General features: G+C 36.0%; 3 protein-coding genes and 2 pseudogenes across 3 annotated transcripts; 2 read left to right on the top strand and 3 right to left on the bottom strand.

Moving 5' to 3' along the window:
- Positions 1 to 8,720: 8,720 nt before the first annotated feature.
- TMEM19 (transmembrane protein 19) lies at positions 8,721 to 31,073 on the bottom strand. The gene is made up of 6 exons (XM_033117332.1): positions 30,423 to 31,073; positions 28,500 to 28,613; positions 16,873 to 17,010; positions 16,127 to 16,381; positions 15,023 to 15,232; positions 8,721 to 13,684 (listed from the first exon to the last, which is right to left on the bottom strand). Exons 1-6 carry the CDS (start codon positions 30,613 to 30,615, stop codon positions 13,521 to 13,523), a joined length of 1,074 nt encoding a protein of 357 aa, XP_032973223.1. The 5' UTR covers positions 30,616 to 31,073; the 3' UTR covers positions 8,721 to 13,520.
- LOC117028257 (ADP-ribosylation factor-like protein 3) lies at positions 19,080 to 21,048 on the top strand (annotated as a pseudogene).
- A 4,735-nt stretch (positions 31,074 to 35,808) lies between the features above and the next one.
- THAP2 (THAP domain containing 2) lies at positions 35,809 to 47,646 on the bottom strand. Its single transcript, XM_033116346.1, has 3 exons — positions 47,086 to 47,646; positions 41,142 to 41,337; positions 35,809 to 38,895 (listed from the first exon to the last, which is right to left on the bottom strand). Exons 1-3 carry the CDS (start codon positions 47,154 to 47,156, stop codon positions 38,506 to 38,508), a joined length of 657 nt encoding a protein of 218 aa, XP_032972237.1. The 5' UTR covers positions 47,157 to 47,646; the 3' UTR covers positions 35,809 to 38,505.
- Positions 47,647 to 47,839: 193 nt separating this feature from the next.
- On the top strand, positions 47,840 to 97,521 carry ZFC3H1 (zinc finger C3H1-type containing). Its single transcript, XM_033116344.1, has 35 exons — positions 47,840 to 48,649; positions 53,278 to 53,694; positions 62,057 to 62,121; positions 64,576 to 64,774; positions 65,031 to 65,254; positions 66,583 to 66,706; positions 69,173 to 69,270; positions 70,289 to 70,498; positions 70,702 to 70,866; positions 71,852 to 71,989; positions 72,755 to 72,876; positions 73,267 to 73,416; positions 75,749 to 75,923; positions 76,322 to 76,453; positions 76,809 to 77,351; positions 77,438 to 77,547; positions 78,372 to 78,503; positions 78,610 to 78,731; positions 79,916 to 80,017; positions 80,217 to 80,336; positions 81,276 to 81,459; positions 82,734 to 82,920; positions 84,255 to 84,443; positions 85,070 to 85,307; positions 87,601 to 87,706; positions 87,797 to 87,995; positions 88,540 to 88,634; positions 91,961 to 92,071; positions 92,345 to 92,449; positions 92,582 to 92,747; positions 93,792 to 93,892; positions 95,411 to 95,512; positions 96,146 to 96,185; positions 96,457 to 96,519; positions 96,649 to 97,521. The coding sequence occupies exons 1-35, from the start codon at positions 48,058 to 48,060 to the stop codon at positions 96,784 to 96,786; spliced, it is 5,964 nt and encodes a 1,987-aa protein (XP_032972235.1). The 5' UTR covers positions 47,840 to 48,057; the 3' UTR covers positions 96,787 to 97,521.
- On the bottom strand, positions 66,720 to 67,472 carry LOC117028256 (60S ribosomal protein L28-like; annotated as a pseudogene).
- Positions 97,522 to 104,820: the final 7,299 nt, after the last annotated feature.

Genomic DNA, 104,820 nt, shown 5'->3' with positions numbered 1-104,820 from the left:
CAGTCAGGTCTTATTTTCGGGGAAATACGGTATATGGGATGAATACAGTCATCATTTAGAAAAACTATTTTTACTGTATGGTACTGTAAAGTATTAGAAGCTATTGAAAACTGAACTGAGTTTCAGTTTTCAAATGAAAGCAGAAGTGAATAAAGGCTTAGTTTAACCATTGTGAAAGGTTCCTAATCTTTAGCTCAGCTTAGAGTACTACTTGGAACTTGCCTAGTTCCTCAAAAAAGTGGGCCATAAGCCAATAATAAAGCTACCAGTCATTAAATTCCTATACCATGCAAAATGACTTGCACACATGGACCCCAAATCTCTTTGCAACTTTGAAAAATAGGTATTTAAGCAGGGCCCGGTGGGTCCGTCCCTGGCTTCACCTTTCCTTGACCTACCTATAGCTTAACTAGATCATCCCCTGTGGCTTGAACCTGGATTGTCCCATCCCACCCAGTTCCGTTTTAGAAAATTACCCTGAAATTTATGATTAATACCGTTAGGCTTATTGATCACAATCTCTATGGTCTATCATTCTTTCCAGGCTACTCCCACCATTGTTCCAGGGTTGCTGACATCACGGGAGAACCACATTGCCAGAGGGAGGCTCCAGGCAGGAACCAACACATAGCCTATGGAGGAACACCCAGATTTTCCCTTAAATACCCTAAGCCGGTCTGAGAATGTTACGGCAGTTTTTGGAGGTGTTAACCCGCTGCCTTCTCAGATCACTTGTGCTCTGATAATAAACGCTTATTGTGGGGACAGAGCCAGGAGTGCAGTTTCCAGGCTCTCGGCCTCACGTGGAAAGGTGCTGGCTCAGGTAGTAAATGGCCATCAACTGTGATTGGATGGCCATCAGCTGTGGCTAGTTGGCCATCAGCTGTAACCAGTGAGTCACTGGCCACTAATATAATTGCCGTGGCTACACTAGCAGAAAATGGGGGCTAGCAAGAAGACGGTGGCTGAGCTAGCAAGAGCGGATTGCAGTTAGCACGGCCGATTGCAGCTAGTGAGTCGGTTGGTTGGCAGGCAGAGAAGCGGACGGCAGGTTGCAGGTCGTGTGACTCCAGCCTCCAGTGAGACTATAGTGGTATAACTCCCCTATTTATGGCTCCGTGGGTGTTTCTTTTTGGCCTCACCATATCCTACATTCTTATGTGGGGAGCGGGACAGGAGACTCCGTGTGACACCCCGCACAACACAAGGCACAGTGAGCAGGGTCTCCCGCACGACACTTATTCTATAGCACAATCTCCTGTGTTGGTCTGTTGGCTGAGCGGCACAGGCAGCATGAGCCCCAGACTCAGTTGGCCTCCAGTTTCACTATCACAGATGAGAAAATAATGCTCATTATCACACATTTTGTAAATGGTTTTAATCATTAGAAAATAAAACCACATTGGTGACTTCTGGTTTCTCATCCAATATGTAAAGAGCTTGGAAGTTGTCACTTCCATCCTCACAACAAGAAAAAGGCTGAACAAACTGAAAGTCAACACCACTTCTTAGATCTGTCAGAGAACCGAGGTCACATGGCAAACTGCTGTCCTGAAAACTGGACAGACAGGAGGATGCGGAGAATCACAGCTCAGACAGGGAGCAAAAGCCGAGGAGCAAAAGCCAATAGCAGGAGCCAGTATCAGTATAAACATTTAAACTGTAATTAGCAAATTCCTGGAAGCTCAGTGCACAATAGCTTGAGAGTTAAAAATCCCTAGGGGGGGCCCAGGATTAGGGAAGCCCCCCGCCAACTTTTCTGAATTTTACGGTAAAGATCAGAGAAAAATCCCTCCAGCGGGGAAGGAGGAAAGTAACTACTGTAAAATATGCCCAGAGTTCTCAGTTCTCCTTAACAAGGTCCCTCAAGGAAAACTATTTTACTAGAGCCTGACTGACTGGGGTTTTACCAAAGCTTACCCCACGTGGTGGAAGGGAAATACCCACTTCAGCCTCCTCTAGCCTTTGAGGTAGAAGGAAATACCCTACTCAGACTCACTACAGACTGAGACCTAACTGTAGGATTATAGAACACTTCTCCCACACCTTGCTACATCAGTAGGGCTCCAGTATAAGAAGAGGGGATTATAGCTAAAAGAACTGCAAGCCTCAGACTATTCTTAAATTCCTATTCTAGGAAAAGTCAAAGACGACAGGGGAGAGAAAAACAAGGACACTAGAGGAAATTCTAGCCTCTGGCACTACAGCAAAGCAAACATTAAATACAGCCTAACTCCTCCCCAGGTAAACAAAAAACCTCACACTAAAAACCTATCTCAGTTCCTTTGACCTGATACATCATGTCAACAAAAAAACTACAAGGCATGCTAAAAGGCAAAACCACGGTATGAGAGACAAAGCAAGCATCAGAACCGGACTCAGATATGGCAGAGATTTTGGAACTATGAGGCCAGGAATTTAAAATAACTGATTAATATACTAAAGGCTCTATTGGAAAAAAGAGGACAATATGGAAAAAAAGACAAGTAATATAAGCAGAGAGATGAAAACCCCCAAGAAAGAATCAAAAGGAAATGCTAGAAATAAAAAGCATAGTAACAAATGAAGAATACCTTTGATGGGCTCATCAGTAGACTGGACATAGCTAAGGAAACAATCAGTGAGCTTGCAGATACAGGAAGCAAAAACTGATAGAACTAAAGGAGAAACAGATAAATCTACTGTTGTAGTGAAATAATTCCACGTCCTTCTATCAATTGACAGATCCAAGAGGCAAGAAATCAGTAAGGATAGAGTTAAACTGAAGAAACACCGTCAATCAACTAGATTTAATTGACATTGATAGAGTACTCCATCGAAGAACAGCAAAACACACATTCTTCTCAAACCCACATTCTGGCACATAAGACACACCTTAACAAATTTAAAAGAATTGAGACATCATACAATGTTTGCTCTTAGACTGCAATGGAATTAAATTAGAAATCAATAACATAAAGATAGTTGGAAAATCCCGACATTTTTGAAAATCAAACAACACACTCTAACACATGGGTCAAAGAATAAGTCTCAAAAGGAATTTAAAAAATTTAAACTAAATGAAAATTATAATACTGTGTTTCCCTGAAAATAAGACCAGGTCTTCTATTAATTTTTGCTCCAAAAGATGCATTAGGGCTTATGTTCAGGGGATGTCATCCTGAAAAATCATGCTAGGGCTTATTTTCCAGTTAGGTCTGTTTTTGGGGAAACACAGTACAACCTATACAATTTGTAAGTTGCAGTGAAGTAGTGTTTAGAGGGAAATTTATAGAATTGACTACATACATTAGTCAGAAAATGTATGATCAATTTCTGATCAGTAAAAAAGAAAGATCAATAATCTAAACTTCCAATTTAGAAAAACTAAATAAAGAATCACAAATTTAATCCAAAGGAAATTAAAGCAAACAAGAAATAATAAAAATCAGAACCAAAATTAATGAAATTGAAATCAGGAAAAACCATAGAGAGTTCTCAGTTCCCCTTAACAAGGTGCTAACAAAACCAAAAGTTGGTTCATTGAAAGATCAATAACATTGAAAAACCCCTAGCCAGGCTAACCAAGAAAAAAGAGGAAGGAAGGAAGGAAGGAAGGAAGGAAGGAAGGAAGGAAGGAAGGAAGGAAGGAAGGAAGGAAGGAAGGAAGGCACATATTACTAATATTAGAGAAAAAAAAGAGATATCACTACGAACTTCATGAACACTGAAAGGATAATAAAGAACTATTATAAACAAGTCCATTGCCACAAAATTGATAACGTAGATGAAATTGACCAATTCCTTGAAAGACACAAGCTACTAAAACTCATACAAGGAGAAATAATCTGAATACGCCTATCTATCTATTAAAGAAATTGAATCAATAATTAATAACCTTTCAAAACAGAAAGCACTAAACCCAGAGAGTTTCACTGGTGAATTTTACTAAGCATTTAAGGAACAAAAGATATCAGTTCTCTACAATCGGTTACAAAAAAACTAGAAGCAGAGGGAATACTTCCTAACAGTCTATGAGGCTAGGCTAACATTGCACTAACACTACACCAGGCAAAGCCATTACAAGAGAGGAAAACTACAGACTGGTATCTCTCATACACAGTTTCTGTGGATCAGGAATTCAGGAGCATCTTAATTGGGTTGTTGTGGCCTGGAGGTCCTCGTGACGTTGTTAGTCAAGATTTTGGGCAGGCCGAAGTCTTGACAAAGACTGGAGGATTTACTTCACATGGTGCTAGTGGTTGACAGGAGGCCTCAGTTTCTCTCCATGTGAGCCTTTCCACCAGTTGCTTAAGTGTTTCCATGATGTGGAGGCTGGCTTTCCTGGGAATGAATGATCCAAAAGAAAGCAAGGTAGAAGCTGTAATGTCTTTTATGACCTAGCCTCAGAAGTCACATACTGTTATTTCCTGACTATCCTACTGGTAACACAAGCCAGCTCTATTCAATATGGAAAGGGACTAAAGCAGGAGGCACCTTGGAGGTTGTTTACAACATTATACAATGGAATACTTTTGGCAATTAGAAATTACCTATACAGGTAACCAATACATGATGCTCAGATATTACAATGAAAAAAAAGCCAGACACAGAAGAGTACATACCGTATTCCATTTATATGATGTCCTAGAACAAGCGAAATGAGTCTGTGGTTATTACCTCTGTGAGAGGGAGGTATTGATAGGAAATGACAATACCAAGGGAATTTCTGGGATGATGGAAATGTCCTGTACCTCGACAGCGGTGTGCATCACATGGGTATATCATTTGTCACAGTTGTACAATTAAAAACATTTGTGTGTTTCAATGTAAAAACATTTGTGTTTCAATGCAAAAACATTTACCTCAAAAACCGAACCATTAAAAAAAAAAATCAAGTGAGAACTGTGAATGAGTGGAAGTAAAGATGAAACAAGAATGGCCGAACGCTGATAATTGTTGAAGCTGGCTGATGGATACATCAGGGCTCCTTACATTATTCTGTTTACTTTGTGTTTGAAAATTCCAAAATAATAAGTTAAAAGACTGAAACCAAACTGTGTTGTGTAATAAGCTTCTGTGAAAATTCATAAACAGAAACCTTATTTAAGTTGGAGTTGAGAGGGCCTGTAGGGGGAGTTCTCATGCCCTACCACTCATCGTTAATCACCCCAGCAAGGAACAGACTGTTTTCCATCTCCAACAGGAAGATGTATTTCTACTCTACTACTTTAGCAGGGAGAATCTTCTACTAGCCCAGCAACCACTCCGCTGTGGAAAGACAGTTACAACTCAGCCAATGAAAGACTGTTACAACTCAGCCAAGGAAAACCCACAACACTTTGAACTCCCACTTTCCTCTAATGGACTCTGTTTACAAAAGCCCATCTGAACTCCCTTTTCCTCTATAAAAGAATGGTTTTCTCTTTATTCTCTGGACTTGTGTGTGGTTCACCATTAGACTGCATGTTCCAAATTGCAATTCTTTGTTGTTCCTGAATAAACTCATTTTGCTGGAGAAATATCTCGCTATTTGTTTAAGGTCAACAACTCCAATTCCTTTGGGTAAAAGCTTATCCTTTCTTTCGTTTTACAGTGCTAATTGTAAGGGCATGGTATCTTGTGAAGGCTGCATTATGAATTGCACACTAACAAGGTCAGGTCATCTTAGCAAACCTGATTATAACTGGGGACACAAAAATTTGGTGGTGGGAGGTGGGTAGTGCGAAAATCTTCCAGGAGTATTTTAACTTCTTAGTAATTATGTAAAGATTTGTGAAACCTGGACAGCTCTTAGGGAAAAAGGGACAGCAAGCATTACACAAAGATGGCTCAAAGGCCACATTTCCTCTCCAATTAGCTGATTTCCCCCTTCTTCCACCAGAGGGAAGCCAAGAAGGGACCATGGTGATGTGGACATTTAGAGAGCACTTTATGTAGTATCTCCTGCTGCTTCCCTCAAAGGCTCTAAGGGTATTTTGGGCAGGGGTGGGGATGTGGGAATGAAGTGAAAGAGTAAAGGAATTTGGAAGGTAGACACACAGGTTATTATTACCATACTCCTATCACTTCAGGATCTATTTTTAAATGTGGAAGTACATATGTTTTCTCACAGATGCCAGCGAACTTTCTTCCAGAACAGAAGCAAGAAGCTGCTAGTAAGAACGTGTGGAATAATGTGGTGATCTTGGAAACCACAGGATATATTTTGGGACTCATAGTGCAGATGGCCTGGATACATGAAGTATGTTTAAGGGAATAACTGTTGATGAGGCTAAAGAGTATAGGGAGCCTTGTGCCTACTAGTAGGCACCCATTATCTCATCAAGAGAAAAACATCATTCCAAAAGATAAGAATGAGGTTTTGTTTAATAAAGCTTGGTGTAAAAAAAAAAAAAATCTTTCTTATAAAATGAAAAAATGTTCTTACAAAATAAATCCTCTTGCAGAATGAATTACATGAACACAGTTCATTCACATAATACTGAGTTATCTTTTTATAATAATATAAAAGAGCAGCACCTTGCAGTTGCTTAGCACTTGAGGTATGTCAGATAGTAATAATACTCACTGACTACCTAATACAGGCATACCTGGTTTTATTGTGCTTCACTTATTGCACAGGTGTTGTTGTTATTGTTTTTCCTTTTACAAACCGAAGGCAAGACCCTCCACCAGTGAAGACTTGCTTTATTGCAGGGGTCTGGAACTGAACCCACAACACCTCCGAGGTCTGTCTATATATATACTAGAGACTGCTAGGTGTGTTAGAAGACTTACTTCATTTGATTCTCACAGTAACTTCAGGAGCTAGATGCAATTAATAGCCCCATTTTATGGATAAGGAACCTGAGACACAGAGAGGTGAAGTAACCAAGGTTACACAGCTAGAGTGGGAGAGCTAGGATTTGAACCCAGGCAGTCTAGTCTGTGCTGCACTATGCTGCCTCTCAAAACTGACATAGTCTATTAGTTTTCTGTGGTTGCTGAAACAAATTATCACAAACTTAGTGGCTTAAACAACACAGATGTATTACTGTGCTTCCCCAAAAATAAGACCTACCAGGCCATCAACTCTAAAGTGTCTTTTGAAGCAAAAATTAATATAAGACCTGGTCTTATAAGACTGGGTATTATATATTATTATATTATAAAGACCTGGTGTTATATTATTAATATGTAAGACATGGTCTTATATTAAAGTAAGACCAGGTCTGATATTAACTTTTGCTCCAAAAGATGCACTAGAGTTGATGGTCTGGCTAGGTCTTACTTTTGGGCAAACACAGTACCTTACCGGTTCTATAGGTCATAAGTTCTTAAATCAATGAGTCAGCAGGGCTGTGCTTTCTGAATGCTCTAGGGAAAAATTGCCTTTTCCAGCTTCTAGATGCCACCTACATTCCTTGGCTCATGATCCCTTTGTCCATCTTCAAAACCAGCATCTGAGTCTTCTTCTGTCGTTCCATTTTTCCTTGAACACTGCCAGGAAAAGTTTTCCACTTTTAAGGACTGTGATGAGATTGGACTCACCTGGATAATCTCATCTCAAGGTTCTTAAGCTTAATCACATCTGAAAATTCCCTTAGCCATGTAAATAGTCACAGGTTCTGAGAATTAGGACACAGACATCTTCTGGGATTATTCAGTTTACCACACATGGTTTCTCCAAAGGTTTTCACATATATCGACTCATTTGATATCAATAGCATGTGTCACGCGAGAGACCCAGCTCGCTCCGCCATTTGTCGTGCGGGGCAGCCTGTGGGGCCTCTAGTCCCGCTCCCCACATAAGAACGCAGGATATGGCTAGGTCAAAAAGGAACACCCACGGAGCCATAGGTAGGGGAGTCAGACCACTATAGTCTCACTGGAGGCTGGAGTCACACGACCGACCTGCACCCCTGCTGTCCGCTTCTCTGCCTGCCAACCAGCCGACTCACTTTCGACTCACTGACCAACCAACCAACGCAGCCGCGGCAGTTGTATCACTGGCTAATTGGCTAACTGGTAACAGCTGATGGTCAATTGGCCACAGCTGACGACGGCCTTGTACTACCCGAGCCAGCACCTTTCCACGTAAGGCCAAGAGCCTGGAAACTGCTCTCTGGGACTCTGTCCCCACAGTATGGTAGAACAGAAAATACATATATTAATTCCATTTTCCAGAGAGACAAAAGGAAAAATTGTTTTCCCCCAAGGCCATATGCTAGTTATTAGGGCCCTTTACAAATGGATCTCAACCTACCTCTTCAGCTTCCTCCATCTAACCTCTAGTCAGAGTAAACTTCCCCCCCCTCAAAAATGTCATACCGTTTCACAGCTGTCTTCAGATGTGTTGTCATACCCTCTGGGAAAGTCCCTACCATCGTGACTTGGCAAGTTTACTCATCTTTTAATGTCCAACCACGTTCTATGCCAGGTCTTCCCAGATCACACAAGGAGCTAGTGGCTGAGGTCTCACCGCACTGTCATATCCCTCCTATACACTGGCCACATATCATAATGTGTGAACACAGGGTGTTCAGTTGGAAATGAGTCTGACTAGTCTGACTAATATGATAGACATCAGGAGACCGAAGTCAGAATAACACACACACACCTTTCCATAGAGAATCTGACAACCTGTTGCATAACTCCTGGACTCCTCAGCCAGACCAGAGTTATAAAATAGAGCCAGAGAGGAAAAAACTTCTGAGATGAGAGTAAGGGCTGCTATAATAAAAATACCATAGACCTGGTGACTTATAAAGAACAGAAGTTTATTTCTTACAGTTGTGAAGGCTGGAAGTCCAAGATCAGAGTGCCAACAAAGTTGGGTTCGGCGAGGGTCTTCTTCTGGGTTGTGGATGGCCAGTCTGTCATTTCTTTATATGGTGGAGATGACAAGAGCTCTCTGGGGTCTCTCTTATAAGGGCACTAATCCTATTCATGAGGGCTCCACTCCCATGACCTAATTACCTCCCAAAGGCCCCATTTCTTAACACCATTACATTGGGGGTTAGGATTTCAACATACGAATTTTGAAGGGACACATTCAGTGCATTAACAATTCGCATCAGCAAAATCTTTAGTTTATCAACAGAATCTCAATTCAGCATTTGCAATGGCCAAACAGTTAAAAGGCAAAAGCAAAAAAATTTAAATTTGACTTAGTCTTCTTCCCACACTCAGGGAAGGAATTCCAGGCAGAAAGGATAGTGTATGCAAAGGTAAGAAGATATTAAAGTGTTAGAAAAGATTATACTCACTCATATGAGATGATGTATGTATTTTTTAGCTTCAAGTCTGGGCAACGGATGAGAAGATTTCTTAAGGTTCTTTGTTCTAGAATTCTATGCTGATGTGTTGAGAATTCTGTCATGCAATAAGGTGCTTGTCATGTATAATTCCAAGTATGTATAGCTAAGCAAGATCAGAAGAATTGGAAAATTTGCAAAAAATACAATCTCAGACAAAAATATACCACACAGGGATGAAAATATGTGATACTTATATGAATTTTTGCAACAATCCAAAAGTGAGGGTATCAAAAGATTCCTGTGAGTATCAACTGTTACTTTTCATTACGTTATACTAAAATCCCATTTTACTCTTTTACTTCATTGCTAATAAGGTCATTTATGAAGAGAAGAAATATCATTTAAAGTAATGATGGGGAAGAGTAGATGGGGAAGAGGGTAATTTCCAGAGATTATTTTGTTTACTTTGAGCATTTTTTGATCCGTAGAAGAAACGCATGTCATTGCAGACTTTATAGAAAAGTGCTTAGTTATTTCTGCATATGTATTTTTATAATGGCTTTATTGAGATATAATTCTTATACTGTAACAAAACTATTTCAACAAAAATTAAAATCATGTACCTTTTTATTCCCCCTTCCTCTGCTTCCCCCACCCCCCCAAATCATGTACTCTTACAAGGTTACACATTAAATATTTTGGAACCTATACATCCTTGGAACCTTTTTTCCTTAATAGATTTTTCTTGGATTATAACAAAATTTCATTGATAAAAAAGAATGTGGATCAAAATACACCCAAAACAATTATTACGTAGAAAACACTCATATTTCTAGCAGTAGTTATCTTGGGGAAGGTGAGAGGGCGAGGTTTATTGAAGGGGTAGTGAAGGCAAAAGGATATTTTCACTTTATCTGTAATAACTCTATTTTTTTAAAAAAAGAATAGATTCAGTGTATTACTTAAGTAAACATTAATAAAAAAGAAAAAAATCCAAACATAGAAAAAGAGTTGACACATGTATAAAATAAATTTGGAATAGGGATGGTTATGATAAATGAAAGAGAATTAACATGTCTAGTCTTGGCAGGGAGGGTAATTTCAGGAGCCTTGCTCTGCCAACATGGCCTCACCCTTTCCTTCTACCATCATTTCCTGACTCATGAGTTCCAAAACCATTAATATTGCAACACATGATCAAGAAATGTTGAAATCATCAGTCTTCAGAAATTTAGGTAGCTACACTTTTAATTTTATTTTTTTATTTCGCTCCAGAAATATGTTCTTGATTACCAACTCCCAGTGACTCTTAAAATAAAACACTACTTAAAGTCAAACAACTTGATTTAACAAACATATATTGAACACCTATATATTTTAAAAATGTTCATTTTTAGAGTTATAGCTAGCAACAGATACTCCTTTAGGAGATTAAACTAAGTAAGCTGCATAACTGTGTTTATACCTTTAAAATTGGTACAATTCACTTGGAGTTTGATGGCTAAGCAGTTTTTTCTCAGAGTGAGGGCATCAGGAACGTCAGATGACTGGGCTCTAGTAAACCCACTGGGCATTAACATTCAGATTGCAGGCATGAGGCAAAGTTTACAATATCTCACCTCACATAATTTTTCTCTATACGAGGCCTAACCCTAATTGGGATGCAATTGGCATTTCTGAAGCCAGCATCCTACATATACAGCAATCAGAAACAGGAAAGAGATATATGCACCTTGGTTGAGGCATAGATAACTCGAGTAATGAGAAAAGCTAAGAATGAAATGAGCTGTTGTAGTCATTGTTCTCCTGGTGTCTCCATCTGATGAGTCTTCCAGGGCCCCTCCTGAAGTCCTCAAGTCTCCTCCAGGAGCTGCCCTGAGCCACATATACCTTGCTCTTCTCTACTGAGCATGATAGGATAAGAAATAGTATGTCCACCTTTAGGATGCCTAGGTAGGCAGTACAGACTGTTTTATTATATTGTTACATGCAGCTCTTTCCATGAAAAGTGTTTTTTAATATAAACTGCTCACTCAGTAGAGAAAGAATACACTGAACCAGTTTAATATCCAATTCAAAAGGATGTTACAGTAAAATACATCTAAAATTAAAAAAAACAAAACCAAAAAGAACAATTCTTTATCGAAAATTCTAATATCCAAAAAAAGCTCTGAAAAGTTTCTTCTTAAGGTTGGTGACAAAACCTGACCTGACCTGAGCGCAGGCTCTTTATAGTCTGTAGTTATCAGACTTATGGGTGTCATTCATATACTCTCCACACGTATATTAGTGTATTTGATAATGGGTGCCAACCTAGACTCTTTTGGGAGTTTTAAGTAAAATGTTTTATATGTACCCTATTACTTTCCTAAAATCTGAAAACTTTTTATTCCAAACCACAACTAGCCCTAGGTTTTCAAATAAAGGATTGTGAAGCAGTATTTCCCCAAACTGTTCATGACAGGATGATTCTACCAAACCCAAAGATAGTTCCAATACATTTTTTTGTCCCACAGTATTTATGTCACGAGCATGAATCTTCAGGAAGAGAGCAAAGGCATGTTAGAACAGCTACGGAATAAACTGATGCAGGATTGATTTGGTAAGTCATGTAGCTATGAGACACTGTGTAATTACCAGAGGCTATTCACCCATAAAGACAGTATACAGCAATACTGCGAGTAGTTATCAGCATAAAAATGAAGCCCCACTCTTTTGAAGCTTCTTTTAGATATAGTGCTTTCCGATATTCTTATTTAGTAGTTATCAACCTGTTTAAACATTAGATTCTCCCAGAGAGCTTCCCCTTCAAACATTCTGATTTACTTGGTCTAAAGGGGCCTTGACAACAATGTTTTAAAAAACTTCCTACACGATTCTAAGGGGCAACCAGAGGTTTAAAATGTCCCAATATTCAGGTTGTACCCCAGATCAGGTAAATGAGAATCTTTGGGGGTGAAACCCAGACACAAGTATTTTTTTAAAAGATGCTCAAGTGATTCCAATGTATACCCAATGTCACAAAGCAATAGTTAAGCCCCACTGAGTTGTTTGGCTTAAGGAGTATGGGTGTCAATTGTTTTTTTTCCTTTTCTTCCTTCCTGAACTAAGTCAGTTTTAGATCACTGTAATAGAGTCACCAATAAAAAATTCTAAGCTTTATCCACTCTGATGGCGGCTTACTCATGCAATCTCTCCCCATTTGCTCTAAGAATGCAAAAGGGGCAGGGACAGAATGGCATGAAAATCACATGAGAAATATTTTAAAATACATTTAGCAAAATAATCCACACCATATCAAATTCCTTTGCACACAGTTAATTATAATGAAAAAAAAAGAATGAAAAGTAGAATTCACTTTAGTTGAGGCTATAATGCAATGGAGAGCCCAACTTAAAAAGTACATCACAGGAAGTCATAGCATTTTCCAGTGAATTCTAGGATAGCAAATAAAAAATTATTATAAATTTCCAGTGACTCTAACTGTTCAGGATGCCAATGTAAAGCAGATTCCTATACAGATTTTAAAGAAAGTTAGAAAAGACATTAAAAAATTCGAGGTAATTTATGTTCAGAGATCAACTGAAATATATAGTAAGGTGCACATTTTTTAGATACAAGATAGATCTCTGTTGCTTTTACTTAAATATTTTCATGCATTCTAAAGGTCATATGAAAAGGATATTTACTTTTTTTTTCATTACTAACCCTGAGAAAGGAAGAACAAATGTGGAATGGGCCTCACAGCTCACTGGGAACCAAACTCCACACTTGCCACAATTGTAATTGGAAAGTACTGGAAGAAGTCCAGGATACTACACTTCTTCAGGTTTCTACACACATCTATTTAAACCATTTACAACAGATATAACATTTGGGTAACTAGCACAGTGGCATTTTTCCGGCACAAGTGAGAACCATTTTAAAATTTTATCACTCTTAGTCTCCACGCTGGTTTAAATGAACAAAACAAAATTTATATTTACCATGTAGGAACTTTCAGTTCAATACACAGCTTTTATGTCAGTATATAGCAATATAGAGGGACATTATAGCTTCACTTCTCAGGATGATCCACTCAGCAGGGAAAAAAAATGGGTAAGTTCTATGTATTCTTGTCTTTCACTAGAACATGCTAGCTGTTACAAGGGAGGAGAGAGAGGTGGAACTCCATCATAGCGGAATATGCGAGGAGCTGGCATTTCCTTTGCCATCATAATTATTCTTCTTAGAATGAAACTTGGGATTGCAAATTTAGCTGAATTTACCACAGTTTCAACCTTTGTAATGAAATAAAGTTCACTCCCTGGGCCAAAAACCCCAAGCAGCTGTTGGGAGCAAGAGAGCAATGAGGACAGAAGAAAACAGATTCACCGCATTGTTATCAAGAATGGGTTTCCCTGCTATGTACTTCACCTCATTCGCTGGGCTGTTGACCACCATGCCAGTGCTTTCATCCAAACCTAGAGCGGAAAAGAAGCCCGGTGAGGAGGAAAATCCAAATGACTTGATTAAAAAAAAAATAATCTTTGAAAGATTCTCAGCCACCTGTAAAATGACTTAAGTGAATAATCTATATGGTGAGAGATATGGAACGCTTGGTTACAAAAGGCCTCTTTGAATACATGAGTTTCAGTACTCCTCAATACTGTTCTCTCAACACTGCTGGAGTCCCTTCAGAAATAGAAGGGAGAATATGAAAAGCAGAGATGGTGTAAAACTGGCAGACGGGGCCTGCCTTCCCAGTGGTTCCCCTCCAAGACCAACCTGCGAGGCTCCTGAGAGGACAGATCATGTCTGAGTCTCTGCAATGGATACCCAGGACCCAGCGTGGCGCTGGCACAAAGGAGGCACACCAAGATTTACTGAATGGATTAAAATGTCCCACAGCCCACAATTTTTTTTCCAACCCACTCAATATGATCAGACACTTGCCTAGTTAGAGCCCAGTTTATAATAAAACCTAAGCTCTTTAAAAAACGTGTGTGTGTGTGTATGTGTGTGTGTGTAGTTACTGACCCTTCAGTGTGAATTAAAATCACACTGATTCCTCCCTAGCATCTAGATAAGACTAACGAAAGTGAGGGAACAAGCATACTGACTGGTGGGGAGGGGAGGGGAAAGAAGGGCAAGCAGATTATCTTGGGGCATGAAGAGAACTGGGAGGACTGTACTCAGGGAAACTTTCTCCAAACTCCCAGCCTCTTCATTGGATGAATCAAAGGAGAAAATATGTTTGATTAGAATGTATAGCAAACACACTTAACAAAATATGTCAGCACACTGATATGACAGGAGAGCGTCAGAAGCAAAGCACAGACAACTTTTTGGAAGACTTACTCTCCCATGTATCTTAAGTGGAGCTAAAAACTCAGTAGGGAGGACAGCAAGCACAATGTCACAGTAGAAAAGCAGGTCATATGTGTACAGATTAGTATAATAATTATCTCTCAAATGGACTTGGAGAACAAATGGAAGGAAGGGGCATTAAAATGATTTGATCCCAAATGTTCTGCTTTCCCGGGATTAGCTGAAATCCCATTAGTAGAAGCATCTGTTTTCTGCACTGTCATATCCTCCCCACACAGCTTCTACTTATTGCTCTGTAGGACTAATTTTCTTTCAATTAACTTAACAAAAAGTAAGAAAATCAAAATTGTAAAAGAGACTTTGACCTATCATTCCTGGTTCCTCAATTTCCTGGGTCTTTGGAATTGTTTTCATTGTCATATCTTTTCTTTTTTTTCTTTTCCATTTCTTTAACACACCAATAAGTTGCAGTAATGAGATAATGTTCTTACCAGTAAATTGCATTGTAGCTCCTAAATATGAGTCCACAAGTGATCCTAGCAATCCAGCCAGACCCCCAAATGCAATAATTGGCCACTGGGGAGCGGAATTGTCCAAATCATTAACAAAAACCAACTGTGTGAGGAAGTAGGCAATACCCACAAAGGTACCACCAAGGAGACTGGAAGCAAGGCCCACCATCGTAACCCCTCCATTGGTCCCTGAAGAAGAAACATGAATAAAATCATCTGGTTAAAAAGCAGCAAAAACATGAAGACAAGAAAAGCAAAAACTTTTGGTATTTATCCAATCAAGACTAATTTAAAGAAAGGGTTCTCTCTGATTTAATCCAAAGATCTTGAAGACCACAGCCTGCTGACATTCTAAGCAGTGAATGGTTCAGTGGAGCTAGACTGCCTGGTTTCAATCTCAGTACTGTCACTTCCAAGCTATGTGACTACGTGTATAGTGAAGTTAGCTCATTTCTCTATGCCTTCGTTTCCTTTTTTGCAAGATGGAAACAACCAAAGGACCAATTCACACGCTTATTAAAATTACTAAATGGTAATCCATGTAGAGCAGTTAGAACAGTGCCTTGCACATAGTAAGTACTCAAATGTTAGCTATTCATGATGATGATGATGATGATGATGATGAAGAAAAGGAAGAAAAAAGGAGAAGGGAAGGTGGAGGGAAAGAGGAAAGGAAGAGATAGAAGAGGAAGAGAAAGAGGAGGTGGGAAGAAGAATGGGGAAGAGGAGGTGATGACAGACAAAAAAGTAGTAGTAGTAGTAGTTGATGATAATGGTAATGGGGAACTGAGATATATGTAAAGCACTAACTACTTAACAGGCCTCAAGAAATACTCTATCATTACCTCCCTGTCCTTTCCCATTGATTCGTCTCTGAGACATTCTCTATGTTTTTGCATTGTTCATCTAGAATGTGCTAACCTTTCCTGCAAGTATTATTTATTATCACCAATTTAATAGCCTGCAGCAATTTTCTAACTTAGGAGATTAAAGTTCTTAAAAAAGAAAAACAATAAATCAAGGTTTTTTGGTTCTTTTTTTTTTTTTTTTTTTTTTTTTAAAGAAACTTAAATAAAGACTCACCAACTGGAACTTTCTCCCAAGTTGTTATTAGTCTTGGCGGGCTTTTACTTAGAACGGTGCCAATTTCTGAAGCCCATGTGTCTCCAGCAGAGCAGGCCAGTGCAGCCAAGAGAGACAAACACATCCAGGAAGCAGTGTACTGCTTGGAAAAATCGATTGGAATTTCCCCGGGGCCATTTTCTATCATGTACAGTAGGGCCAGCTCTGTGGGTACCGCTCCATTACAGAACACCTGAACCCAATTCCTCTGCCCGCCTAGAAACAAACAAGTAGATAAAAAGGACAAGAAATGTTTTCTCCTCAAAAGGAAAATTATGCAGATAGATGAACTTATATTAATGGTTAAGAAAAGAAAAATGACTAAAAATTTTTAAAAAATGACTAAAAGTGGGATAGTACCTTTGTCCACATACTATATTTAGAATAATTAATGATAGACGTTAGTGCTTCTAAAATTTTGCTGTTACTCGCGATTGTGGTAAAGTAATGACAAACTGAATTAGGCTACTAGAGTAATTCTCATAAAATGTATCTGCTTCAACAATCTAAATATGTTTTGATTAAAAGCTTATGCTTTGTTAGGATGGAATAAAGTAATTCTTTTAAGGAGGGCGCAGCTCACAGTGGCGCATGTGGGGATCGAACTGGCAACCTTGGTGTTATTAGCACCACGCTCTAAGCAACTGAGCTAACCGGCTACCCCATAAAGTAATTCTTTTAGAAATGTCAAACATAATTCATTTTACCTTCTTTGTATTCTGAATCTAGACGCTTCTTTGTTTCTCCCTTCCATTTAGTGAGTTTTGAAGAAGAAAGGAAAAACATGAGCAGAGAGGTAAAAAAGCTGAAATTTGCAATGGTTAGGATAAATCCAACCACTAGCCCTGAAAGAAACACATGTACATACAGAATTAATCTTAGTTCATACATTAATGCTGTGAAAAAAAGAATGGATTTTTCTTGGTTATTTTCACATAACTTTAAAAGTACATTTCCAAAACATTTCCATTTGTACCAACTAAGATAGTACCAAACAGTAAATGGAATGTCAGTTTGATTAAATTGAGATATATTTCTTACCATATTTTGATCTGTTTTCCAAAAAACTATGCTATATAAACATAAGATATTATTTTGAACACACTTTTATAATCAAGTTACAGATCACTATGTGATTTTATTATTATTAAACAATATATATTAAAAAACAAAACAAAAATAAAATTTAAAAAATAAAAATATTAAATAAAAAAGAAAAAAACAAACAAACAACATGTATTATATATGTTATATACAATATTTGGATAGATGTCTAATCTGAAAAATTTCCAAATTCATTGTGATTCTCTCAGGGGAGATAAGATTATAAAGTTTTTCAGGTTTCTATTTTTTACATTTTCCTCCCAGAGCCTGGGATTTATTTACTAATTTATAAAGAAAATTACAAAAAGATAAGCTTTATATGCTTTTCCAAGAATTTTCACATCTCTGTTGTTGAGCCTCACAAACTATGTGAGAAGATACAGCATTTTTTAGCTAAGTTTTCCCACTTAAATCTATGAAAATAATTCTGAGTTGCTTGTGGAACTGAAAATGGAATATGTCCTGTGACTGTGATTTTAGATTTTGAGACTTTTCTTTTGTTTGGGCAAACAGGAAAGGGGATAGCCTTCAATTTTCTATGAGTGACCAATTTCAAGAAAGGATTATGAAACCTATTTTTCAATCAGGAAAATAAACAAAAGGGAAGCCTACATTTCATGACAAAAAGAGGAGGAAAACAAGGAAAGATGAGTTCTTGCTATCACAGAAATACAGAAACAGGCCATGACATCAACTGCTGAATCAGTTAAACATGCTTGAGACTTAAAGAACTTGCTGTGGGTTAAGTAAGAAATTATAAAGCTTCTCTCTAGATAATTCTATATGGGAAGTACAAGCATATGTTGCAATTGGCTTTCTAAATTACCCAGAAACTCCTTAAAGGCCTTTTGTTACAAAATTTGAAAGGTCTTGTGAGTAAAATTTGGTGGTCGAGATAGCGAGGTACCCTCATTTTTATTACCACAATTGTTTTATTTAATTCTACAAAAATGAATTAGAGGATTCTGGGAAGATGATGGAGTGGGAATCACCAGGACTCTGTCTTCTCACCCAGACAACAACTGAACTGGAAGAATTTGTCTGATAAAAACTATTTGAAAACTCTAGAGTCTACTGAAAGCTTGTAACTTCCAGGGGAAGGTTTGGAAGGGAAGCCACAGTTAATTTTTGTCAAGTTCAGCTCTTAGCTGGGTAGCAGCATCCAATCTACCACCCTCAGCCCTGTGGTAGGCATTGTAGGAGCTGTAGGAGCAGCTTGCACCCAGTTTGTGGGAGATAAGTGGGCAGGAAGAACCTTGTTTTCCAAATACCAGGATTTGTATTCTGATCACTGATTGCTGCTTCTGATCATAGAGGTTCAGACACAGAGGCTGGCAACTCTTGGACTCCACCCCATACTGTTGCAGGCTCCTCCCTGTCTAGCTGAGGAGACTTCCAGAGGATTTAAAGGGCTGGCCCCAATCCCCCTTCATTTTTCTGTTTTTCCTCCTTTTGGGAACCAGACATAAAGACTAGGGCATTCAAAAACAATTACATTTATGGAGCAAATTAGGAAGTCGCCGCCAGGCATACCCAAGGAAAGGTGTAGGCTCAGAAAAGACTGAGAAGACCTTAGGTTTACACCTCAGGTGGGTCCTTGGCACAGAGACAGCCTACAACAATGAAAACCAAAACCAAAAAAAGCAAACCCTGAGGTCAAAGCAGATTCTGATTTCCAGAGTTACCACATTATTCAATGCAAATGTCCAGTTTTCAAAAAAATATCACACAGCATACACAGGAACAGGAAAGTAAGGCCCATTCAAAAGAAAAAAATAAATGAACAGAGAGTGTCACTGAGAAAAGCCAGATGGTGGGCGTACTAAACAAAGACTTTAAAACAGCAGTCTTAAAGATGCTCAAAGGACTAAAGGAAGATGTGGAAAGTCAAAAAAATAATGTATGAACAATATGGAAATATGAATAAAGAGGCAGAAAACCTAAAAATAAACCAAAAGAAATATTGGAGTGGGGCGGACAGGTGGCTCAGTTGGTTAGAGCGCAAGCTCTGGGCAACTGGTTTGATTCCCACATGGGCCAACGAACTGCATCCTCCACAACTAGAATGAAGACAATGAACTCCTGGACAGCCGGATGGCTCAGGTGGTTAGAGTGCGTGCTCTCAACAACAAGGTTGCCGGTTTGACTCCCGCATGGCATGGTGGACTACACGCCGCGCAACTAGATTGAAAAAACGGCAACTGGACCTGGAGTTGAGCTGCGCCCTCCACAACTAAGATGGAAAGGACAACAACTTGACTTGGAGCTGATGGGTCCTGGGAGAAACACACTGTTCCCCAGTAAAGTCCTGTTTTAAAAAAAAATGGAGCTGAAAAATACAATAACAAAAATGAAAAATTCACCAGAAAGTCAAGAGCACATTTGATTTGGGAGAAGAAATAATCAGCAAATTTGAATACAGCACAATGAAAGTTATTGAGTCTGAAGAACAAAAAGAAATAAGACTGTAGAAGAATGAAGAGAGCTTGAGAGACCTGTGGGACACCATCAAGTAGACCAACATACACATGTAGGAATCCCAGAAGGAGAAGAGAGAAGAAGGGGGAGATAAATTATTTGAGGAACTATGCCTAAAAATTTCCCAAGTTTGATTAAAGACATGAATATAACATGCAAGAAGCTCAACAAACTCCAAGTAGAATGAATTCAGAGAGTCATATTGAGACACACTATAATCAAATTGTTCAAAGACAAAGAGAGCATTTCGAAAGCATAAGAGGTAAGCAACTTGTCACAAAGTATCCTCAATAAGATTATCAGATTTCTTATCAGACACTTTGGAGGCCAGAAGGCACTGGGCTGATATATTCCAAGTGCTAAAAGAAAAAAAAATTCAATCAAGAATCCTATATCCAGCCAGACTATTTTTCAAATGTGAGGGAGAAATTAAGAGAGTTTTAATATGTTATTGATGTTACACTGGCGAAAATTCAAATTAGAGTGTTATAACTTCAGGATGTTAAATGTAATTCTCGTGGTAATCACAAAGAAAATAGTTATAGAAGGAGGAGGAGGGACTCGGTGAGAGGATGGGCTTACTTTGTTTTGTGCAAATTGAAAAGTGCACCAGACTAGGAGGTGAAACTCCTCCTCCTGGGCTTGGATAATGCTGGCAAGACTACTCTTCTAAAGCAACTTGTATCTGAAGACATCAGCCACATCACACCTACACAGTATTTTATTATATCATATTATTATATATAACATAATACCCGGTCGTATATTATAGTAAAATAAGACCGGGTCTTATATTAATTTTTGCTCCAAAAGACACATTAGAGATGATTGTCCAGCTAGGTCTTATTTTCGGGGAAACATGGTAGCTGAATTACTGGAGGAAGAAAAGCTAAGTTGTATGCTGGTACTCATCTTTGTTAATAAGCAGGATTTGCTCACGGTAGCCCCTGACTCTGAAATTGCAGGGACTGAACTTGTACACCATACGCGACCAAGTACGGCAGATCCAGTCTTGCTCAGCTCTCCCAGGAGAGGGCATTTAGGATGGCATGAACTGGGTCTGGAAAAATGTCATTGCAAAGAAGAAATAAAATCTAGATGAATGGAGATGCAGGAGCTGCAGGAGCTAAATTCTGTCTTGAAAAACACTAATTTGCTGTTTTCTGACCAAACGTTTCTCCATCTGTGTACAGCTACAGCTGTTTGAAGAGAGGGAACAACAGTTTAAAAAGAATCCCCATTCCAGCAGTAGATTTATGATCTCTTAGGTTCAGTATCATTTTTCAAATAAAGGAATTATATTATTTCCTCTGGAAAAAAAAGAAGAAAATAGTTATAGAATATACACAAAAGGAAATGAGAACAGAATTAAAACATTTCACTATAAAAATTAATTAAACACAAAAGAAGACAGTAATGCAGGAAATGAGGGACAAATAAACTGTAAGGCATAGAGAAAACAAACAGCAAAATGACAGAAGTCTCTCCTTATTGGCAATGACTTTAAATGTAAATGGATTAAAAGCTCAAATCAAAAGACAGATTGGCAAAATGGATAAAACATACCATCCAACTATATGCTGCCTACAAGTGACTGACTTTAAATCCAATGACACAATCAGTTGAAAGTATAAGGACTGAAAAAAGATATTCCAAGCAATAATCAAAAGAGAGAATGAGTGGTTATACTATTATCAGATCAAGTAAGACAAGCTTTCTGCTGTGGCCATGTGACATGACCCCATGATATATATACAGGGGGTGCCAAAACAATGTATACAAGTGGACACTTTGGTCAACGTTGCTCAAGCAGTAGTTCGCCGTAATCAGAAGTGTCTGGATGCTGATGGTAACCACTTTGAGCACCTCTTATAATTGCAGAAGTCAAACGTGACTTGTATTCATCTTTTGTTATCAGTATATATTGAGTATTACCACTTTAATACAGTTTTCCTTTCTTAAAATGTGTATACTTTTTTTTGGCACCCTTTGTATATATTTTAAAAGCATTTCCTATCTTTCTGGCATAACAAGATAGTTTACATTCATCCCAAATCTACTTTGCCCCAGCCTTAGAAGCAGCCTTTTCTCTGAGGAGTTTTGGTTCATTTAAGTAGGGAATGAATATTACAGGTCAGGACCTGGGCTCATAATGCGCTCATTGCGAATGGGGTGTATTTGGTTTTTGTGGACAGGGCCAGTAAATACACACATACACACACACACACAAAAATACCTACATGCACATATATATGCATGCATTTACATGTGTAGCACATATACGTGTAAATACCTACACACATAAATGTTTTTAGAAATCACAAGATTATATCAATAACGCCAATTCCAATCCATCTCCACAGATTCTCTCTTGCTTTTTCCCATTTTGTATTTGTATGCCTCTTTCTCCTTAGCAAGAACCCTGGCTTCAAACAATGACAATTTCACTCATTTTCTCAGTCCTCTATTATGTCTGTTTCAGAATTGCTTCACTCCTACAACAACAAAAAGGAACCTACCAAAGATAGCTTTGGATTGGTTTGCAATTCTCCCCTTCTCGTCCCAAGACTGATGGAGTCTATGCGGGTTTTGTTATTTTCCCTTCTTCCTTACACAAAAGGTAGCATTCTTTCCGAGTTCTTTTGAACTTTCAAGCACACTTTTGATACTAATTTTAGTCTTTCTTTTAGGGAGAAATGAGTGAATCTACCATTGAGCACTTAGATCAGTGCATCTAAGAAATTTACATTTGCTTTGTAAATTGGTCTCTCATGAGTTTGTCTGCTTCAAGTCTAAACTTGAGTCTAAACTTCCAGTTTAGACCTAGTTTGTGGGTCTGACAAAAATTAAAGTTTTAGCCCTGTAGGGTTGGCTACCAGTTTCCCAGAATGTGATAACCACACAAAGCAATGCTATCTTGTGTAGCACTGTCCAGACTGCCTGCTTATATATATATATATATATATTTTTTTTTTTTTAAAGGGGAACAGGACTTTATTGGGGAACAGTGTGTACTTCCAGGACTTTTTTCCAAGTCAAGTTGTTGTCCTTTTCAATCTTAGTTGTGGAGGGTGCCGTTCAGCTTCAAGTTGTTGTCCTTTCAGTCTTAGTTGTGGAGGACGCAGCTCAGCTCCTGGTCCAGTTGCTGTTGCTAGTTGCAGGGGGTGCAGCCCACCATCCCTTGTGGGAGTCGAACCGGCAACCTTGTGGTTGAGAGGACACACTCCAACCAACTGAGCCATCTGGGATCTCAGCGGCAGCTCAGCTCAAGGTGTCATGTTCAATTTTAGTTGCAGGGGGCACAGCCCACCATCCCTTGCGGGAGTCGAGGAATCGAACTGGCAACTTTGTGGTGGAGAGGATGTGCTCCAACCAACTGAGCCATCCAGGAGCTCAGTGGCAGTTCAGCTCAAGGTGCTGTGTTCAATCTTAGTTGCAGGGGGCGTTGCCCACCATCCCCTATGGGACTCGAGGAACTGAACTGGCAACCTTGTGGTTGAGAGCCCACTGGCCCATGTGGGAATCAAACCGGCAGCCTTTGGAGTCAGGAGCATGGAGCTCCAACTGCCTGAGCCACCGGGTTGGCCCTGCCTGCTTATATTTTTAACTACAAACTCTTCCATCCCTGACTAACTCTATGGTTGACAATTTCTGTTCTCTGTAACTCATTAATAAAAAAGAAGATATTTATTAAATAACACATTAAACAAAATTATATTAAATAACGGAATAAGTGATACGAAAACACTGTTAAAAAAGTTAATATTTATTTAACAAATAAATATGAAATAATATTTTATTAAATAATAGGCCAGGGGACCAGGGTCCTATTTCTGTAGTAGTAATACTTCCTACTGGTTAGCTCAAGGTTCAAGTACCACAACTCTTGAGACACTGATTGATCCTTCCAGAGATACTCAATTATTGGCATTTTACTTAAGTTTGGTATACTTTAATTGAGAGTGCAAGAAATAGGGTAATGCTGTATAAAGTACATACTAATAAAGTGCTTCAATTCTGGAGCTGAATAGTCCGGAGTTCAAACCTTGGTGCCTCCACTTACCTCTGCGTGCTAGGAGAAGTTACCTAATCTTAAGCCTGGATTGCTCATTAGTATATAACAAATAATAATTTCTACCACACTAGCTTGCTGTGAAAAGTTAAGTGAGATAATTTTTATAACATGCTTCTTATATTATCCTCTCACACAAGGCCCTTAATAAATGTTAACTAATATCATGGGTAATAATAATAGTTGCAGTGGCAGAAATCTCAACAGTAACATTATTGTTTTTGTAATTATATATTATTATTATAACAACAATTGTGAATATTATTATTGTTAGCCAACCCTTACGTTTTTTCAGTTGGCTTTAAAAATATTACAAAAGTAGTATGTGGCTATTGGAGGGAAAGCTGAAACATATGGAAGTATACAAAGAAAAAGTCAAAATGTCCCTTCTCACCCCCACACCACTCCCATCTCTTTTTCATGGATAGTCACTATTAACAATTTGTTCCCAGGTCTTTAAACAAAACCAAAGAATATGGCCCTAAAACTACCTACCATGAAGTGTTACTTTTATCATCTAAATTTTTTTACTTCAACCACCTTAAAATACTACATGAAATGATCAATGTTTGTGCTGATGACAGGTTAAGAATGAGTAAATAAATTGAAGACTTTGAAAGAATGACTTCTTTCATGTGCTGTGTTACCTCGAAAATAAGACCTCGCCAGACAATCAGCTCTAATGCGTCTTTCGGAGCAAAAATTAATATAAGACTAGGTCTTATTTTACTATAAGACCCGGTCATAGTGTAGTGTAGTGCAGTGTAATGTAGTGTAATGTAATGTAATGTAATGTAATGTAATGTAATGTAATGTAATGTAATACATAATACTGGGTCTCATATTAATTTTTGCTCCAAAAGACACAGTAGAGCTGATTGTCCAGCTAGGTCTTATTTTCGGGAAAACATAGTAGTTTGAAAATATCTTGGAACATCTGGCAACTCCCAGATACGTCTGAACTTTTAGATTAGTAACTGCCATCTCTGGTTTGTGTCTATTCCACCTCCCCAACTGACCTCTCCAATCTCTAGTTGTTAGTGATAAGAAGTTTATGTGCGTTAACAAGAGGCTCCCAAAGCACTTGATGACTCAAGGATTTAGGCTTACTTCTCAGTTTGAAACAGGTAAATTCTGTACCTAACAGATGCCATCGGGATAAGTAAAGTAACACTGCCTACAAATGTCTCCGAGAATGGGAGTGGAGTGACACCCAAAATTCGAACCAAGGTGTCTTGGGTATAACCTCTCACAGGACTACAATTGCATTAATTTAATAAAATCCAATCGAATCAATTGTACCATACCCCATTTGCCTAGAAACAGACTGTGGCAATCAAAAGAAGGCTGGTTAGCCCTAAATATAGAACATTTGACAATAAAACAGTTCTGAGGTGTCCTAATTAAATTACAGCTGAAGATGAAAGTGAACCAGAGAGTGGGAGAAAGGGCAGTTAACCAGTTAATAGCTGTGGTCCAACTAACAAAAGACCACTCACATTCCTAATGCATGACGAAGCCTTGCATCAACTTCCAGGAGGCTATCTAAAAAGAAATAGCAAACCACCAGATGCCACTGCATCCTACTTATGTATGAAGTTTTGGGACTGTTGCCCACAACCAATCAAAAATAGTAAATATTTCTTCCTTACGGACTGTGCTCCAATCTTAGAACTGCCTCCCCCACTCCCGCTTCATACCACTACCGCCTTATCTATAGCCACTGTAAATTCAAAACAACTTACATCTTTAAAAGAGCCCCGCTGGCTCCAGGACAGCGGGCATTTTTGTCTTCTCTATCTAGCTCAGCTGCTGGTGGTTTAGACGGTACATTCCAGGACCTGGTCTTTCTCCTGGCTAGCGCATGGCTCAATGAACCCTTTCTTTCAGAAAAGCTTTCGGCCACGAAGGTTTTGGTTTAGCAACAGGAAGACCAAAAGAACCCGTGGTTGGCTGACTTGTCGAACACTATACAAGGAACAGGACCCTTTGATCTGTGGGATTTGCATTTCTGACCGTATCTCAGACTTTATACTGAGCAAAGCAATATTCGAATTATAATGTGACTTCTCAAGTAGCCTGACTACAAGAACAGGGCATGCCTGAACAGTGATGTTTGTATTCCAGTTGGCCTGGTAGTTCTATATCTTATCAGATGAATTAAAGTAGCATTCTGGCTCACATATCAGCCCCTTGTGACAGTGAACAGCATAAACCAGTTTTCTTGGCTTTGATCAACTCTGGGTACCTGATAGAACGAGGTTTCTATTTCAGAAAGACTGAACACAAGATCTGAACAATGGTGGCTAAAAAGAGGTTAAGGCCTCTCCTGTGAGACCACACAAAGCACTGGCCTTTTCTGACAACACCCCGTCTGTGTGCACTTCCATTACATTACAGCATCTCCTGCTGGGGATTAAATGCCTCAAACCCACCTTATTTATCATCTGTCTCCCCTGACTAGAAATATAAGCTCTCTGACAGTGGGGTTTTTATCCATTTTGTTCACTACTATATCCTAAGTGCCCAGAACAGTGCCTGGCATACAGGAGACCCTCACTAAATATTTGTTGAATGACTGAATGAAAAAATGGTAAACCACTAAGCCTAACAGTCTTGGTAAGTGAAATGAAATTTCAACTTGCCAAGTCAAAAGCGTGATGACAAAAGTGTCCACACTGACATATTCAAAGGAACACACTGAATAACTAGACTAGACGATACTTCTTTGGAGCAAATCACCTGCAGTGCTTTATAGTTTACAAGCATTTTCCCACACATCCCCTCATGTAATCTTCTCCTTATTCTAGAGATACTGTCTCAGGGAGACCAGAGCCCTCCATTTCAGTGCCCACCTTAAGTATTAAGTATTGCCTCAGTCCCACCCCTCCCTCTTGCATCAACACCAAGATATGTGTTCCTATGTCAGGGAGGACTCTAAATACCCAGATCCTGTGGAAGTTCTGAGACTCTTTTCAATCACAAGCATACCAGAGGCATGATATGGCAAACCTTAGTAAAAGTCTTATGACTGTGAATAGCAGTAGTGGGGAAAAAAACCAATAATAACTAACATTTATAAATAGTACCTGTGTGCCAGGTACTATGCTGAATATTTTACATGGATAACGTCTCATGATAAGTCAATACTATAGGTACTATTATCCCCTTTCGTTTCCCCCTGCCCACTCTGGTTCAAGCCATTGTTTCTCTGTCTAGTTGTATAGGACACAGCTCCCTGGCCCATGCTGGTAGCCAGCGGGCAGCAGCACACAGCAGCCCACTGCAGCTGATGCCAACTTCCAGCTGCTCACCGCAGCCCAGCTCCAGGGAGAGCTGTTGTTCCCAATCTTAGCTGTAGAGGGCAGAGCTCACTGGCCCATGTGGGAAGTGAACCCGCGACCTTGGCGTTAAGAGCACTGCACTCCAACCGCCAGAGCCACCGGGCTGGGCCTATCCCCTCCCATTTTATAGATGGGAAAATTAGAACACTGAAAGTTTAAGTGACTCCATAACAGTATACTTCACAACAGTAGTCCCAAGTACTGTGATATACTTTGAATCAACACAAGTTTTTTTCATTAAGGAAAAAAAAAGTTACAAACAAAAAAGGTATCAACATTCCATAGAATGAAATGATCAGGAAAAGAGCAGAGATTTTTAAATCAATCTACATATGTTTCCTAAGCACCTATTATGTATGTAATACTATTCAAAGAAGCATGGGAAACAGAAGCATGAGATATACTCTATCTTCAGGAATTTTATAATATGGTTGAAAATAGATAACAATGTTTGTATAATGCTTTATAGTTGAAAAAGATGCATTGCCCCACAGACTATCTTGTTTGAGCCTCACCAGTAAGCCCATAAGGACCTATTTCATAAGAGACAAAGAAAAAACAGGCTCTGAGGAGTTAGGTGACAAGGCAAAATTCACAGAGATAACAGGTGGCAGTGTCAGGATTCAAACACTTATCTTCTAATTCTAAATCAAAGTAGGTAAGTAGGAGAGGAGTAGAGGCCCAAGGGTTAGATGGCAGAAAAGAAAATGATAGCAGAAAAGAAACAAAGTAGAGATCAGAAAAATAAGAGGAGAAGCAAGACAATACACAACATGGAAGCCAAAGGAAGACAGAATTTCATGTGAACTTGACCCTTCTTGCGATAGGTCAAGAAAAATAAAAACCAAGGAAAGCCTACCTGAGAACGGGTATTTTTAGCAAAGCATAACTCTATTATTATATTCAAGCAGAGATTGCTCAAATTATTTGCTATAAATGAGTTGATACTTTCAAAGCGCTAACAGCAGTGCCTGGTACATGGTATGTACCACATAATCATTTGCAAAATAAATAAAACATAACCATTCTTAATACTTATTATGTGGTAAGACAAAATTCATTAAAAAGTGTCAGTATGGTAGTTAGCTATTTATTCCAATGGCTCCTTTATTTTACACCTAGGAGGGAAGCTCCAATATTTCTGCTAACACTAAAACAGTAAGTTAGCATCTGAAATTTTGACAGACTAGGAATGCTGAGCAATGCATAACTTTATCATTATCTAAAATATATGACACTGTGATTTATAGTCTCATATATTCAGAATTTAGAAAACACAAGTTTAAATTATACAAGCAAGCACTTCTATGGTTAAACATTCAAAAGAAAAACATACCTCCTAAAGCACCACTGTGATCTAGACTTTTCTTTTTAAAGCCATTAGAGACAATCAAAACGGGAACAACAACAGAAAACAGCCAACGCCAAGGAGAAATCGGCTGTAAGTTACCTGAAAAATAAAGAGCGCCAATTGTGTGAGACCTGCATTAAGTTAGTCTTGAGTGTAAACTTTGGTAACTGCATTCTGGATTAAAATACTGTCACAGAAAGAGAAACTGAGACGAAGTCACCAAAGCAAAATATTTATGTTTGCAGTTATTTACACTATCCTCTTGGGAATGACCAAATAACTCCTGTCCAAGTTTTGGGAACCATTTACAACTATTTATAATAATGGGTACTTCATACATACTTGGAGATTTGGAATAAATCTCTGCTTCCTCATTTTTTTTTTTTTTTTGAAAGGAGGCATGTATTAAGTCTCAAGAACTGCATAGAACAAACTTCTTTCCTAACAGGATCCAATTTTTCCTCTGTCTGCCTTTCAGAGATTTTTTAAAAAAATAAAAAACATTCTCACAGGCTTTACATGTCAGGATTCAATGATTAGCAGCTGATTTTTCCAAAGGTTGCATCCAGCGCACAGATGTTTTGTTTGCCTAGCATAACGTTTTCAAACAATTTGAGTCAATATTTAAAGAGTAGGAGATTTCAAATAAAAATCCAGATTCCTGGTTTCTGTTTTAAAAACCGGAATCTCAGGCCCACTGGCAGAAGTGACTACAAGTGCAGAGAGGCTGCCTCTTTCAGACAGGTCATGGTTCTCTGGGTTGAAATCCTCACCATTCCTGACAGACTCCTGAACACCAAGGCTGAGTGACTATGGTAAAGGAAAACCTGAACTGTTGCTTGTGCCCGTGTTTCTATCAAAAATGGGAACATGAAAAACAAAGAGGGCCAATGTTCAACGAAAAAATGGGAAAATCTTTTTTCTGGAGGTGAATACTATTTCCATGTATTTAATATGCAAAAACCTGGGACAGCTTCACTCATTTGCATCAGGTGCCTGGCCCACAAGGGGTCAGGTCACTTCAATTTACAAATCCTGTTTTATTCTATTTCGTTCAAGTCAGTTAATACTGGCATTAACAAGAATCTGGCACAGTTAATACTGGCATTAACATTAATCCTGGCACAGTTAATACTGGCATTAACAAGAATCTTCTCTTATAACTCTCCTCCCCAAACCCTGAGCCCCTGCTGTGATTCATTATGAATGAAGAGCCCTGAAAGCTTCTGTGCCCTGGAGACGCCCACTCGATTATTCACAGGTCTCTTTGAAAAAGGACTAAGGTCTGAAAAGGCAATCGCTTATGACATAACCATTTATAAGAGTTCACGTTCTCACTCTACTTCTTACTATTTCTTTTGAACTGAACACTACTCTGTTCTTAAGGGCGTATCAAGCAAGTTTGTGTAAAGTCACACTTATGCGCTAAAGCAGATTGAAAACTTTAAAGATCTGAGTTCAGAATACCTCATATTAATGTAAAGTGGCTTCAGACTTTAAAAGGAGTCAAAAAACAGCAGACAAATCCTCCAAATGTAAACACTGTATCTTTTAGTTTTACTGCTACTTTCACAGGACACATGAAACTGATAAACTATGTTACTAATATTCGTATTAAAAGCATCACTGCAATTGCTTTCCAAAACTGCTTCACTTATTTCTCACCATAATAGATGTAATAGTTACATAAAACATATATTGAAACAGATATAACTGGTATTACCACAAGCCACATTTACTAAAGGATTTAAAACGTTCAAGGCACTGCCTAGTAAATTAAATCCAAGATGTGGAAATAAACACAATGCATAACCATTCAGTGGCTATGAATTTTGGATTTCACAGTGGTACAAGTTTAAATCCCACCGATTAGATTATAGAAAAACGACTTAAAACATTCATACTTACCATAATAGGTGCTTGCAGTCATTGACATAATCCAGAAAGCTAAAGAAATGCAAATAATCATGCTCAATATAACTATATTAGTTATCATCTTTATATATCTTTTGCATATACTGTCGTCAAGATCTGTCATGGAAAATAAGGCTATGAGCAGCTGGGGGAGAAAATATATAGCATTTTTGAGAAAAATAGTCATTTAAGTTGCTAGCAAAACATTTGTGTGGAGGCAAACATAAACGCCAACATCTTCCACCGATCGAAAAAATAATATAAACCCAAATTATTTCTGGAAACTATTGCTGGTGGAGAGCTCAAACTCGTCTGGGCGAGGTTAATGCTTCACTGGAAAAGCAAAGCGCATCCACTCGGAGGGCCGGCTCGTAGATGGCGGTCACTTCACACCTCAACTCCGCGGCCAGGAAGGTGAAAAGGAAACGGCAGCAGCCAATCGGCGGTCCGGAGGATGGTGCGCTCCGCCCCCAGGGCCCGACCATGCGCCGACGGCGGCAGGTCGCCGGCTCAAAAGTGGCAGGATGTGAAGTCGGAACCTGGCCGAGTCCGGACGGCGAAGTCTCGACGGCTGCCCGCGCCGCCCTAGAATCCAGGTCCAACCCGCCGGAGTCGAGGTCCCTTGGACTACTACCCGCGCCTCGCCGCGCCTCCGCCTCCTGCGGTCCCCCCTCTCCTGCGCGCATGCGCCACGACCTCCCGAGGACGCCGCCTCGTTCACGTGAGCGTTTAAAGGGCGGCTCCAAGGGTAGGCGGGCCGGCGGGGCGGACCCACCCAGGGGCCGCCGAGGCCTGGGCCGTGAGGGTTTGTAGTTCTCCTCAGAATACTAAGGCCATCTGGAGCCTTAGGTCTAGAGTTTGAGGACACATCCACACGCCGAAAAGTGAAACCACCATCTGGGTGGTAATAGAAGAATGCAAGTGAATTTAGACCCAGTAAAGTCCGTTTAAAGCATAATATTCAAATACTTTTCCGTCTACGAGGAATTCATGCCATATGATATTATGAGAGTTTTTGGGTGGGAGGATATGTTGTGTTGTAAAAACGGAATTTGTATGACAAAATCATGGAAAACAACACCGTTTTGTACCTGTAATGTGCTGGACGCTGCTCGCTGCTAGAGATGTCAAGTTAGATGTAGTTCCTGCTATTGGGCCCTCCAAGTACTGTCCTGACACCGCTTTGTGGAAATGCCCCCCACCTCTCAAATTTGAAGTGTGTGCATTCAGGCAATTCGTTTAGAAAGCAGAACGTCTGGTCACCAGTAGCGTTCCGAGTCTCGTGGCTGGCTACACGTTTTGTTTGAAATTAACTTTTGTTTGCCTGGATTGACAGTAGCTAATTGATAACTACATTATATTTATGAACTTTTTCAGTCAATTGCTGACAATGTACGAAGAGGTAAGTCAGTTTCAGACATAATACCCAAATGTGTGTTAACCTCCTAAGAGTACTTTTAGAAAACTCATACTACTATTTTAAATTTTAAACTATGTGTCAGGACAGCTTAACACCCTTCCCATTGGTAAGGAATCTAATTAACAACTAAACTAAATCTGTGGTAGGACGGAATAGTAGTGGCCTTCTCTTACTAGACTACATCTGTGGTCTTTATGTAGAAATATATTATGTGCCCAGTATTTGTCTGAAGTCTGTTCAGCACAAGTAAATCATTGGATTACCTCAGAAAGCTGATTGTCCATTAACAATAACAAACAATTGCTATTATTAATAGTAAAAACTAATAATTTTGTGGTTTAGAATATTGACCTTGTTTTTTTGTCTCTGCTTAGACAAAATTATGAACCAGTCTTGCTTCCCTTCCCCCCCACTTCATCACAATCACAGGGTAAGATTGTCTGATGTTGGTGTTTTGAGATTTTTATGTCCAGCAGAAAATCATGGCCTACCTGTGTCAGGCCTCTCCTAACAACATTGAAGTCTAGATGTGTCAGACTAGTTCCTGGATGTCAAGGATGATTTTCTCTTTTCTCGTGATGGGTTAAAATGCATAGGAAATAACAGATAATGCCAGTGATTGAGCCTTCAAATGCATATTTCTCTTCCATTTTTCCCCAGTGTCCGTTTGTTGCTCTTGTTCTCCATCAACAAGTTATTCAAGCTTAAGGCTGAAACAATTTGTGGGAATTAATATAGTTAAGATATACTTACTCTTTAAAAAATACCCATGATTTTATAGTCTGATGATTCTTACAGACTGTTGACAATCATAAAAATTTCAACAGTCTTTTTCTATTTACTTTAAAAGCCCTTCTCTAGCAACAGAGAATTTCTGGTTAAGCATTTCCTAAACTATATTCGTCAAGATATTAGTGCGTATACTACCTTCTACACACCGCCCATACCTCAGATCAAATTTAAGGTTAAGAAGTTTGATATCCCCATAGGACTGTGAGAGTGTATTATTATTATTTTTTTTTAAATTTATTGGGGTGACAATTGTTAGTAAAATTACATAGATTTCAGGTGTACAATTCTGTATTACATCATCTATAAATCCCATTGTGGACAGTGTATTATTAAATGCTCTGAGATGTTAAGAAACTTGAAAACTTTTGTTTGAATTTTTCCAACAGTTAATTCTGTTTTACCACAGATTCCTTTCCCTTAGAAAATATGGCAGTTTGAGAATTTCTGTAATCATCAGAGCAGCAGACTGAAAGTTTCTTGTTGCACTAATAACCTTTAAATGTCACAATATAATACCTATTTATGTTCTTTGATATAAACAAGTTTGGATTTTTGTGGGATAGACACTAATTATAAAAATCATCCCAATGGCAAAAAGCATTTAGCACTATTAGGAAGTCAGTGGTTTCTATGTACAATCCTTTTGAATCTAAACCAAAGGAATGGTTTAGATTTTCTGATATCTGCTAATATTTGAGTGTCTAATATATACATGTCAGACTCTGGAGGCCCAAAAACAAAAAGAAAAAAATAAAACATCTGCATACACTGCCTTGAAGGAACATGAAAATAGATATATAGACAATTACATTATAATAATTACTTTATCCAAGTTAGTATAAAACAGGATTCAAGGAGTAAAAACACTTGTCACTTTGGTATGTTAAAGGAAGGTGTCACACAAGAGGGAGTGTCAGAGCTACCTAAGCCTTGAAAGATGACAAGGAGTTAGTTAAGTGACCACCTAAGGGAAAGGCAATTTGTAAAGGTTTGATGGTTAAGAAGAATGAAAAGAAGTTCAAGAGACTAGAGTTAGAGATAAGGTTTGAAATATTATTTATTAAACTGAAAGTTCATCTGAAAGATAGGCACATATCTGCTTTCTTGACATGAAACCCCAAGATTGAAAAAAAACCAAAACACTTTTGGAGTACAAACTTTAAAAGCTGAGGCAGCAAATTGAAGCCTGATTTGTTGTAGTAGATTCAACTCATTTTAAAAGGACATTAGGAAGAGGGCATACCCTTTTCCAGTAGCCTTGAGGACAGGGACCATGTCTGTCAGATTCATCCTACTTTGCTCAATGTCTATTAGTGAATATTAAGATAGTATGTTTTGAATTAAAGTATTAAACAATATTTTACTCAGAAAAAAGAAAACTCCCATTTCCTTTTTTGTTATTAAAATAATGCTTTCATAATGATATCTACAAATCTTTGTGTGAGCCTCAAATTGTTAGACTAGACATAATTTTTATAGCACTTCCTATACCTATTTTAAATTGCAATACCAGGATTTAAAACAGTGCAAATAATCTATAATGTATGTTTAGGTATAACTTGAGCAACAAAAATGACAATTCCTCCGCTAGACTTTACATATCTTTATAATTTGCTTCAATTTAGGGAGAACTTCTACAGAACTATTTTAGGGAATCAATTTAGGGTGAAGGACTTCCACAGAAATGTTCAAGTACATTTTTTGGGAATAATAGGCATGATAGTAATGTCCTTGGAAAAGTTTTTAATATCCATATACTCATTACATTTTGTGAATACAATATGCAATTGTTTAATACACATTATGAAATCATTTTAGAAAGTTTACAACTGTCTAAATGCCAAAAGAATCCCGTATTCTGGCGTAAAGTTGAACCTTTTCTATATTATACCAAAATTAAAATTTACCCATATTCTGACATTGAGAAATGAGATAAAATACCAACATTATAAAGACTACCTAGAAAAGATCAACAATGACTTCTTAAACTAGCTTCACTGTATTTATAAAATTTTCTATTTTAGTTTTTTGAGACACATGACTTGTCCTATTTTAATGACATGATTTATATGTTTAACAGAGGGTTATAATGTGGTGGGCAGGGATTTGGAGGTTGAAGACCAGTGTTCAAACTACAATTTCCTAGATACTACCTTGTTTCCCTGAAAATAACACCTAGCCAGACCATCAGCTCTAATTTGTCTTTTGGAGCAAAAATGAATATAAGACCGGGTCTTATATTATAAAGCCCCGGTCTTATATAAGACCCGGTATTATATTATTATATATTACATTATATAAAATATATTTTACTATAAGACCCAGTCTTACAGTAAAATATGACTGGGTCTTGTATTAATTTTTGCTCCAAAAGACGCATTAGAGCTGACTGTCCGGCTAGGTCTTATTTTCGGGGAAACCAGTAGGCACATAGTAAATGTCTGAATGGATAATTATATCAACATTTTTTTTATTAGTTTCAGGTGTTCAACATGTCTTCACTTGTAAACTGGAGATACCACCTACCACAAAGAGTATTTGTAAAGAACATGTAAGAGAAGTAATGGGTGCCATAGTGCTTTGCTAAATTGAAGACTGTGAACTAAAATATTTTTAAAGGTCTGTGTTGGTAGGGTTTGTTATTTCATGAAAATATCAAGTGTCAAACTCTAGTACTTGGCTTTGATGTAGTATTTAGTTGTTTTCCTGTTAACAAAGATATCATCAACAACAACTTTGTTCAGTGTACATTTTAAAGGGAAAAAAATATGATAAAACACTATGTATGGAGCCGGCCCAGTGGCTCAGGCAGTTGGAGCTCCATGCTCCTAACTCCGAAGGCTGCCGGTTCGATTCCCACATGGGCCAGTGGGCTCTCAACCACAAGGTTGCCAGTTCAATTCCTCGACTCCCGCAAGGGATGGTGGGATCTGCCCCCTGCAACTAAGATTGAACACGGCACCTTGAGCTGAGCTGCCACTGAGCTCCCAGGTGGCTCAGTTGGTTGGAGCACGTCCTCTCAATCACAAGGTTGCCGGTTCGACTCCCCCAAGGGATGGTGGGCTGTGCTCCCTGCAACTAGAAAATGGCAACTGGACCTGGAGCTGAGCTGCGCCCTCCACAACTATGATTGAAAGGACAACTTGACTTGGAAAAAAGGCCTGGAAGTACAGTGTTCCCCAATAAAGTCCTGCTCCCCTTCCCTAATAAAATCTTTTAAAAAAAAAAAACCAAACGACTATGTAATTCAGGTCAACACCAATGTCTTCTACTTCCTTTGCTTAAGTCATAAGAAGAAATGTTTCAAAAGAAAAATATTTTACTATAAAAAGGATTGAAGTTTATGTTTTCATTAAATTCTAATTCAACACCATTTACCAAGGAACCTCCACAAATATGCCTTTTAAAACATTTATCATGTTGTATGATAAAAACATTGTTTTTTTACTTCTCAGGAGACCTTGAGCAACCTACCAGCAGTAAATCGGATCATTTTCATCTTTCTATCAGGTTACTAGGCTTTTGCTGATTCTTTTTGTAGAGGTTACTGCCTAGTAGGCATAGCATGAATGGCAGACATAAAATGAGTGAACAAAGGGTATGTGTTGTGTCCAGCCGAGGGAAAAGTTATTATAATTTTGATTAGTTTTATGGTATATAGTCAAAGTGATAAGTTTATCAATAAACTGAAAACAGGATTTTAAGATTCCTTTTAGGTTTTTTCCTATGCATGAGATTAGTTTTAAGGTAGACAGGTGTATGTTAATGAAATAATATGATGCAGGGAGAGTTTGGAGGATGTTATCAGGACAGTAACATGAAAATGACATAGAGAAAACACCAAAAAAAATTACTTTAAAATTACTGAGTGGCAGTTTATTCAGTGGTCTGAAATAATAATGAAGACTAAGTAACGTTATGAAAACCTTGTTGTATTTCATGTTTTATTTTTTTGTTTTAGATACCAAGATATTATTGTAGACGGGAACCAGTCTACATTAATTAGTGTTTTGTTTTGTATTAGGAAGCAGTAGTGAACCATGAGTCTACTTATGGAAAACATACTTTATATTTAAATAATTATTTGCTTAACTTATTTTGAGGTATAAAGTAGGTACAGTCAGAGTTTGCTGATGATTATGTTAGTCAAAAGATATTTGAAACCATATTTGAAAAATAAACATGTAATGACAATTCCAAGGAGCTACATTCACTATTTAAGATAAAGATAAAATGACTAACAAGGTTTACAATATACACAAAAGGATTTTCATAAATATTTGTTGTAAGCGCCTGATAACTAAAATAGACTTTTCCTACCTTTGCCTTTGTGAATTCTAGTTATTTGGGAGGCATTCCTTATTAAAAGAAGGATGCGAATACTGTAAAAAGATTGTTCCTAGGATCCAAGCAATATCATAAAAAACCAGCAACCTAAAAAGTTGGCAAAAATATTTTTTTTCATCATCAAGTAACATTTACCTTATAAAAAGATTTACAGCAATTTATGATTAGGTGTATGCTACTTTCATATGATGGTGTCAGAAGCTTGAATCAGGATGGACTAACTAAATTCATTATTCTTTAATAAATTTTTGCATGATTTGATCAAAGCTATTTGAAGGAAAGGGTTTTTATTGAACATTTATCTGGTGAAGTAAGGCAAACTCTTTAATTGTTCAAGTGGCAATTACAAGAATAGTTCTGATATTTTATTTTGTAAAATAATTAGCACTTGCATAGCTTTATTAACAGATGTACTTTTATAGAGAATTACATTTCATTTCCCTTATGCAGTACGGTTGTTCCATTTGACTCTCAACTAAAAAAGGAGATAAAAAGCAAGATGTGTAAGATAAACTGATTCCATTTAAAGTTATAAGTTTTAAAGATATAATATGGTAAGTACTTTTCTATGATTAAATTCTATAACGGTTTTATGGAGGAAAAAAGCTTAAAAGTTTTGGTATCAACATACGTGAAGACAGAGGAAGTCCCTAACATGGAACTTGGTAGTATATTTGCTTATTAATGAACCAATGTTGAAATTAAAAATGTATTGTTTTTATTGTGAGTAAAATAGTATATACAGTTATTTTTTTATTTAATTAAGGTAAAGGCTACATCCCAATCTCTATTTCACAACATTTTTCTTAGAAGGTAAATATAATCAGTTACCAGTTTTTACTAGTCTGAGGTACTTGATGCCTTACCAAACTTGCATGACTCAAGGGTACTTCACATTCAAAAATATTTTACAATCTATTTTACAATCTATTTTAAAAGCTTATATTTTTATGAGGGAGGTCATGATTAGCTCACTTTTACTGTTAAAAAGATACAGAAAGTTTAAATTAAAAAGTTGCCCTGTACTTTAGGGTTTTTTCCTGTAGTTTCCAAATCACAGTGCCAATAATAATTAATACAAAACCCAGCAGTTTTAAAGTCATATTTAATGTTGTTAACTACTACTTAGCATCTTATTTAGAATTTAATATCCCAACTTTGGTACACAAATTTTTTTCTAATATAAATTAAACACATTACTTGTCATAGACTGTTCTTTTAAAAGTAGTTTAAAAAGACAAAAACACAACACATCTTGCAAACATACAACAAAATTTTTATGTAATTCTCATGTAAGGCACTTCCATTCTTTTTCAAACAAAAGTTTAATAGAAAGTTTTCCATTTTTTTGTAATCAAGTCTTCATAAATTATACAGTAATAATGTTACTTCAAGTAAAACTTTATTAAATACCCAAGTTTGGCATAATTTTCTTAAATGTCTTTACCTTTGAATAAATGAAGGAGGGCATCAAGTTATATGCAGGCTAATGTTAAATGAAGGTACTCTTTTTCTGTTTTAGAGAATTGGTAACATTTTATCTTGTTGATCTTGTTCAAGAATCTTGAAATCCTCCAAAGGAAGATTGCTTAAGGCAGTTGGTAAAATGTGTTCTGATGTGCCCTTAGGTAATATGTTATTTGCTTCTAGATTCTTCACCAAGCAAGTGGCTTTGATCCATCTTCGAGTTGCTCTGCGTTCTTTTTGTAGGCAAGTTTTCATTTTCCTTCTTAAGCTTGCTATTTCTTTTTCCAGTTTAATTATTCTCTTTTTTGCCTCCATAGGATTCCTAAAGGCATAACTGTGTTCAAGTAGTACTTGCTGACTACCAATGTTTGATTTTAAACTAGATGGTCCAGTTGGAGTACAACTGTTGTTTTTCTCCAAAAGATTCCTTGACTTGAGTTTCTGAGCCAAATAAAATTAGAGTGTTGAACATAAATTATGGAATATCACAAGTAAATAAATTTTGTCTAGTTTTGTGTAACAGCTGTTTTAAAAACTAATTTTAAAAGATAGGAAACATCAGCAGTTCATCTCATGTAATCATGGATTCAAGTTTCTCAACTGGTTGAATTAACTCCAACTACTTACTTCTTTTTGTCTTCTCTCTCCAGAGAAATACAAACATTGGTTTGGAAATAGACAATGGAATTCCATTCAAGTTCACTTCCAAGTTATAGAGTATGATTCTATGGAGACTTTAAAATTCCTCTGCTATTTTCTCACTAAGGCCAATATCACGTGTCGAGACATTTGGTTTATCTGTAATACTAATTTGATCTCTTTTTTAGATAAAAACTATTGTCTCAATTGATTAATATTTCAGACCTTGGGTCCTACTTAATAAAAACATATTTCTAAGTATAAAGCTTCTGAATAGATTTACTTATTAATTGTTCAGTTACAGCTTCCAATCAAGGATTTAAAATCTTGCTAGAAACTTTTTGCTCAAATCAGAAACCTAAGGACCCTTTTTTCCCTTTATTACTTTCATTCAATTAGTCATCAATTTCTATTAATTCTATATCCTAAATATCTCTATCAGGAATCATCTCCTGTCTAGCATTCTTAATGCTACTGTCCACATCAGGTTCATATCATATCTAGCTTGAATATGTTAAAAACCTCTTTATTGATTTCCATCTCATTTTGATCCTCACTAATTCATATTCTGCTATCAGAATAATTTTTCTAACAGATTTGATGTTTCTATACTGGCTGAATTCCTCTTCGCCTCCCCATTATCCAAAGGGAAAAAAAAATCTTTACGTGGCATACTCTACCATTTAGGATGTCACCCCATTCTGCCACCTGTGATCTTGATTTCTACTCCAGCAATACTAAATTACTTGTAGTTCTCAGATTATATCATAACCTCATAACTTTGTGTCTTTCATTCATGCAAGAAACATTTATTGAAACACAGAAATTTATTTATTCTGTGGGGACACAAAGGTGAACAAATAAGACAAACATGGTTCCTGTCCTCACAAAACCTACATTTGGTATTCCCTCTGCCTAGAGATATTGGCAGGGACTGTTTTTTGATCTTTATATCCTCAGCATTCAACTTAGATTCTGTCAAGTTTAGATAACGTAAAGTTTAGTAAGTACTTGTTGAATGAATAAATGATCAAAATGTCAAAAGTAAGGTATACTTAAAGTTCAATAAATATTTGAGTGTGTACTATGTACACCAGGCACTATTTGAGGTGCTAAGAATTCAGAAGTAAAAAAGACAAAAGGTCTTGTCCTTCTGGAGCTTTTCTAATCTGTGATAACTAGTTCACCATATACTCTTCTTCCCGTTCAGATATTAATGCATGTACATTTACAAATTTAACTGTCACAAATAACTCTAGAAAAGCAGTGTTTTTTTCCTCTCTCAGAGGAAAAAATTCCAGTCCCACTTTTCAAACTTCAACCCTCTATTTTTGTTTATTCTACCCCTTTCTAACTTTTGGCGACCCTTTCTCAGCTAGCTTTTTCCTCTCTGATTGGATCTTCCCTAACTGCATAAAACATTGTTTTAAGACATTCATCCTATATCTTAATTCTCTCCTTCCTTTTAAATATCACTGCTAAAATTTGATTATTTTTCACTCACAACTTAACCCACTGGCTTTTGTTCTTATCATGCTGTTGCATTTGTCCTGTACAAGGTTAAGAAACGTCTCTTAAATTCCAAACTCCAAGCTCAAGCCCAGCCTAAATGTGAGCTCTATGAAGTTTTCTGTTGTATCTCTCTCTGAACTTACATTCTTTGGAGCTCTGGCATTCTTTGGGTGCAATGCTCCTAAAGAACTCAGGACATGTTTTGGTATGACATCTTAAAATTAGAGCAGAGTGGTGCTAGAGGTTTCATTACTCATGATTCCTCAGTTTTACCAATGGTTCAGTTATTGATAATAACTGGCAGTAATGTAAAATTCCAGTATAGGAAAGCAATTTGGATCAGGGAAAGAATATTGGAGTTAGGAGACTTGAGCTCTAACTCTACCCGCACCTTTACTGGACAAGAGGAAATTTTGCAAATTTCCTGAGACATATCATCACACATGAATTACAAGATATTCTGAATTGTTCCATTTTATAAACAAAAAGGAATAGGTGCTAAAATGGGGTAAAAAAAAACCAAAAACATTACGTACCATAGACTTTATATGGGTACAAAAATCAAAAATGGTTGGAACAGCATCCATTTTAAGTCGTCGAGTTTGTCCTGTTAGGTCAAAACAGGAGGCTTCAAAGTGCTTTGAACAAAGAAAAGTGTGTTTTCCTGGCACAAAATTTTTGCGCCTAACCAGGCGAACCCATTCTTTTCTTCTTTTAGGATCCAAAGGAAACCTTAAAAAAAAAAAAGGCAACTCAAATTCCATTCAACCACCACATTTCTTGTTGCACCTGAATGGTTAAAAGAAATTTTAAGAGGTGATGATTTAAAAGTATCTTCCATTTACATAAAAAAATTTCAAAGTCCCAATATCCTGACACTGGAACAGAAACCAATTTATGCTAATTTTTATAAGTTGTAAAAAAATTTATAATAAAAAATTGACTTGAATGGTTTTATTTTTCAGGGTTTTAAAAAGATCTTTCTTCCTAACCTAGGTCTTAACATGGGCAGTAAAAATAAACAAGACTAAACTGATCTAGATCAAGTTTACATAGGACCATGTATAAGCAGGAGTAACTTCACAATGCTTTGTGAAGATGATATACATAGGCAAGACAAATCAGATATCTACAGATTAAATTTTATCAAGGAAAGCCTAGACAGATTCTGGTATTTCTTCCTCTGCGTTCCTTCATTTTGACACTTACCACACTGTTTTGTAATTTTTTCCATTTTAATAAATTTCAACTGAAATAAAAGTAAATTGTAAGTTTCTTGAGGACAGGGATCAACTTACATCTTTTCATCTATCTTTAACACTTAGCACAATGCCTTGCAAACAGTAAGGACTCAACAAAAATTTGCTTCATATGATACCATATATATATATATTATATATATATAGTATATATATCATATATATATACTATATATATATATAATATATATTCAGTACTTCCATGTAGTTAAACTGCATATATCTTTGTAGTACAATAGAAAGCATAATTACTACAAAAACTAAAATGCTTCTGACAACCCCAGCAGGAATGTTTTTTCCTTTCATATTTATTTCAAATATAAAATACACTAATATGTACCCAGTTAAGGAAGAGAAAAACATAATGGGCTGTCTGAAAATTCTAGTGGTAACTGTGTTGACTGACTTGGAAACAAGAATGAACATTCACATGTAACAAGCTTGAGTTTAACTCTTCTTTAATTTTGACTACCTTATTCTTTAAGTATTATGAACTAAGTAGTTTAAAAAGAACCATTAGTGTTAGAAGAACATATGGCTTAGAAGCCACAACTGAAGCTTCACTAGGTAACAGCTTTGGCTATATCAGATATACCAGGTTTGCTCAAATTACCAGCAATAGGGGCACAAAGAGATGAAAGCCCAGATTTACTGGTAAACACACTCACGATCTCCTGTTCCTATCCTCCAACCCCAAACATACTGATCTAAAGATAAACATTTGTATGTAACACTACAGTTCATGTTTCCATGTATGTTTTTTCTATTTCATTAGAAACCTCTGATGGAGAATTTACTCTGCCTAGCCCTCACGTTTTCATAATAAGTTATTCTCATTTCAGAGATCTCTGTTCTAATATTTAATGGTTTGGAAATATTTCCTGTGGCCTAAGGTAAAAATCAAGCTTTAGTTTATATGCATTAAACTTGGCTCTGATGAATGTCTTCTTGTTGGGGCTTCAATAAAGACTCAGAGTAAGTACTATCTTTGTATTATCATTTGTCTAAGACTCTTCAGTTATATGAAGACTGTCTTTCAGATAATATTTTTCAACTTTTTTTTTTTTAGCTCTTTTTAAAACTAGCTCCCCAATTACGGAATGTCTCGAACTGGGCCTTAACTTGACTAAATTTTATTTCTTTTGTTGAAGACTCAGCTTAGGAATCCCATTTTCCTAAAGAAGTTTTTCATGATCAGAAGACTAGGTTGGAGGTTCCTGTATTATATAGAACTAACATCACTATATTCTAATTGCTTACTTTTCTATATCTACCACCAGGCTCCTGGTTAGGAGCTGCTTTTCACTGCTTTATCCTGTTAAGTAAACACTCAATGAACTTTTCTGAGTGAATCAATGAATAAATGAACTAATGGGGTTAGTTTACCATTACTAAATAATCTTAGCTATCTGTGTTAGAAAAATAATGCACAATTTTACATTTTATTTTGGATACTGCTTTTTACAGCATCAACCTTAATCATGTTTTGCATGTGTTGTTGGGCTTTTTCTCAGCATATTCAAAGGGTGGTAGATGTAGCCCGTAAGTTGAATTTAATAATAAATGATCTTGTAACTATTAAAAAATTAACATGGTGGTAACAGATGGGTATATTTTTGCCTACACAATAACAGAAACAGACTTTCAAAAATATTAGATGTTTTGGAAAAAATCTCTCGGTATTGTAAACAGTGCTATTTTGCTTGGGTCTTTAATAAATGGCTGAATGTCTCTTACATTCCAAGTATTGTCCTAGGCACTGAAGATATAGTGGTAAACAAAACTGACCTACTTTTATGGTATCTACCTTCGATAAGGGTATACTGTAATGGGGAATGGACAAAGTCAAACAGCGTGATGCAGTAGGAAAGAATGGCTAAGATCATTGCCTCTGGAGTCAAACCAGGTCGCCAATTCTGCTCCTTTACATAATAGCTGGGTGACGTTAGGCAAGTTATTTAACCTTTTTGGGCCTTAGTTTTATCATCTATAACAGTACCTAGTGTGGTTCTAGGGATTAAATGAGAAAATGTGAGTAAATGCTTAGCCCACTGCATAGTACATGGTAAATAAATGCTATTTGTTATTATTATAAAATAACAAGTATCATGAGTGTTATAAAAGGGTAAGCACAAGGTAACATGGAAGCATAAAATAGGAAGAGCTAATCTATTCAGGAGGCCTTAGGGTAGTAGGAATTAGCTAGGGGAATTAGGGTGGGAGTAATGAAGATTGTTAAGTTTCTTGGGGACTGGGAAGAATGTTATGACATGAAATGTTATAACTCTAAGTTAAAGAGTAATTTTGAACTTTATCCATTAAAAGGCCTAATTTAGAGAGCTGATTGATAACAGAAAATATTTTAGCTGGTTATTAAAACAGCCATTAAAAATTAAGCAATGTAAAATTGCAATTAAATTAAAAACAAAGGTAATGAATACTAACCACCCATCACTTCCTAATTATTTTAGTATTATCTATACTCTTAAGGTTATTTATGTCTGTTACATCTGTATGGTATAAATGTGATATAGTGTGGTATTTTACATTTCTTCCCATTTCTTCCCGATTCTGTGATCAGTGATGTCATGTTGGTAGCTTGAAACCAGCCATGATACAAGTATTTATTAATACATCAGAGAAATTGGGAAAATACTACAAATCAGGGCTTTTCCCCCACCCTGGAGATCCTGTTATTGAACATTTAGCAACACATCACTGAATACAGAAGACAGGTTAGGAATGCATGAATGGAAGCATCAAACTGGTTAAGAGGCTGTAACAATAATCCAATCAAGAAGGAATATGGTCAAGGAAAGATGACTTCCCAGTTTCTGGGTGGATGGTATTTTCATTTACTGAGAAAGGGAATATGGGAAATGGAGTAGGTTTGAGGGAATCTGAGGCAATTTCATTAGTACAGTTTTGATGTGAATCTGAGGAACTGACGAGAGACCCGGGAAATAATGAGATACCTGACCTAAAGGCCTGGAACTCATTAGAGAGATTTGCACTGGAGATACTGACTTGGGAGGCATCAACAAGTAAATGTTAACCGAGACCACAGGAACAGTTGAAATCTTTTTAATAAGAGTGTGAAGACCTAGGGGGTGAGGAAAGGAGACTGAATATAGGCCAAAGAAATAAGATGAAAACCACACAATTAGTGTCAAATGAAAACTAGAGTATTTGAGGGAGGAAATGATCACATGCCATGAAAAAGTAATGTAGACGTGACAACTCAGATTAGCAAATGCAGTTTCAGAAGATTATTGAGGAGATTTACACCAGAGTAGGTGGAGTAAGAGATAAGAAAAATGGAGACAGTCAAGTTTAGGCAACATAAGTTGTACATGGGAATGAAGTATACCAATGTCCTCGGAGAGGAGTTAGTTAATATTATTTGTATATACGAAGTGGAAATGTATTTTTATTATAACTGATGTTATTTTAAGGCCTAAATTTCTCGGGTTACACATGAAAATGTTAATTTCATAGGAGGCAAATGGTCAAATATGGAAAGGAGGTATGCATGCTACTGTATACATTTCTTAAATTCAGTATCATTGGTGCCTTGACTCCTCCTTTTCTCTCATCTTCCAAATCAAATTACCAAATACAAGTAGTTTCTCTTCAAACATTTCTCAAATCTGTCCATTTTTTCCATCCCTACTGTTAGTACCACTCTAGTCTAAGCCACTGGATTGTTAGTAATATATTTTACCACAGGTTCCTGTTTTTTTCTCTATCAACTCTCAACTCTTCTACTCTAGTGCTCCTGATGCCAGCAATGAAGTATTGTTTAGTTCAGTTGACATTATAGCAAAATTGCTCTGTGAAAGAAACAGTATGTAAATTAACGTTCTTTAATAAGCTCCTTCCTCATCAAAATCATCTTTTGATGATGCTTGATCAGCACTTTAAATGTAATTCTCCACACTGCAGCCAGCGGGCCTTTTAATATGCACATCTAATCATGCCAGTCTTTTAAAACCCTCCCTGGCTTCTCAAATACTAATTGGATAAAATAGGAAATCCTTAAAGAAGCATACAGAACCGAACCTTCATCCTTTGGTCTCATTTGAAATTTCACATCCTTTGGGAAGTGTTCTTTGACTTTCTAAGGCTAAGTTGGGTCTGCCTGAATGTCTCTTCTGTGCAACTTAACTAATTATTTGTCTTTTTTTCTCATTACACTCTAAACTCCAGGACTCTAAGAATTTTCTGGATCCCTAGCACAATGGCAGGCAAATAAGAGCTCAGTACACATTTAATGCGTGTATGAATAAAGCACTACATTTGCATGAAATAGTTGAAAAACAAAAATCACAAAGTTTTTTTTTTTTTTAAAGTGGCAACTTTTAATAAGATGGATACATTTACTCATAATGAGGTAGGGAAAAGGTCAAGGATATAATTTTCTACATTCTAAGATCATATTAAATTGTGAAGTATATAAAATCAGAACTGTTTGCCCTTAACTTTTTTAATGCTGCTTTTCTTCAGCCACAAGGCAGGCACTCGCAGAAAAGGTAAATATTTACCGAGTACTTATATTTAATGTCGTGTTCAAAGTGCTTTCAAGAGTTCTGAATTGACAGAACTAAAGAATTTTGATTGTCCTTCCAGCAAAGGAAGGCAAAACCCTGGGTTCTTTTTATTACTCTGTTCCAGTAAGAATAGAAAACTTGTGTTTTGTAGTTTCATTAACATTGCTTAATTCAGTGGTTACCAGTGATGACAGCTCCTCCGCAGAGTTACTTACTGTACGTGACTATTAGAAATCCAAATGCTTCCCATGTCAATTCAGCTAGTGAGAATTTATTCCTTTTAACGGTAACACAGTAGGATTTTAAGGTGATTGCCGACTTGAACAGGAAGATCTTGCTTCCTCCTACGGCGTCATTAATGTCAAGACCGGTCTAATATATAGGAGTAAAAAAGTAGAAAGTAAAGGTATCCTCCTGTCACTTTTTCTATTAGGAATAATAACCGTACGGAACTTGGATTTCTTTTAAAGGGAGTAAATCTTGACCGAAAGGAGAGAAAAACTGGACAGATTTGAGAAACACACAAAGAGCAAATGTTTCCCTGCTACCACCTAGGTAGTGAAGTTGTTAGAATTAGTTAGAATCCTCCTCCTGTTCTTTCCACACAAGCAATACTCACTCAGTCTAGCAGCTCTCGTTTCCGTCTCACTCCCACTCCCTGCCCCGGTTACCTGTGGAAGCTGATGTTAATGTGCTTGTTGTAGGTAGTAGCACAGCCCGCGGCGGCGCAATTGGTCGGCATTTCCCTTTCCCCCTCATTCGGCGCTGTCTTTAGCCTGTTCTGAGGCGCTGGCTGCTACGCTTCTTTCGGGCCGAAACTGGGCAAGTGAGGCAGGGGAAGGGCCCACTGAGCCGAGTCGTGGGAGCGGGGTAGGAAGAAGACGTGTGTTTCTGTGTGTGGGGGTGGTTGGGTGGGGTGGGGGGGGGGGTGGTCAACCTTCCCTTTCTCTTTATTAATATGGCGGACTTGAGCCAGCAGAGCCGACAGTCCTGGAGCTCCAGTCGCCTTCCCTCGCCTTCACCAACATGGCGGAAACAACCCGACCCCTCCCTGGCCCCCAAAAGGGAGTGGGACTATTGCATCTCTTTGGCAGCTGTCCTCGGAGCAATTAAAAAGAAGAGGTATTCTCCTCCCCGTGGTCCCCCATTACTATGAAACTCCAGGCCGAGGTTAAGAACAGGCCCGCCCACCCCACCACGCACCCAGATATGTCAACCCAAAGTCTGAGGTGGGTGTGAGCTGCAGGCTGGAAAGACAAACCCTAGAGAGGAAAGAGAGACTACAAGTCCCACTGAGAATCGCGTTGTTCATTATCGCGGGAACTGGGCGTCTTGTTTCCTGCGTGTCGCAGGAAGTGACATCACGGGGAGAGCCACTTCCAGAGCCTCTTTCTCGCGAGGCGGAAGAGCGCGGATCGCGGAGGAGCAAGGGGGCGCTAGGGAAAGGAACTGGGTTGCGACGGTCCGGCGAGAAAGGGCTGGGGTGCGGGGAAGTTGGGGAGCAGAGCCAGCTATAGGTGTCCGAGTAGGGTAAGGCCGCACCGACCCGGTCCGTTAGGAAAGAAGGGAACCGAGGAGGGAGGCAGTTGTCGGGCGGATCCCAGACCAAGGGATAAGGTTGTGTGGAAGGCGCTGCTCCGGGGATGGCGACCGCAGATACTCCGGCCTCCAGTGGCCTCTCACCCAAGGAAGAAGGGGAGCTAGAAGATGGGGAGATCAGTGACGACGATAACAACAGCCAGATACGGAGCCGGAGCAGCAGCAGCAGCAGTGGCGGCGGGTTGTTACCGTATCCGCGGCGAAGGCCTCCTCACCCGGCCCGGGGCGGTGGATCCGGCGGAGGCGGTGGCTCCTCGTCGTCGTCGTCGTCTTCTCAGCAGCAGCTGAGGAATTTCTCACGCTCGCGGCACGCGTCGGAGCGGGGCCACCTCAGGGGACACAGCAGCTACCGACCCAAAGAGCCATTCCGGTCTCACCCGCCCTCCGTGCGGATGCCTTCGAGCTCACTGTCCGAAAGTAGCCCCCGGCCGTCCTTCTGGGAACGGAGCCACATCGCCTTGGACCGTTTCCGCTTTCGAGGCAGGCCTTACCGGGGTGGGAGTCGCTGGAGTCGGGGGCGTGGAGGGGGTGAGCGAGGAGGCAAGCCAGGGGGCAGACCACCTCTGGGAGGAGGAGCGGGATCCGGATTCAGCAGCAGTCAGAGCTGGCGAGAGCCCTCTCCACCTCGGAAGAGTTGTATCCTTAACGTGGCCGCCTGCCCTGGGTGTGTCCCTAAAGTTCCCTGTAGCGTCATTACTAGGTCTGAGATGAATAACTTTTCTGAACCTTCAGAACCGCTTATTTGTCACTGTGTCAATGCAAAGTAAGTTGTTCTTTGGTAGTCCGCATGTGTCATGCTATCGTGCTTAAGATTGCTTTATTGGGTATGTTGCTGTGTAACATTAACGTGGCATGGTTTGGGGCCAAGCTAGTGGAATCTGAGTCTAAAATCAGATTTGTAATAGTACATCAGAAGCCCAAATTTCATTCGCATTTGTTTTTGCTGGCACAGGAACTTTGTATGGGAGGTTGACTTGGATTATTAGAGGGAGAAAAAAAAATACAGTCAGACAGTTTGGGGAATACTGTTGCTTATATCATACTGCATTTTGACATTGAAAATTATGAAGTTTCATTCTGCATAACCCTACTGCTTTTATTTGTTATTTTGTTTTTACCTTTCTTGATTTATTCTTACATATTGATGCCATTTAAAGTGGAAAAAAAAACACCTTGTATCTTCAGAACCAACTCAATTATTAATTCAGAGCTTTTAAATTCATATATCTTTTTGGAAAACTTTACCTATCCTTCTCTATTTCTTATGTTCACTTTTTGGACACTTTATAATTTGTAGTGCTGACAAATGTGTGCCAGAGAAAGAAGGATAAACTTAACAGTATTTTAATTTTAATATTTTGGAAGCCATGGGGTGTATGGAGCCTGGAGATTATAGAGAGGTTGGGAAGAAAAATAGCAAAATATCTTGATTTTTTTCCCTCCCTCTAACTTAATTCTTAGTTATAAACATTCCTGCATTTACTCAGGATTATACTGAGGAATCAGTCATCTGAAGGTTTGCTGTTTTATAACGGGTATGTAGAACAGTGTCTTGACTTAGTCCACGATGACTGCATAAAAATAGTTTACTAAGTGCTTTTATTACTGGTTGTAATTTCCATGGTGTGATGACTTTTTAATATATTAATTATATGTGAAACTTACATATAATGACATTTGTTTGGAAGACACTCAGCATTAGTTTTATAGAATACTTAGAACCATATGGTCTTTTCCAGATGTCAAGATACAAGGGGCAAGAGATGTAGGTTTATGTAAGAAGTAGCAGCTTGTGGTGCTAGTGCCCCGAAAAAAAACTTACTTCTACAACCAAAAGTTGTGTTAGGAGCATTCCAGGATTGTTTCAGAGAAAATCATGTAGGTATTTAACTTTTCAAAAGACATGTTATTTCAATAAAATTAGAAAACCTGTCCCTGCCCAAGATATTTTTTTAACCAAGGATTTCCTAATAGTCAATTCTGAATCTAAAAAAAAGTAAGCACATATATGTATATTTTTTACAAATAGAAAGGGTGAAGCTTGTAATTTATGTTGGAGAGACAAACGGAAATAGTTACAATTTAATGTAAAAGTTCAAATTGAGGTACGTAAAAAATATTAGCTCAAAGTTTTTTCTTTATTCTGTACTAGAAAAAGGGGTGATGCCTACCTCCTGCTTTTGCCTTTTTTCTGTTCATTCATTTAGTACCAATGTGGTCTCTGCCACATGTCTTTATTAATTGAGTTGATATGTTTTTGTTAATAAACAGGCATGATGTTATGAAAATAAGTGCCGGAAGATATCCAGTCTGATTTTTGTAGTATCTTAATCAGAAATGAGCTCTCTTGCTGTTTTTCTTTTCACAGATGCTGCACTTAAGAAAAGGATACTTGTTTTGATCCTCTGCTCATTGTTTTTCTCATGAAGTATTATTAATCGATCCTAGAGGTGGTATTCTTTGTAAGAATTTGTGAAGGAAAACATAATTCCTGGACACTTATATAATGTGAGCAAACAAAATTTGTAATACAAAATTTTATTAATTCAAATTCCTTTAATACCAAGATTGTACTCAGTTTAATTCATATTTTCATTGTTGATTATAATAATAGTATTTTTATTTTACAACAAAATTGCAATAAGAAAAAATAAGGGCTATTCTGTGACTCATTTCCATAATCTAGAAGTGAAGTAGCATGAATATAAGTGTTTTTTTTAACTTCTTTTTCTGTAATTATTAAGATATGCTAGATAGATGCAGCTTTGAAGAGACAGAGTAAACCAGATTCTATTGCAGTACTTATTTTCATTCTCATTTTTAATTTTTCTTAGTGATAGATAACTTTGTCAGTTAATTTTAGTATATGTCACGTTTGGATGACTACTGTTTTAAACTTTCAGGTCTGATGAGAGCTAAAATATTAGGCCAGTGTCTCATCAGTAGAAAGATGTTCCATTTTCACCTGCAGTTATACAGGTTGACTAGCATTTCTTTTTTTGAACCAGGTTTCAGTTTGAAATTGCATCTAGACCAGCTTAAAATTAAACCTTTAAGTGTTGGTTTCATTCTGCCTGTCTTGTATAGACAGAAGTAGGAGATTTCATTTAGCCTTGAGGGAGATTAGTCAGTGACAGTCATAACAATTACTTTTCCTCATTTTTCTGTCCTGTTATTTTATTTCTTGTTAATATAAGGAATCTTCCATTTACAAATGTTTCCAAGGTCCTCTTATTTTTTAAAAATTACTGTGGTTGTGCCATTAGATAGCTCCATTGAAAAGTAAGATGTAGATGCAGATAATTAGAGTTTATGTACAAAGAACACAATGGTGCGGTGGGGGAGCAGGTAGTTCTCTGACTTCACATAAGTGACATTTGAATGGGGGTTAATTTGAAGAACAGAAAAACTAGACACAAAGCTATGAATAAATTGTGATAAACGGAAAAGATGAGACTGGAAAGCAAGTAAAGGCACTATATGCCATTATAAGGATTTGGACTCTATTGTTAGTGGGATTTTGAAAAGAGATCTGACCAGATTTGTGTTCTAGATTAGTCTAGCAGCAGTATGGGGGATGGCTTGTGGAAGATAGAACCCCCACATGTTTATTACCAGACCAACCTCTGTTTAAAAAAAATTTTTTTTTCTAACGGGGAATATTGAGGAACTGTGTTTCTTCAGGGCCCATCAGCTCCAAGTTGTTGTCCTTCAATCTAGTTGTGGAGGGCACAGCTCACTGGCCCACGTGGGAATTGAACCGGCAACCCTATTGTTAATAGCTCACACTCTAACCAACTGAGCTATCTGGCTGCCCCGCAACCAGATAGATGTTAATATCTGTTCTGTAGTACGTAAAACTGGGAGTGCATTAGAACACTCAAAAAGAGAAAGAGGCTAAGTAGAGTTCACTGGAGAGCACCATTGCAGGAGTTGGAGAGAAAGATGTCATGAAAACTTAAAGCAGAAAAAAAAAGGCAGGGAAACATGGGGAGAGTGTAGTTATGGAAGCCAAGAGAGAAATAGTTTACAGTGTCCAATGCTACAGCGAGGTCAGGTAAAAAATAAGGTTTGCAAACATGGTGAATAAATTCAGTCAGCAGAAGCCAGATTACATTTGGTTGAAGAGTGATGAGAAACTAGTATTCTTTCAAGAAACTTGGCTCTGAAAAGGAGAGATCAGAGAACTACTATTGGAACAGTATTGCTATTGCTACAGAACTATTAAGATTTTCAGTTGTAATGCTCATTCGCTTTCTAAAATATTTGGTGGTGATTCCCATTCTTGAATTGGTGATTAGAGATGTTAAAAATCTCTGCAGGTTGCTTGTCTGTAAGTTATTAAACAGAGAAGAAACATATTTGGGAACTGTAATGTTACATTCTAGCCAGTTCATATCTATAAATGACATTGAAACCACGTAAAGTAGTTTTGTTAATTTCTAGGCTGGAGAAGCAAGGTGTAAGGATTCTTATATGTACTAATTACTTTGAGCATTGTAGTTTGGAACTTTGTAGCCGTTTTCAAGAAAGAAGTTATGTTCTATATATCACTATGTTAGAGAAGAAAATAACAAAAATAATTGGTTTAGATATCCTTTAGAGGAAACTTAGAAGATACATTTTGAACACTATAAAGGTTTTATTTTTTTATTACATAACTGCCTTTATTGTCTTAGTTGTGATTATAATGGATGTTAGTATACTTGATGAGCTCCAAGAATGTTGTTAGGTTTTTAAGCAAATGTTTCTTTTCATAAATTAGTCTTGATTATTGTCAGTGTTCATTTTTTATTTCTATTTTTTTTTTAAATTTGAGAGAAGAAGAAACTGATTAGAAAGAAGAAACGTTTCCTCCTGATTATCTGAAGTGTAAAATTATCCACATCTGTGACAAACCATTCTCTTTCTCCCCTCTTCCTTCAGAAAGGAATCTTTAACATCCAACTCGTTGTGGGCTTTCCCGATACCTAGAAGGAAGGATGTTATAACCTAACTAGGTGGAATACCTGTGGATACTATGGGTAATAACTGACACTAGTGATTTTGTAAGTGGACTATTTATATGGATATTTGTTAAATTTGAAATATGGGCACATAATGAAAGTGGGCATTAACACATATATTAAATGGAATTTAGTAATTTAAAAATATCACTTCATCTTTCTTGAAAAACAAAAGGAAACAATTCATCTATAACTTAATGTTTTTGTTAAATTAACTGGAAAAATTTTGGAAACTGGTTTCCTTAATATGCTGTTCAGCCAAAAGTTTTGGAAGATCTCCGTCAAGGAAACAAAATTATTCATCAAAAAGTGAAAATTGTGGAGAAGAAACTTTTGAAGATTTACTTTTGAAGTATAAGCAAATACAGTTGGAACTAGAGTGCATCAATAAGGATGAAAAGCTAGCTTTGAGTAGCAAAGAAGAGAATGTGCAGGAAGATCCTAAAACATTGAACTTTGAGGACCAAACAAGCACTGATAATGTCAGTATTACAAAAGACTCAAGTAAAGAAGTCGCTCCTGAGGAGAAAACACAGGTCAAAACTTTTCAGGCATTTGAATTAAAACCACTCAGGCAAAAATTGACTTTACCAGGAGATAAGAACCGTTTGAAAAAAGTTAAAGATGGAACAAAACAGCTTTCCATGAAATCTGACACTACTGAATCTAGTCAAGGTAATGGAATTAAACGTTTCAATTAGTAATAAGATTTCTTCTTTCTCTAAACGGGTAACTACTTACTTTGGTAGCGTGCTTCATTGAAATGATTCTAATTATCTGAATTCTTTTTGTACTTTAGCGACAGTCATATTGAATAATGATGCTTTGTTTCATTCTAATCTTTCTTTTTCGGCTTTACATCATGCTGGTCAGAACTTGTAATACAATTTTTAACATAAGTAATAGTGGGCACCTTAGTTCCTAACTTAAAGGAAATGCTTTTGATGTTTACCACTAAACATGATGTTTATTAAGTTTTTGTAGGTGTTGGGTAAAGGAGGACTCCCCTTTCCCCATTGCTTGTTTGAGATGTCCAGCATGAAATGGATGTTGAAGTTTATCAGTTTTTTCTTCGTTATTAAGAGCATGTATCTAATTTTTTTCCTTCAATTTGTTAGTGTAATGGATGATATTAATTGATTTTGTTGTGTTAAGCCACCCTTGTACACTTGGGATAAATCCAACTAGTTCATATATCATTTGTACCATATATATTGTAGATTTGGTTTACTTTTTTCTTTTCCTCTTTATAAAGGTAGTAAAACTTACCCTTTTTAAATGTGTAATTCCTTGAGTTTTGACAAAAGCAGGCAGCTGGGTAACCATCGCCAGCCACCACAATTAAGATATGGAACAATTCCATTAACTCTCACCAATTCCCCCGTACCTTTTTGTAGGCGGTCCTTCACTTTCTCAACCCTTAGCCTATCTGATAACAACTGATCTCTTTACTGTCCCTATGGTTTTTTCCTTTTCCAGAATGTCATGTAAATGGAATCATATAGTACATTGCCTTTTGATTCTAGCTTCTTTCGCTCGGCATAGTGTATTTGGGTTTCATCCATGTGGTTGTATAAGTAGTTCTTTTTTATTGCTGAGTGTTCCATTGTATGGCTATGCTACAGTAGTTTATCCATTTCCCACTTGAGAGATATTTGAGTTCTTGCAGTTTGGGCCAATTTAAAACCTTCATAAATAAAGGTTTGCTAATGTTTTGTTTAGAATTTTTCATCTGGGTTCATAGCCTGTAATTTTTTCCCTTTTTCCTTGCCAAGTTTATTATAAGGTTGTGATGTTCAAAATGAGTTGGGGAGTTGGGGAGTGGTTTCCTCTTTATTCTCTGGAATAGTTCAAGATTGGAATCATTCCTTGGGATATTTGGTAGATCTTGCTGGTAAAAGAGTCTGGGCCTGGATGGAATTTTTTTCTGGTAAGGTTTTAAACTACGAATTGTTCATGCTTTCTATGTCTGGTTAAGGCAGTTTAGGTAAGCTATATTTTTCTAGTAATGTGTCCATTTTCAATAAGTTGTAAAGTTTATAAAAAATTATTCTTAAGACTCTCTTACCTTTTTTAAATTATCTGTGGCATTTATAAATTGAATCCCCCATTTTTAATTTCCCCAGAAATAAGTCCATAGCTTTTAAAACTCATTAATGTTTTCAGCCTGTCTCCTAGTAAGATCATTTTGCGCTATGAAATTTCTGCTTTAGCTGCATCTCAGTTTGTGATATGTAAATTTAAAAAATTCATTTCTTACTACTTTCTAATTTTTGTTTTTCTTTGACCTGCAGGCTATTTGGAAGTGTGTTTCTTAATTTACAAACATGTTGATTTTCTAGCTGTATTTTTTGTTACTGACTTCTAAGTCAGTTACGTTGTCAGAGAATGAGATCTATATGATACCAGTCTTTTGATACCAGTCTATATTTGTATAGATTTTCTCTATTGTTTAGTATGTGTTCGATTTTTTGAACTGTTCTGCATGTGTTTGGAAGAAACCTATGGATTGTTAGATCAAGCTTTTTATGTTAATATCTTCCTTCATTTTAGATCTGCTTGATCAATTATTGAGAGGTTTGTTAAAATATGCCACTCTAATGGTAGTTTTCAATATTTGCTTTAAATGCTTTGAGGCTGGAGAATTGACTCATTATTCTTATTATTGTGTAATGACCTTCTTTATTTCTAGTAATGTTTTTGTCAGAACTCTATTTTGTCTATATTAATGGCCACACCATCTTTCTCGTGATAGTATATATGTCTTGCATATCGTTTTCCATCTTTCTGGTCTTTCTTTATCCTCATGTTTCAAATGTCACTTGTACATAGTATAGAGCTGGATTTAATTTGTAATTTAGTTTGTCGATATTTGTCTTTTAACTAGAACAATAGTTCATTCACATTTTTGTCGTGATTACTGATGTTTGGATTTATTTTCTTTTGTTCCTTTTTTCCTTCTTATCTCTTGATTATCTTTTTGTATAATTTTTTTCTTTTACTAGTTGTGTACTAAGTTTCTGTTCTCATATTGGTCCCTCTAGGAATTATAACATGAATTCTTACCAATCTGTAAAGTTAATCAAGGTCTTTACCCTTCCCCTGATATTCAAGGACCAATATTTGCCTAGCTTTGCCCATGTAGGTATTTAACACTTTCTTCGCTCACTCTTCCTTCTATGTCTAGAGCTACTTATACTTAAAATACATTTTAAAAAATTTCCTTTAGTGTGTGTTTGCTGGATGGAAATATATTTCTGTTTGCCCTCTTTAAACGATCATTTTCCTAGGTTTAGAATTCTAGATAGGTTAATTATATTATCACATATTGAAGATATTTTCTGGCTTCCATTGCTAATTTTGAAAACTCAGCTATCAGTCTTAATAGTTTCTAATTTGAAGACAATCTGTCTTCTTTCTGAGGGTGTTTTAAAGATGTTGTTTTTGTCTTTGATATTCTGTAGTTTATGATGTGTTGATTGTATTAATAGATTTCTTTTTATTTATCCAATTTGCAATGTGTTGTGCTTGTTTTCATTGATTCTGAAAAACTGTCATCTCTTAAAAATATTGTCCCATTTTTTTCTTCCCTGAAACTGTATAGATGTACATTATGTTGAATCATCTCATTTTCTCTTCCGTTTCCCTTCCTTCCCCTTAAGTTTCCATCTCTAACTGCTACATTCTGGGAAATTTCATCTGATGTATAATCTTTCAGTTCACTGATTGTCTATAGCTGTGTCTAATCAGCATTAAGCCCACCTATTGAGTTTTAAATTTCTGTTAGTTTTTATTTTAGTATTTAATTTTTATTTTGGTTTTTCAAATCACTCAACTCATTCTTTTTAGTTTTCTTCTCTCTGCTTATTTTTTTCATATTTGTCTTTCTTTAAACATGTTAACCATAGGTTTGTTTTGTTTCTCCCCTTTGCCTGCTAATTTCTAATAATTTGAGTTCTTTGTGGGTCAGATGTCTGATTTTTGCTATCTCTGATGGTTGTTTAGGATACCTTCTTTTCTTGAACACTTAGTGATATTTTTGTTTGTTTCTTAAGTGAGGTGCTCATTTTTCTTTGAATTTTTTTGGAGGAAATTTTTTTTTTTTTTTTAAAGATTTGATTGGGGAAGGGGAACAGGACTTTATTGGGGAACAGTGTGTACTTCTAGGACTTTTTTTCCAAGTTAAGTTGTTGTCCTTTCAATCTTAGTTGTGGAGGGTGCTATTCAGCTTCAAGTTGTTGTCCTTTCAGTCTTAGTTGTGGAGGGCGCAGCTCAGCTCCAAGTCCAGTTGCCATTGCTAGTTGCAGGGGGTGCAGCCCACCATCCCTTGCAGGACTTGAGGAATTGAACTGGCAACCTTGTGGTTGAGAGCCAACTGGCCCAGGTGGGAATCGAACTGGCAATCTTCGGAGTTAGGAGCATGGAGCTCTTACCACCTGAGCCACCGTGCCGGCCTGGAGGAAATTTTTTGAATCCTGGGACAAAGATGGATTTCCCAGAGACGATTTGCTTTTGCTGTTACCAGGCACCTGAGTAGACTTGTGCTCTGGGACCGCTTTATATTTGAAGTTTTCAAGGCCATCCATGTGGTGTAAATTTGGTTGCAAACCTGAGTGGTGACTGATTTTAGTTACACATTCTCAGGGACATTTTTTTTTATCTCTTCAATTTAGTACCATGATCCCAGACAGGCAGTTTTGAAAAGTAAAATCCGGTGGGATAGAAAAGACACACAAGTATCATAGAGTATAATAAAGAGTTCTGTATCAAAGCCTGCAGTAACAGAGGAAAGACCAAATATCTCCACCTGTATTTAGGAAGTTTTCATAGTGATAGAAATGTTTGAAATGAGTCTTTTCCACTTAAGAAGTCAGAATAAACCAAATGAGCAGATGAAGGCACAGAGAACTTGAAGAGGATGTTGAGATTATGGGTGCAATGTGGGCTATATGGTATGGTTCTGAGAATATTTGGATATAAATTCACAAAAGGATAGGTTGAGATTGGATTACAAAGGGCCTTTTGTAATCCAACTCTTTAGCAATTCTTGCTAAAGAATTTAGATTTTCTTTAAACATCAGGGGGACCATCAAATATTTGTAGGCAGGAAAATGATGTGATCAGTTATCTGTTTTATTTTTTTATAAATTTTATTGGGGAATGTGAGAACAGTGTGTTTCTCCAGGGCCCATCAGCTCCAAGTCGTCCTTCAGTCTAGTTGTGGAGGGCGCAGCTCAGCTCCAAGTCCCTGCTCCAAGTCCAGTTGCCATTTTCAATCTTTAGTTGTAGGAGGCACAGCTCACCATCCCATGTGGGCATTGAACCGACAACCCTGTTGTTCAGAGTTCACGCTCTAGCCAACTGAGCCACCCTGCCGCCTCTCAGATATCTGTTTTAGAAAAGCGATTGACAGCAGTATGGAAGAGGGATTGACTGTCTCTAGCTCAGTTTAGAATATCATGTAATAAAAGCTAAAATTATCTGAATCAATAAATTACATTGATTAGTGTTTCTACATATTCATTTTCTCCCCCAGTCATCAGCAAGGCTCTCAGCTCTATTAAACCTTTACATTAATTGTCGGTCAGCTTTTTTTCCATTTCTCTTCACAACTCTTCTAAACCTTCACCATCATTTTTCAGGGTTTTACTCAACCTTTATTCTCAGCATATGAGCTTGATTCCTATTTCAAGTGATCTCATTCAATTTACAACTTCTCACTTCCTAGCTATAAACGTATGTCCATGTTGATTTCCACTTCAGTTTCTTCACTTTTTGGAAGTGGTGACTCGTTGTGTATGGCCACTTTGTTTTAATCTGTATTCCTCGCTCTTGATTTCTCCCACCCTCTCTGGGACCTTGTTGTGTCTGTTTATTTGATTCACCTTTAACCACTTTCTCTTAATGGGTTCTTATTATAAACATATTTCAATATTCATCCCAAAATTTAAGCACTCCCTCCTCCCCATTCAACATTCTCCTTTAACTACTGTCTTTTCAAGTAAACTTCTGGAAAGGCTAGTCTGTGTTAACTCTCTCCATTCCCTCTCTTTACCCAAAGCAGTATGCTTTTCACCCCTAGTAAAATATAAGGTTACTTTGACCTAATTGCAAAATTCATCTTTCATTTTTTTCATTTCATGTATTCATTCAAAAACTAATTGAGCACTTGATTCCAAGCTCTTGGAAATATATCAGTGAAAAAAATTGATAATTATTTATGCCTTCATGGGCTTGCATTTTAGAGGGGAAACAGTAAATAATAGTTACAGAAAGAGAGAAACTATAGCAGGGTAAGTAGAATGGGGATAGTCGGTATAGGTTGCAGTATTAATGGGTGATCAGGAGAGGCCTGGATTTGAAGGTGAGATTTAAACAAAGGCTTTGAAGATGGTGAGGAAACAGCCAAATGGGTATCCGGGGGAAGAGATTTCTAGGCAAAGAAGTAACTAGAAGCAGTGGTTTTCTAACTGGTCCTTGGAGACTAGCATTACCTGGGAATTTGGTAGAAATGCAGACTATTGGGCCCTACCCCAGATCTATCTGCTGGTTGGAAACTCTGGAAATGGGGCTCAGCAATCTGTATTTAACAAGCCCTCCTGTTGATTCTAATACCTGCTAAAGTTTGAGAATCACTGAACTAGACTAATGACCCTAAGGCAGAAGGGTGCCTGGCTTATTCGGGGAATAACAGGGAGGCCTATGGCATTAAAAAAGAGAGAGTGAGGGGAATGAGTAGTGAGGGATGATTAGTGGGAGAGAAGAGGTCAAAGACGATAGGTTGGGAGAGATCATGTAGAGCCTTATAAGGACTTTGGTTTTCATTCTCAGTGAAATGGAAGCTTTTACAGGGTCTTGAGCTAAAGGACTGACATAATTTGATTTATATTCTCAAGGGATCACTCTGGCACAATATTGAGAAGATTCTATAAGAAGTAGACAGATCTACTATATTCGTGATGTTTTTCTCACTAATCTTGAAATTTTGGCGTTTCTGTGATACTGTACACATCTGGAATTTCTTATAACTTTCTGATTTTCCTTTTTTAAAAAAAAATTTTTTCTTTATAACTTAACTGTTAATGTCCTCACTGTTCCATTCTTCTGGGGTGTTTTCAATTATTATGGCTTTAACTGACACCTATATCCTGATGACTGTCTCTAGCTCAGTTTAAAATACCATGCAATAATTTTTAAAGTACTGTTTAATTGCACAAGAACAATTTTCATTTTGGAAGTATTGAGTAAGAATTAAAATAATTATTTTATTTTAGAGAGACATGATAGGGGTAGAACAGTGCCTAACTACACATTTGGTCAATTAAACAATGACCTCCTTTTATAATCTTCGTAAAGTTATAGTCAGAAATTTATGGTTTGTGCTTGTGTTTAAGGTAGCATTGTGCCCTTAAGGTACCTGCTAGCTTAATGGGTATTTGCCTCGGTGCTGCCTTAAAGGGAGGTGCAGCCACACTTTATAGACAAGAGGGATCATCATCAACCAATAGGCTTCTCATGTCGGAGGAAAGTTTAGTGCTTTCTACATCTATTATTGGAAGTCTGTGTCCTTATTTTCTTCCTTGTTCATTTTTGTCTAATAGTCATCATGATGGTGTTCTTTGAAGTATGGTCAGTTTTGCTATAATGTGACTTGTGCATTCCTAAAAAATTACTACACTGCAAAATTGCACAATAAAAACTACAGGGGTTATGGGCAAATGGAGTCAGGGAAACAACATTCAAAAACTTTGTCAGTGACCAGAAACATAGATAGGAACCTAATAAAAATGGTAGCACAGCTTCACACGTGAAATGGTTAAAAAAACCAATGCTTGATATACTGTAATAAATGTCACTTTACCTTGAAAAAGATCTAAAGTGTGCTTGTGGAAGTGGAGGATTTTCAGCTTATGAATTATGAGGTGGAGCAAGGAATGTCTGAAATTGGACAGTAAGCTGTAACACCAGAGGTGGGTGGGTGTGGCTGATAACACAGTGAACTGAGGTAGTTGGAAGATGCTGAAAGTGTGGGGTTTGTGTATTCCTATGTGGCTTGGATCACCTGGGTGTTAGTTTTCTCCATTCTCTCGGAGACAAGTTGCACACAAGCATGAAACTTTGTGTCAGGCTCAGATTATTTTCTCAGATATCAACAAATTCGCATTTATCTAATTCAAAATTTGGTGTTTGCCTTCTATTTACTTTGTCTAGGGTACTTGGTTAGTCATTTTCTAGTTATCAAATAAGTCACCTGTTCTTTTACCAGTAGACCTTGAACAATCAAATTAGGATGTTTGGAACACTGACAGATATTGTTAATGGGGAAAAAGAAACTAGACTTGGAACTTAGACTTCAGATGTGTCATCTTGAGGAAACACTCTCTTAGTTTTTAAATTCATCTGTTTTAGCTACAAAAGTGTATCTAAATACTCTTGTAAATGTACTGTAACTTTATTATGTGATTTGTAGAGCTGTCATAGATTAAATAATATATAAATGAGATTTTATAAATAACTTCATCAGAAGTTGGCGCCCAAGGCTAGAATTCTGGGAAAATGTGTAGATGGATTTAATTTTGCTGATACTTCTGCTGATTTTTTTTCTAGATCAGTAGAGGGCCATTTCTTTAATGCAGAAATCCAATTAAAAATTATAAATGTTAAATTCATTTTATTTAGTTTGAATTAGTGATCATTATATTCTATCAATGTGTGTTATCTATTTGGTAATGAAGCTTTGCTTGTCCAGTCTATAAATTCTGTTCTTATTTGAAATAATTATTTTTAGTTCAGAAGTCATTTTATCAAAATGAGTTTTTAATTTAATATTTTGAGTCATTTTGCCTTGTAACTTTTAGAAATGGGGCTCATATGAGAAGTTTGGTTAAATTTTCATTTTCTCTAACAGCGTTCTTTTGCTTTAGAGACTAGAAAATGAGACCCTTTAAAATAATATTAAACATTATGTAGCATTTTGTTTTAAATTGGTTGTAGCTATCTTTAGAGTATTCAAAGTATGCTGTTTTCATTTTTAAAGGATTAGAAGATAAAGAACAAAATTTAACAAGAAGAATTAGTGCCTCAGATATTCTATCTGAAAAGGTAAGATATTTTGTAGTATCGAATATCACTGTAAGACTGATTCTTGTGTTCTTTTGAAAGGGAAATTCTGTCTTGCTTTTCCACTAATTTTCGTTCATACTGTTTTACCTATATTTGGACATAAGCCTTAAACATAAGAAAATCTGGAGAGATGTCTTGGAGTATTTTTCTGGGATCAGTTAAATTGTGTTTAATTGAAGTGTTACATGTATCCATAGATAATCTTTTTGTTTCTTTTTGAAACTTTTAATTTTCATTCAGATACACTCTTTTTAAATTTTGGCGTGATTATCCCTTGTGGGAAAGCTTTGGAGTTAGACCTTGATCAGGTCTAGCTCCTCCTCTTAGCTGACTGATCATGTGTAAGCTTGCCTCTGTTTTTCTTCTTTACAAAACAAGTTTAATATCATCTGTTCTCTGGGTTGTTGTGAGGTTCAGCAGGATAAAATACAGAAGCATCAAGTACTGTGTTTGACATTTAATAGGCACTTAATAACCCAAGCCTTTTCTTTGTTGAATTAGAGATCTGAAATAGCTGCAATTTATTCCATTAAGATTTCAGTTAGTTTCTATGAGTAAATTATAATGAGGCAGAATCTAGGGTCTTTAGGAAAGAGATGGTCCTGAATTTAAGGATGATAATATGACAGATGCACATGCACATACATGCATCTATATGTGTATATGTTTTTTAATGTCCTCAAAATAACTCCATAAACTAAGTTGACATGTTTTATTGATAAGGTAAGATTCATATGGGTAGGTTAAGTGATTTGCCTGAAGTTACATATGACTTAATTGTCAGAGCAAGTTGTTGAGTGAGGTTCAGTGCTCTTCTTACTGATCATGTAGCTGCTTTAAGAAGCATAAAGTTGCGTGACAGAATCAGTGTTTTCTTTCATTTCAAAAGGAATAATTGCAAAAAGTAATCAAAGACTTAAGTCTCAATTGAACAGTGATGATAGCTTTATTTTAAACTCTCTAGATCAGCACTGTCCAAAATCCAATAGAATTTTCTACAATAATGGAAATGTTCCATATCTGTACTTTCCAATATGGTAGCTATTAACCACATGTGAGTATTAAGCACTTGAAATGTGATTAGTGTGGCTGAGGAACTAAATTTTTTACTTCAGTTTAAGTAGCTACATGTGATTCATTACTACCACATTGGACAGTATGGCTCTAGAACTTCAGTACCAAGCACTAGAATTCAGTATGTTTAAGTGACTCAGAATAAAAAAAGAATCATGATAATTTTTAAACTTATTTGTTACATATATTTCCCTGTAGTGGAAAGGGTAACTATATCCTGATATGGGTAAATTGAAGTACTAAAATATGTGATGATAGTTTAGTGAGGGATTTATAACAGTTCATATTAAGGTGAAACCAGTAGGTTATAGGATCCACTGTTTTCTTTATGTTTAAGAATTAAATAATTTAATTGGATTTTAGAAAAATGTAATCACAATTAACCTGCAAGAAAAAGTTATTAGATAAATGGGCTTTAACCTTTTTTTGAGTCTTAGATTCTTTTGATTTCCTTCTTTCCTTCCATACATAACACATAAAGGAAAAAACATAATTTTGTGTTTAACTTCAAGGAGAAGTGACGCCAAAAGACTGGACCCCTGATTTCCTCCCCTGCAAATCCATGTTCTCCAATTCAGTACCTTTGCTTAGGTTGCCTGACATTTTCAATTATATTTTAGCTAAAATGTAGAGAATAGACTAATTTTAAAAATTATCTCAAAAAAGGTAGAGTGAAAAATTTAAGTTATTTCAATTGAAAAAAAAATTTCAAATGTTCACTCTTAATCTGTCTTCCTGTTTTAGTTTCCCTGAAGAAAAGTCTTGGGTGTTTAAAATATTTTAAATATTCAAATAAGTATCTATAGCTTTAGAACATGTAATATTCAAATGTAAGCAAATCTCTACATATTTTTTTCCTTCAACACTATAGAATTATAAAATACATATTTTTAAAAGTTTGCAAGTTTGAATCTTGACTGAAGTGTATCAGTTGCCTGGTACAGGCTAGTAAATCACGTGATAACCATTTTATTCTTCATTCCTTAGGTTGTTTTTTTTTTTTCCCTTGAATTCGCTGACATCAGATTTTTACTCTTGTTTGGGAAGCCCAGTTAAATGCTAATCTCTAACCCTTAACTTTCATTTTTTTGCATCATCTTTTTCTATCATTTGTGCCCTTCCCCTCCAACCCTACACATATGTGTATACACAGTCACCCTCCATAGATTGATCTTCTGTTTGTATTATAGGGACTGAGTTAGGGTCTAGGGCTATGGTAAGTAGTTTCCTTACTTATATTTTCCATTTAAATATTTACCTTAAAACTAACTTTAAATTCTGATCTTTATAAAAGTTTTGATTTGGTGAAATGTTTAAAGTCAAATAATTTAGAAACTGCAACTATTTCTTTTTTTAAAGAAACTTGGTGAAGATGAAGAGGAGCTATCTGAACTACAACTTCGTCTTTTGGCTCTTCAGTCAGCAAGTAAAAAATGGCAACAAAAAGAACAGCAGGTGATGAAAGAAAGCAAAGAAAAGTTGACTAAGACGAAAACTGTACAGCAGAAAGTTAAAACCAGTACAAAAACACATTCGGCCAAAAAAGTTAGCACTACAGGTGATCATTCAGTTAAATACTTTTAATTGATTTCATGTATCAGTATAGTGTCCAGATTTTAATTCAGAAAGTTTTGCTTTTGGGGAATTATAAGGCCCTGAATGGAGGGAGGGCAATCCTATGTAAACAGAACTGAGCAATGGCTATGTATATGACTTCATGATAATGAAAATAATTTTAAAGCTCTTGTTTTCTTTTATCCTCTAGAAAATTCTAACTCTTAATAGATAACTGATTCTATATTTTCCATTTAAAGCTAAACAGGCATTGAGGAAGCAGCAAACAAAGGCATGGAAGAAACTACAACAACAAAAAGAACAGGAACGACAGAAAGAAGAGGATCTGCGGAAACAAGCTGAAGAAGAAGAGAGAAGGAAAAGGGAAGAAGAAATCAGAAAAATTCGAGATCTTTCAAATCAGGAAGAGCAGTACAATCGATTCATGAAATTGGTTGGTGGAAAGAGGCGATCACGAAGTAAAGTAAGGAGTGCAAAAATGTAAAATCAAAACATTCCTCAAATTTAAGTGACTGAATTTCATAAATTCAGACAACTAAGAAGCATAAAGTTCTTGTGTTTCATAGAGCTTGTTACATAAGTAACTGTTTTGGGGAGAAGGAAGCGTAGTTTATAGTTGAGAATTAGTCTTTTATAGGTATTAGAAATGGAAGAAATGAAAGAAAGACTAAAATTATGCATAATAAAGCCTGCATTTTGCTTTTTCATCATTTTCTATTTAGAAGAAAGTACGATTACTAAGTTGTAGGGAGGACTTATTCTAAAAATGTCTGTTACCCAAAACTAAGTACAAGGGCAGAATTTCATTCTTTTTTTATTGTTTAGTAGTATAGTTAGAAGTGTGTCATGATTAATCGGTATAGATGATTTTAATGCAAGTTCATTGGCTACTTAGTTAACAAGCATTTGTGAGCTTTCACTATGTATATGTCATTGATTATGACTTAATGACTCATTATCTTTTATGGGTGGTGTCAGGAAGTATATTGGAGATTTAATATTGATCTAGTGCTATTATCAATGATAATTTTCAGAATTACGAACTTTGAGACTACACTTGTGAGTGTACTAATGAAGAATAGAGAGATATTAAGAGTAAGCTCTTTAATTCTAGGGAGTCGGGAGTTAGGTTTGCTTAAGCAGGGAATTTATAAGTATATCATACTTTGAACTTCTAAAAAGTACTTTGATAGAATCTTTTTTTAGGGAAAAGTATTGTATTTACACATTACTCTTATATTCATCTCTATTGGTTTGCTAGTTTTTAGTTTGTTATAAACTATCTCTGTGAGCGAAACGTTGTAAGAAGTAAAAAACAAACAAAAAACAAACACATTGACACATGAAGAGTTTCTAGTTTTCAGCTATTAATTTGTTCATAACTAAAATGTTAACTGGATGTTTTGGAAATAATCTGTAGTTTTGATGACATAACACTTGAATTTATTCATCTAGTTTTTTATACAGAGAGAGGCTATACGTATTCATGATCTTGGAGTTACTTCATAGAGGAAGAGCTGATTATTGAGTAGCTCAGCTAACTGTGGAAGATTTTATCTGGATAGATAGTCCTTGCTAGCTTCCAGTTCCTGACAGTTATAAAATGTCAACCACAGCATATCTGTCATGTGCATTGAATTTCCCAAATCAAATGTGATAGGCAGGTCTAACTGAATCACCGTGATTTTTGATACTGTTTCCTAGAAGATAACTATTAATTGCTTTATAATTTCTAGCCTAAGAATAGACTAAGACAAAATGCTGTGAAACTAAACCTCCTGTGTCAATTAGTCTTCAGATCCTGACCTGAGACGATCTTTAGATAAGCAACCTACTGATAGTGGAGGAGGCATTTATCAATATGATAACTATGAAGAAGTTGCTATGGATACAGATAGTGAAACCAATTCTCCAGGTATGAGCTAAAATATGTAAAACATTTGCATATTCATAATTATTGAAAAGAAAATGGTCATGAAGCTGCCTAAAACCTTGAAAGAAATATGTAATGAAAGGGAGATTTGCTAGTGGATTGTTCAACCATAGGAATTATTTGGTGTTGTAAATACTTTGAGAGCAAACCTCAAATGTGTAACATTAATCTTTATTTCCAAGTGTTTCTTATTTATTTATTTATTTATTTATTTATTTATTTATTTATTTATTTATTTATTTTTGACACTGTGCTTTATTGCTTTGGGAGGGAGGTGCTCAAGAGCTCTTGGTGAAGCGAGCCCGCTTCCTCTTCAGTGTCACCGGCTTCTGGCTGCGCAGGATGGTGCTGACTCTGTGGATGGCGGCCATGCGCAGGTCCGGGCCGTACTTGTTCTTGCAGATTGTGTGCCGGATACTGCTGAGGGTGGCCGGGCGTTCTTGATGGTGGTCCGCACATAGGAGGTGGCTGGCTTTCGCTGGCCGGATCTCCGCTTCATGATGACCACCACACCTTTGCCGTCGGCTGCTGGCTCCACGCTCACCATCTAGCGGTGAATCAGCCCGTTGTAACGGAAGGAGTTGCGGGCCTTCAGATTATTGGGCTCGATGCTGTATGTCTGCTTGTTCCTTTTGATCAGGAAGCTGGAGCAGTTGCGCATGACCATCCATTGCAGATGCGCGGATGTGGCGACAGCTCCTCCTGTTGCGGCAGTCAGAGACGGAAAGAGCCCAAGTGTTTCTTTTAGATAGCATTAAAAAAAGGCAGTGTTTGAACCTACTATTATTAATGATCTGATCCCAAAAGTGAAGATTGTAAAAGCAGATAAGAACACTGCCTTAAAAAAAACAACACAAAACGAATAAACCTTTGATCTGTTAAGTATCTTTATATCCAAGATTTTTTGGATTTTAGTCAAAAGGGTCTTTCTTGCTTTTAGGCTTCCATCCTTCCAGTGGTGATACTTTGTAGGAATTTGGAGATGGAAAGTGATACTAATAGCACCTCAGGAAAGGCCAGTGAGAATTGGTCAGGGCTGTGCCTTAATTAGATTGCATATTCTAGAATGTGCCTCTTCCTGGAGGGTTAGAGACTTGCTTGAGTTCATATTCAGGGGTTATTGTCTGTAAGATACCTGTTCTCTCATTAACTAAAACACGTAAGATTAAGTCAGACAACCAAATGCAGTTGACATTCCAGAACTGGACTTTTTAAAGACCATATGATCAGAATATTTCTCGCTAGGATCATATTGTGAGATTAAATCAAACTAGAATCCTACTTTACTGTGTCTAGACTAGAAACTAGGCAGAATCTGTATGATTTGGGTAATGTTTACCCAAAGTGCTCATACTCAGGTTATTGTTTTTAGACTGATGTTTGATAATCTTACATGAAATTATGTTTTGATTTCATAATTTAACTCTCTTTGGTCAATCTTTAATTTTCTTATTTCCAGGTTCTTGGAGATGATTCATAGTAGTTCCCAAGTTTGACAATATTATTAATTGTATTTCTATAAAATAACTTTATGATCTATGCTTTTAAAAGAATTTTGTAAAAAGTTTATTATACAGAGAATATATTCCCTGCTCAGCTTTGTCAAATTTTAACTTCCCATATTCACTGCAGATATTTATATTTTTAAGAAGTAAAATCTTCTAAAAGCCATTGTATATTCAAATGGTATCATTTGGGCCACAAGTCAACCCTACATAAGGCATATGGGTAATATCCATATTGACTTTTAAGACAACTGGGACAAAGAAACATTAGTTTTTCCTACGGTTATATTGTGATTAGTAGCAAGAGTAGTCTTTGAATCTGCCACATTTCGCTGAGTCTTAAGAAACCATTGAAGGTAAAATGCACAAGTATTTTTATATGCTACCAAAGAAGAAGAAATGCTAACAATCTAACTGAGATGCATCAATAACTAAGAATTACTAAAGTGTGAAAAAATGTACACTTCATTGATTATATACAGTAGGTAGTTCTTTTCATTTCTAGTCCTAGTTGCTTTCTGTACAACTTAAGTAGTCCATTTTTTCACTTTGCTCCGCATGAAGGAAAGAATGGAGTCACCATGTCACTGTTTTCCTTTGGTTTAGGCACTGTGGCAGGTTTTGAGGAATTATTTTTTTTTATTCCTTAACAAGTATGTTTGTAAGAAAAACTGCTCCGTTCTCTGTTATCATTAGGTGAAAAGTAGAAAAAGTGGAGAGTTTTGAGGGATTAATGTCAGCTTAACTGGATGGCTGACTTTATGATAACATGAGAACAATTTTAAGTAGGTGGAGGTGGTCTCTTGGAGGTTAAAGATTTTATTAGAGATTAAGAAAGTCTAATTTGCACTCAAGGTACATTTGTATTTCTTCAAACATATAAATTTAATTCATTCCTGTTGAAGTATTTCTGTTTTAAACTCTTATAAAAAATTTTTTTCAGCTCCTTCACCGGTGCAACCACCATTCTTTTCTGAATGTTCATTGGGGTATTTTTCTTCAGCACCATCTATTTCTTTGCCTCCACCACCTCAGGTTTCTGTAAGTGAGAATTGATATTATTTCCAAGAAAATTTTGTTGTTTTGTGTCATTTCTAATATGTTTTGAAAAACTGGCATGTAAATTAACGAATGGTTAGGTTTGAAGAGAGCTTTAAAAACTCAGAATTGTTTACCAAAATTAATACACACCTATGGAATAAGTAGTTGATTATTTTTTGGCAGGCTGTCCATTTGGTAGATATTTTTCAAAAGCAAAGAAAGTGGGAGAATCACAAAGTCAAAACTGTTTCTAGATTAAGAGAACCTGGAGACACAACAGGATCTTTCTCAATATGTGAGAGGGAATCTTTCCATTTCACAGTTCCTAGGTGTTCTCCTAGGAAGTTTAAGATGAGGGGGATATTAGAGCAGAGAGTGAGAGAGAACATTTTTTTCTTCTTCCTTGAACTTGCCAGTGGTAGTACCGAAAGGTTTTTGAAGCAAAAATATATATAAACTCAGGAATTTGGATAAAATTTGTTTTCTATATCCATAATCTCCAAGAGCCATTTCACAAGGATTTAAGAGGATAGTGGTAATTCTTCTTGACTCTTACATCTTAAGTTACTCTGGACCATGTATTTCCAGAATCCCTTTGGTTTCTAAGTTTAGATTTTTACTTAAATATCAAGTTCTTGGTTTTTCAATCTCTCTAGTTATTTTCAGGTAGTCAGCTAGAGGGATAGACCCTGTAAAATTTGATTTCTGTATCTTTTAGATTGCTAAATGAAGATAAGAACAGCAGTAGAGAAGTTTGTATAATTACCTTGAAGTTCATCAATGTTTCAAATTTTGTTGACTTTATTTTTATTGTGAAAATTACAGTTTTTTCATGGCTGAATATTGAATTCTAGGATAGTTTTGAGATTTACAGTATATTTAATTCACTTATGTTTACAGCTAAAATAATAACCTAAAGTTGACCATTTTCTAATTTAATGTTGCTCCGGAGATAAATTTTTGGAATTGGTAAAATTTGCATTGTAATTACTATTTCTTCTTTTTTAAAAATAACTAGTCTTTGCCACCTTTGAGCCAGCCTTTTGTGGAAGGCTTGTGTGTTTCTCTTGAACCTCTACCTCCTGTACCACCTTTACCACCTCTCCCACCTGAAGATCCAGAGCAGCCTCCAAAACCACCTTTTGCGGACGAGGAAGAGGAGGAAGAAATGCTGCTTCGAGAAGAGCTACTTAAATCTCTAGCCAATAAAAGAGCTTTTAAGCCAGAGGTAATTTAGGTGCCCGAACCTCTAGGTGGTGCTCCAGAGCTTAGTTTTAGGTAGCCCTACTGCTTTCTGCTTATTGGAATTCATTGAGCTTTTATTACAGTAAAGGGGGCATACGAGTGATAGTAATTTGCTCAACATATTTAAAGATGACAGAAATGTATTTTTATTTAAAAATGTTTCCTGTCTTTCTCTTCCTTATTTAGGAAACATCTAGTAATAGTGACCCACCTTCACCTCCAGTTCTGAACAATTCACAGTCTGTGCCAAGAAGCAATTTATCAATAGTCAGTATTAATACAGTATCTCAACCTAGGATACAGAATCCAAAGTTTCACAGAGGACCTCGTCTTCCACGAACTGTGATCTCGGTAAAAACAAACAAATATACAATCCTACTGGTAAACAGCTTGTGAGAAATTTGTATGCAGTTTCACTGTCTTGTTCCACACCTCCTAGTTTATTTATAGACACAACATATATTCATATATAAATACAAATTTATTTATTTTTATTTATTAATAGTGATGTGGGAGCAACTTCTTTACTAGAAAAACGGTAGTTTATGATAATGTTTTTGGGGAAGTATTATTTTCATCAGAGTGGTATTTCCTCAATTTTTTTTCTATATGAATTGGTCCATTCGGATTTTCTGTCCTGGAGTTAATTTTAGCAAATTGCATATTTTTTATTTCTCACATCTTTCTTTATACTTTGCTCATATTTTTCTAATTAATGCCTGTACTGTAGTTTAAGAATTTAAGATGTTTATTAAAGAAATTGAAATGACAATTTCTTTCTACCTTGTTTTCTACTGGCTTCAAAGCAAAATAAATGGGGCAAAGCCAAGTTGAAATCTTGCCTCTGTTAGGTAAGCCAACTTTGGCCATGTACCCTTTGTATGTAACTGCAAAAGCCAGAAAGTTTTTAAAATAATTATGTAGAATTATTTTTTTTTCCTTAATTGTAAAAGAGTTAATTTAAATGACATTAAGGTTTTTTGGAGAAAATAAAACTTATTTCTAATTAAAAATAAAACTTATTTTCTCCAAAAAACCATAATGAAAGTAAAACTTAATGAAGAAGGTGATCATAGTAGTGTCTTTAAAGATTAAGAACATAGAATATTAAATTTTTAGCGTATAGCCAGTATTGGTGGAGTGGGACAAAGTGACTGTGCAATGTAACCAGAAGCAGCCATAGACTGTCTTCTTGGAGCCCATTATTTTTATGGATTGAAATTCAAAGAAGTTAAGTGACTTGTTCAAGGCCATGAAGCTAATTATCGTTGGTAGAGCCAAGAAAACAATAGAGATACTTTTGTCAGTAAGAGTAACAAATATATTGTCTTTGCAGCTTCCAAAGCATAAATCGGTGGTTGTAACACTGAATGATTCAGATGACAGTGAATCTGATGGAGAGGCTTCCAAGTCAACAAATAGTGTTTTTGGTGGATTGGAGTCCATGATTAAAGAAGCAAGACGAACTGCTGAGGTAAGTGCAGTAATGAAAGATAGAAAGGTGATTTATTGACAATCATTAAAGTTTTTCTGAAAATTAGACCTTAGAGGTATTGATTTTTAATAGATTAAACTGTGGAAATATTTTAAATATTTGTATTATTAGGACTTTATATAATGAAGCACGTATAAATTTAGATACATATAGCTGTTACCCCCCTTTGCTTTTGTTTGTGATTGATTAGTCCCTTTTTTAAAATAGTGGGTAATTCTTCTGTATAGGAAATTTATCGTTTTGAAATTGTGTTACATTACCAGAAAACAGTTTTTATCATAGTGTATGATATAAGTGCAACTTTTATTTCTATGTCTATTGTAACAGTTGTTTAGATATGATTTAGTTCAATTATTTTCAAACTGTACGTCTTGACTACTTAGTGGACTGTACAATTAATTTGGTGGTTAACAGCCAGCCAGGGAGGGTGAAGTGAGTAAAGGGGGTCAAATATATGGTAACGGAAGGAAACTAGACTTGGGCTGGTGAGCATGCAGTAGAGTACATAGATGTCGAATTACAGTGTTGTATACCTGTAAAAATTAATAAATGTTATTAAAATTAATAAATGTTATTAACCAGTTACCCCAATAAATTTAATTTAAAAAAGAGTAGAAAATAATGATGAAGATATTCAGTTATTTCTAAATAATATAAATGTGCACGGTGTTACAATGTAAAATATACATCTTAGTGTGGGATTATTGAAAACTGTTGATCTTGTTGACTTCAACTGTTTTCTAGCAAGCTTCAAAACCAAAAATACCTCCAAAATCTGAAAAGGAAAATGATCCCATGCGAACACCTGAAGCTTTGCCTGAAGAAAAGAAGATTGAATATAGATTGTTAAAGGAAGAGATTGCCAAGTAAGTGGTATTTTATGTCATTAGCTTTAAAGGTATCTACTGTCTTCGTACTTAAGTCTGTGTGCAGTTTATTGGCATTGGGAAATGAATAACAATTTTTATCCAAGATGCAGAGTTAATAGTTTTGAAACTCACACAAGAGAGGTAGTCAGATGATCACCTATACACTTCAGTTCAGTGATGCACTGAGATCAAAGCAGCTTAGAAAAAGACAAAAGCTGCTACTATCGACTTTAAGTGCCAACTTGGTTCGTGCATATTGGTTATCATCATTATTAGTCAGTATGATTACTATTTTTACTTTGTTATGAAATAGAATACATCTTCGAAGAAAAATAATTTTCACTTTATCCTTTCATACAATTATTCTATCTTTATTGATTATTTTAGTCGGGAGAAACAACGTTTGATTAAATCAGATCAGCTGAAGACAAGCTCATCATCCCCAGCAAGCTCTGATGTGGAAATTGATGGAATTAGCAGAATAGCAATGGTTACTAAGCAGGTTACAGATGCAGAAGCAAAACTTAAAAAACATAGGTGAGCCTCATTATCTGATTGAATACTGCATGATATAATGTTCCTATATTAGAGGGATATATTTTTGTGTATGTTGATACTAAGTACACTATATGATTACAAATTCTTTTATACTTGGTAGAACTGTATAAGGCTGTCATTTTGTTGAATTATACATTTACATAAAGTAATAGTATTAACGTTTACATAAAAATAGCAAGACTTCAAAGGAGTTTTCCTCTTCAGATTTATACATGGCTTGTTGCTAAAAACATTTATAAAACTCTTTATTTGGAATTTTCTTTAAAACTTCTGGCATGATTTTTGAAATACCTTCTTCGAAGGCGTATTTTTATTGTTAAAGGTGGACTTGATCGTTGGAAATAGTTATTACTCAGCAAGACACATGGTCAAATATGGTGTTACTATGAAGTGTGAATATAGTTTTGATCATACACTTCTTGCATGTTTTGTGAAATTACTGTGTTGTTCAAATGGTGTTTCAAAATTTTGAGAACACGTGTCAAACCTCACAAGATGAACATGTTGAATGATAGAATTTATTTGAATTCATTAGCATATTTTGGGGGGGTTATTTTGTTGGCGTATAATTGATACGTACCTTTAGTTTTAATTGTACAACATAATGATTTGGTGTTTGTATGTATTGCAAAATGGGTCACCACAATAAGTCTATTTAACATCTGTCCCCATACATAATTACAAATTTTTTTCTTGTGATGAGGTCCATTAGCATATATATTTGATAGAAATAATTGCATCATATTATGGACATACATTTTTTTCACTCCAGACACCCTGAAATCATTAATTGATGAAGAGCAAAATGGTTTTATTTAACATCAACATGTTTGAGCTTTATTCAGCTACTCCCCTTTTAGGTTTACAAATGTAAGGGGGAGTTTCTGTGCAAAGATGGTAAGACTTTCCATGTTCTGTTTTTAGTAACTGACTAAAACTCTTAAACTTTAAATCTTGGTAGTGAAAAAAAAAACTAACTACAGTGATGCATTAACTCTTGATGTTGAAAAATCATTAACTATAATATATAAACAATTTAAAGGTTTTTAAAATAAGCTTCAAAAGTTTACGCATTCATAGTTAAAGAAAAAAGGTGGAAATTAGCCTCATTTCTAACATTAAAGTCACGTTGGTACTCTTTATTTTTTTAAATCATAAGAAAATATAATTTGGAGTGTTTTATAAGGTGACAGATATCTTCAGGAGATAGTGACTTTAAGGTTTTATATTAAGTATATAAAAGTATGCTCTGTTGTCTGTTTACGAAGAAGACATTGGAGATTATTCTGAACAAAATAAAATTATTCAAAAAGTCTTCATAAATGTGAATTTTGAATATTTGTCTTTGTAGTTCCACATTTCATAAACTCTAAAAAGTGCCATTTTATGCATTACTGAGAAAGAAAACATGCTGCTAGCTAAACTAAGATATGCGATAATGTTAAGACGCATCTTGATATTAGAAATCTGAAATATCTGTTTTATACATGAAATATTGTGGTGACCATGGATTTCCAAAGTGGGATTGTGTTTGTTTGAAAAATAAGAGATTAAGATAAATTTATTTAGGTTTCATTAATAACTTAAATGAATAGGTTTTAAAAAATTCTTTTTCTACTCCCTATCCTTTATATCACGTATTCTCTGTCTTTATGATTCGAGAATTTCTAGATGTCAGTTGTGATTGTTGAAAAATGGTATCTTTCTGGGAAAGATGCTTCATTTCTTTTTAACCATAATATTTAGTAGTTGAAAAGAAGAAAATCTGCATCCATAAATTTATTTTGTCCTATTGTACTTCTCAGTTCCAAACTTTACATCTGTATATTGTTTAAAAATTAGATTTCCTTTTCTCCTTTCTTGTTTTGCTTTAAATAAAACGAATTAGAGATTTTTAAGTTAATTAAATGTGCTTAATTATGCTTATTAGAGGTCTATATATATGTTTATTAGTATCATATATAAAGCTAAACATAGCAATTTTCTGCCGTAAGTCCTCATTTTTCAGGGTCTTACAGGGTGAGATTCAGCCAATATTAAGCATTTATTATTAATAGCTTTTCAAATGTAAGTTACATTACTCAGATTTAAATTATTTAAAAAAATAAAAGATCGGACCCATAGTTTTATAAATGTATCAATGTCTATTTGAATACCTGTGTGATTGATGAATATGAAAATATTTTCAATTCTCACCTGGATGTCATAAATATATTTTTAAAAATGAGCTACTGCTTTGTAAGTTTTTAATCTGATGCTGTTAGTCCACTAGTCTAGGAAAACATTAATGGGGGTTTTATTTTTCAATTAGGATTCTTTTGATGAAAGATGAATCTGTTTTAAAGAATCTAGTACAGCAAGAAGCAAAGAAGAAAGAATCTGTTCGAAATGCTGAAGCAAAGATTATAAAACTTACAGAACAACTTCAAGCAACAGAGAAAATTCTCAGTGTCAACAGAATGTTTTTGAAGAAGCTTCAGGAACAAGTAATGTTCTTTTTTAATTTTTAAAATTTATTTATTTATTTATTTTTAAGGAGGGCACAGTTCACAGTGGCCCATGCGGGAATTGAACCAGCAACATTGGTGCTACCAGCACCATGCTCTAAGCAACTGAGCTAACCGGCCAGCCCCAGTAATGTTCTTTTTTTAAATTAAAATATTGTAGTCTCATGTTTACTACACATTTTATGGGCCAGATTTTAATAAAACAAAGGCATAAACAAAAGCAATCAAAATGTATAACCTATATATTGTTCTACATTGAAATATAATATGGGAATATTTTTATTTTCAGTTGAATACCTTAAAGCTGCTGTGTTTAAGAAGAAATCTCCTTTCCTAAGGTTTATATTTACATTTTCAGAGTTATTTTATATTTTCAGATTCAGAAAGTGCAACAACGTGTTACAATTAAGAAAGCTTTAACTCTAAAGTATGGAGAAGAGCTTGCTCGGGCAAAGGCAGTGGCTAGTAAAGAAATAGGAAAACGTAAACTGGAACAAGATCGCCTTGGAGTAAGTTGTTCATAGAAATATTTTTGGAAATGAGAAGATTTGTATGATACTTTTGAATGTAAGAGATGTATAAAATAACTCAAGTTTTTTCTTGCATATTCAAAGAGAATAAGATTAAAACTTTGTTTTCAAATGATACCCACATTTTGGAACCTTGTTTTTTTGTTTTGTTTTTTTCTTGGTTTTTCATAGATCATAGGTTTAACTAGCAAAACTGTTGGAGACTTGTAAAACTGTTTTAGTCTCATTATTGATTTAGTTTTATAATGTTGGCATTATATTATAGGGGTAGAACAATTACTTACCAAAAATTGTTTATAAAATCATAGCAATATAAAATATTTTTCTCCCCCAGCCAAACAAAATGATGAGATTGGACAATTCTCCAGTATCAAGTCCAAGAAAGCATTCAGCAGAACTAATTGCTATGGAAAAAAGACGGTTACAAAAGCTAGAATATGAATATGCCCTGAAAATTCAGAAACTAAAAGAAGCTCGGGCCCTTAAAGCAAAAGAACAACAAAATATTGCTCCAGTTGTAGAAGAGGAACCTGAATTTTCTTTACCTCAACCCTCACTTCACGATCTGACGCAAGATAAATTAAGTCTGGACACTGAGGAAAATGATGTTGATGATGAGATTTTGTCTGGTTCAAACAGAGAACGAAGAAGATCCTTCTTAGAATCCAATTCTTTTACTAAACCTAACCTTAAGCACACTGATACACCTAACAAAGAATGTCTAAACAAACCTGCTAAGAGTACAGTAGAAAAACCAGAACTTTTCCTAGGGTTAAAAATTGGTGAATTGCAAAAATTATATTCAAAAGCTGACAGTTTAAAACAACTGATTTTAAAAAACACTACAGGCATTACAGAAAAGGTTTTGCATGGTCAGGTAACTGAACATTTCATATTCTTTATAAAATACAGAAATTACCCTAGTCTTATTTGTCTTTTGTAATTATTGTTTTTCTTTTGCAGGAGATTTCTGTGGATGTAGATTTCTTGACAACACAGAGTAAAACAACAGAAGTGAAACCATGTCCCTTTAGACCCTACCACAGTCCTCTACTAGTTTTTAAGTCCTACAGGTATAAAAGGAAGATTCAATGAGCTTGAGTTTCAGGATTGCTCCTGTTTTTAATATCTTAACCTCGAATACTTGATGAAAATGAAAAAAAAATTGAATCATGGTCACTGAAAAATGAACTGATCCTTTTAGGGAAAATAAAAATTAAGAGACTTGTGGTCAGACAAAAACTGTATCAGGAAGTAAGATTTAGTGCACATTGGGTCTATTAATTCTTATCAAATTCTAATTTCTAGCTACTAGTGGAATTGTGGAGAATTCTAGATGACTCTGTGTTAGGGATTTTAGGAAAACTAACTGGAGTCTTACGAGAATTTTTAATTTTTGTTTTTTTAATTTTACTGTTAATCTAAGAAATGCATTGGCCAGATTTCATAAAATTGGTTTAGATATTCTCAGATGATTAAGTTTTGGGGAAGTTGTCTTTTTTAGACTTGAAGACGTTGTAAGACTGTTAAATGGGTATGATTTTAATTACAAAATTACAAAGCACCCAATAGGTAGTATAGACTTTTTGCCTAGTTTTTTGTCGGCTGGTAATATGTGTAAGAAATACAATGTCATGTAGCATTTTATTATGTGGTGGGAAAACCCTATTAAAATACAGGGTTTTTTGTTTTCTATTTCTGATCTTTTATGTTCTGGGAATAAAATAGTTAGTCCCTATCACTTGATATTCTGGTTTTCTAGAATTAATTTTGGTATTAAGTGATTAGATAAATAATGTCTTCAAAGTATAGAAATTGAGAAGGAAAAATGAAAATTTTCTTAGTTTTTTTGAGGAATGTTTATGGAGCATTATATGTCTACCTCTCTTCTCTTTAGATTTAGTCCATACTATCGAACCAAGGAAAAACTTCCGCTAAGCTCAGTATCATTCAGCAATATGATTGAACCGGATCACTGTTTCTGCCGTTTTGATTTAACAGGAACATGTAATGATGACGATTGTCAGTGGTGAGTAGTTTTAATTTGTGAACATTTTATAATTTAAAAGACAATCTTGGTTATTTAGCTTTGATATGTACATGATTATCTTTTCTGTGTTGTCATTTTATTTTAGGCAGCATACACAAGACTATACGCTTAGCCGAAAACAGCTATTCCAGGACATTCTGTCATATAATCTGTCTTTGATTGGTTGTTCAGAGACAAGCACTGATGAAGAAATTGCTGCTGCCGCAGGTTTTTAAAGACCTCTTATTCCCCACATGAAAATTTGAATTTAGGCTATTTAAATTTTTATGTTCAATTGTTGACACCTTTAAATATCTATAATAATTAAATACATTCACCTATGACACTACATCTACATCTCCTCTAACACAGTTGTCAATAGCTATATGTTGCTTTTCAAATTTAAATTAATTAAAATTTACTCCGTCAGGTAACTGGCCACATTTCATGTACCGTGTTTCCCCGAAAATAAGACCTAGCCAGACAATCAGCTCTAATGCGTCTTTTGGAGCAAACGTTAATATGAGACCTGGTCCTATTTTACTATAGTATAAGACCGGGTCTTATATTAATGTTTGCTCCAAAAGATGCATTAGAGCTGATTGTCCGGCTAGGTCTTACTTTCGGGGAAACACGGTACTCAGTAGCTACTGTTGAGCTCAGTAGCTTAACAGTGGTGAGTACTTACCAATAGGATAGTGCAGATATAAGATATTTGTATCAGTGCAGAATCTTCTTTGGACAGAGCTCATCTAAACAGTTCAGTTTATTTAGAAGAATATATTGACATATTTGTATAGAAATTTTAGTAATGATTTTAAACTAGACCCCTATTTTTGTTTATTATTGTTTTAAAAAACGAAGGAGAGTTGAAAGTTAAGATGACTATAGTTTCAAATTCTATGAAAAACTATAAGTTAAGATGACTATAGTTTCAAAAACAATGAAATAAAAAGGACTTGATATACTTTTGACATTGTAGGAAGTATAGATTATTGTCAGACATTGTGAGTAAATATTGTTTAGCTTTTCCTCAGATTTAGTGCCAAATACTAAACCATGAACTATAAGTCTTGGAAGTAAGGGAATTGGTGTTTATTAAATTTAGTGTTATCGCAACCCAGAATAGTTATAAAGTCACTGAATCTAATCATTTTCAATTTGGGGATTTTGATTTTCACTTGTTTAGTTTGTTTCAGGAAATACATATTTTTTCAGCCCCAAGTGGGTGTATGATATGGTAGGATTTGCCATAGTAGTTAGGATAATGTAGGCATTGCCATCTAGAAGGCCCTGGGTGTTTTCACTTTAATTCTGAAACTGTTCTTCATTTCATACTCTTTTTATAAGCCTCGTCTCTGTAATCCATGTTTTTTATATTTTTTATGAAGATACCATTGCTCTAATTTCAGAAAAATATGTTGAGAAACTTTTTGGAGTAAACAAAGATCGAATGTCAATGGACCAGATGGCTGTTCTTCTTGTTAGCAATATCAATGAAAGTAAAGGCCATAGTGAGTATATATGTCTGTCTGACACACACAAAAGGATCTTGAGTTTCTTTATGACAGCAAATTTTTTGGCATTATGTTCTCAATATAAAAGATATGTCTTTTTTAGCACAATGAAATAAATTTAGTTCTTTTTGAGTATTGTTTCAAAACTTTGAAAAACTAGGTGTATCGACTAATAATCTTCTTTTGTCTATTTTAGCACCTCCATTTACAACCTACAAAGATAAAAGAAAATGGAAACCAAAGTTTTGGAGAAAACCTGTTTCAGAGAATAGCTTCAGTAGTGATGAGGAACAGTCTACAGGACCAATTAAGTATGGTAAGAAGTAATTTAAGATCCAGAATCATTAAATTGTGGTATTCTATTTTTATCTAACACTTTCAATTAGTCTTTTGGTGTATTACTAGCCTAGTTTTTTTATTTCTACTTTTTAAGAACAGTTATGCCATTTGGTGTTTAAGGCAATTAGTTCTTCATTGTGCAGCACTACCCTTCACGTCATTTCGGGATGTTTTGTATTCATGGACCAGTAAATGCAAAAATTACTCTTTAGCAAATGTGACAGCTTCAGATATTGCTAAACATGCTTGAGTGGGAGAAGGGAGCAGTACTTCTCCCATTTGAGAACCACTGTTTGGCCTATATCTTTTTGAGGGCAGATGTTCTAGTTGAGTTCATCTTTGAGTCTGTGTTTTCCTACGTGAAGTAAGTAGGGTCAAAACTGAATTGATGCCTGAACAGAAGAATGTGTGAATAAGTACTTTATTGTCAAGCACATCTTGCATTATAATTTCAAGTTTGTATAATTTAATTGTTTTTACTATTCGTAGATTGGCAAATACCTGATAGGTGTATACTTTCATGCTTATTTACATTAATGAAACACTTTTTCTCTGATTTAGATACAGTGGAACAAATCATCTTCAGAAATTATAACTTTCTCTTTCAGGTTAATGAATGTGAATTATCAGGTGATGTCATTTATCCTTAAAGTAGGGAGATGGTACTTCTGGTTTGTCTAGCAGACTCCTACTTTATGCCTGTTGTCCTGGTATAATTTTCCATAACACTTCCTTTCACTCTTAAAAGTATCCTGGTTTGGACATAAATTGTATGATTGCTTTACGTTAAAGCTATGAACTACTGCATGTCATTAGAATCTTTAGATTTTTAGATTATTTTAAAGAGGAGGGAAATTGTTTTTCTTGGGGATCTGTGGTTAAAAGAAGGTGTGAAGCTATGATAACCTTTTTATAGCCTTTCAGCCGGAGAACCGAATAAAAGTTCCTGCTTTGGATACCGTTGTGACTCCAGATGATGTCAGATACTTTACAAATGAGACTGATGACATTGCTAATTTAGAAGCAAGTGTGCTTGAAAATCCTTCTCATGTACAACTTTGGCTCAAGCTTGCATACAAGTACTTGAATCAAAATGAGGGGTAGGTCCGCTTCTAATCTTTGTGTAAACTGTTGCACATTTATATTTTTATGTTTGAGGTTTATTTCATCTATGGTAATCATGTTTCCTTCCTAGTATCAATGGAGCCTTTGTTTTTTGACAAAGCTAAAAGCACTTTATTGTTTAAAAGCTATTAGAAAAAGTTTAAGATTAGATCTTGAGTTGTATGCATGGTTCAGTGTATGGGTAATAAATTAGCTACAGTTTTTCACTCTAGTAGGCTCTTATTTCCAAGTAGGATTAGTTAATTTAATAAATTTTCAGTGGTGTAAGGATTAATTATTTGGGTTTCTTAAAAAGTCAAATAGTGGAACAGGTTAAATTTTTTGTTAATTTTCATTTGGAGATTTAAAGCTTGTCTAAGAACCTCTAAATTCTGGTGAATTGACTTTTTCTAGGGGTGGTATTATTCAAATAAGGTAAACAGTAATTTATCTCACAAACAACAGCTCCTGTTGTATAAGTGCATTTTCTAACTCTTGCTTTTTGATAGGATTACCAGGAATAATCTTCTATTAGTGTAATTAAAAATTATAAAAATTCAGGTTTTTTTTTTATGGCAACTGTGAATGTCTATCTTAAAACTTGATATAGAAGCTTTTTTTTAATAAGGCAGCACTACAGAATGCTAATAACACCTTACATGCCTGAATATGGTGCTTATTTCAGTTCTCTTGTATTTCATTTCCATGTTAATGGGATATGTTGCAGTGTTTTCTTTTCTGACTCATTTACTGAGTGAAGGCCAAAAGAACTGTACATTATTTTATGAATAGGATCATGAGAGACAATTATCTTCTCCAAGAGATAGCAAGCCCTTGACGGTTGAAAAGAACTATTATTATATTGAAAGCTTTGATATTTTGTGTTGGCAGTAGCTGGCCTTGAGGGAGAATTGTTTAACTTTTTCCATTCCCGGACCAGTGTAAATCATAAAAGGTACTGCTGAGTATGGACTTAAAGCACACTTGAAGTTGATAATCTAGTGGTTTTATAACAGTGGTTTTATTTGGTAAATGCTCACAGAATATCCATTTAAAAAGGAATTACTGGGTCTGTGGGAAATCAGGACCTTTTTTTGGACAGATGTGACTTAAAATTCTAATCTACCTCCCTTTGTCATAGGTGGCTGTAGCTTCTTGGTAGGTTCTAATAGAAAATGGAATTTAAAAATTGACTCATTAGACTAGCCCAATTTAAAAGTATTTTCAAGCATTAAAAAAGTATATTCCTGCTTTTCTTTTAAACATGTAGGCTATGTTCAGAGTCTTTGGATTCTGCCTTAAATGTTCTGGCTCGGGCTTTGGAAAACAACAAAGACAATCCAGAAATTTGGTGCCATTACCTCAGATTGTTTTCTAAAAGAGGAACCAAGGAGGAGGTGCAGGAAATGTGTGAAACAGCTGTTGAATATGCTCCTGATTATCAAAGTTTTTGGACTGTGAGTAGAAAAGATAACATAGTCCTGTGTGTGTATGCATGTGCACGCACATGTGTTCATAATTCTTTGGATCATCTTAAACATTGACATGCAGCTTCATAGATCATATGCTTTATTATCATATAGATATAATAACCTTACTTTTGGTGTCCAGTTACCTCAAAACCACTTCTTTGGATCAAGATTAATTTAGACTAAACAAGAAGAAAATACTTAGCGAAGATGTGATTTTTATTGTGGTTAACTTTATTGGTAAGGAAAAAATACAAACATTTTAAAACATTTTACACTTACCTATTTATTCTTAAGCAGTTTTAGTTTGGGCAAAGTTGAGTGAATTTTGTGCAAATCACCGGAAACAAATTTTTAAAAATTTCTTATGCATGTGTAATATTTTCATGAAATAATATCTGTCCTCGTTACTTCTGAAAATAATCATAATCTATAATTCATACGAATACTGAACCTTGCCAAGATACAATGATTTAGTGAAAAAATGGGTTCTTCCTTATTCTCTGAGAGAATGGGATGTTTCCTACCTAGGCTTAAATTTAAAATTATCATTAATCCGCTTGTAAAATAAATATTCATTAGTATCTGAATGTTTACCAGCTGAACTCTGGAATTATTAGATTAAGATAAACTTTCAGATAAATATTATTCTCAGCCGTATCATTTACTTGCTCGCTGAAATTCAGAACAAATAGACTTGGATAATGTCGTATCCCTTAATGAATGAACTTGCCACTCTAACTCTTACTCTCCTAACTCAAGTACTGAATAGATTTGGACACAGAGTAATGCCTGGAACCTTGTACCTAAGTTAATGCTGTTGATCACAAGATTTTGGGGGTGTAATGTTTTTTCTTAAAGTTGTTTGGTCTTTAAAGGCCTCTTAATTCTTGATTAAGTTGATTAAGTTTTTTAATTATTTATTTTGCCACATGGTTCTAATATGAATGCTGTTTTCAACATTTTTATATAGTCACATACCTCAGCAATGCAAATTGTATGTGATGGTCATTGTGAGCTTTTGTAGATCCATCATGGTCTTGGTGTCATTTACCTGTTGGTTGAAGGAATGATGTAATTGCTTCAGTGATAAATCATTCTGAGAGTACGTCTGTGTTTAGTTTTCATCTGATTTTACTTTTCAACCTGAAGGGAAAATCTAGGTTATAGTACTGGAAAATGGGTTTATACACATTTATAATTATCCTTTTTATGGAAATTGAAGATTTAATATGAGACAGTTTCTTAATGAAATGTGAAAAATCTGTAGTTTTACAGTTTATTCTTATGAAGCATGATTAATGATATGAAATTTTGGGCAGTTTCTACACCTAGAAAGTACCTTTGAAGAAAAGGATTACGTATGTGAGAGAATGGTGGAGTTTCTGATGGGAGTAGCCAAGCGGGAAGCATCAGATATTCTGTCCTTTCAGCTTTTAGAGGCTCTTTTGTTTAGAGTTCAGCTGCACATATTTACTGGAAGATGCCAAAGTGCACTTGCAATTTTACAGGTAAGCATTTATTGTAGCATTTAATTACACTTTGTAGAGAATTTTTAAAAGGTCAAAAACATAGTAGCATTGTTCAATGATAAGAACAGGCTTTAGATTTGAATCCTTGTTTTGCCACTTACTAGTAAGTTGTATGAAGGTGAGTAAGTTTATGATTGTTTCTTCATTTGCTTAGTTGGGATAATACCTTCTTTAGAGTGTTTATGAGGTTTAAATGAAAATATTGTATGTTCAGTACCTACCAGAATAAACTTCAGTATTCAAATAATAAGAGGGAAGAAATGAAAATCTTCTGTATGGGTGTGGTGGTTGTTTTTTCTTTTTTCTCTTTATCTTACTAGAGTTTGAATACCAAGACACTTAAAATGTATAAATAAATTTAATCTCTTTTCATTAAGTACGTCATGAACCTTAGTATAGTAAAAGTCATGTTAATTTGTTATTGATACCTCCCTCTAAAGAGTTTTCTGATTAAAAAAATTGGTGACTCATAATTTTAACTTAGGTGTTTAAGAACCACTGCAAAGAAATGTAACACTTTTGTTTTTTGCCTTTACATTTGAATCTTAGGAATAAGAGTCATTATTTTAAAAAACATTTTCAGATTATTTTCCTGTTTTACCTAGAATGCATTGAAATCGGCTAATGATGGAGTAGTAGCTGAATACCTTAAAACAAGTGATCGATGTTTGGCATGGCTGGCCTACATACATCTTATTGAATTCAACGGTCTCCCTTCCAAATTTTATGATCCTTCTAATGCTAATCCTTCAAGAATTGTTAACACAGAACCATTTATAATGCCATGGCAAACAGTTCAAGATGTAAAGACTAGTCCTGACATGTTGTTAGCAGTTTTTGAAGGTAAGCATAAATGTTTATAAATTATTTAGAACATCAACTTATTTCTTATTATGATTCTTTATAATTAAGCAGAACAGATTTACATATTATAAGTTGTAGTTTCATTCTTTATTATATAAATGATTAAAAAATTAAGGATTGAATCAGATACAATGGGCATTGGCATCCGTGAAAGCTAGGAACTGTACTATACTACATAGTTTTTCTGATTATGGCAAAGGATATCAGCTAGATATATGGTTTAATGAATTGATTGAATCACAGAATCAGGTAATTCTTTTTTTTAAGCAGTCCATCAAGGTGAAAGTTAAAGATAGTATTTTCTCAGTCAGTGAGTTTGATTGTTACTAAATACTAAATGATGTATCTGCTCTATGGAATATATACAAGGTATAAGCCTATTCCTTCCTAATAAGTACATAGCCTAATCAGAAGATAAAATCTATATATTTGACATAATTATTAAACATATAAGGCCATATAACTGTAGTATTAGTAGTATATAGTCTAAATTCTGGGGTTGTAGAAAAGATTAAGATCTGTGATTGATAGAATTATGTGGTACAGGCCATAAAACCAAAGGGAAGGGATTGTTATAGGTTGGGAAGTCTTCGTAGAAGAATTAGGGCTTGGAGCTGGACTTTGAAGCTCAACTATGTGACATAGTGGACCTCTTCAAAGATAGGACTCTTGTCTTATTTACCTCTATATTTTCCAAAGGTCTGTAATGTCTGGCCGTGTACTAAGTGCTTAGTAAATGTTCATTGAATAAACTATTGAGGAAAGAAAGGAAAAAAAGGACATTTCTGTTAGGGGAGCTAAGTAAACAAAAAGCAACAAGTAGATAGGAATTAATACATTGGACTTGAAGGGAGAATCCTTACCAAGCCAGAGTTTTGTGCTAGAGAATAGTAGGAATTAACCTTTAACCTTGATAAGTGGAATGATAACCAAATTTTCAAGAACTTTGTAAGTGTGGTAGACTTGATGGCAATAGAAAGAAAAAATGTGCTGTAGAGAAATGGTACCAAAGGTATGAAAACCAAACAGAAACTGATTGCTGTAACTGAGGTACAAAAAAAGTAACCTGGGAAAGAGTATTTATTAGAGACATTTGAAGTTAGCACATAGAGATGTGGAGGGGGAGGACAGATTAAATGTCAGGGAAGAAGACAAGAAATAGTCAAAGATGATTTTGGGGTCTTGAGACTGGGGAAAGGAAAATGAATTAATAGAAAATATAAATTGGGAAGACTGATTTTGGTGGTAGGAGTGGTATTTGTGTATGGTAATTGGTCATCCAACTGGAAATGCCTGTTGGCAGAAGGAAATAAGACAATGAACCTTAACTGGACAATTACAGATAGAGAAATGGATTTGAACATTGTTAACAGAAGTTATTGTATTGCAAAGTACTTTACAGTTTTTAGTACTCTTGCAGTAAATTATTCAGTAGTTGAAGCTATGAGATATTTTCTCTGAGGAAAGGAGCTTGAAAAGTATAGTAATAAGGAAGGGGTAAAAGGAAGAATAGAGTCATTGAATGAGACCAAGGGGAAATATAAACAATCTCTTGGAAACATAGGCAAGAAGAAAGGAGAAAGAAGAGGGAGAACATCAAATGCTAACGAATCAAATAAAATTAATTTAGAGATAGGCTTTTAGGTTTGTTTAGATATTAGCCTATAAGTTCACTTCAAAATGCAGTATCAGAGTGGCATTCATTTTAAAACTGCAAATCTGGGAAGTCATACTACCCATTGGGCAAGGAGGAAATGGTGACAGTTGTGCAAAGTCAAACATGGTTACCATGCTCTAAGAAACAGCCTGATCAAGTAAAGAATTCTTTACAAAGGGAAGTGTGTTTGGAGGGAGTAAGGAAAGGACCTAGTTTAGGGGGAGACATTTAAATGGCTATACAAAAGCAGAGCAAGTCCTCTTTTGAAATGGGTCAGAGAAAGATGAAAAGATAATTCATTCTTTGATTTTTTTTTTTTTTTGAGAATAGTTTTAAGGAATTTAGGATAAATGCAGACACTTGTTGAAGTGAAAACATGGATAGATGTGAAAGCTCATATTGGATGTTTTATTCTTACTGGGAAAATGACGGTAAGAGATTAAATTTTAGGAGTTTGGAAATCTCTGAAATACCTCCTTTGGGTAAAAGCCAGGAGTTCAGTATAAGATGAGCAAAGAGGTAGGCCATCTTCTTCTGTTGGTCTCTGAGTTTAAATAACACAGTCAAATAATGTATTTTATGTTTGATTCATGATATTGTGATGTTTTTGGATAGATGCAGTGAAAGCTTGCACAGATGAGAGCCTTACTATTGAGGAAAGAGTAGAGGTCTGTGTTCCACTTTACACAAACATGATTGCTCTGCACCAGCTACTAGAGAGGTAAAACTTAATTGACAAGCAGTTAACTTTGTATTGAAAATTGATCTTTTAAAATGTGTTTAGATACGTTTTTTTTTTTTTCTTGTTAAGGTATGAGGCTGCAGTGGAGCTCTGTAAATGTTTATTGGACTCATGTCCCATGAACTGCCAGTTGTTAGAAGCCCTTGTTGCTTTATATTTGCAAACAAATCAGCAGGACAGAGCCAGGGCAGTATGGCTTACTGCATTTGAAAAAAATCCTCAGAATGCAGAGGTTTTTTATCATACGTGCAAATTCTTCATTTTGCAGGTAAAAAAAAAATAACTCACAATGTTTGAATATGATATTTTAATGTTTCACAATTTCTTACTCATTCTTTAAAATGTTTCAGGCACCAGCCTCTTCAGGAAGCTTTTCCTGGTCCTTTTGCCCTTTGCAAACTTTGTTACTCCTCTCTGCTATAAATACTGTGTGCATAGTTCTATTGTTACACTTATTAAATTGCTTTGTAATTTTGTTTATAGCTGCTTTATATACTATGCTAAGGGGGCAAGGACCATGTCTTACTCAGTTTAAAAGTCCCAACACCTACCACAGTGCCAAACATATAATAGAAGCTTACTAGGCAATTGGATGAAACTTGAGTCTGTGGTATATTGGGTGTTAAGCTGTTCAATGGTTAGGTGAATTTAATTTGGAGATGAGAATATAGAAGTTATCTCTGCCCCTACCTACTCAGGAAACTTAATCTAAGTAGTGATTTGGTTTTTTTTAGTGGTTTTTCCTCCCTTGAAAGATTTTAATTAAATATTATAAGCCTAATGTGTATTCCTTCTTCCTCTTTTTAAAATAGAATCGAGGAGATAATCTTCTTCCATTTTTGCGGAAATTTATTGCATCCTTCTTTAAACCTGGGTTTGAGAAATACTGTAACTTGGATCTGTTTCGGTAAGTTTGTAGAACTCTTGATTTGCAGAGGAATGAGAAATAGTGTAGTTTAGTGGAAAGATTACACAATTTTTTTTGTGGACTGACTACATTTTAGATTGATGCTTTTTTATTAATTACTTTCACGTGTACAAAACAACATAATGATTAGACATTTACACCCCTCACAAAGTGATAACCCCAATAAGTCTACTACCCATCTGACACCGTACATAGCTATTTAGATTGATTTTTTTAAAAAATACTTGAACACCCTCTTAGACTGTTACGAAGGCACTAGAATTTAATCAAAATGGAAGGATGTAAATGCTTTGTATTTTTTAGATTAAAGACACTAACAAAGGAAGGCTTATATTGACACCTTGGTGACTCACTCTGCTTTTAATTTATTGTTATTGTTAATTTTAGCACTTAATACTATAACAATAAATTATCCTGAGATAATCAGTGATTTTTTTAACATTTTAATCTGATTTTTTTTAAAAAAACAACTTTTAATCTTATTTGGTGATCTAAAGTGGATGTAAATAATACGCCTTGTACTTCTTAAAATTCTAAACAGAACTGCTCTAGGCTCTGAAATGTTGAGTAAGCTTTAGAAGATTCTTTTCTCAGCCATCACTTTCTCAGTAACGAATGGAGAGCTCTGTATTTACTGCCTTTGTTTTGCTGTGAATTCTTATTCTAACAAAAATAAGAGGCCACAGCAGATTATGAAGAATGATTTCTTGGGAGGCTTTTAAAGTTCTCTTCCCGCTTTCTCCTCATCTCTGAAGGGATCGCAAACTTTTTTCTTAAGGGCCAGGTAGTAAATATTTTAAGTGTGCAAGCCATATGGTCTATCTCTACTAGTCAGCTATACTGTTGTAGCAAGAAAGCAGCCAGAGACAATATGTAAATGAATGGGCATGGCTGTGTTCCAATAAAACCTTGTTTACAAAAATAGGTGTAGTTTGCTGATCCCAAGTAAAACAGCATCAAAAGGAGAATATTTTATCATGACATACTCTATAATTTTATGTCAGGAAGAACAGAAAGAAGGCAAGCCTAAGCTGAATATCTCCTAAAACAGTTTCTTATGGAAAATAATGATAAGTGAAGATAACATCTTGGTTTGATATATACAAGTATTTCTCTTAGGTGCTCCCTCTGTCCACCCCCATTATAGCCATATTATATAAAAACATTTTCAGAAACAACCCACATTTTGTTAAGTCAGTGGTCCATCCACCCCAGAATATGTGAGCACGGCAGTGTTTTTGGAGATTTGGCAAAAACGTTTGGGGCCACTGTTCTTCTAGACATGAGTTTTTACATCTGTCCTCTTATGGTAGCCAGTTTATTGACATGGTGATTTCAGTACTCTTCCTGAAATTCTTTCTCCTCTGCTACCTCTAGATTAATACCTAAGGATTAATTACAAAAGAATAATTTAAAATGCAAATTAATGAAGAAGAATTAAACCAGTCTATAAGGAATTTAGAGATTGTTCAACATCCCCATGCTGTCGTTTTTCCTGTTTAAATCAGATTGCTTAAACATCTCAAACTCAGGCATAGGATAAATCCAAGGCTGAACCAAACATTTTATAGACTTGCTGGTTCTGGTCTTCCCTTGGGCATGGAGGTATTTGGTTTAGCTTAAAAGAAAATGTTGCCAGATTCTTCTGTAGTAACTAATCAAAGATCATCAGATCTTCTTGATGTCAACTTAATGAAGCAGAATAAACAACAGTGTCAATAAAATTTGAAAATGGGTTGCCTCCAAGTAATCTTCTCATTGTTTGTTAAGTCATCTTACTTTATTAATTTTTTTGTGGGAATAGTCATAGTTCATAATTCACTGAGAATTACAAAAACAAGGTATCTTGTGCTCAGTTTTTTTTTTTAAGATAATATTGAAGCCCTTATTTACACAAAGTGCATTTCTGTTAATTTAGAAAAAATTTTTGAGTCAAAGATTAGGAGAACAGCAGTAAGTCAGATAGTTTTAGGCATTGTCATACTTATATATATATATATACACACACACACACACACACATATATTAATTCATAAGTAAATATTGCCACAGTTTATTAATAGGAGAAGTCAGTGATCTTATAATAGGTTCAAAATCTTATTTTTTAATTTCATGAGTAGAAATTATAAAGCTAAAAGCTTGGAACAATAATATTTACCTAGAATTGGATTCCAGCATTTTTTGTTTTATGTAACATGTAAGACAGAAAGAACTAGATGTGGGTAATTTTCATGTGTTTGATATCAATTTGCAGATACCAGACAGCTGTAACAGTTAAAACAGTTAACGGGGAAATTGCATTCACCGAAGTTAGCCTAAGGATAGAGTCTTACATGGATTAGATTTTAAGTCATCTCTTCTTACTTACCTTAGTTTTCAGTTGAGAAAACTAATATCCTTAGACGTTAATTGATTAACTCATGATATTATGGCTAAGTTAGGATGATAACCTGACTTTTAGATGTCCCATTTCTTCCCTTTCTTACGGTTCTTCTGTCCCCATCCAGTCTCTCTAATCCATTAATTCTTAGTCCCTTAAAATAATTTTAAAATCCAAGGTAAACAGTTATAGTAGATTATCATTGTTGAGAAAATTGTATTTTCTTCAAAAACATGGTTCCTGAAAATGTTGGTAAATGTTATACACACAAATTCAGCTATATTGGGAAACTTGCCTTAGTCAAAGTCAAATAGATTTCTTAATTAATCGCTTTCTTAGAGCTGTTAATATCTTAATATGTTTGTGGCTTTTCAAGAGGGGGCTATAATTTTCAATATTTCCCAATCTTATTTGGTCATGGACTTCTTTTTGACAAGTACCTTATGAGCCAATATGTTATAGAACACACTTTGATATCATGTCTGAAATTAAAACAGTAATGGTATGTGTGTTTGTATGTATGGGAGAGAGATTGTTTTTAGATGTCAAGTTTTGTAACTTTTAAAGAACTTTTTTTTTTACAAGAAAGCACAGATTTTTTGGGGAAACTATGAGCTATTTGGTAGTCTCATTTGTTCTTCCCTGTTTTTAATTAGGTTTAATTATATGATTATTGTGGTTTGTTTAAGTTTGGGGATAGAATTTAAAAATTCGTTTTAGGAGAGGAGTTATTCATGGAGGTGTAAAACAATAAATGTGTGATGCTAGAGATGTAACCAAAACAGTATGGTATACATGTAAAAATAAAATCTCATTACCTTTTAAAAATATCTGAAGGAAATTTAAGTTGAATCTGAGGACTTTTAAAGTGTTATTAATCCATATGTGCATAGGCATAATTTCAAACAGTATGTTTTTTCGCCAGGTATCTCTTAAATATCCCAGGACCACTTGACATTCCAGCCCGTTTATGTAAAGGGAATTTTGATGATGAGATGTTGAACCATCAAGTTCCGTATTTGTGGATGATTTACTGGTGAGACATTATCTGCTGTGGAGAGAAATGTTGCATATTAGGCTTGCATTTGTTATTTATTACTGCATTACACTGTGTTAAAATTAACCTGATGTTAAAGTCATTGAAGCAAAATTGAAGGGATGCTAAGGTATTATGCATTGTTAAAGAAGAAAGATCAAAAGAAGGATTCCATTGTAATAATATCTAATGTTTAAAATATACTTTGTCATTTCTTTACCTAATAGAATTGAGCTATAGACATACAATGTTTTCCTTCATTTTTTTAAACAGCCTTTGTCATCCTCTTCAATCAAGTATTAAAGAGACAGTGGAGGCATATGAGGCAGCGTTAGGGGTTGCCATGAGATCTGATATAGTGCAGAAGATTTGGATGGAGTAAGTTTAGTTCCTCTCAATAAGATTGGGACTTGGAATAAGGGGACATGGTGGGGAAAGGGGCAATCAGCTTTCTTGGTGAGAGAATTACTGGCTTAATTATTCTTAATCATAATATTTTTCTTTTGGCAGTTATCTTGTCTTTGCCAATAACAGAGCTGCTGGATCCAGAAACAAAGTCCAAGAATTCAGATTTTTTACTGATTTAGTGAATAGATGTTTGGTTACAGTCCCTGCCCGATACCCCATTCCTTTTAGCAGTGCTGATTACTGGTCCAACTATGAATTTCATAATAGGGTAAGAACTTACAACTTTTTATTTTTCTTTAAATGTTTGTACAAAGGAAGGCGACTTAGAAAACAACAGCAAAACTCCTGTTTTATATCAAGAGACCTTTTCCTAGAACCACTTTCCTAGCATTGACTATGCTTTGCTAGCATTGACCATGTTTAAGATTCAGTTAAGATAGAATGTACATATTGATTATATTATATTTAAGAAAATTGGACATTGAAGGAAAATTAAAGAGATGTTAAGGTTTAATACATGTTGAAGAAAGATCAGAAGAAGTAATTGTAATAATATCTGTAATGTTATGCTTGACGAGTTGGAAATTTTACTGAATAAAAAATTCTGTAACTTCAAACTAAATAAGAATGGGCTTATACAGTATAGCTGTTAATACTTTATCAAGCAAATATAGCTATACATAGGACATAAAAAAGCTGAAATCAATGCTGTTTAGAATTTTAAGAGTAGAATCTGACTAATGATACATTTATAAAGTTATCTTATAAGCAGTGAAACAAAGGGGTTCTTTGTTTATTTTCAGAGACCCCTTTCATTCGGTACAATGTAGGCTGAAAGCTCCTACTGAAGTTCAGTGTAGACTAAAACATACACGTGTTTTTTGTTATTAATCGGGATAACCAATTACTGTGCTTTGTACTTCTATGCCATTCTTTATCCCAGGATCTCAAACCACTTTATGGACATTAAGTCATTTTCACACGGGCATTCCATGAGCAAGATATGGCAGGTATTATTAGCCCTCTGACTTGCCCAGCCATACATCAAGCAAAGGTAGACTCAGGAATGAAAACCCAGACTCCTGACTTCTTGTCAGTGCTCTCAGTCCATGGCTTTCATCATTAGACCATATTTCCTAAGTCATATTGGAAAATCACTAATACAATTAATGGTAGGAACTATAACTCACAGCATCATACATTATCATACAGTCATGTCTTAAAGACCTTTTGGTTTTCTCATTAAAACACATAGGTAATTGTATTTCATATCTTGTTGCATTCATTTTTCTCCTCCCCTCAACCTTTACAGGTTATTTACTTTTATTTGAGCTGTGTTCCAAAGACCCAGCATTCCAAAACCTTGGAACGGTTTTGCTCCATTATGCCAACTAATTCTGGACTTGCACTGAGGTAAGAAAAAATAAAATTTTTTTGGTTCTCAGCCCAACAGTATAGGCTCTTCATGTGAAATTATTCTTGAAAACTTGACAAGAACAATCTGTTCTTCTGCTCCTTCCTCACTGATATATACTACTTTACTTTCAGAGTTGTTAAGCAATAGATAGCTGTTCATGGGGAAGTCAGTATAAAAATCTGGTCACTTCAGACAACTGTGCAGATTATAAGGGGGCATATAATTCAGTCAAGTTCATCTGTGTTCCCTAAGCACATAGCATCTGTTCTTGGCACATGTATAATAGGCAGTAAGTTTGTTTTACATGGCGAAGGAGCATTACTTAAGAGATTTTTAAAGTGTTACTGAGACAGCAGCCAACTATATGTTCTTTGTTACTATAACATATTTTCAGATAGGTCAGTTGCTCTTAAATACTAGCATGCATTAGAAGCTCTTGGAATGCTTACTTAAAGTACAATTCCTGAGCTTGAGCCCCCAAGCCATATTTGAGAAACTTATCTGTGGATTTCATACATTCAGTTAGAAGGAGATTTTTGAGCATTTCTTTGTGGTTTCTGTCCTCTGATAGAGAAAACCCATTTTTACCCTCAAGAATTGTATCTTTTAATTCAAAAAGGTACCCTGCATTCTAATGCTTTGGTTTCTACTTGTGCAATCATTGTCACTGCATCAGTTGTGTCTTATGTCTGAGTTTGTTTTGTGGATCATAAGGTGCCTGAAATATTTATTATATATTCCTTTGTGTGTTAAAGTATTTACATTCCACATAGCATGCATGTGGGAAAAAGATATGAGACTAAAAAAAGTTCAAAGGCTTGAGGCTATGACAAAAATAACCATATCATTTTATAATAAAAATTCTTAGTAATCATGCTAATCTACAGAAGCTAATTACAGAAATTTTTATTACGGAACATCACCTTTGGTAAAACATGTGAAATAGAAAATGTGGTCGTCTTTTGACTAGTTTGTGTTATGATAGGTGTTCTGGAATATAGGCAGTTCAATTGTTCGTTTTCCTGGTAAAGCTCCACTTCTGTGTTTTGATACTTGTTATTACCTTGTCCCTTTTTTCAGAATAGAGAATTTAATAATTAGTCATTGTATTTACATTTTAGCTCGAGTCATTCACAATTAAGTATACTCAGTTTAATAAAGAGAGAAAAATACCAGGAAATTGCGTTAATGTATGAAGTCATTGTAGAAAATTTTGGGGAGGGGACACGTGGGGTATAACTGGAAGAGAATGCTTTAGTAGTCTATAGGAATACATGGGCTTTATTTTAGTTTGTTGAAGATGGAATGGGTCTTGACTGGACTTCTTGCTAGTTTGCCATGTCCCTGTCCTAGGGTAATTTTTATAAGAGGCATTCTACAAATACTTGCTGAATAGCCTTGATAGAATTTAACTGACCGAAAATTGTACCTCATCAAACATCCTGTTCATAGAGCACATTTGGGGTTCCTCACACTTGCAATGCTTTGTTCATTTTCCTGAATGTACTTTACAGGCTACTTCAACATGAATGGGAAGAAAGCAATGTTCAGATTCTGAAACTTCAAGCCAAGATGTTTACATATAATATTCCAACATGCCTGGCCACCTGGAAAATGTAATGCAACAATCACGTACATGTTTTTATAGCTATTGCTTTTATTTGTAAGGTTTGCTCCAGACAGGTAAATCTGAAATGACATCTATTTTTTTTTTTTCCTGGACAGATCTCTAATTTAGATTTGTTTTTGGCACTTGCTGAGGTTTTAAACTGAGAGTGAGGGAGTGCTCATTAACAATTGCTTCTAAAAGCAAAATGGATAGAGTTGTAATTTTCCTTGAAGGAGAACATTTAGGTAACAATACTGTTATCAATAGCACATAAATCTCTTACACACATTTTAAGACCATCTCTTTTGAAATGCAGGGTTTTCCCCCCACTTACGGTCTGATGTCCTTTTTCTTTTAAAGGTGATAATGCCACATATTTTTTAGTAATAATTATTATGAATATTTTTCTTGAACGTTATTAATGTTCAAAACACTGGTCTGCTTTATTCTTGTAAAGTTGATAAAAATTGTTGAATTTTTCTTTTCACTATAGGTTACCCTCCTTGGAAGTTTAGCCTGTTACTTTCAGGAAGTTTTGTACTCAGATTCCCAGTCAGTATTCAGCCAGTGGTAGTATCTCATTTTGTTCAAAGATATGTAAATTTTTCTTTTTCCTTTTCTATATTCCCTTTTTTATTAGAGCCATTGCTGCTGAGATTGTTCTAAAGGGACAAAGAGAGGTAAGCCATGGATTGACTATCAGATGAGTCACTTTTTTAAAGCCATTCTGCCCCTTTACTTGATTTATCAATTTAAAAGGTTAAAGCATAGATAGACATTATGTGTGTTTTTACATAACATCCCGAGAACTCTAAATGTTTGGCAACTCCCACACCCAATGTAACCATTTTGTCTTGAATGTTATTATGAAGTATCATTCAAATAGTTAGGATTATGAAGGTGTCTCTCGTCATGTTTCCTGATGGAATTGTGTGTATATCTATCTTATAGGTCCACCGTTTATATCAGAGAGCCTTACAGAAGTTACCTCTTTGTGCATCACTGTGGAAAGATGTAATGCTTTTTATCTTTTATTTCATCTTGAAGTTTTCCTATAAATTTTCTGCATGTGCCATATCCATTGATGTGGTAATGCTCAGAATCTAGCTAAGTCTTACTTCTATGCTTCCCTGTCTTTTACAGCAACTCTTGTTTGAAGCTTCAGAAGGAGGTAAAACTGATAACCTGAGAAAACTAGTTTCCAAGTGCCAAGAGATTGGAGTCAGCCTAAATGAGCTCTTAAATTTAAACAGTTACAAAACAGAAAGCAAGAATCACTGAACACTGGGTGCAGTCAGTTCTAAGTCCTTAAAATAATTGCCAAAATTATTTGAATGATCCTTCAAGATTAGGCTGATCCCTGGCTAAGGTCTGTGTAATGCAGACAAGCATTACCGATCATATCAAGTTCCCTACAATATTCTGTCCTCAAAACCGGAAGCAATGAACATGAACCTCTTCGGTTGGATAAATGAACTTCCTGTTTGGCCTGCCTCTAGGCCCTGCCAGATTCTCATAACATCATGTACGTAAGTATAGTTCCTCAAAGTGACTGATATATATTTTAATTTTGCTTTGTTTTTGTTTTTATTTTTTACTTTTACCCCTTTATGTTGTGCTAGTCCTGATTCACTTGACACTCTCTGATGCCTGAGAGATTCTTGTTTGGGATTTAATTTCCAGGGCCGTGTTTACAGTAAAAAGCAGGCAGTCCCTTTTAGTTCTTCCTCTTTAAACCTTTTGAGATTCTTCATTTCAGGATTTAAACTTAAGCAGTCCATCTTAAGGAAAGTGTAACTGCCATGGCCACAAGTCTGCTAGTTGCACTGGAATGCTCTAACAGGGTTGTTTATTGCCCTTTCTACGTTCTGGACTCCTTGCTGAGACTGTTTAACTTGAAGATTAAAGAAACTATTGCAATTGCCAGTGCATCAGAACCTAAGAGTGGTCAAATATTATGTGCAATTTTTTGTAAAGAAATTTTAATTTATAATAAAGTTTAACAGTTTAAAGAACAGTTAATATTTGAACTGCTTTGTACTGAAATACTACTTTGTAGTATTAAAATTGTTTATAAACAAAATATTTTTAATATAAGTTAACTTTTTAAAAAATGTTGCTGTCTTTATTCACTTTTCACACCCTGGTGGGAAAGGGTTGAAGTAGGAGAAAGGAATATGCACTATAACTATATCAACACTTTCTTATCCTCAACCTGCTTTCCCATAAAAAACATTCCGGTGATTTTTCAATTCACAAGAAAACGGTCCTGTTCTGTTTTGAGGATGAGAACAGATAGGTTTGCACTACCATTAAACTCCTTATTCTCAAGACCAGTGTTAAGAAAGTATCTCCCAATTGTAGTTTGAATGATTTGCTTAGTGACATGCTGTCTTACGTTGAATATCAAATGACCAGATATAAAGGAGACCTTGCTTTTTGTTTTCAGACTGTAGTGGGTTGTTTGTACCTAGTTAGGAAAACTAATGGGGGGGGGGGTGCGGTTAGCTCAGTTGGTGAGAGCTCAGTGCTCTTAACAATAGGGTTGCCAGTTCCAGTTCCATCCCCACATGGGCCACTGTGAGCGGCGCCCTCCACAATTAGATTGAAACAACTACTTGACTTGGAGCTGATAGGTCCTGGAAAAACACACTTAAAATAAATAAAAGTTTAAAAGAAAAAAATTAATGACACACACACAACTGTAACGAATTTGGTCTTATAGCTACAGTGCAGTCTGATTATTGCTGGGTCTTATGTTAAGTTTTGCACCAAAAGACACATTAGAGCTGCTTGGAAACACAGTAAGTAGTAAGTGCTGTTTGGTGAGATGAAGAACGGTACCCATTTGTTGTCCTTCATTAAACTAAAAAGAGGTTAATTGGTTTTTCTCTAAAACCAAAGAAATTTGGGTAGGAGATAATAATCCCAGAGGGGCATCTCTCCATCATATGCACTTAACTACTTAAGCTTGAATGCTTTTCCTGCTCTGATTATTTGAAAACCATTGTTAGGTGCTTGGAAAAATATTTGCAGTCTGTCCCCCCCATAGTGTAACAGTTGTGATGTTAACTGAAATGTCTCAGTAGTTTTTTTGGAGACATTATTAAGTTTTAAGTTTTTGTATGCCCCAGAACCTGCCATTTGTTCCATAAACAATTCCATCAGCAGTAACTTTTGCCTCTTTGTAAGAGAATGCTTTCATTGGTGCACGCAATTCTAGTCCCGCCACGCAGGCCGTACACTGGAACAACTCCAGGGTCGCCTTCCCGTGTTGTCCATTGTCCCGCGGGCAGAGCCCCTGGCATGTGTTGAGCAGCCGTTTCCTTTTGGATCAGTTGCCATACTGCCATTTAAGATCGTGACGCTCGCCTAGAGAAATTATATTGCCTTAAAAATACCTCTTACGTCACCTTTTCTTCATGCCATTTTACAAACGCACGTTAACCTACACAAAAAAATAGCAAACACTGCTTATGAATGAGGCTTATGTTCCTGTCATCTTTCCATATGCAGTTTTACTTGTTTTTTAATGTGCTTTTAACAAAAATGAGAATATTACACAAAACTTGGGGTTAAAGTTGATTTAGTTATTGCAGTAGCATGAATACAATATTTAACCCACTGTATGACGGAAGTCTTTCTTTGGGCAGAGAAATATCACCCAGTGAGAAAAGATTAGTCATTGAGAACTATAGTCCCTTGCACTCCCCCACTTCTGCCGGGGGGAGAAAAGCTACAAAAGAGGCATTTTTGGCTGTGGGGTTTTATCTCTGATAAAGGAAGTGGTGTGGCAGATTGTGGTATATTTTTATGTGTTTTTCTTCATTTTAGAGAACAGCCTAATATTTCTATTTGCTTTTTAACGGAAAGTGGACCTTGTAACATTGTTGTCACTGGATTATCTAAGGCGGTTTGCTTTCAATTAAAGGGCATATAAACCTGCATCATAAAGCAAGCTAGAATCTCCAGGTGCAACATCTAAGAGCTAAAAGCACTAAGCAGACAAGCAAAAGGTGATTAAGATTGACAACAAATGTAGAAGGACTTTATTGAAGATTGTAGTTCAAATATTTATTTTTCAAGGTGGTTGAAAAAATAGGAACATGTGGCTGTAATACAAAGCAGGGCCAATATTCTTGCTTAAAGCTGTCTGATGTTCACAGGTAAGTCATAATTTCCTTAAGTCTGCTTTCATATCTGTGTTAACATTAGTGCAAGGGGAGAATGGGGAAATACAATTTTAGTGACCTTTCAGGTTTGAGGATTACCGAAAAACCTGAAAAGTATCGTTACTCCTCAGTACAAATTAACAGTAATTATACAGAGCATTTTGGAACAAGAACTGTTCAAAAAAAGGCAGACTTCTAAGGAACATTTTTGATGTTGTTTCTTTTTGTCCTTCATGATTTCACTACAACCTTTATCTTAATGTAGGTGGTAAAGCTCAGTTGAAAAAGTATTTAGATGACATTTATTTATTTATTAGACATCTTTGAGGTAGATAATAGAAAGCTATATCTCTCTTTCATAGACGGTAAAATAGGTATAGGATTTGTCCATTTTTCATTTAGTGGCTTTCACCAAAGAGGCCCCACAACACATTTTCAGAGGCCCCGTAGAGGAGAATCAGGCATTTTTTCATTCCAGAATCAATTTGAGGTTTGGTAGACACTCCCAATACAAAGATGAATAAAGAAGTCCCTGAATCTAACAGGGTAGAAAAGTACATGCCAAGAAAGCACCTCCAAAGGGGCTCCAAATTTGGGTTGGAGGTTGGGAAAGTCTTCCTGGATGAAAGTGAATTACTGCCTGAGACACAAAAGAGGAGGAGGAAAAATTGAGGCCAGTAATACTGTTTTCAAAAAGTATGTGCCACTTACACCTGAATATTGTAGAAGGGGTTGCACATTTTAGAAACTTGTACATTTTTTTAAAACTTCCTAAAAACTCGTTTAGCTTTGTGCTAATTCATTCACAACTGACAGTGTTAGACACAATGACAGGTAAGACACAGGAAACTCCGGAGCAGATGCGTCTGTCCAGACCAGGGGCACGTGTGCTTCGAAGGCCACATGAGCATGGCTGAGTAGGAGTTGGTCTCATCAGCCCCAGGGAAAGCAGCCTTGATGTGGAGCGTCTGGAATGAGCAGCAGTCATTGCTGCAACAGGTTTTTTTTTTTTTCTCTCTAACTTGGGTAATACATGAACAATATGCTGCTTTCAACATTTACTAGTATCTACAACTTCTGCAGAGCCCTGTTTCAGTCCCAGTCAAGGCTACAAAGTTATATTCCATCACTCTCTAAGAGTTATGGTTGTTTCTAAATAGAAGTGCCTGGAGATGGCCCACTCTTCAGTGCTCTAAACTGATTCTTGAAAATGACATCTTTTCACCCAATACCAAAAATGTTTCAACATGGAACTCAGTAAGCCAGGAATAAAGTAGTTCCATTGGGGAGCAAAAAAAAAAAAAAAATGGCATGAGCTTAGAAAATATGTACTCCCTGGTTTCACAAAGAAAGCAGATGATCCACAATATCTGCGGCCAATTCGATTGGTCTTATGTGACGTTGTGGTGAGTGCTGGTGGGTCTGGATTTTTTCGTCCAGTGTAAAAATACAACTTACTGCGTACAAGATAGTGAATAAAATGTTAAGAATATAGGAGTCAATTTTATCACAAATACCATCGAATAACGAATATTTTACTTTCACGCAAGACTTGAATAATAATTTTGGGGGCCACACAAAATATAAATGAATATGACTCTTCAAGGCCATATTCTATTAATTAAGTAAAAGCCTAAATTCAAACATGAAAACTATTTGCACAGCTGTTCCAAAAGAATATACTGCATTTGTCCTTTAATTTGAAAGCTTCAAGATTGATTATCAACTCAGAATCAAAGGTGGGTTTACAATGTTGTTTGGTCGATCAAGCAAATTAAATTCTTGCAATTGTTCTTTACCTAGTGACGTAAACTTTATGAAAGAGAATGATAGCCAACAGCCTAAGGGAGCTGAACCAATTAGGAAGAGTGATAGAGGATTGGGAGCTGTTTGTATTAATGGAGGTAATCAGGGCATCTGCTGCCAACACCAAAACAAACACTCAACTTGGCACATCATACAGTCAAAATTATGAGACTCCCTGTGGATAGGGTTGGCACTTTATGCTGGTTGAAATGAAGCTACAAAGAAAGTTTAAAGAAGTAGAGGTATGTGAACCAATGTAATGAAAAAAACACATAGCTAAAAGATTTGGATGTTAGACTTCGCTCCACTACGTACCTTTATAATTGTGACGGGCCATATCATTGCTCCCTGTCTATTTCCACATCTACAAAATAGAGAAATAAGTGCTCTTACGACTTAGGGGTGTTGAGAGATCATATATAGTAGTAGTTACCTTTAAAAATTAGAGTAGTATTTTGAGTTTGGGGTTATTTTCCAAAATTTTTAGAGCAAAGAGATGCTGCAAAATAACAGTTTGTTTTTTCTGGACATAATTTCATTACCATCATTTAGAGCATATGACCCTACCAATCTCAAGCATGAGTTAGTTGCTGTGTCTAATTAAGTAACACAACAGAACACTGCCATCTAAATTCAGTGGATCATTCCTGGCGTTACTGCCCAAAATAACAGGTTAAACTATCCATTAGCAGATGGTCTTAACTTTTAAGTCAAAAGGGATCAATATGATGATTTTTACTTCTTACTGCAATGAGGCCCAACCTGTCTCTGGCCCCAGTAGTGGAAAGATAAAAATCACAGGATGTAGAGCAGAGGATAATTGGTAGTATTCACTTTGGGTGACTGATTAATGAGGTACTAAATAAAAGCAGTGTGCTCTAGTCGGGGGGTGAGGGGGAAGTATGAGTCAAAATACCTGAGAGTAAAATGAGCCTTCTATGGAAAACAGCAGCCTACACAAGATAGAATTTTCTCTCCTAAGTACAAATCCAAGTGGATGGACCAGGGCTGACTAATATGGCACTCTGGTGAAAGAGACCTAGGAAACTTAAAAGCTTGTTGCTCTGTCCTATGTGACCTCCACTCCCAGAGCGCTGCCACATACGGTCCTGCTGGTCAGGCCCTGCACCTGGCCAAAAAGCTGAAATAGGGGCTGAAATGAAGCCCACAATCAGCTTATCGAGCATCCTAGGACACTGGTTAAGTTGGCCTGAGGAAGGGGGGCCTTTTCCAAAACTGCACAGCAGCGCTCTGTGGGGCCTGTCCTGATGATTCAAGATGGCTTTCCAGTCCCAAGCCTTTTGTTTAGCAGGAAGGAAAAACAAGGGGGACAAATCTCTCTTAAGAGTACTTTCCACAAGCTGAATAGAGTCACATCTGCTTTTGTCGCATTGTTCAGAACACAAGACACTTGGCCACTTCAAGGGAGGCTGCGAAGTGTAATCTTTATTTTGGGTTGCTGTGGACAGCAGAAATTCAAGAATAAAGGCTAGAATACTACATACTTGGGAACAACTAAACATCTCTGCCACACCATCAACTAGAATAAACAGACCATAGGATGAGGTTAGTGGCTTGAACCTAGCTTGTTCTAATCTCTTACAAAACTTTAATGGTGAACCATGAAAATCCTTTCCAGTTCTATAATCTTACTCTCTAATTCTTTGGAATAGGAAAGCAGAAAGCATAATTTCCCAGACTTAGCTGTCAAGTAGATTCAGGGATGGGCGTTGAATGAGAACTAACAATTGAGGCCGTGCTCCATCAGACACTGTTCTAACTGCTTCAGGTTTGTTATTTAAATTCTCACAACCCTGAGATACTGTTACAATCCCCATTTTACTGATGACAAACAGATACCAGAGGTTAAGTAACTCAACTACATTACAAAGACAGTAAATGACAAATCCAGGAAGTTGACTCCTGAGTAGATACCCTTAATCAGCAACCTAAAAACCTCTATGGTGAACTAAATTGTTCCTCTGAGAAGCAATCCCGGGGGCCTTTGAGGGAATTACTGAGAAAGAGGCTCTTTTTTTTTGTTGTTACTAAACTAGCAGAATGTAACCTGGGATTGTGGCTACAGAGAACCCACTGGGAAGATGGAAAGACATACAGGCAGACCTTGAAGATATGGTGGGTTGGGTCAGACCACTGCAGTAAAGCGAGTGGTAATCTTTCCCTGTTGTAGGGTATTACCGTCAATTTGGGAAAAAAAAGCAACATCTGTGAAGGGCAATAAAGTGAAATGCAATAAAACGAGGTTTGCCTTTATATTCTTGGTGGCAGCAGGATTCCCTGTGTCTGAAAGTAGATACCCCTGGACTTTTAAGGTATTTTAAATTTTTCATTCTCATCAGTTACCTTCCTCCCACCTTTTAAAAATTGACCTTCTGAAATTAATAGAGTTTCTAGTCCTCTAAACGCACAATAGGTTAAGCAAATTCAGCTAAACATTTGTGGACCTATGCCTCAGGAACCTAAGTAGTATCACTGATGAAGACAGGACAGAAAATGGAATGAGTCTTCAAAACTACATGAAGTGACATAGTAACTTTATGTTGAAGTTGAGGGGTATGTGAGAATGGACAGTGAGAGTTGCATTTTTAAATACGTAGAGGGATGGGGCTGAGAAGAGTGAAGCTTCAGAGAGAAAAGTACTGTGGGGACAGAGCCAGGAGTGCGTTTCCAGGCTCTCCGCCTCACGTGGAAAGGTGCTGGCTCAGGTACTAAATGGCCATCAACTGTGATTGGATGGCCATCAGCTGTGGCTAGTTGGCCGTCAGCTGTAACCAGTGAGCCATTGGCCACTAATATAACTGCCGTGGCTACGCTAGCAGCAAATGGGGGCTAGCAAGAAGATGGGGGCTGAGCTAGCAAGAGCAGATTGCGGTTAGCACGGCGTATTGCAGCTAGCAAGTGAGGTGGGTTGGCAGAGAGAAGTGGATGGCAGGTTGTGGAGGCTCCTGCTGCTTGTGTCTCCAACCCAGCCACCAGCGAGACTATAGTGGTATGACTCCCCTATTTATGGCTTTGTGGGAATTTCTTTTTGGCCTCACCATGTCCTGCGTTCTTATGTGGGGAGTAGGACCAGAGACCCCGCGTGAGTCCCTGCATGACACTGGTCTTATTTTAACATAAGACCGGGTCTTATTATTAATTTTTGCTCCAAAAGACGTATTAGATCTGGTGGTCCGGTTAGGTCTTATTTTCGGGGGAAACGGTAGCAATAGTGCTTCAGATCATTTTGAATTCAATGCCTATATGACCTTGGGAAAGTTCCCTTAACTTCTTGAAGCCAACATTTCTTCATTTGTAAAATGACATTAATACAAGT

The sequence above is a fragment of the Rhinolophus ferrumequinum genome, chromosome 10 (genome assembly GCF_004115265.2).
Source record: "Rhinolophus ferrumequinum isolate MPI-CBG mRhiFer1 chromosome 10, mRhiFer1_v1.p, whole genome shotgun sequence".
Lineage (NCBI taxonomy): Eukaryota > Metazoa > Chordata > Mammalia > Chiroptera > Rhinolophidae > Rhinolophus > Rhinolophus ferrumequinum.
The sequence above is the reverse complement of the archived record's forward strand: the minus strand, read 5'-3'. Positions and strand labels throughout refer to the sequence as shown.

What these genes read in the sequence shown, in the direction of transcription:
- ZFC3H1 (XM_033116344.1), top strand. Translation starts at nt 48,058, where the DNA reads ATGGCGACCGCAGATACTCCGGCCTCCAGTGGCCTCTCACCCAAGGAA. An exon ending in GCAAAACTTAAAAAACATAG is followed by an intron (nt 73,417 to 75,748) that starts GTGAGCCTCATT and finishes TTTTTCAATTAG; the next exon opens with GATTCTTTTGATGAAAGATG. An exon ending in AAAAGGTTTTGCATGGTCAG is followed by an intron (nt 77,352 to 77,437) that starts GTAACTGAACAT and finishes TTTCTTTTGCAG; the next exon opens with GAGATTTCTGTGGATGTAGA.
- THAP2 (XM_033116346.1), bottom strand. Translation starts at nt 47,156, where the DNA reads ATGCCGACCAATTGCGCCGCCGCGGGCTGTGCTACTACCTACAACAAG. An exon ending in ATTAACATCAGCTTCCACAG is followed by an intron (nt 41,338 to 47,085) that starts GTAACCGGGGCA and finishes TTTTTTTTTAAG; the next exon opens with GTTTCCTTTGGATCCTAAAA. An exon ending in GTACCCATATAAAGTCTATG is followed by an intron (nt 38,896 to 41,141) that starts GTACGTAATGTT and finishes TATTTGGCTCAG; the next exon opens with AAACTCAAGTCAAGGAATCT.
- TMEM19 (XM_033117332.1), bottom strand. Translation starts at nt 30,615, where the DNA reads ATGACTATTTTTCTCAAAAATGCTATATATTTTCTCCCCCAGCTGCTC. An exon ending in GACTGCAAGCACCTATTATG is followed by an intron (nt 28,614 to 30,422) that starts GTAAGTATGAAT and finishes TTTATTTTTCAG; the next exon opens with GTAACTTACAGCCGATTTCT. An exon ending in AGATTCAGAATACAAAGAAG is followed by an intron (nt 16,382 to 16,872) that starts GTAAAATGAATT and finishes GTTTGTTTCTAG; the next exon opens with GCGGGCAGAGGAATTGGGTT.